This window comes from Vulpes vulpes, chromosome 10, assembly GCF_048418805.1.
Source record: "Vulpes vulpes isolate BD-2025 chromosome 10, VulVul3, whole genome shotgun sequence".
NCBI classification, from domain to species: domain Eukaryota; kingdom Metazoa; phylum Chordata; class Mammalia; order Carnivora; family Canidae; genus Vulpes; species Vulpes vulpes.
In genome coordinates this window covers 22616470-22760648 of record NC_132789.1, presented here as the reverse complement: position 1 = coordinate 22760648, position 144179 = coordinate 22616470, and the positions used below count along the sequence as shown (strand labels likewise).

Here is a 144179-nt window from a genome sequence, read left to right as displayed (position 1 = left end):
ATCTTGTATTAAGTTTTTTTAAAGGGCAAAATGTCAATGAATAGTAGTATCTCTACTTTCCATTTTCTGAAAATTAAGCTGAATCTTAAAATAATATCATGAAAGTAAAATGCTTAACTCATCAGATTAGAGTATGGTTAACACATAAACATTTTCCTACTATTATTTTCCAGGTTAACTTAGAATTCCCCTTTCAACACATCATATCAGAATAATTTGTCAACAAGAATATTCAGCATGACTTAAGGAAACATTAACATATTCTAAATTTCTTAATGTGAGAAGCACTCTGCATTTGCTGGTCCACAGGTAACATAAAGCAGAAATGTTACTTAAACTTAGAGAATCTTTTCCTCAGTTGATCATGGAAGAGAGGTAACATTGCCCTTTGAAATAATAATTGGCTACTTTTTGTCAAATTATATTTATAAATGCATCTGTAGAAAGATAAAGTATAACCAAATCAGCATGATGTTACCTCAAGTCTGATTTTTGTCAACTAATTCTAAATCATAATTATGCCTAAAAATTGACAATGGATGAGTATTTTTCTCTAAAATTTCTCTAGCACAACCAAGCACAAAGTAGTGGTTCTAGAGGTTGGATTTATTATAACTAAATGAAATAAATTTGCAATTTTCCTCAATATTCCCTAAAGGTAAAGAATGAGAATTTACACTTGGAATTACTTCTAGGTTATTATGTTTCTAACACAGTAAATTGGCCAATAGAAGCAGTACCCTCTACTAACACCTAACAAAAAAATTGTTTCTCATTCTGAAGAAGATATTATCTTCAGACATTCCAAGTTTTGAGTTATAAACATCCAGACCCCTTAAAGAAGAAAAACAAAAACATTTTCAGTTGGGAAAAGTTTCACTAAGCTTTTATTGTCTTATCAAACTGGATGTCATGAAACTAGGTTTCATTTTTCATTAAAGATGGAACTTTGAGTGGAGGGAAATAGATTCTTATATATGCTCTTTACAGATTAACTGGAAAAAATCAATATATTTTCTTTTTCAAAATAACACAAGATTATAGGAAAGGGGAAATCACCCAAATCCCACTATCACTTAGATAAAACTAGTTTTAATTTTTTGCTGAATATCCCTCTAAGTATTTCAAATTATGATAAAATATACCTAAAATCTACCATTTTAATCATTTTAAGTATACGACTCAGGCATTAAGGACATGCACAATGTTGTGCAACTGTTGCCAGAATTTTTTCTTTCTTTCAAAGAGGAACTCTGTATCCATTTGTTATGGATTGAATTATGTCCCTCAAAAAGAGATATTGAGGTGCTAACCCCAGTACCCCAGAATGTGACCTTTTTTGGAAATAGGGTCTTCATAGAGGTAATGAGATGAGACCATCAGGGTGGAGCCTAACCCAATATAGCTGGTGTCCTTACAAGGGAAATTTGGACAAACACAGACATGCACAGAGGAACGATGACATGAAAAGACACAAGGAAATGTCATGAGAAGGAAGAGGAGAGGTGTGATGCATTTATAAGTCAAAGAATACCAAAAAATGCCAGCAAACTACCAGAAGCTAGAAAGAGGCAAGAGGCAAGGAAGGATGACTCACCTACAGGTTTCAGAAGGAACACGGACTTGCTGATACCTTGATTTTGGACTTCCAGCCTCTAGAACAGAGAAAATGAGTATCTGTTTTTTAAGCTAGTACCAGTTTGAGGTGGTCTGTTATGGCAGCCCTCAGAAATAAACACACCATTATACAATATCAGCCTCTCTACTTCTTGAACCCCTGATAACCTTTATTCTACTTAGTCACTATAAGTTTGCTCTTTTAGGTACTTCATATAATTGGAATTTGTCCTTCTGTGTGTAGCTATTCCACTTAGTGTATTTTCAATGTTCATCTTATGTTGTAGAAAGAATCAGAATCTCATTCCTTTCTATGGGTGAATAATATTCCATTGTATGTATAGACCACATTCTGTTTAACCATTTATCTGTTGACAGACACTGGGTTATTTCTGTCTTAGCTACTTTGAATGATGCTGCTTTACACACAGGCATAATCTGGGTAAGCCCCTTCTTTCAGTTCTTTTGGTTATGCACCTAGGAACTGCGAGGTATAAAGTCCAATTTATTACTCTTTTATGAATTGTACTTTGGGGTCATATGTAAGAATCACTGCCTAACTGAAAGTAAAAAAGACTTTCTCCTATGTTTTTTTTCTGGAAGTTTTATAGTTTTAGCTCTTACATTTATTTATTTATTTTTTAAAAAGATTTTATTTATTTATTCATGAGAGAGACAGAATGAGAGAGAGAGAGGCAGGGACACAGGCAGAGGGAAAAGCAGGCTCCATGCAGGGAGCCTGATACGGGACTTGATCCTGGGACTCCAGGATCATGCCCTGGGCTGAAGGTGGCACCAAACCACTGAGCCACCACTAGGGGCACCGGGCTGCCCCTAGCTCTTACATTTAGGTCTATGAATGATTCACTTAGAACCAATTGTAGTGTATGGTATTAAGTAAGGATCTAAGTTCTAAGTTCTCTTTTCTTCTTCTTCTTCTTCTTCTTCTTTTTTTTCCTATTGTTTTGTTTTGTTTGCATCTGAACATCCAACTGTTCCACCATCATATTCTGGAAAGATAAGCATTTCCCTAAAGAATTGCTTTGTCAATTTTGTTTGAAATACCACATGCTTCTGGCCAACATGGAGTAATATTACCACTCTGCCTGAAACCAGGTAACAGACAATATACACGCAACAATAGTTTTCAAAACACTACACATTAGGCAACAGAGGTCAGGGACCCTTGAGAGACAGGAAACAAATGAAGTGAGTTCTCCAGCTGTCTTAGCTTATACTACTTTGGTAGTTTCCAGGACATGATACCAGTAGCAGAAACCTAGTGGAGTTTGGGAGGCTCCGCGCAGGTGTAGGAAAAACAAGATGACTAGTTTGCAGGGCAGAATCCCAGAAAGGAGAGGGCTGTAAACCACCCCCTCAAGCACTTGGCTGAGTAATGATCAGCAATGTGAAGAAGCCGCCTGAGGCCTGGGAGAGCTCCATCCAATAGGGTTAGAGGGAACAGTACCAAGGATCAAGAAATGTGCCTGCTCTCTCCAGCCAGGCAGATTCATGATTCAGGAAGCACCAGGTAAACAAGAGGGTCTTGCTTCTGTAGTGGGGAGTAATTAGGCCAAAGCACACCACTACTCTGTTCGGGTATAATAAGCTCAAAAGCAACATCCAAAAGGATAAAACAGTTTCCAAGTACTTTATGTCCCACAACACAGCTCTAAATATGTCATTAATACAAAAATATTCAGCATACAAAAAGGTCAACTTAATTATGTCTGGCATCCAACAAAAGTGATCAAGCATGTGAAAAAACATGAAGTTATGACTAGTAATGAAGAGAAAATCATCTGTCTTTTTTTTATCTCTTCAGTCTTTCATCAAGCATGATTAACTGGTTTTTTAAATGCCTTTACAGTGTTGAAGAAATTCCCTCCCATTCATAATTTGTTGAGTTTTTATCAAACATGAGAGTTCAATTTTGCCAAATGAATTTTTCTGTATCTAGGATAATCATATCTTCCCCTAATTCTATTAACATGGTGATTTATGTTGTTTTTTTTTAATAACAGCTTTGAGATATTCATATACCATGTAATTTACCCATGTAAAATATATATTCAATAGTTGTTAGTATATTTAGAGTTGTCCAATCATTACTACAAGTTTAGGACACTTTCATCACCTCTAAGAAAACCCATATACTCATGAATATTCGCTCCCCACTTTCCACAAGCCACCAACTGATATTTTTTGTTCCCATGGTTTTGCATATTTTGGACCTTTCACATAAATGGAAACATACAATTTGTACGTGGTCTTTGTGATTGGATTCTTTCATTTGGCATCATGTTTTCAAGACTCATCCACAGTATATCTACGTACCAGTACTTCATTGCTTTTTATTGGTAAATAATATTTCATCACATGGATATACCACATTATTTATCCATTCATCAGCTGACAGATGTTTCAGTTATTTCCACTATTATGAATAATGATGGCCTAAGCATTTATGAACAGGTTTTTACTTAGATGTATGTTTTCATTTTTCTTGGGAGTTATACCTAGGAGTGGGACTGCTGGGTCATATAGCAACACTATGTTTAACATTTTGAAGAAATGTCGGGCTATTTCCAAACGTGGCAGCACTGTTTCACGTTCCCACTGGTAGTGGACAAGGCTTGTGATTCCTCCATATCCTCACCACCACCTGCTACTGTCATTTTCACGATAGCCATCCTAGTGGGAATGAAATGGCACTGTGGTTTTAATTTGCATTTCCCTGATACTAATGACTTGGAGCATCTTTTCACATATATTAGCCATTTGTATATCCCTCGGAGAAACGTCTATTAAGATCCTTTGCTCATTTTTGATTTAGATTGCCTTTTCATTATTGAAATGTAGGAGTACTTTATTCTAGATACAAAATCCCTTATCAAATATGTGGTTTACAAACAGTTTATCCAACTGTGTAGGTTGTCTTTCACTTTCGTCATGGTGGTTTTAGAAGCACAGAAGTTTTGATTTACAGTGTACTTGTTTTTCTTTTATTGCTTGAGTGTTGGTAACATATCTAAGAAACCACTGCTTAATCCTAGGTCATAATAATTTTCTAAAATTTTATTTATTTATTCATGAGAGACATAGAGAGAGAAGCAGGGTCATGCAGGGAGCCGGACATGGGACTCGATCCCAGGATTCCAGGATCACACTCTAGGCTGAAGGCAGATGCTCAACTGCTGAGCCATCCAGGCATCCCCAAGGTCATAATTTTATGGTTGTGTTTTCTTCTAAAAGTTTAATAGTTTTAGCTAACATTTAGATCTTGAATTCATTTTCAGTAAGTTTTGTATATAATAGGGGGTTTGAATTCATGCTTTCTCATCCTTGGCACCCTTGTCAAAAATCAACTGACCAGAGATATATATGGGTTTATTCCTTAAGTCTCAACTGTATTCCACTGGTCTAAATGCCTATCATTTTGGCAGTAATGCACTGTTTTGATTATTGTCACTTTATATTAATTTTGAAATTAGGATATGTGAGTCCACAAACATTGTTCTTTTTCAGGATTGTTTTGGCTATTCTGAGGCCTCTTGAATTTCCACATGGAGTTTAGATCCATCTTATCAATTTCTGTAAAGAGCCACTGACGGGACTGAATTGAATCTGTAGATTGATTTACAGAATATCATTATCTTATAAGTTTTCTGATCCATAAACATGACTGTCTTTTGTTAGAAGGCAGAGGAGGGGCATTAATATATTGTCCGGAGTGAGAAGGCACTTTAATATTGAAAAGTTAAGCAAGCCACTCCATATCATTTACACATTTTATTCAGGGTAACTTGTTGATGGGGGATCAGGCAGGTGGACAGGTGATCCAGGTGGTATGCAGGCATTCTCACAGCTATTCTCCACCCAATCCCGACCTTACACGCTAGCTTTTATGGAGTGAGGGGCATGGAGGTGAGGTCACAGGGTAGTTGTCCAAAGTGGGGCCCTCTGTGCACCAGTTATTTCTCCTGGTCACCTGAAGTGCTCCCTTCTGTGCATCACTTTAGGGGAGATCCAAACAAGCCTTCCTGCATTCCAGTATGGTGTACATTAACCTCCAAAGGGCCTGGAACACGTAGCCCCTAGAGAGTCATTGCATAGGCATGAACAAGATGGAGAGCCAAAGACAGATTCAGTGTTGTCAGCATTCCTACAGTCTTACCATATACATTTAGGTCTTTGACTTTTATGTTTGGTACTTTTGGAATGTAAGTGTTGTGGGTTAAATTGTGTCCCCTCAAAAGATATAGAAGTTTTAACCCATCCACTATTTGTGAATGTGATCTTATTTAGAAACAAGGTCTTTGCAGATCTGAGTTAAGATGAAGTCATTAAGGTAGGCCTCAATTCAGTAGGACTGGTGTCTTTACATAAGGGAGAAATGTGGACACACAGACACAGACATACATAGAACACCTTGTGATCAGGGTGATGCAGCAGGACCCAAGGAATGCCAAAGATTACTAGCAAACCATCAGAAGTTAAGAGAGGCATAAAACACATTTTCCCTCACAGCCCTCAGAAAGAACCAGCCCTGCTAAAACTTTGATTTTGGAGTTGTAGCCACCAGAACTATGAGAAAATAAATATCTGTTGTTTAACACAACCAGTTTGTGGTGCTTTATTATGGTGCTCCTAGTAAGCTAATACCGTAAGTTTTGTACTTTTTTTTCCTAACTTTATTCTTAAGTATTTTATTCTTTTTGATGCTACTATAGATTATTGATTTTTCATTATTGGTTTGTTCATTGAAAGTGAGTCTTCAGTATAGGTTTCTTAATTTCATTATTAAGGTTCTTAATTTCATTGTTGGTTTGTTCATTGAAAGTTGAGTCACAATATAACTGATTTTGGTATACTGATCTTGTATCCTGTAATCTTGTTAAACTTGGTTATTTTTCAGTGTATTCTTTAGGATTTAAAAAAAGATTTTATTTATTTATTTGAGAGAGGGAGAGCACGAGTGAGATGGGAGAGGGACAGGCAGACTACCCCGGAGCACAAAGCCCATCACAGGGCTCAATCCCAGGACCCTGAGATCATGACCTGAGTTGAAGCCAGATGCTTTACTGAGCCACCCAGGTACCCTTCTTCAGGATTTTTTATGTACAAGACCATGATATCTGCAAATAGAGATAATCTTACTTCTTCCTTTCTAAAAAGATGACTTTTTTTCTTGCTTAGTTGTCCTGGCTAGAACCTCTAACATTAGTTAGCTCTTACATTAGTGTTAGTTGTGGGTTTTTCTACCATGCCCTTTACCCTTCCTTAAAAGGAAGTTCCCTTCTACTCCTAGTATCTTGAGTGATTTTTAGCATCAAGGAGTGTCGAACTTTTTCAAACATCTTTTCCACATCTACCAAAATGATGTTACTTGTCTTTTATTCATGTGTAATGGTACAGTAACTGATTTTTGGATGATAAACAAACCTTGCATTCCTGCAATAAATCTCACTTGGTCTTAACACTTTTATATGTTGCCGGATTTGGTTTGCTAGCATTTTGTCGAGAGTTTTTGCATCTGTATTTGAGATACTAGTTTATAATTCTCTTTCTTTGTGATGTCTGGGGTGTCGGAGTAACAGTGGCCTCACAGAATACATTGTGAATTGTTCTCTCCTAATTTTGGGACAGGTTTGTGAAAAATTAATATTAATCCTTTTTAAAAGATTTATTTATTAGAGAGCAAGTGAGCAAGTGTGGGGCGGGGGAGGGAGGAGCAGGGAGAGGGACAAGCAGATTCCATGCTGAGTGTGGAGCTCCATGCAGGGCTGATGTGGGGCTCAATCCCAGGATTTTGAGATCATCACTTTAGCTGAAACCAAGAGTAAGTAAGATACTCAAATGACTGAGCGAGCCACTCAGGTGTCCTGATATTAATCCTTTCTTAAGTAGTAGAATTCATTAGCAAAACCATATAGGCTGAGGCTTTTCTTTGTTGGATGACATTTAAATACTAATTCAATTTCTTAACATTTAGATACGCATATAGAGTTCCTATTTCTCCTTTATTTGGTAATTTGTGTCTAAGAACTTGTCTATTCTATTGATATTATCTACTTTCTGATGTTTAAGTTGTCCAATGTCCATTATGAACTTAAAGAAATTCATAATACTCTTTCAGTTCTTTGTAAGGTTCATAATCACCTCGCCTCTTTCAGTCCTCATTTTGGTAATTTGTGTGTTGTCTTTTTCGTTGGTTAGTCTAAGAAAAGACAATATTTAAAAATCTTTTCAGAGAACTAATTTTTGGTTCCACAGATTTTGTCTTTTTGTTTTCTATTTCATCAACTTCTCTTCTGAATTTTATTATTTCCTTCCTCATTACATGATACTGATTTGGTCTTCTAACTTCAGGTGGATGTTTAGCTTATGAATTTTGGAATTTCCTAATATGTTTGAAGCTATAACCTTCTAAAGCACTGCTTCTGCTACATCTCATAAATTGTTTTCATGTTGTGTATTCATTTTTCAATTCAAGATGTTTTACATGACATTTCTTCTTTGGCTCATGGATTATTTAAGTGTATTGTTTAATATCCAAGTATTCAAGGGTTGCCCAAATTTCTTTCTATTGTTAATTTCTAATTTATCTATGTGTGGTTGAAGAATGTAACTTATTGCTTCCTAACTTAATTCTCTTGCACCTAGTACATAATTTGAATAATTTCAATCCTTTAAGCTTGTTAACGATGCTCTATATGCACTTGCAAAGCATGTATATTCTGGCATTTCTGGGTGGAAAGTTCCATATACTTCAGTTAGACAAAGTTGGGATAATACTACTCAAGTTTTTCATATCCTTACTTTCTGTCTAGGTTTTTTTTTACATCAATTACTAAGAGAAGAGTATTGAAGTATCCATCTATAATTGTTGAATTTGTCTCTTCTTCCTTTGAATTTTGCTTGGTTTTGCTTCATGTATTTGAGTGCACTGTTATTAGGTACACTTATGAATTTAAACCTATCTGAAGTTTTGGCCCTTCTATCATTACAAAACATCTCTCTCCTTTGTTTCTAGTAGTATTTTTAAAAGTCTATTTGCTTGGTATCAATGTAGTTCCCCCAGCTCCTTTGTGGTTAGTCTTCATGGTGCACATTTTTCTCTTTATATATTCATGCTATTTATATCTTTGAATTTCAAGACTTTTGTATATACTTTGGATCTTGCAGTCTGACACACACTTTGTCTTTGGTTGCAATACTTACTCTATTCATATTTAATGTAACTACTGATATGGCAAGATTTACATGTGCCAATTTGCTGTCTATGACTCAACATTATCATTATTAATAGATACAGACTCAGCAGTAGAAGTGACCACAAATTATCAATTCCCTATTTTAATTTGGGTTTTCAATTTTTCACTCTTATAAATGATGTTGATATTAAACAATCTAGTATATATATTGCCTTGAAACAAATTTAAATGGAATTACTAGGTCAGAAGTTTTGCACATTTAATATATGAATATATATCAGCAACCTCCTTTCCAAAGAAGTTGAATTCATTAATACTGTTACAAACAACTAGTGAAGGTGCTTGGTTCCTCAACCTCTTGCCCAAACTGGGTTTTGTCTATGTTCAACTTTATTTTTTAAAGTGTTTTTTATTAAAAAAAAAAAAAATAAAGTGTTTTTTAAAGAGTTATTTATTTGAGAAAGAGAGAACATGAATGGAGGGAAGGGCAGAGGGAGAGAGTCTCAAGCAGGCTCCCCACTGAGTGCAGAGCCCAATATGGGGCTCAATCTCATGACCTATGAGATCATGACCTGAACCAAAATCACAAGTTGGATGTTTAACTGACTGACCCACCCAGGCATCCCTGTCTATGTTTTAAATTTTAAAGTTTGGTAATCTGATAGCATTGTATTAATTTCTACCTCTTTATTAATATACCCGATTTTTCCCTTTGAAATTAAATTTTATGATAAACTTATAAGGGTCTAATCTATTTCAAAATTGTAAACATAAAAAAAAACAAAATTGTAAACATATAAGCCTCATTTTTAAGAAATTCCAGTTAATAATACACATGCTGGAATGTTTAAAAGGGGAAAGAACACGGATATCTTAAATTTACTTTGAAATGAATTCAAAATTTTGGATTGAAGGATGACTACATGGAGAAATACGTGATACAGCAAGAACACTAAAAGGTTAATGGTAGAATCTAGGTCTAGCCATATGTGTTTGCTGTAAAATTCCTCCAACTTTTCTACATGTTTGAAATTTTTCATAATAAAATGGTGGGTAGGAGCACCTGGATGGCTCAGTCAGTTAAGCATTTCCCTTCAGCTCAGGTCATGATCTCAGGGTCCTGGGATTGCGTCCTTCTATCAGGCTCCCTGCTCTGGTGGGGGAGCCTGCTTCTCTCTCTGCCTCTGCCTCTCTCTGTCTCTCATGAATAAATAAATAAAATCTTAAAAAAAAAAAAAAAACAGTGGGGGAAAAACCTACATATGCTTCTGGTATTTTAGTGGTTTCTTCTTTTTTAATCCAATGTTCCTGCCAGAGATCCATACTGTTGTAATACTGCAGCTTTACAGTACAGTCTAATATCTTACACAGAAAGTCTTTTGCATGCCTCTTCTTCAAAATTTTCCAGACTCTTTTCTTCTTGATAGACTTTTTTTCTTTTCCCCAGGGAGAGGGAAAGAAAGGCGGGGGGAGAGGCAGAGAGAATCTCAACCAGTCTCCACATCTAGTGTGGAACTGACATGGGGCTCGATCTGATGACCCTGAGATCATGACTTGAGCCAAAATCAAGAGTCAGACCTCAGACCCACTGAGGCACCCAGGTGCCCCTCTTCTTGATAAATTTTAAAATAAACATATTAAACTAAAAATATCTTGTTTTGTCTTAAAACAAACTCTTAAGCTTCCAAATAATCCCATCATAATTTGTGTTGGAATTGTATTATATACAAATATTATCTTAGGAAAGTGTTATACTGTTTTCCAATTTGTTTCCCCATTTATTCAGACGGTTCTCATTTCCTTTATTAAAATTTTGTAACTTTCTTCAAATATTTGCATATTTCTTGTTAAATTTATTTTTCCTAGGTAAATATAGATCTGTTCCTATTGTAAACGAGGTCTTTTCTCATATGATATTTTCTTAAAACAGTTAAGAAACTAACTAACAAGTTCTGATGTATAGAATAACTGGTAAGTTTTTTTTTTAATTGCTTATATTTGGCTGTGTTATTGCTTTTTGAGTTGACTCTTGGATTTTTGAAATATCCACAAAATATTTGTGTTTTAATGATGCAATTTGATCTAAACACGTAGTAAGGGATAGAGGGAGACAGGAGGAGGTGGTTAAGAGTTGTGTCATAATGTCAAGCTAAAACTTGAGTGTTTATGACGAGAAGCTTTGTTTCATTAGAACATATAGGAGACTAGTAAGAGAAGTAAACAGTTATACATAAACAAAAAGGGACACATTACTAGAAGCACTTTAGTAAATATAATTGTGAATGATTTTTACAAAAGATTTTATTTATTAATTCATGGAGACACAGAGAGACAGAGAAGCAAGGCAGAGACACAGGCAGAGGGAGAAGCAGGCTCCATGCAGGGAGCCCGATGTGGGTGGGACTCGATCCCGGGACTCCAGGACCACACCCCGGGCCGAAGGCAGGTGCCAAATTGCTGAGGCACCCAGGGATCCCTAATTATGAATGATTTTAAATACACTGTGAGATGCTATTACATTAGTAATAACTGTATTATAGGTATTGCTATTTTACTATGCAACATTATCTTCAGTATTTTAATCTTTCAAATGTAAAGCCAAAAATTCTGGTTTCAAACTGTGAAGTAAGCTATGTGCTTACTTAGGAAGAAAATAGTTGTTCTCTTGTTGCTGATTTATACATTTAAGACAATTTTAATTTAAAAGTTTCTAATAGTATTAAGCATTATTTTGGAGGGTTTTGCCATTCTTCAACTAGATGGAACAACTCAAAAGTTCATTTGGAAATAAAAAACGTAGAATATCTAGAACAACTCTGATGAGGAAGGAAAGAATGAAAGAATAAAGGAATGAGGTACTGGCCATACCAAACAGCAAAAGCCTCAATTAAGAAAGTGTGGTTCTAGCACCTAATAGGCAGATAAAACAAAACTGGAATAATGGAATTGGACTCTAACACATGGTAAGTTAATATACGGTAGAGGTAGCACTGCAAGTCACTAGGACGGAAACAGACCATTCAATAAACAGTATTAGGATAACTATTTTAAAAACTATACACCAGGATTCCATATGAAATCAGTTAAATGTAAAAAATGGAAAAAAATTGGTAAAGGCACTAGAAAAAATTATGGCAAAGTTCTATAATAACTTTAGACTGGGAAAAGCCTTTTTAACTAGATTCAAAATTCATAAAGTATGAAAGATATTTAACCTCATAAAAACAAAAAACTTCTGTATAGGAAAAAATATCACCAAAACACAATGGACAAAATGGGAAAAATACTTATAATTCATATTACTAAGGGTTAACCTAATATAGGAGACCAGCAACTTAATAGGAAACCAACCAAAGGATAAAACTAAAATAAGATAATTTTGGTAAAAATCCAGAAACTTGATAACACATCTTGTTGGCAAGACTGAAGGGAAACAGTCCTACTCATACAACAGTGATAAGAATGTAAATTGGTACAATCTGTACTGGTGGCAATCTGCTACCACTACTCTTCAAACTAAACATGCACCTTTCATTTTACACAGCAATTATATTTTTCAGAATTTTGCCTACTGATATATCAACATACATGAAATGGTTTTGTCTTACAGCAATGTTTGTAATAGCAAAAGGAAGTTAGAAAGTTTAACGTCCACCAGAAGGAGACCAGTTACATAATAAATTATGTACTCAATGGAATATACTGAGGCTGTTAATAGAACTTCTAGATCAGTGGATAAAATAAATACATATGTAATTATTTTAGATAGTACCAAATTCCCCTATATAAGGGCTGTGCCATTATGTACCACCACCAGTTATGTATGAGAGCGTCTATTTCCCCACAGCATCTCGAACAGTCTTATAAAATTTCGAGATTTTCACTAAACTAGTAAGAAAGAAATGATATCATAGTGTGGTTTTGTTTTAAAACTCAAGGTTTTTTGAGGCAGAATTTACATACAATAACATTCACCTTTTTTGGTGTACAGTTGGATGGGTTTTGATAAATATGCTCATGTGACCACCACCATACCAAACATTTCCCTCCTGTCCTATTCCCACTACGCGTAGTCCCTGACAGCCATGGATCTGATTTCTGTCTCTAAAGTTTTGCCTTTTCCAGAATGTTATAGAAACAGAATCAGTGTATGTAGCTTTTGTGTCAGGTCTCTCTCACTTAGCATAATATTGGTATCAATAGTTTGTTCCTTCTTATTGCCATGTAGAATTCTGTTGTATCACATATTGTGGTGTCGATTTGAACTTCTGTTACTATGAGTGGGGCTGAGCATTGTTAAATACATTCAAATGCCATTGACTCTCTGCCCAGTCTCAGTCTTTTACTGGGTTTCTGATCTCATTTTTTGTGAGCTCCTTGTAGACTGAGATTAGCCCCTGTAACATAGGTTGCAAACACTATTTTCCAATTTGTTATTGATTTGACTGAGTGCAGTGTGAGGATTAGATCCATTATTTTTTTCTCAAATTGTGATCCAGTGATCTCAACACTACTTATTAAAGAGACTGTCTTTGGGTGCTTGGGTGGCTTAGTTGGTTAAACATCTGCCTTTGGCTCAGGTCATGACCTCAGGGTCCTGGGATCAAGTCCCATGTCGGTCTCCCTGCTCAGCAGGGAGTCTGCTTCTTCCTCTGCCTCTGCCCTTCCTAGCAGCTCATGCTCCCTCTCAAATAAATAAGTAAAATCTTAAGAAAAAAAAAAAAAGACTATCTTTGATTTGCTTTGAGATGGCAAAATCCATATACCAAATCTCCATATTTATGGCTCTATTTTTGGAATTTCTCTTTTGTCCCATCAATACATCTATAATGTTACCACATCTCTCTTTTTAAATTGTGAAGGCTTTATGATGTTTCAATACTTGTTAGGGCTAACCCACACTCTACTCATTACCTTTCTTTTTCAGGGATTTCCTCACTATTTTTGCTTTTTTATTTTTCCACATGCATTTTATAAATAATCTGCTTCCTTGAAAAAAAAACTTGATATTTTTACTAGGATTGTGCTTTTTTTCAACATGGAGAGAAACTGACATCTTTGTGATATTGAAACATCCTTTTCAAGAACACACAGCATCTTTCCATTTGTTCAAGTCTACATTTGTGTATTTCAAGAATGTCATAAAGTTATCTTCATATAACATTTAAACATTTCATTAACTTCATTCCTAAGTACTTTATTGTCTTTGAAATGACCATAAAGTTATCTCTTTCATTGGTCTAGGTGGTCATTGTATATATGAGGTTACAGATTTTTGTGCATTAATTTGAAGAAAACACATTTTGAACTATATAACTTTATTTGATTTCAAACTAGATTAAAATTGTTGAATTCAAAAGATTTTTACCTTTGAATTCAGCAAATTTAGAGTTTTCATCTCGTTCTCTGTAGAAAAGCATTCATATCACAAAATCATCCATAACAACTACACATTCTATTAATAATCCTAAGAAGCAGCTAAGGATAACATAAAACTAAAAGACAACAAGACTTTTCTTTAAGATTATCTTTTTAGGTTAAAATTAATACAAATAAAGAAGAATGCTTATATTATCACCTGTGTGAGGAAAGAACTTTAGAAGTAAGCACATTAATATTGTCACTTTTTAAAAATATGCAATGGATTTCAGTTAGTGGCGAGAAAGAAGCAGTGTTTCTCCTATATGACAAAGATACTAATAAAAAAGTATTTGAATTAAGATCTGTCTTAAGCTGAGACAGAACATTTAGATGTTATACTAATATTTAATGTAAAAACATGTTCATCTATATTATACTGTCAACCAGCCACAGAAACAAGGACTTAATTCCAATGGAAAAATCATAACACATTAAATAGTAAAGACATGTCATATATGAAGTTCACTGTTGATGCATACAACAGCAATAATTTTACTATGTATTCATTTTTATAAAGTAGAACATCCTTTCATTGGCTATGATTTGGTATTACTATGAACAGTAAAAAACTGTATGGTTTTTTTGTTTATTTTTTTCTTCCCTCACTCTGTTTTGTTTTTCATTTTAAAGGTTTGCCATCAAGGTACTCTAGTGTTGCAGTACAGGCTCACTGATTATTTATTGAGTGCTTTCTAACCAGTTTAATTTAATAACAAATATTTTAAAAACTCGACACTTTTAAAATACTATGTATTCTGGAATCTCTCTCTTGCCACCGCTTAACCTTATGGGAAGTGAACTGTAAGAAAAATTAGAGAAACCAGAAAACTTTATTTATTATAAATGACAAGGAAAGGAGCTCAGAAGTCACTGTACTCCTCCAGTTTAGCAGAATATTCCCTGCAGCATCAAGTCTTATCTCTAATAGATAATATGTGAGAAGATTCTACACAAGTGAAAACAGAAAATGCAATTACATTTTATTGCAAGAAATTTGGAAAACGTATTTTTAACAAAGTTAGCTATTCAAAAGTGTTACCTTAGGCTGTCTCTTAATAGCTCCTTTTCACAAGTGTGAAATTTAATGAAGGAAACTGCACTTACAAGCAAGACCAAAATGGTATCTTAATTACTAGCTGCATTTTCTTAGGCAACAAGAGATTAAATGGAAGAGAAATTAGTTTTACAAATGGCATCATACATCTTTATGTTATACCCCCCTCCATCAAGACACAGATGGTTATGTATCTGAAACTTCCTCATATTGTAGGCAATTTTCTTTTCCTTGGGCACACCCAAATCCATCACCGCTCTAAATTATATAGTATTTTGAATCACTTACAAGACTGAAATGGTTTCTCATAATGATTTAACATTTACTGACCACAGGGAATGGACTTTTCCCTCCCTGGACTCTGCATGAATATGAAACTTAAGACCTGTTGAAGCTACTGGCCCTATAACATTGCAGCATCCTCATGACACACAGTTCAGAGAAATAACTCAACCTGATCTAATGCAAATAAAGGATTCCTGGTCCAGTTACCACTGTCAAATCTCCCAGCCAAAGCTTAGAGTAAAGTCATGGCTAATACTATTGCCTATCATGTAATTCAGCTCCTAAAATAGGGACTCATGAGGGTCCATGTGGAATGGCTCTCCTCAAATGTCTACAAAACTAAGGCATTATAAAGAGCCCAGAGACTTTGCATTCTAATCATGTAGTAACACCTACAGGAAAAACAGTTCCACATATAACAAAATTATAAACACTGGACAAAATATATTTTTACAAATTACCTAAAAGCACTGGAAAGCAATCAAAAGAAGGGAAATTCTATAGTGGAGTATTGAGCACTAGGACGGGTTTTGCATTTTCTACTTTGGGTAAACCCCAATCCATGCCATGTCAAGAGGCAAAAATGCAGATTTAAATAATCTATAGTCTTCCTTGTTCAAAAGGAAAGATTTCAGGACAAATGCAGCAGCTGGTGAGGAAGAAAATGCTATAAAGGAGAGGACAAGAGAGGAGTATCCCCAAACTGTGTCATAAACACCATCCAAATCTCTGGCTAACCCCTGAAGCACACACATGAACAAAAGACTCCAAGTAGCCACATAAGGATCAAAGAGCCAAACAAAATTTTGAACGTTCCCCACTGTGGAGTAGATGAGTTTCCAGTTCCAGTTCAGACAACCTAATGGGTGGATTTAAAAAAGAAAAGAAAAAATTCCCAATTTTCTTAGGAGGAATACAACAGAATTCAAAGTCTTTATAGTACATCATTTACAATGTCTAGGATAAAATCCAAATGTACTTCACATAACTTTGAAACAGGAAAATTCAAGCCGTACTCAGAGACTCAGAGACATCAATGGAGGCTGACCCTGACAGGACCCAACATGTTGAAATTTACAACCAAAGAATTTAAAGTAGCTATTAAAATTATGTTCTAGGACACAAGGAGAAAACACTTATTAGGAATGAATAAATAAAAAAGTCAGCAGAGAAGTGGACAGTATGTAAAAGGACTAAATGGATATCTTAGATTTGAAATTACAATATCTAACATAGGAAAAATTCCCTGGATGGGTTAATATCATCTTGAAGATAATAGGAGGGCACATGAACTTGAAGAGACATCAATAGAAATTAGACAATATTTACAGAGAAAATAATATTTTAAAAAATGAATGGAGCTTTGGGGACTTGGGATAAATGAAGAGGTTAAACTTGATTCCAAAAACAGAGAAAGAGAAAAATCTGAGTGAATGAATGAATGAATAATGACCAAAAACTCACTCAATAGGGTGAGTACTTTCTAGTTACAAGAAATTCAGAAATCCCCAAAAAGGATAAATACAAAGAAGAATATGCATAGGGACAGCCATAATCAAAATGATGAAAACCAAAATTAAATAGAAAAATCCTGAAAGCAGCCAGAGGAAAATGTCTTCCTCCTATAGACACACCAGGACTACAACTATTTACAGAGCAAGTCTCTGTGAGAGCAGAACAGATCTCCCGCAGCTAGGAATATAAAGTAAATGCCACAGGAAAGGCAGAACATGGTCTGCTCAGAACTGACACCCCTGGTGCTACAACCCAAGTGGGATGGATACCACAGGGACAGCAGTCTTCCCTGAAGAGTGAAGGGTTCAAGCTCCACATTGCGGACCGTGTCCTTAGGACCTGTACTGAGAAGATAAGCTCCCATTACTTCTGGCTTTGAAAGTCAGTGGGTCTTAACTGGGGGAGTGCTGGAGGGTTATAGGAAACTAAGACTGCTCTTAAAGGGTCCTACACAAATTCACTAGCTCCTAGATCTAGCACAGAGCCAACAATTTGTATAAGTCACACATGAAGATTTAGTAAGTTTAGGGCATGTGCAGAGAGTACAAAGATTGGTAGGAACCTTCTCTGGAAACAGAAGTGCTGGTAGAGCCATTTTTAAAAAAAGATTTTATTTATTTGAGAGAGAGAAAATGACTGTGGGGGGGAGGGGCAGAGGGAGAGGGAGATGCAGACTCCCTGCTGAGCAAGGAGCATGAGTCTTGATCCCAGGACTTGGAGATTATGACCTGAGCTGAAAGCAGATGCTCAACTGAGCCACCCAGGTGCCCTGGTAAGAGCCATTATTATTATTACCCTCCTACCACAGGAGCTACCTTCTAGCTGTTCTAGCATTAGTGGGTGCCATTTCTGATACTTTCCATCTGCCTTGCTAGAACTGCTCTCCTGCCCTGGTGTTCACCTTTAGACCTGTCCACTCAATTGACCCACCCCAGCAGATGGCCTTGGCTGGGACTGCTGTACCTCCAAAGTGGCTCTCACTCACCAGCACACATGCAATAGCTGTGGCTGGGCCTTGCCAGCCACACCAGGGGCTAGCCATGCATACCAGCACACCCATAGCAGCTGAGTCTGGGCCTCTCAGCCAGCTGTGCCAGGAGCCAGCCCCGCCTATCAGTGTGTATGCTGCAATTGCTGCTGGGCATTGCAGCCAGCAGACTGGGTCACCAGCCTTGCCCACCAGCATGCCTGCAACAGTCACAGGCCAGCCAACAGGATGGTGCACACAGCTCACACAAGGGCCACTCCTTCAAAACCTGAAGATGTAACTGATCTACCTAACAGACAAAAACACACACACAGTGTCAGATAGATGAGGAGACAAAGGAAGATGTTCCAAACAAACAAACAAACAAACAAACAAACAGAAAAACAAGATAAAACGTTAGAAAAGAAACTAAATGAAGGGATAAGTTATCTACCCGATACAGAGTTCAAAGTAGCGATTGTACAGGTGCTTATCAAACTCAGGAGAAGAATGGGCAAATAGAGTGAGAATTTCAAGAGAAAGAAAATATGGAAAAGAACCAATTAGAACTAATGAATACAATAACTGAAATAAAAAACACACTAGAGAAAACCAAAAGCAGATCAGATGACAGAGGAGAACTGATCAGCAGTTTAGGACACAAGGCAGTGAAAATCAAGATAAGCAGCAAAAAGAAAAAAGAATTTTTAAACCTAAGGATAGTTTAAGGGACCTCTGTGACTACTAGATCAAGTGTACTAACATTCACATTATAAACTCTTCAAAGAAGTGAGAGAGGAAGACAGAAAACTTATTTGAAGAAAAAGCTGAAAACTTCCCTAAACTCAAGAAGGAAACAGATATCAGGTCCAGGAAACATGCAGAGCTCCAAACAAGATAAACTCAAAGAGGGACACATTGAGAAACACAGAAATAAAAATGCCAAAAATTAAAGGGAGAGAGTCTTAAAAGCATCAAGAGAAAAGCAATTAGTTACACACAAGGGAATGTCTATAAGACTTCTAGGTGACTTTTCAGCAGATCATTTGCAGACCAGAAGGGAATGGCAGGATACCTTCAAAGAGCTGAAAGGATAAAACCTAAAACCAAGGATGATCTGCCCAGCAAGGTTATCTTTCAGAACTGAAGGAGAGATAAACAGTTTCCTAGATAAAAAAAAAAAAAAAATTAAAAGAGTTCATCACCTCTAAAACGGCCTTACATGAAATGTCACAGGGATTTCTTTGAGCAGAAAAGGCCATGACTTGAAGTTAAGAAAACTGTGAAAGAAAAAATCTCACAGGTAAAAACAAACACATAATAACAGTACTGGATCAACCACTTATAGGGCTAGTATGAAAATTAAAAACCAAAGTAGTAAAAGCAAGTATGATAGTTAATGTATACACAAATAAAAAGATGTAATATATGATGTCAAAAACATAAAATGGTTGGTTAAAAATGTAGCACTCTTAGAATACAGTTCAACTTAAGTAGCCATCAAAAAATAGACTGCTATATACAGAGGGTGTTACAGATGAACCTTATGAAAACCACAAAACAAAAACCTGCATTATTTACACATAACACACCACACCACACACACACACACACACACACACACACACACAGAAAGAAATCCAAACATAACACTAAATACAGTCAACAAATCACAAGGAAAGAGAGCAAGAGAAGAAAGGAACAGAGAAGAGCTACAAAAACCACCAGAAAACAACAAAATGTCAGTAAGTACATATCTATCAAAAATTACTTTAGGGGCACCTGGGTGGCTCAGCGGTTGAGCATTTGCCTTTGGCTCAGGGAGTGATCCCAGGGTCCTAGGATTGAGTCCTGCATCAGGCTCCCCCCAGGGAGCTGTTTCTCCTTCTGCCTATATCTCTCATGAATGAATAAACAAATAAAATCTTTAAATATAATTACTTTAAATATAATTACTTTAAATATAATCTTTAAATATAAATTACTAAACAAATAAAATCTTTAAATATAATTACTTTAAAGTCCTTTAAAGGATTAAATGTTCCAATCAAAAGGCACAGCATAGGCAAACAGATAAAAAACCAAGACTCATCCATATGTTCCCTGCAGGGCCTTACTTCAGCCCTAAAGACACATACAAACTGAAAGTAAAGAGATCGAAAAAGACATTCCATGCAAATAGAAATGAAAGAAAGCTGTAGTAGCAATCCTTGTATCAGACTAAGTAGATATAAAGACCGTAACAAAAGAAAAAGAAAGGCATTACATAATGGTAAAAAAATAAATGCAGTAAGAGGATATAATAACTGTATCTATGCACTCAAGACAGGAGCACCTAAATACACAAGGCAAGTATTAACAGACATATAAAAACCTGACAGAAATACAACGATAGTTTGGGACTTTAACATCCCACTTATATCAATGGACAGATAATCCAAACAGAAAGTCAATAAGGAAACAATGGCCTTAAACACATTAGACCAGACAGACTATTGATATAAACAGAATAATCCACTCCCAAACAGCAGAATACATATTCTTTTTAATTGTACATGGAACATTCTTCAGGATAGATCACATGTTAGATCACAAAAGAAGTCTCAATAACTTTAAAAAGATTTTGTATCAATCTTTTCTAACCACAACAGTGTGAAACTAGAAATCAACTTCAAGAAAAAATATGAAAAAATACAAATATGCGGAGGCTAAATAACATGCTACTCAACAACCAATGAGTCAATAAAGAAATCAAACAGGAAATAAAAAAATACTGAGACAAATAAAAATGGAAACACCTTCCAAAATACAAGAGATGTGGCAAAAGTAGCTCTAAGAGGGAATTTTAAATCTGTATCGGTCTAACTCAAGAAACAAGAAAAATATCAAATAAACAATCTAATTTTACATCAAAAGGGACGAGAAAAAGAAAAAACAAAAGCCAAAGGTAACAGAAGGAAGGAAATAATAAAGATCGGAGCAGAAATAAATGGAGTAGAGACTGAAAAAAAAAAAAAAACAAAAACAAAAGATTAATCAAACTAAGGTCTCTTTCTTTGAAAAGATAAATAAATTTGATAAATCTCTGGCCAGATTCCACAACCCCCCCAAACCCAAATAAAAGAAAAAATGAAAGAAAAGTAACAACTGACACCACAAATATACAAAGGATTATAAGAGATTACTCTGATAGTTATATGCCAACAAATTAGATAGCTAAGAAGAAATGGATACATTCCTAGAAACAAGTAATCTAACACTGAATCAGGAAGAAATAGAAAATCTGAACAGACTGATTACTAGCAGTGTAATTGAATTGATAATCAAAAAACTCCCAACAGGGGCACCTGGGTGACTCAGTCGTTGAGCGTCTGCCTTTGGATCAGGTCGTGATCCTGGGGTTCTGGGATCAAATCCCTGCATGGAGCCTGCTTCTCCCTCTGCCTATGTCTCTGTCTCTCTCTCTCTGTATCTCTCATGAATACATAAATAAAAATCTTAAAAATATATATATAAAAGAACTCCTAACAAACAAAAGTCCAGGATTATACAGCTCCAGGTGAATTCTACCTATCATTTAAAGAGTTTAAATCTATTCTTCCCAAACTATTCCAAAAAATTGAAAAGGAAGGAACATTTCCAAATTCATTCTACAAGGCCAGCATTACCCTGATAACAAAACTAGACAGAGACTACAAAAAACGATTATAGGCCAATATCCCTGATAAATATAGAGAGATGCAAAATCTTCAAGAAAATATTAAATGAATTCAACAATATATTTAAGGGATCACATACTACGATCCAAGTGGCATTTATTCCAGGGATGAAAGAATGATTGAATATCCACTAATCTATAAACATGATATACTACATTAACAAAATGAATAAAAAATCATATGATTACCTCAATAGATGCAAAAAAAAAAAACCCCTCAGCATTTGACAAAACTTAACATTCACTTATGATAAAAATCCTCCACAAGGCGAATATAGAGGAAACATACCTCAAATATAATAAAAGCCAGACATGACAAGCCCACAGCTAACATCAAACTTGACAGTACAAAGCTGAAAACTTTTTTTCTAAGATCAGGAACAAAGATGCCCATTCTTTATTCAACACCACCACTTTAATTCTACACAATACCGGTAGTCCTGGTCTGCAGCAATCAGACAAGAAATAAAAGGCATCCAAATTGGTAAAGAAGTAAAAATCACTATTTACAGAGGACATGACAAATATAGTAAACCCAAAAGATTCCATCAAAAAACTGTTAGAACTAATAAATTCAGTAAAGTTGTAGGATACAAAAATCAATATACAAAAAATCTGTTATGTTTCTTTTTAATTTTTTTTTTTTTAATTTATGATAGTCACACACAGAGAGAGAGAGAGGCAGAGACATAGGCAGAGGGAGAAGCAGGCTCCATGCACCATGGGCCCAACGTGGGATTCGATCCCGGGTCTCCAGGATCGCGCCCTGGGCCAAAGGCAGGCGCCAAACCGATGTGCCACCCAGGGATCCCATCTGTTATGTTTCTATATGCTAATAATGAACTATCAGAAAGAGTAATTAAGAAAGCAATCCCATTTACAATCTATCAAAAAGACTAAAATACCCAGCAATAAATTTAACCAAGGAGGTGAAAGACCTGCATTCTGAAAACTGCAAGACACTGATGAAAAAAACTGAAGAGAACACAAAAGATATTCCATACTCATGAATTAGAAGAATATTGTTAATATGTTCATATTATCCAAAGCCATCTACAGATTCAATGCAATCCCTATCAGAATTCCAATGGCATTTTTCATGGAAATAGAACAAACAATCCCAAATTGTTTGAAACCACAAAATTACCCTAATAAGCCAAAGCAATCTTAAGAAAGAAAAAGCTGGAGGCATCATCTCTCTTATTTCAAGCTATATTATAAAACTGAAGTAATTAAAACAGTATGTTATTGGCATAAAAACAGACACAGAGATCAATGGAATACAATAGAGAGTCCAGAAATAAATCCAGGCACAGATGGTCAATTACTATATAACAAAGAAGTTGAGAATATACACAGTGGGGAAAGAACAGTCTCTTCAATAAATGGTGGTGGGAAAATTGGACGGCCAAGTACAAAAGAGTGAAACTGGACCACTGTCTTATATCATACACAAAAATTAACTCAAAATGGGTCAAAGATTTGAACACAAGTTCTGAAACCATAAAATTCCCAGGAAAAAAGATAGGTGGCAAGCTCCTGGACTTTGATATTGGCAATGATTTTTGTATTTGATACCAAAAAGCAAAGCCAACAAAAGCAAAAACAAGTGAGACTACACCAAACTAAAAGGCTTCTAAAGAGCAAAGGAAATCAACAGTGAAATAAAAAGGCAATCTACCAAAGAGGAGAAATTGTTTGCAAATCATTTATCTGATAAAGGGTTAATATCCAAAATAAAGAACTCATGCAACTCAATAGCAAAAACAAACCCAAAACTTTATTAAAAAATTGGCAGAGAAAAAAACAAAACAAAACAAAACAAAAAAATGGGCAGAGAATCTGAATAGACATTTTCCCAGACTACGTAGAGATGGCTCACAAGTATATGAAAAGATGCTCAACATCACTAATCATCAGGGAAATGAAAATCAAGATCATAATGAGATATCACCTCAAACATTAGAATGACTATTATTAAAAAGACAAGAAATAACAAATATTGGCAAGGGTATGGAGAAAAGGAAATCCTTGTACACTGTTGGTGCACCACGTGGCAGTTTCTCAAAAAATTAAAAACAGAACTACCGAATGATATAGCAATTTTGCTTCTGGGTATTTGCCAGAGAAAATGAAACCACTGACTCAAAACAACATATGCACCCCCCATGTTCACTGCCAGCATGGTTTATAACAGCCAAAACATGCAAGTAACCTAATGTCTACTGATAGGCAAATAAAATATGGTATATATACATAATGGAATATTACTTGGCTATAAAAATAAGGACATCCCACCATTTGCAACAACATGGATGTATCCTGAGGGCATTATATTAAGTGAAATAACTTAAAGAAAGACAAATATTATATGTGAAATCTTAAAAAAAAAATAAAACACAAAAAACCTAGCTCATAGATACGGAGCAGACTGGTAGCTGCCAGAGGCAGGGAAAAAAAGGGGGGGGGGGGGAGGGGACCAAAATTGGCAAAGGGAATTGAAAAGTACAAACTTTTAGTCATAAAATAAATAAGTCATCGAGATATACAGCATGGTGACTATAGCTAAAAGTACCGTATGGCATATTTGAAAGTTGCTAAAAGAGTAGATCTTAAAAGTTCTCAAAAAAAAAAAAAAAGGTTTTATAACTATGTATGGTGATATTTTTGTTTTTTAAAAGATTTTATTTATTTACTTAGTGAAAGAGCATGAGCAGGTGTGAAGAGAGAATCTCTAGTGGGGATAGATCTCATGACCCCAAGATCACGACCTGAGCCAAAATTAAGAGTCTGACGCTTAACTGACTGAGCCATCCAGGCACCCCATGGTGACAGATGTTAACTAGACTTACTGTGTGGTGATCATTTTGTGATATATAAATACTGAATTATTACATTGTAGATCTCAAATTAATATGTTATATGTTGTTATATCTCAATAAAAAATGGGTGAAGGATTTCACCCATGTGAAGTGAACAGATACTTCACAAATGAAGATACATGAATGGACAACAAACACATTGGTCATCAGAGAAATTTGAATTAAAGCCACAAAGAGATAATATTATCCATCCACCAGAATAACTAAAATTAAAAAGATTGAGAACACCAGGGCACCTAGGTGGCTCAGCTGGTTGGGCATTTGACTCTTGGTTTTGGTTCAGCTCAAGATCTGGGGTTGTGGGATTGAGACCAGAGTTGGCTCTGTACTCAGCGTGGAATCTGCTTAAGATTCTCCCTCTTCCTTTGCCCCTCCCCCCATAAGAGAAATAAACCTTAAAAAAACCCAAAAGATTCAGAACAACAAGGTTGATGAGTTTATGGAGCAACCATAACTTTTATATTATTTCTGGTGGGAACATAAAATGACACAACCACTTGTGAAAATAATTTGGCAGTTTCTTACTACAAGCAATTCCACACCTACATACATATACAATAGAATTAGTACAAATGTCACTAAAGAAAAGTGTCACTATCTATAATAGGCAAAAACTGGAAACAACTCAAATGATTATTAACAGTAAAATGGCTAAATTGTATATATTCCTGTAATGGAATACTTTATAGCAATGAGAATGAAGAGTTGTAGATGAATCTCACATAGTACTGAGCAAAAGCAGCTAGATGCAAAAAATGTGTATTTTATTATTCCATCTATGTACAAGTTCAAAATAAGGAAAAACTAATCAATCATGATGTAAGATGGGAGAGTGATTATCTCTGGATGGTAAATACTGGGAAGGACTACAAGGCGGACTTCTGGGACTCTGGTAATGTATTTATCTGGATGTGTTTATGTGAGTGATTTTTAATTATTAAAAATTCACCAAGAAATATATTTATGATTTTTTTTGTACTTTTTGGATGCATGTTATTTTTTAAGAGAAGTTTCCTTAAAAAAACTAGAGAAGAAAGATGTACCACTTATAAAGGTCCAGAAATTAGATGACTAACTTCATTTACTTCAACAATGAGAGCTAGAGACAGGGCTGTAGTATCTTAAACATGCAAAAAACAAAACAAAAAAGCAAACCACCAACCAAAACCCAAATCTAGCCTAGAATTCTATATCAAAGTATTTTTCAAGAATGAAGACAAAGTTTTTATATTTTGAATACTATCATTTTCAAATATATATCACTTACCACCAAGAAATCCTTATCAAGGTAAATTTTAGAAGATGAATTGAATTTCGGGGAAAAGTAAAATTATCCAAAATGGTAGGGCTGGGATGCAAAAGGGAATGATGAACAGATATATTGGTACATATGTGGGAAAATCCAAATAAATATTAACTATATAAAATAGGTACAAAAATGTTTGATTTATTAGAGAAAAATAGGATGGGATCAATATAAAATCTAGCATAATTGTTCAAATTCTTGTTCAAAGTTAAATTGATAATTGTTGAAGGTGGGTGATGGACACAGGAGAATTCATTACACTCTTCCATCTTCGATACAAAATTGACTTTTAAAAAAGACACATAAAAAAGGTATCCCAGGAGAATACTAACCCAAAGTAATTTCGTATTGCTATATGCGTATCAGATAAAAGGGAAAAACATGGCTAGAGGGGTATTATACAGAATAAGAGCATCAATTCATATGAAAGATGTAAAAATTCTACTTTTTATGCACCTAATTGTTCAGCTTCAAAAATATATGGAAAAAAAAATGGAAAGAACTACTAGGAGAGAGAAAAAATACATCAATCACTCTATTGGGAAATTTTAACACGTCTGTTTTACTAATTGTATCCAACACACACATATACACCACTGAGGAGTTAGAAAATTTGAACACAAAGAATAAATTTGGCCTAATAGTCTAAATACTGAAAAAAAAAAAAAAAAAACAGACTTTTCAAGAATAGTAACATATTTTACAAAACTGTCACGTGTAGAGATATCTTGGAAAACTTTTATTTATTTATTTTTTAATTTTTTTTTTTTAATTTTTATTTATGATAGTCACAGAGAGAGAGAGAGAGGCAGAGACACAGGCGGAGGGAGAAGCAGGCTCCATGCACCGGGAGCCTGACGTGGGATTCGATCCCGGGTCTCCAGGATCGCGCCCTGGGCCAAAGGCAGGCGCCAAACCACTGCGCCACCCAGGGATCCCTTGGAAAACTTTTATATATCAGTTACATATACATCACAGGAAAGCCTGTTCAAGTAAATTATGCTGATTGTTATCCATGTGACGGGAAAAATATTGGATCTCTATACTTCATACCATACTCAAAAAGTAAGTCCCCATGGATTAATAACCCAAATATAAAATGTGAAGCTTTAAAACTTTTAGAATAGGGATCCCTGGGTGGCACAGCGGTTTGGCACCTGCCTTTGGCCCAGGGCGTGATCCTGGAGACCCGGGATCGAATCCCACGTCGGGCTCCCGGTGCATGGAGCCTGCTTCTCCCTCTGCCTGTGTCTCTGCCTCTCTCTCTATCTCTCTGTGACTATCATAAATAAATAAAAATTTAAAAAAAATTAAAAAAAACTTTTAGAATATCTGTATCATTTCTGGATAGAGAAGTGGATTATTTTTGAAATAATACACTAACAGCTTAATCTACAATAATTTAGGACGATGATTCTTTGGGTAGAAGGCAAGATATAAAGAGAGGGAAATGCAATCATACAGGTATAAATGAGGGCTTCAACTTTATTGGCAATGATTTCTTCATTAGCTGATAGGCACAAGAATATTCATTATATTATTCTATATTATTCTTCATGTCAGAAGAATTTTACAGGGAATTCTTTAACGTAAAACAAATACTTGTCTACACTATGCAAATACACACTATAACAACAGTTCAATCATGAGATTAAGGTGAAATGGATTACATAGTATCTATGTAAATGGAAAAGAAAATAATGAAAAAAAACAAAGGAAATCCTAGTTAGAAGGTAGAGGAAGTGGGCATAATTAAGAAATCTCTTCAGAGGACCCTAGGTGGCTCAGTTGGTTAAGTATCTGACTCTTGATTTCTGTTCAAGTCATGATCTCAGGGTTATAAGACTGAACCCCATGCAGGTCTCTGCACTGAATGTGGAGCCTGCTTAAGATTCTCTCTCCCTCTCCCCTTCACCACCCACCACATGCTCACATGTGCTTTCTCTAAAATACAATCTTTCAAAAAAATATTTTAAAAAAGAACATCTCTTCAGATATGGCGGCTAATGAGTGGAAATCCAGTCTTTGAGTAATGTTTACTAGATGTGCTTAAAAAAAAATCTTCCACTTAATCTGATGTAACATTTCAAATTATATATGGTTACTATATTACTATATTACAAATAGGATTCAGACACTACAAATGGTGCAGCCAGAGTTTTCTTGGCTCCAAAGCCAGTATTTCCTTCCATTATATGTTGGCATTAACAGAAATGGCCCAGTTGGGAAGCAAGCACACATGCACATATATGCATGATCATCAAATAGTCTTTTTTTAAAAAAGATTTTATTTATTTATTCATGAGAGACACAGAGTGAGAGGCAGAGACATAGGCAGAGGGATAAGCAGACTCCCTGCAGGAAGCCTGATGTGGGACTTGATCCGGGTACCAGGATCGCACCCAGAACTGAAGGCAGATGCTCAACCACTAAGCTACCCAAGTGTCTCCATCAAATGGTCTTTAAAAGATGTTTGCAAGGGTGCCTGGTTAAGGACTGACTCTTAGTTTCAACTCGGGTCATGATCTCAGGGTGGTGAGATGGAGCTGCCTCAGGCTCCATGCTACTGAGTGCTTGTGGAGCCTGCTTGGGATTCTCTCTCCCTCTGCCCTTCCCATGAATTCTCCTCTCTCTCTCTAAAAATAAAAGAAATAAAAGATGTTTGCATACAACAAAAATTACAGGTCTTTGAGCACAGTAGTGTTAGTTGCCTCACCGGGATCTAATTACAGAACCAGCCTCAACCAAATATTCACAAGACTTTGGAGGTTATTCAACCTAGCATAGTTCTGCAGAAAAAAAAAAATAAAACTTTGTAAGCTATAATTTTAAGTATCATTTGCCCCTTTTTGTAAAGTACTACCTGCATCTCATACTACTACTAGTTATCTTAAGCCACGTTTTGCTATAAAGCATGAGATAGGGAAAACTCAATATCCATTTTAATAATTATGAATATTTTCTTCAATGAAATAGGGTGATCTGAATTCTTTTTCATAAATGTCTACTTATGTCTATAAGTACCAGCAGCATCCTAGTATACATGAGGGCCTCAATAAGTGTCTCCTGGGTGGAAGAACAAAAAAGAAAATGAACACATGCATATAAAACATTATAAATGGTCTTCCCACCTTCATTCTAGCTCACTAAGATTCCTAGGTGATTCTAAGTGGTACCACTCTTCTAAATTGGGAAATCCTGAAGCAAGTATTTCCACAGCCCTTTAAACTTTTAAAATTCTATCATTTTTTAAAAGTAGTATATCTGAAATATACACAAATAATTTAGTAACAAAAATTGATTCCTTTAAATCATACAAGTAATAAAACTGAAAACTAATAGAATTCGGTGGAAGAGAACTGTAAGCAGAATGGGAACGGAGAAATAGAAGATTATCAGTTCTTTAGTAGGAACCAGGATTTTCAGTTTTGAGGAGATAAAGATATAAAGGAGGTTAAGTAAAAAACTCCATATAGTTGTGGATTTGAATTAGTATGAATTAGTATAAATTCATAATGTATTTTATCTTTGAAAAGCTATTTTTGTATTTATATAACATAATTTGTATGCTGGAAAATTCTATCATTTATACATAATACCTACTCATAACAAAATATTAAATCATAAATCATATTTAGAAGATGTACAAATTTATTACATAATATAGTGATATTAAGTGTTCATGCTATATTTATAGAATTTATATATTTGCCCATGATCTATGTATTTAAATATACAAAGTCTTTCAGCTTTAACTACCAAAAAGGCCAAAAAACAACCCATTATCCATGACTTACCTAGCATAAGATTCTGCTCTGGAAATACTATTTGCCACTAAAAGAAACCAAAGTTCTTGGTGAAATGGCAGCAGAAAAATGTACAAGATTAGTCTTTTCATGCTAGATCCTATCATATCAGATACACAAGAAATTATCAAAGACTACCAGGAACACTCAGGACTCAGAGACAACTTGAAGAGATTCAACTGGCCACAGATAGGACAGTGTGGTCAACAATAGCAATAGTATAGAAAACAGTACTTCAAACTTGTTTAAATCTACACTAAATGGTAATTGTTCACCTTTAGAGGAGGACAAAATAAATTCTCATTTTGAAAACTGGTTAAAAAAAAGGACAAAAATCAAAGGTTTGTCTTTCCTATATAAATTGTGCCACTAGATGGCCAGTTTCTCTTTATAGAAGCATTCCAGCCAACACATCAAGAAATGATTGAATAATAATAAAAAAAATCACCATTTTGCAATCCCCAATAAATTAATGGAGCTAAGTATTTAGCAATAATGATAATGGCTGTTATCATTACATAAAGAGAAAATATACATGTTCTTCTGATGAAAGAACACACTACCACCTATGAAGTTAAGTTTTCCAAAAATATTGCAACTGAACCTGGTCAAGCCTATAGATCTGACAGCAGCAAAATCCAGAGTGTAGAAAAGTTTACAGATCAATAACCCAATGTCCTGAGCAAACTGCATGGGTATGGGAGAGACAGGATAGGATTACATATGGATTAAAAGCAGCAAATATTAACCAACAGAATTTGTAATGCTTACAAAACTATAAGCAAAAGCAAAAAGGTGATTCCTGTAAAACTCAAGATGGGAGGAAGGAGTTATAGCTGGAACAGGTACATGGCTGGCAAAGTTCTTTCATAATCTAGCAGAGATAACAAGTGGTGTTTCCTCTATAACTAATTGGCAATTAATTTGTTTTATGTAAAATTTTTGTATGTGTACTATGTTTTACAATTAAAAGTTTTTCTTAATTAATTAATTAATTAATTTATGAGAGACACAGAGAGAGGCAGAGAAAGGAGAGGTAAGCTCCATACAAGGAGCCCAATGTGGGACTTGATCCCCGGATTCCGGGATCACGCTCTGAACCAAAGGCAGATGCTCATCCACGGAGCCACCCAGGAGTCCTTACAATTAAAAGTTTTTTTTTTTTTTTGTTTTTTTTTTACAATTAAAAGTTTTTAAAAGATGTTTGAAAATATGTTCAAATAGTTGAATGGTTACTCTCATACATTGCTGGTGGGAGCATAAATTGTTACAGTCTTTATGGAGGACTTTTAGGCAAAATCTGTAAAAATTGCAAATGTACATATCATTGACTAATTCTTGTTTCAAGAATTTACCTCATGGTTACTATTCTACACACGTGCAATGTAAAAGGCTATTTACTGCAGGACTCTTGTAATAGCAAACTACTGGATACAACCTAAGTGGCTACTGGTAAGAGATGTTAGGAAATTATAGTGCACTATACAAGGAATTATCATGTACCTATATAAAAAATGAAAGCCCAAGGTGCTTTCAACACAATCTCTATCAAGACACCAATGCAGAAATAGAAAAATATACCCTAAATTTCAACAGAGGGATCCTAAATAGCTGAAACTACCTTGAAAAAGAACAAAGCTGGAGGACTCACACTTCCTAATTTCAAAACTTACTATAAAATACAGTATTCAAAATAGTGTAGTACTGGCACAAAGGTAGACATATAGATGAATAGTGAGCATAGAAACAAACCCTTGCATATATGGTCAAATGATTTTTGACAAGGGTACACAACCATTCAATTGTAAAAGGACAGTTTTTACAACACATGTCACTCGGAAAACTGGATGTCGACATGCAAAAGAATGACCATACCTAACATCACATACAACAATTAACTCAGAGTGGATCAAATACCTACATGTAAGGGTTAAAACTTAAAAGTTTGTGGGATAAAATTTTCTTAAAGATAAATAACTACACAACAGAGTCACTATAAACCAGTGGTTTTCAATCAGGGGCAATTTTGCCCCCCCCCCTCCCCCCGCCAGGGGACACTGGGCACTGTCTGGAGAAATTTGTGATTGTCGTGACTGGAGAGGTGCTACTGGCATCTAGTGGATAGAGGTCAGGGATGCTGCTAAACTTCCTACAAGGCACAGAACAGTCTCTACAACAAAGTATAATCTGACTCAAAATGTCAATACTGTAGAGACTGAGAAACCCTACTATAAACAGAGTAATAAAGCAATCCACTGATAGAAAATGTATATAGGGCAGCCTGGGTGGCTCAGCAGTTTAGTGCCGCTTTCAGCCAGGGCATGATCCTGGAGACCCAGGATCAAGCTCCACATCGGGCTCCCTGCATGGAGCTTGCCTCTCCCTCTGCCTGTGTCTCTGCCTTTCCTCTCTGTCTCTCTCAGAATAAATAAAATCTTAAAAAAAAAAAAAAAGAAAGTATGTATATAAACTGCACATAATCAATACAGAATTCAAATCCAAAATGGCTATGTATATATTCTTCTATACATCAAAAGCAGAAAAAAAAAACTAGGAAAATGAGCAAATAAAAACATGGAGAGTAAGCATGGAGATCCTCACCCCACCGGGAAATATCAAGTGAATATACCAGATAGCATTCTAAAACCAACAAAAGCAGCAAAAAATGAAAAAATCTGAAAATACCCAATGTTGGTGATGATATAGAACAGAAATTTGCATTATGCTCTGCAGGTGAAAGGGCAAGTTACTATAGTCATTTATGAATACATACATGCATATATGAATACATATATGCATACTTATGCATTATGATGAACAGTGATTAATGATAGCAGCTACCTCTAAGGATGAAAGGAGATGGATGGGAGGAATTTAATTATACATGAATTTACCGTTCTGCTCTCTGAAAGCTGTATGCTTTTAAATAATTCCCATTGAACACCTATTATGTATCAGGTTGCGTCTAAGAGATAAATTTCTTTAAAAAAAAAAAAAGATTTTAGGGATCCCTGGGTGGCGCAGCGGTTCGGCGCCTGCCTTTGGCCCAGGGCACGATCCTGGAGACCGGGATCGAATCCCACATCGGGCTCCCGGTGCATGGAGCCTGCTTCTCCCTCTGCCTGTGTCTCTGCCTCTCTCTCTATCTCTCTGTGACTATCATAAATAAATAATAATAAAAAAAAAGATTTTATTTATTCATGAGAGAGAGAGAGGCAGAGACACAGGCAGAGGGAGAAGCAGGCTCTATGCAGGGAGCCGGATTCGGGACTTGATCCCGGGACTCCAGGATCACGCCCTGGGCTGAAGACAGGCGTCGAACCGCTGAGCCACCCAGGGATCCCCAGGTAAATTCTTTATACACTTCATAACTTTTATTCCTCATGAATCTGTTACAGATATTCCTTGTATAGATAGTATTTCTGAGAGATTAAATAATTTACTCAAGGTATATAGCCAGCAAGTGGCAGAGCCTGCATTCAGGCCAAGGGTTTTCTACCGCAAAGCCCAATTCTATGTCCCCAGCAATGGTATAATATTATGACCGATGCCCTAAGGCTTGACAAAATTGAAGCATTCTTAGAAATATTTCTAGTTTTCATAGAAATAGTCTCAAGCAAGATAATCTAGAATGGGAAGAAGGTAAAATAGGATGGCAAAAGGTAGACTGAGCAAAGCAAATATAAGTTACAGATCTCTCCCAAAGAAAAATGGACATAAAATTATATAATTTCAGTAGTTCACAGATTCCCTGAGAACACCCACCAAAAAGCCTTTGGTTAAGAACGTTTGCTTTAGGAAAAAAAGAAAAAGGGGGGAAAACTGAATTATATTTGAAAGAACACCTGAATTTCTTTGACCAGAGGTGGACTTTATCAACAAGGACATGTGTTCCAAATATCACTCATGGTCAGAGATCTTTTGATTTGCCTCAATAAATCTATCATTATTATTACAATGAGCTCTTTGCTCCAGAATGATACAAGAAATGAGATTGGTGATTATACAAGGCATGTAGAATTAGTTAAGTTCAATTGTACATCTTGTGTGTAAAGGTTACCTTTGTTGAGGGCTGAAAGTTAGAACAAATGAGACATCAGGCTTAAAAGATGTTGGATTTTTTTTCTATATCCAGAAAGAGTTATTAATAAGTTATGTCTTTATTTGAAAAATGCACAAAATCTAACATCTTTAGTTTTAAAATAAGAATGTGCCACACAATCCATTAGTTTATTTTTTATTTGTAACGGTCTTTTTCTTTGTATGTCCTTCTTTCTCATTTTGGGGTAATGGCTCATGTCTTTGCTGCTCTCTTGTCCTCTTCAATATTCTCTCATTCTGCCACTTTTATCTCCTAAGCAGATATAAAGCACAATATCTAGATTTCATGTTTTCTATCAACCTTGCTAATTTTGAACTAGTATGTTTCTTTCCCTCAATAAATATGTCTACACTGGTTATTTTCTAAATTTATCCTTGTGGTTTGTATTGAATGTTTTACATATGTTATTATTATTATTTTAAGACAGCACGAGAGTGCAAGAAGGGAGATGAGGGGCAAAGGGAGAGAGAAAATCCCAAGTGGACTCCATCTGCCAACCTTGAGATCATGACCTGAGCTAAATCAAGAGTCTGATGCTTAACTGACTGAACCAACCAGGGGCACCAGAATGTTTTAATATAAATCTTTGGATGGCAAAGGGAAACAATATCCATACTGTATACTGGTTCAGTTATGCTCCATCTAGCACACTCTTTATTTTACAAACATTTGAGTGCTAACTCAAATGTGCTATGCAGACAATGGAATTAACAAACACTTTAAGGGAAGACTTCAGGGAAATTTATCCAACATCCTAATTTTTCTAAATGAATGATAAAGCATGCCAACCACAAATTCATCCACGAAGTTTTCAAAGCTGTATTTTCAGCCTGCAGAACATTTCGGGAGAGATGATGACATAGAATGACTACTTCTAGAAGTTTGGCAATTAATATTACCTCCAGACCTTAAAGAATAGGGCAGCCCAGGTGGCTCAGCGGTTGAGCGCCTGCCTTTGGTTCAGGGCGTGACCCTGGAAACCCGGGATTGAGTCCAAGGTCTCCCTGCATGGAGCCTGTTTCTCCCTCTGCCTGTGTCTCTGCCTCTCTCTGTGTGTGTCTCTCATGAATAAATAAATAAAATCTTTTTTTTTAAAAAAAAAAGAGTATCTTCTCTATCTCTCTCTATATATATATTACACACCTAAACAGGGGCATACCATTCAAACTCATACCTTCTTTATTCTCACTAAGTAACTTCTATATTTACCATAACCTTCTTCTTCTCATAATAGATAATTATTTGTCATAAAGATTGTAAGCCCCAACTTCCTATTTTTTTTTCTAAAAAGAAAAAAAAAAAGTCAATGTAGTAGAAAGACCAGATTCTGAAGTTTTAAAAATCCAGATTTGAAGCCTGGTTCTGTTAAACAAGTTGGCTGAGTTAACCTTTGTATAGGTCACCTAATTTGGCTCTCGGAACCTCATCTTCTTTCCGTTCTAAAGCTTGCTAAAATGCTCATCTCATCGCCTTGCTCTAAGGATGAAATGAGATAAGGCATCTCTGTTACCTAGCGCAGTACTTGGCATAAGACAGGTGCCCAATCAATGGAAGCTGCTCCCAGCTTCTAACCTCCTGAAAGGGCATATTTCCTTGAATCGTAGCCATGATAATAACTACCAAAGTGCTTCACACATCACAGAAATGATACCCAGATACTGCCTTAGGAGGAAATCTCTAGCGTTTTGGTAAATGTTTCACTTCTATTACTTTGGAGGCAGCCCCTAACTCCACTAAGTGTGTTCTAGCACCAGATACACCACGCAGATCTGTATCGAACATTTTAAACGTTGGTTTATTCTTCTAACCATCTTCTAACAGCTTCCCATAGTTCTCAGAATACAATTCTTATTCTTTACTGTGGCCTGATGACCTCTTTAGTCCCCGTTTATCCTTGTCCCTCACTGAAGATGTTCTAGCTACACCTACCCTCCCCGCATCCCTCCAATGCTCCAAGCTTATTCTGGCTTAGGAGGCTATCTTCCTCGAACTGGAGTGCCCCCCCCCCCCCCAGGCCCAGCCATCCTATCGGCGGGCTCCATCATTCCATCATGCACAGCCTCCACAGTCCTTCCCTCGATGACTCTGCTCCCTCCATGACCCTTTTTCGCTTATTCATGGAATAGCGCTTACCCCTAAGCCAAACCCTAACTGATTTGTTCCCAGAGGAGGTCAAGGACCTTGAGGGTTTCGTGGTTTTGTTTCCAGATGTACCCCCGGTGCCTAGAACCGTGCCTGGCAGAGTGAGTGAGTAAGCAGCCCACTCCCCGAGCCAGCCATCACTCATCCTAAGGTCCCCCGCCCCCAGCTACCACTCATCCTGAGGTCCTCCCACGCCCCCCCAGCCACCACTCATCCCGAGGTCCCCCCCCAGCCACCACTCATCCCGAGGTCCCCCCCCAGCCACCACTCATCCCGAGGTCCCCCCCCAGCCACCACTCATCCCGAGGTCCCCCCCCAGCCACCACTCATCCCGAGGTCCCCCCCTCCCCCCAGCCACCACTCATCCCGAGGTCCCCCCCTCCCCCCAGCCACCACTCATCCCGAGGTCCCCCCCTCCCGCCTCCCCCCCGCCACCACTCATCCCGAGGTCCCCACCCCAGCCACCACTCATCCCGAGGTCCCCCCCTCCCCCCAGCCACCACTCATCCCGAGGTCCCCCCCTCCCGCCTCCCCCCAGCCACCACTCATCCCGAGGTCCCCCCCCCAGCCACCACTCATCCCGAGGTCCCCCCTCCCCCCAGCCACCACTCATCCCGAGGTCCCCCCTCCCCCCAGCCACCACTCATCCCGAGGTCCCCCGCCCCCCCAGCCACCACTCATCCCGAGGTCCCCCCCCAGCCACCACTCATCCCGAGGTCCCCCCTCCCCCCAGCCACCACTCATCCCGAGGTCCCCGCCCCCCCAGCCACCACTCATCCCGAGGTCCCCCCTCCCCCCAGCCACCACTCATCCCGAGGTCCCCCCCTCCCCCCAGCCACCACTCATCCCGAGGTCCCCCCCCCAGCCACCACTCATCCCGAGGTCCCCCCTCCCCCCAGCCACCACTCATCCCGAGGTCCCCCCCCAGCCACCACTCATCCCGAGGTCCCCCCCCCAGCCACCACTCATCCCGAGGTCCCCCCTCCCCCCAGCCACCACTCATCCCGAGGTCCCCCGCCCCCCCAGCCACCACTCATCCCGAGGTCCCCCCTCCCCCCAGCCACCACTCATCCCGAGGTCCCCCCCTCCCCCCAGCCACCACTCATCCCGAGGTCCCCCCCCCAGCCACCACTCATCCCGAGGTCCCCCCCCCAGCCACCACTCATCCCGAGGTCCCCCCCTCCCCCCAGCCACCACTCATCCCGAGGTCCCCCCCCCAGCCACCACTCATCCCGAGGTCCCCCCCCCAGCCACCACTCATCCCGAGGTCCCCCCCTCCCCCCAGCCACCACTCATCCCGAGGTCCGCCCCGTGGACCGGGCAGGCTGCAGCCTGGGTGTGCGTGGAGGGAGGGTCCCTGGGTGCTCAAGCGGCTGCCGAGCCTCCTCCCACCCAGGCCCCTCTCCAGGGCCGTGTACCCCCATCCCCGGGGGGGGCTCGTCGCCAGGGGCGGGCGCTCCTCCCGTGACGTCCCTCTCGGGCGCCGGGCGCTCGCGGGGGCCTCGGCGGGCCCGAGCCGGGGAGCAGCGGCCCTGGGGCTGCGCGCACAGGTGAGCCTCCGTCCCACGGAACCCGACGCGGCCTCCCCCACCCGCCCCAAGTCTCTCACACGGGCCCTGGAACGAGAGCTCAAGGAGAGCAGGAGGCGAGGAAGTCGAGCGCGGCTCGCTCGCGGGAAACTGCTCCCAGGGAACCGACTGGAAAACTCACCAGAGAGCGTAGGCGCCACTCTCGCCCCGAGGGACCTCGACGGGGGGGCGGGGCTCCCGCGAGAAGGGGCGGAGCGATCGCGCGCCCGGCGCGCGCAGCCGCAGTAGAAGCTGCACCCTTCCTCCCCCCTTCCCGCCGGCTCAGCCAGCCGCGCAGCCTCAGTGCAAGCCTCGCCAGCCCAGGGTGGGGCGCGGGGCGGGGGAGGAGCCAGCCCCTCGCGCGCGCTGACGCGACGAGTCGCGGCGGAAGGGCGTGGACGCGCAGGCGCCGCGGCGGTTCGTGGGGGGGCAAGGAGGCGGGGCCGCGCAGGCGCCGTGAGGGGCGGTAGCGGCGGCGGCGGCGGCGGTGGTAGCGGCGGCAGCTGTGAGGGGGTTCCGGGAAGATGGTGCTGATTAAGGAATTGTGAGTGGGTCGGTGGGCGCGAACGGGGCTACGCGGCGGCGGTGGTGGGAAACCCATTGATTGAGGAGTGGCGGGCGGGCTGTTCCTAGGAAGGAGCGAGCCGCTGGCTGGCCGCTCCCTGCGCGCGCCCCCTCCCCCCGGCCCGCGCCCCCGGCCCCGGAAGGCCTTCCAGCTGCGCGCCCCCAGCCCCGTCCCCGGGCGTTGCCGTGGCAACACCGCCGCCTGCTCCCTCGGGGCGGAGGCGCCTGCGTCCGGCCGGAGCGCGTGGCTGGGGAAGGCGAGGCCGGGAGTTTCCGCTGGGACCCGCCTTCTCCCTTCTCCCCACTCCCCACCCCCACCGCCCCACCGCCCGCCCCAGGCCGGGCCCACCCGCAGGCCCCCCGCGGGGAGCGAGCTGGGGGCCGAGTCGGAGCCCGGGGGTGGGGAGGCGCGGCGGCTCTGACAGTGATCTGTCGTGTGGGGTGGAGCCTACCTGTAACCCGCGGAAGATGGACTTGCCCGCTGCACACCGCCTCGGTGTCGGGGCCGGAGGTGGGACGCAGACGCCCTGAAGTTCGGAAAAACCGCGCTCTCCAGGGCAGCTCGGGTGACTTTGAGACTCTTGCTTCGGATCTCCGTGTTCACATCTTTCAGATGGGGCCAACACTGGGTTCCCCCCACTCTTCGCGAGGTTGAGAGCAGGAGTTGTTAATACGTGGCCTGTCAAATCCTGGAAGGGTCTTTCAGGTGCATTAGACCGACGGAGTGATTTTATATTGAAGAGTTACGGCATTTCCCACCAGCAGGGACTGGGACCGTCACAGGAAATCTGTTGAGCCATGATTGTTGAGCTGTCACAGCTGGTTCCCATCGTCAGCATCCTGTGGGCAACTAGGGATTTCTAGTGTGGCCTGTTCTTGGTTTTTCAGGTGCTCTTCTCAACTTTAAATTCTTAAACGTAAATTCTGGCTTGATTTAGTTATCTTAAGACGCCTTATCTTTAGTGTTCTCAAACTTAACTTGAAAAAGTCACTCCTGTCACTTCTCTGCTTGAAACCCTACAGAGAGACTTGCGCTGTGAATGAAAACCAAAGGCCTTACAGTAGCCCACGAGGTCTTAACACCATTTTCTGTTCAGCTCTGATCGCATTTACTACCCTGCACATGCACGTGTCCATTTCAATCTCAAGCTTCCTTATGGTTCTTTCATTACTTGGGGGTGGGGGGGGGGAGCTCAGTGCAGGGCCTTTCTGCTCGCTGTTCCTCTGAAGTGCTCTTCCTTTATCTCGTTAACCTACCTCCGTCAGGTCTGTAAGTATCACCTTTTAGGGAGTCCCTTTCTAGAGACCTAATTGCAACCCCCGCCATTTGGTATTTGCCTTTCCTGCATTATCCTTGTCAGTAGCAATTATCACCGTCTAACATGCAATACAGTGACTTTTTTTTTTGTTTCATGTATTCTCTTACTACATCCAAGCTCCATGCATTTGTCTATTTTGCTCACTTCCATATCCCCAATTCTTAGAATAGTCCTTGGCACGTAGTAAGGGTTCAATAAGTACTTGTTAAGTTAATGAAAAATCACAACTTTAGCTGTGATTAGTGACAGGGATCCTGAGAAAAGACACATTTTTGGTTAAAATTTATGGTATTGAACTCTGGATTTATATAAAGGTTTTCTTCCAAGTGGTTTATACAATATGTTCTATCATGAAAGTTCTATTTATTACTCTGACATCTTTGTAATGTAGGTAGGTGGCAGATAGTAAGACAAATGGAGGAAACAAGAGAGAAGGAAATTGACTTGGCTCAAGTCACATAGCAAGTTGCAGAGCTCATCTTACATCACAGATCTCTCATTTTTATTAGAGTTATTTCCTCCCTCCTAAAAACTGAATTAAGTGTTCAGTAGATCCCTTTGACAGTTATGTTATGTGAGGAATATCAAGCTTACTCATGGAAAGCAGTTCCCATTGGGAATTTGTTCAAGATACTTTTTGGGAAGCCATTACTTTCATTATAAAAATTTAATTGCACCAAGGTTACACATGCTGAAATGTGCCCAAGTGTAATTTTTTTTTCCCTAAGGAGTTATAAATTACATTTCTTGATGTTCACTCTTCATGTCTCCCTAGACTTTTTTTTCTCCTCTTAGAGATTGAAAAAAGAGGCTGTTTTTATTTTGTTTCTTGTACCTGGCATAGCATCTAGGCCACCATACTATAAATGCTCATTGTTGTTGAATGAAAAAAATGGTTCTTCCTACTTGCAAGTCAACTTTCTAAAATTGTTTTTGGTTGGGAGCAATGAATAGTTCATTCTTATGTGAAGATGTTGGTAAACTGTAAAATACTTTGGCAAATGTTTGTTGCCTTTTAAAATGCCATCTGTTTGTGACGTAAATTGAAAGGTTAGAAATGACTTTTCAGGGTGGGGAAGTTCCCTTTAAGTTGTTACTTAAGCAATAGATGAAGTTGCCATTAGTGTATAGTCCTGGTTTTAAAGAAATAGTTGCTAGTTCCATCTGGAAAATTATTTTCCTGAGGATTTTCAGAGAATTTTGAAAATTTTCAAATTGTTAGAGAAGTTGAATGTGGATTTGAGAATAAGAGACAATCAAAGCCTGTCTATTCCTTTTACTTTTCATTGAGTAAATCTTGAAGAATTTGACTCATCATTCATCCAGAATGTCTTAATCAGTCACTTTGATTTTGTGAAATAAGTTTCGCTGAAAGTGTTGTTATATAAAAATAGGGATCTTCCAGTAGTGAGCAGTTAAAGTTACTCAGCAGTGATTCTTTGGTTTTGTGAAAGTTCCGGGAAGTCTTTAACTCTTTCCTCTCTATTCCCTTCAATTTCCTCTAAAGTTCATCGTCTTGGTTCAGGTCTGTAAACCCTAGGTCAGTGTCTCCACAGATGGCTTTTCCCCACACTCCTGTTTCTCAGTGTTTTTTACCAGCTACAGATGACTTCTTTTGATTAGCTATAGTCATGTCACTTGCCTTTTGGAATAACCTTCCCGGATTTCTTGTTGCCTAATAAATGTAATAGATTTTTTATCACTGCATTCCAGGTCCTGAATATATGCTCCTAACCTATATATCTCTGTCTGTATCTTTCTTTATCTTCTAGAATATGCTCTCAACCTATATCTTAGTCTGCCCCTACCCCCCACCACACCCTCTTGGCCCCAGTTTATTTTCTGTTACTGAGACAGTGAGCAAGTTAATGTGTGCTCTGAGGAGAGTTAAGAGCATTAGGGTTATGAGAGGGTTTTTGTATAATTTTATTTTTTATTGGAACAGTAATCAGGATGTTTGAGAATGTTTATTGTCTTGAGGTGACCATTATCAGAAAGACAACCATTGATGAGTGACCCCTGATAGTGAAGGAGGGGAGAATAACTAGAGGCGTGTTTTACACGAGTTGGAAATCAAGGACTCAAGCATAAATGTTTGAGAATAGGGAAAGAGGGGTGGGTGGACAGTGCAACTGAAGACAAGGTGGGATGAGGAAAAACTATTGGGAATTTTCTATAAAATGAAAATCAAGATGATGTGGGATTTTTTCCCCTCCTTTTAATAGAGAGTTAAAATGAAATTTTACATGACACTGGCATGGTACCTTAATGGTTAGCAGGGAAAAGTCTGAGAAAGACCAGGCCAAAAAAGAAATTGCAGTCTTGGACATCATCTATTATCATGAGATAGTTGATATTCAGGGATTTTCAGAGTTTATGCTGGAGATAAGCAAAGGTACTTGTCTATAAAAATCTGGTGATAAAGTACAGTATTGTGATATAGAATAATTTACTATAATCTTTTTCGGACTATATGGAGCATTATGCCTCCATTCAGTCTTTTGTTGGTCTGGTAACAAAGTCTTGGACAAGATCAAACACCAGTTGACCTTGTGTTGAGTCTGCCCTAGAACAGGTTTTATTTCTAAGGTTCAAAGTAGTTCCTTTGATAAAGTTTTTCCTTGTTATATCTAAGGGATATCTTACTAAAACAGGAATAATTGGGTAGTGGGGAACAATTTTTGGAAGCATTTATTCATGAGATGCAAAACATATTCTGTGAGAAGTATCATAAAACAAAACATATAGTATATAGACGGTGAATGAAATCATACTAAAAATTTCATGAGGGCAACCTGACCAGTCTAAAAATAATATATTCAGTACCCTGCAATTTTCAGTGATGAGTTTTCTCTTGTTCCTTTTTTCCTCCAAGAATGCCTGCAACTGCGTTTTTGGGGTCCTGGTACAATGAGGACACTTATGGAAGTGATCATTGAGACCCACAAATGGTAGTTTTATATCCCCAGTTTAAAAATTCTTATTTAGAGCCATAGGCATTGCAAAGACAATGACATCCTTGTATTTTGCTGTCATTGGATTTAAGCAAAAGGTCTTCTAAGTGTAGAGAGCTATGTTTTAAAACAAAATATTTCATCTATGATGTATTTTTTTCTTTTGTCGTTTTAGCCGTGTGGTTTTGCCATGTTCTGTTCAGGAGGTAAGTCTTGCTTGTTTCTGTATTATTTTATCAACACCGTTTATTTCAGTATATTTTTTTAAGATTTTATTTATTCATGAGAAACACACAGAGAGAGAGGCAGAGACACAGGCAGAAGGAGAAGCAGGCTCCGTGCAGGGAGCCCGATGTGGGACTTGATCCCAGGACTCCAGGATCACACCCTGGGCTGAAGGCAGCACTAAAACACTGAGCCACCAGGGCTGCCCATATTTCAATATGTTAATCTAAAGTCATACTTCCGTTGTGTTTATTTACCTTTACATTCCATTTTATGTGACAAAATGATTTGAGGTATTACAGATAATTCATTGTAAATGAATTCTGTTACACTCACTTGTTTCAGAAGGCTCTAAAGAAGGTAATCTATCCAGTTCAGGAATTCTGGCTACCATATCCCAGAGAAAGAAGGTTCCAGCTTCAAAATAAGCACTTTAAGGCTAAGTAACTTGCTCTTTAGATAAACAGTCTAGTTTACTGTTGGATATTTTAAACATTTGTCTTTAAGCCAAAACCTGCTTTCCTATAATGTTTGCTGTTTACGGTTCCTCCCACTTGTGCAGTGAGAAATAAGCCTATTCTGTCTGGCGTATGGTAGCCCTTTATTTTTTCTCTTGGCCATTCTCACTCCTCCCCCCAAGTTCTTTTGTTCCATCTTCTCTACATGAGGTCACAGGGTTAAACATTCCCAGCACGTTCATTTGGCCTAGTATAACATGACCTCTAGACTTTCTCACCAGATGGTCTCACTACCCCTTGTGTTATAGTTGTTGCTCTCAAATGAAAACAGTATTCCAGACATGGTCTCTTACAGAGATTATTGTTTCCTTTGATCTGCATATAATAAAGAAATACGCTACCTGCTCAGAACTTGTGTGTCCGTCAGTTACAGCTCTCTGTGGTATGGGCAGGAAGGAGGATAAAAGCAGAGAAACTGAGAAATGTGTAGCAAACCCCACAAAGCCTGCTGGGTCGTTTTATAATTTGCACACAGTTTGTACTTGCTCAGTTATCTGGTTTTCCTGGAGCTGACAGTAGATTAGAAGCAGTAAATTGGAAGTGGGACAAAACAAACTGATAACCTAAGAAGTGACAGCTGACAGAAGACAGAAAGGGAAAAAAAATAATAAAATGCAGGAACTAAAAATGAGTAGCTGTCTGGCACAGTTTAAAGTAGACTTGAACATAGCTGTATATATCTCAGTAGTGCCTGAGGTTTCCCCATATTAAAATATTCAAGGCAATCCAGACACCCCTGTGCTTTACTTGTGCAATTGATTGTTTGAACTTGAATGTGGAAATTGACATTTGTTTTTGTTAAATTTTTTCTTTTGGTTTCAGTTTGTTGGATCAACTTGTTGAAATCTTTGAGTCTTGTTGTTGTCAATGAAAATAATCTCAACTTTTTCTTCTCTTCAGGCCTACTAAACATGACTTCTGTCTCTAAATTAGTCTTAAAAATGAGAATGAAAGGCCAGTGGCATGTCACAAAATATCAATTCATTAATAACATTTTTTTTGGATGCTGTTGTTTGGTTGTTTCTTTGTAAAGTTTTGTTACTCTGTTCCTGACTGAGATTAAATTTACCTTTTGATTTAGAGACATTTTAATCCCATTTAAAAAAAAAAAAATATGACCATGTTGAAAAGTACATTTTAAAGGACTTAAAGATTGTAGCATTACTAGATTAACTCTGGTGTGGTATCACAAAAACCAGAAAAGAAATACATCCTCTCTGCACTCTAAAATCCCTACAGAAATTATTTTTATTGCTTTTAAGAAATGTGTTTGGTTCTAGCTTCCTAAACCCAAATTGAGTGATTGAGTTCATGTGTATTTAAATTATCCTATAAGATTGTGTCATATCCACATGGGCTTTTTAGATATGAATATTTACTGAGCTTATAACTACCTGTATTTTTTTGTCTCAAAATGTTCATTTTGAATGATTCATTTTTAGAGATAGCTTTTCTTTGAAAATATGCTTAAAAACAAAGAAAAATATTTCTTTAGGCTGTCCTCACCAGGAGGAAGAAATCTAGCCAAATTTTAAGAGATTGGAGACAGTGTCATGGTTGAGTCACTAGAACAAATTAGAACATGAGAACTTTGCTTTTTATTATTTGTTGGAACTTAGCAGCTCCACGTTGGCACAGAACAATATTGTCTGCTCACAGGTATTGGTTTAGGCCATTGAGAATTCTGGGTCACTTTAAAATGAAATAGAAACCACTGCCAACATTTTCTTGCCTTTTATAGTAATTCTTGTGCACTTAAAATATTTCAAAAACAGTTTCTTTTTACTGGAGAACTTTACAATAAACAGTTTTGATCCTGGGTGCCCAATACCACTTCTCTTGAGGTGGACAAGGGCTAAATTGGACACATCAGACAGATGTCATGATAAAGAAGACTCCAGAGGTCTACTAAAATGTGGCCTGGAATAGTTCTTTGTATTTTCAGGCTTTACTATTAGTTTTATATACCTCCTCTTTATCATTGACATTGGTATTCTGGTTGCTTAGTTTTCTTAATTGGCAGAATAACAATTATATTCCTTTCATACCTTTTTTCCAGAATTCTTTTTTTTTTTTTTTTTAAGATTTTATTTATTCATGAGAGACACACAGAGAGAGACAGAGACCCAGGCAGAGGGAAGAGAAGCAGGCTCCATGCAAGGAGCCTGATGCGGCACTCAGTCCCAGATCCCGGGATCACGCCCTGAGCTAAAGGCAGACGCTCAACCACTGAGCCACCCAGGCATCCCAATTTTTCCAGAATTTTGTGAAATTAAATGGGCTAAAATAGATGTGAAGGTGCTATGGAAAACACAAATGTATTTTTATACAAAAGTGTTGGGCCAAGCATCAATGTTTTCTTGGTAAGTGGATAGTACATACTAAGGCTGTGTATGGAGTTTTCTTTAAGCTCGGAGTTTTCTCAAATAACGGAAATCTCATAAAATATTATAGAGTTTCTTGAAACTCTATGATCCTCTGGTGGTTAGTCTTCCTAAACATACTAATTTCTAGTTTGAGTCATGTTTTCATATGAAACAAATGTGCTGATAGGTTTGGATAAGCTTTTCTATATCACACATGGTAAGATTTTAGCATAGGAAATTTCTGCAGGTACTACTGGTTTAATGAAATTCTGTGCTCTGAAATTCCAGTATCAGGTTGGGCAGCTTTACTCTGTTGCAGAAGCTAGTAAGAATGAAACTGGTGGTGGAGAAGGAATTGAAGTCTTAAAAAATGAACCTTATGAGAAGGATGGAGAAAAGGGACAATATACACACAAAATCTATCACCTAAAGAGGTAAGCTGATTGTTCACATCTGATGCTTAGTAATTCTGTTGAAGATGATGCTATAGCTCTCCATGTTACTTTTTGAGCAGGTAAATCCCTAACTTCCTGAGTTATGTGCTGAAGTACTTTTTAAATTTTACTGTGACAGTATGTTACATTTAAATTTTTTGAGAGAACCCCCTCTCCGGTTATTTTTAAATTATAAAAGTGATACAACTGCTTATAAAAAATTCAAACAACAGGGAAGGTTATAAAGTAAAAATTTAGTCCCTATCTCTTGCTGTCATATAGCCATAACCCTAGGGAGAAACACTAGAAACAGTTTCTCCTTCTGGATCATTTTCTGTACATATGCAAATAAATTTTTAAAAACAAACATACAGCTCTATCACTTGTGTCATTTTTTGTTTTCTGAAACAAACGAGACCCTACCATACATAGGGATCTGAAGTTGGTTTTGTTTTTCACATTGTGAACACCCTGCTTTGGTATTATTTAATGTCCATGTTCTTCTTTTTAAGGCTGAGTGACATTTCCTAGTGTGAATAAAGCATAGGTGACTTAATCATTCTCTAAATGATAAGCTAGTTTAGGTGTTATAAATATTTTCCTTTCTGCAGGTTACAAATATTTCTGTGAACATGGTTGTACATGTCTTCATGCCTTAGGTTACTATTTCTCTAGGAGAAATGTATAAAAGTGGGATTTTGCTGCAAGGACATACTCATTTAAAATTTTGATACTACTTCCAGATTGCCCTCCAAGAGTTTGGTAGTGTTCATTTTCCATATTTTTCTCCCATTTATTTTCTTGCCAGTTTGATGTGCAAAAGTAGTCTTATTTAAATTTGCATTGCTTTATTAGTGAAGTTGAATGAGTTTTCCTATTAGTAGAGCATTTGAATTTCTTGTGTGACTTGAAACCTTTTGTTCATTGTTTTTATCTCTTTGGTTTATTAAAGTTTTTTTTTTTCCCGCCATATTCTCCAAAGTTTGGCTGTCTAGTCTCTATCTTTGGCTTAAATATTTTTTAAAAAATTATTTTACTTATTTATTTGTTTTGGAGAGAGCAAGTGAGTGAGTAGGGGGGAAGGGTAGAGGAGGAGAAAGAGAATCTCAGGCAGGCTTTTCGCTGAGCATGGAGTCCGACATAGGGCTTCATCTTGCAACACTGAAGTCATGACCGTAGCCAAAATCAAGAGTCTGATGCTTAACTGACTGAGCCACCTAGGCGCCCATGGCATAAATATTTTAAAACAGAAAATGCATACCAGTATTTGTCCAAGGGCAAAAGATCAGTAATGGTTTTTAAGAGTCCATTTTTGTCAGTAGTCTCCCTAATTTATTAAAAGTAGGAGGGATCTTTGGTCTTTCTTGCCTTTATTGTCTTCATATTGAAATGAGTGACATCCATGTTTTTGTAGAGCTTCTTAAAGTTGTAGATGAGCTGTGATGATAAGTCTGTTTCTTGTTTTTTTAATTTAAGACCACTGCTTGGTTTATACTGACACATGAATATAAGGTAGGTTCTCACTTTATAGAATCCTGAATTTTATTGTGGGGTTTTGGTTTTTTTTTTTTTTCCTCCTAGAACACAGGGTTTCTTTGTTTCTGATCCAGGTTTGAATGAAGGCAATAATCTGATCAATCAGTTATCCATAGAGATTGCCTTATTCATAGTTCCTTTCATTTGTTAGCACCCTAAGTATATCTAAAAAAAATGTCAGTTGAGAGAAAAATGTGGCATTCTAAATGGTATGATCTACATAGTATTGATTTTCTTGTACTTAGTTTTATTTTTTAGTATTTTACATTTATTCATTAATTGAATTTTACTAATGCATAAAACTTTTTTATTGTAAACATTTAACTCTCTCTGGAGATTCTAAAATTAACCAGAAAAGTTTGATTTTTGAAACTTTCTGTTGGTGTATGATGTCCATATGTGAATAATTGTGAAACATATTCAAAACACCCTTCATTTGAAAACTGAGAGTTGGAAATTGGGGGAATGTTTGATATGTCATTACATGGAAAAGATTAGTTGCTAAATGCATATGTAAATAAAGTATACAATACATTACATGTATTTTTTAAATTTTTTTGAGATTTTATTTATTAGAGCGCAAGCATGTGTACAAGCAGGGGGGAGCAGTAGGCAGAGGGAGAGGGAGAAGCAGGCTCTTTGAGGAGCAGGGAGCTGATGCAGGGCTCAATCCCAGGACCCTGGGATCATGACCTGAGTTGAAGGCAGATGCTTAACCAACTAAGCCACCCAGGCGCCCCCATTACATGTATTTTTAAAAACTAATCAGAAAAAGGCCTAGAAAGAGATTCATTAAAATGTTAATGTTTTTCTCTTGGTGGTGGGATTATGGGTGATTTAATTTTTTATTTTTTATTTTTTTACTTTTCTGTATTTTTGTTTAATTAGAAAAATGATAAATACTTTGAGACATCTGATTTAGCTGACATTCCAGCTATGAATAATAAATCTCTAAAGTGGAAAGGGCTATATAAATATGGTTAATTCAAGGCATGTTATTGTTCTGAAGAGCTTATTTGGGGATGAGGTTCAGAATTCCTCTTGGGCTTTTAATAGATTAAATAAAAGAAAACGTGACTCTCTGGAGGCCAGCCTCCCAGTGTTCTCATGGCTTCTTCATTTCTAGAAGGAGCTGAAATCATTCCCAGTACCCTTTGGTTTCACCCTGTCATTCACTCATTTACTCCTCATTGCAGTCTGAAAAATAGGCAATGTACATGTTGTACCTAAGAGGACACTAAAATGCATGTTTACCCAAAGTCACACAGCTAGTAAGTGACAAAATGGTGACTGTGACCTAGATTCTCTGGGTTCTAATCCCATGCTCTTTTGATCACAAGTAGGCAGTCCCAAGCCCCTGACAGCAAGCACTCAGGACCTGATGAGCACACGTGTCCCATGAGAAGGGATGGGAGGTGGTTTGATTTGATGGTAAGGACTGTTTGATGCCCATTGAACACTGGCTTGCTTTATCACACAAATATGGCCGCTGTGGATAGAGCGTGGAGAAGCCTGAGACAGGAAAGGAACAAAGGAAAGAGAATGGCACTAATGGATCTCAAGAGTGTGTCACGTAGAAGAACAACCAGAAACCTGTCTGGTAATAAAAACAAAAACCAGGACTGACTATTGCTGTAGTCTAGGGGAGGGAACAGTCACAGGGCAAGGCAGTCAGATGTCCACATGCTCAAAGGCATCAATGCACAACAGGCACAGAATAACTAAATTATGGAAGGGCAAAGAATAATTTAGCTTTGAGTACTGAGGCCTTCACTGTGCCATAGAAAAGATAGCAAACATGACACAAGGCTGGCAGCACAGCCTATCAGATGTCAGTATCCTGCAAGGGCATTCTGCACTCTCAGCGTGTTGTAGAGCTACCCACAGTTCCTCGAGAGTTTTAGAACTTTCTCAAGAAGTTAAGTTTGTGTCCAGTAATATATGTTCCCCATTTCAGCACATGCTCCTTTGGGTAACTTCTAGTGCTGTGCCCACTATCGTTGTATAGTGGCAATAGAATTGCAGACTTGCCTGGCTAAATTTGTTACCTGAGGTCATCAGCACCTTATTGTACATTTGAGATACTTGACTTCGGAGGTCCGCTTTACCCAGTGAAATCAACATCTCTGGATTCTCTGGCCAATATGCTTTCCCATTTCACCAAAGCCTTCTTGATGTAAGATACACTTCATCTTAACCAGAATATTGAGAAATAATCTTGGCAAAGTATTAGATAACCCATAATTTAGTGACCATCAGAAGGGACTTTTTCCCCCCTTTGAATCTCAGATAATCTTACAGGATAATGAGATTCTTTCTATATTCTTTGATAACTTAGAGTAAATAGTCACCCATGGTAATTCTAAGCAGAGGATTTAGTCCTGACTGTGTTCTTACTGTGTGCTGGTCACCCTACATGCTCTAGGTGGGAGCTCAGTGATTCCCCACAGCAACCTTTTCTAGTGAGGAAATGAAGGTCCAGAAAGGCTTAAGTGACTGACCCCTGTGTCACTGCTCCTGATGGGAGAGGTAGGCCATGAACCCAGGCAGGCATGGTGACTCTAGGAACCTGTTCTTGTAATTTTGCTCTACTGCTGAGCCCTGTAGAAGGGTTATTTTCCATTTTCTAAAGTTAATGCCAAAGGAGTTTACAGAGAAATTCTTCCAAGACCATGAATTTCATCGTGTCCCATGTTCTTATATAGTCTTTAGTCTCAAATCATCTTCCAGGATAAAGTTAAACTTAAGAGGCTACTCAAGATTATCTAGGTCTCTCCAGTTGTTACAAATGTCCAGAATAAAAACTATTGGCTCTAAGCAAGCCTGACTCTTCATTGTCCCCTAGAAGTGCCATGTTCAGCCCCGGTAGGTTCTTTTCTTCTTGTTCTTTTCTTCTTGGCATTGTCTATAACCTCAGTTTCCCACACACAGTTCAGCTCTGTCCTGGGCAGAGGCTTTCCTTGACTACTTTTATTCTTCCCTAAACGCCATCCCTTTTTGTCCCATCTACTCATTTTGACATCTGATCATGTATTTCATGTGTACGTATTTGTCTCACACTCCATTTACCATAAAAGATTGAATGTGTTTCTTTAGGATGTTTAATGTATACTTAATAGTGAATGAGGGGGAGAGGACAACATTCAGATTCTTTGAATTCTGAAGCAAGGCAAGGAAATGTGTTGCAACCTTTGAGATGGTTATTTCAGAGAAAAACTTGAAGCTCTCCTGAGATTTAAACATGAATGTAACTTTAGTTCCTGGCAAATGACCAGTCCTTTTTCTGTTTCCTTTCTTGGGAAAAATCATCTTTGTTCTTTTACTATTCTTCATAAGCATTATATCTTAACCATCTCTAGTCAGCCTTGAATGATGGAGAATTCGTAAAGCTTTGCCAACTCCTGAATGGTCTTGTTCTCCAAAAGTTGAAACAGCAGAGGTTTAATTGAAAATCATTTTAAAATTTCATGGAGTTCCAGTTAGGAGCTCATTTTTGTAAGCAGAAGAGTCATTTGCCAGGAACGAAAGTTATATTCATGTTTAAAAATGAAAAGTTTAAATCACCTGAGAATGCAAAGATTAACTATATGTGATGATTTACATCAAAGAACATTTTTGAATAAGTATACACAAGAAATTGATAAATTTTATTTTTTAAATTTCATTCTTGAGTGGAGAATTAGTCAACAAGGCAAAATATTTTCTTTGTATATAGTTCTAAGTCTTCAGTTTTGCAAAGTTTAGAGTTTTCTAAATCAAGAGTGATCTAATCCCAGAAGAATATCAGAGATACTTCTATAATGTATTGTTTCCTCTTTGTGGTAGGTTTCATTTCTCATTGCTGTTCCCTTTTGTTATGTGGAAAACACTGCTTTCCCTTTCTTTTTGATATTTCTCCAAAACTTTATTTTTATTTATTTATTTTCTCCAAAACTTTAAAGTCTTGTTTTGTTAACCAATTTGTGTCTGGTTATTTTATTCCTTTTCCACAAATCAAGATTTGAAGTCCTTTTGTACATTTTTCCCATTGTATCTCCCCATTTTTTCCATCTCTATCCCTACCATGTTTTTGTTTTTTTTGTTTTTTTTAGAGAATGGAGTTTTTTTTTTTTTTAAGATTTTTATTTATTTATGAGAGACACAGAGAGAAAGAGAGATCGGCAGAGACACAGGCAGAGGGAGAAGCAGGCTCCATGCAGGGAGCCTGACGTGGGACTCGATCCCGGGTCTCCAGGATCATGCCCTGGGCTGAAGGCAGCGCTAAACCGCTAAGCCACCTGGGCTGCCCTATCTCTACCATGTTAATGCAAGTTACTGTTATCTCTTTCTCTTGAACTTTTCTAGTTGCTTCTAGATTGATCTCTTGCCATCCATTCTTTTGGCTCTTTATAAGTAATGGTGCTGTGAACACTTGTATACAAGTTTCTGTGTGGACACATTTTTATTTTTATTGGATGTGCATGTGCGCACGCAAACACATGCACTCTCCGACAGTTGGGTAGAATTGTTGGGTCATATGATAACTCCTTACTTTGTGAACTGTCAGACTGTTTCCAAAGTGACTGAACCATTTTACATTCCCCCAACCATGTAGAAAGGCTCCAGTGTCCATATCCTTGTCACCACTTGTTATTATCAGGTTTTGTTTTGTTTTTGTATAGAAAATTTAATGGGTGTGAGGTGGTATTTCAAGGTTTTGATTTGCATATCTCTGCTGATTAATGATGTTGAGCATGTTTTCATGATTTGTAATTTTCTTCCCACTTTCCTTTTAGGCATTAAAAAGTTTATAATTTTTTTTAAAGATTTTATTTATTCATGAGAGATACAGAGAGAGGCAATAGGCAGAGGGAGATGCAGGCTCCCAGTGGGGAGCCTAAGGTGGGACTCAGTCCCAGGGCCCTGGGATCATGACCTGAGCCAAAGGCAGACACACAACCACTGAGCCACCCAGGTGCCCCAAAAGTTTGTAATTTTGATTAAGCCCAATTTACTTATTTTTTTCTTTAATTGTTTCCAATCTGAGAAACCATCATCCAGTCTAAGGTCCCAAAGATTGGCATCAACATTTTGTTATAAGAATTTTATAGTTTATGGGTCACCTAGGGGGCTTAGTTGGTTAAACATCTAACTCTTGATTCTGGCTCAGATCATGATCTCAGGGTCATGAGACCAAATCTGTGTCAGACTCTGTGCTCCACAGGCAGTCTTCTTGAGATTCTCCCCCTTTGGTCCACGTGCATGCTCGCTCTCATTCTCTCAGAAAAAGAAAAATTTTACAGTTTTAGCTCTTACATATAGATCTTTAATCCATTTTGAATTAATTTTTGCCTCCATCCACTCTTGCTCACCCCAGTTAATTGTCATTTACTGACATGACTCTACTAAAGTGACAAAGTCAGAATGTTCTTAAATCTTTGGGTCATTCTTCTTAAACCCTTTAGTAGCTTCCAATCATACAAAGAATAAAGCCCAAACCCTTTGGCCTATAAAATAGGCCTATTGTGATCTGTCTGCCCCCTGTTCAACTCGCTGGCCTCATCTTCTGTCTATCCCTCTGTTCTTCTTTCCCTATAGTCTAGCCATGCTGAAGGCCTCAGAGTGGCCCAGGCAGGTCAAGTCTTTAACTGTTTTAGGACTTTGGGGTCTGTCTCTTCATGTGGCTGACCCTCCATACTCTGAGATCACCATTGTCTTGTCATATTCTCAGGTAGGCCTTCTTGAGCACCCTTAAACCAGGTACTTGTTTGTCCATTCTTTGCGTTTACTGAACTTTGGGAGGGGTAATTCCCTGCCTTTGGTTATTTACTGTTCTATTTGCTGCTTTCCCTTGTAAGGTAAGATCAGAGGAAAAATTGCCCATTTGCACACTGTTATTTACATAACCCGTGGCACAGTGGACACTCAGTAAATTGAGTGAATGAATGAGGTGTGCCCAATGTATTGAAAGTATATTTCAGTTGATTATAAAATGAAAGATTTCTTATGGCGAATTAGTCTGGTCTTCAGATTCTTCCATATGTTTTTCTACATTTAAAAAAATTTTTATTCATGAGAGACAGAGAGAGAGAGGCAGAGACACAGGCAGAGGGAGAAGCAGGCCCCATGCAGGGAGCCTGATGCGGGACCTGATCTCGGGACTCCAGGATCACGCCCTGGGCCGAAGGCAGGCGCTAAACTGCTGAGCCACTCAGGAATTCCCTGTTTTTCTATATTTTGATGTTTATCCACAGTAGGTTGTAGGATGGAAAGATAGAACTTAACAGTTTGCTCATTTTGTTGACAAGGTGGATGCAAAACTTTCATGGGAAAAGTGCAGTTTGAAATGATTTGCAAGGGTGTTAGGTATCTCAGGAATAAGAGTTTTTTAAAAAGAATGTTTCTGAACATTTGGGTGACCCAGTGGTTGAGCATCTGCCTTTGGCTCAGGGCATGATCCTGGAGTCCCGTGATGGAGTCCCACATCAGGCTTCCTGCATGGAGCCTGCTTCTCCCTCTGCCTATGTCTCTGCCTCTTTCCTTCTCTCTCTGTCTCTGTCTCTCTCATGAATAAACAAGTAAAGTCTTTAAAAAAAAAAAAATGCTCCTAGATCAGAAGTTCAGTATACATTTTGGTCACTTGTTAAATATCTTTTAAACCATGTAAGCCCTTTGTTTTCCTTTACCACTATGGCAACGTTGTCTTACCACTTACCAGGTTCACAGCCATTGTTATATGGAAGTTACATCTGTTAGTTACATCTTAATATTATCTCCTTTCAACATAATTGATGGAACATTTTGGTTGAATTTTATCCTGAAGTGCACTGTTCTTCATGTGTATTCAGAGTTAGAGGTGGGGGAAGGACTTTGGCAAAGAATTTTTTGTGCTCTTGAACATTATTTTATTCCTGACTCTTAACCAAATCTAGAAGTGTTTACCTTGAGTTAAGCACTGTCATGAGTGTTGGTTTGCCACAAGAGAACATGATAGTTGGGAGAACAAGAAGAGGAATGTCCTTGTTCATTTGTTTTTGAGGGCCTGCCTCCATTTTGTTAATTCGGTTAATATTTGTTCCTTTTCTAAGACACTAAGCTTCCAAAGCAGAATTTACTTGCTAAGTAGGTGATACTGAGCTAGAAAACTAATACGTATGCTGTTAATTATATATAAATGGTGCCACTTGAACTGTCTTGTTAGGAATATTTTAAAGTTGCCACTAATGAAAATTTCTCTCCTTTAAAGCAGAATTGAAATTTAATTTTATTTATTCCATGTATACATTTTCCCATTTCCCGGTCCATAACTTAGATTCACTGAGGAGAGATGTTTATTAGAATCTCATGTTAAATGTAAAAAGTGAGTCATTTTGAAACAGCTGGCTCAAAGGTTTGGTCATTTTTTTTTTTTTTTAAGATTTATTTATTTGTTTATGATAGAGAGAGGCAGAGACACAGGCAGAGGGAGAAGCAGGCTCCATGCCGGGAGCCCGACACGGGACTCGATCCTGGGACTCCAGGATCGCGCCCTGGGCCAAAGGCAGGCGCCAAACCGCTGAGCCACCCAGGGATCCCCGGTTTGGTCATTTTTAACTAAGTATAAAAAAGTTGATTGTTGGAATTCACATAGTGGAAAAGTATCCTGGAAATAAGAAAATAGGTATTTGGGAGCAGGATGAAGACGTGTTAAAACTTTGTTGTAAATTTGGTTCTTGCTGGCATTTAGTGACTGACTGGCAATTGTTTTCTGTTTGGGTCAGCAAACTAGAGCTTTTGAGAATGTTTAAGGTTTTTAGACTGTTGGGCACTATGGGAATAAATAGGATAGTTAAAATCTGTTTCTGAGCTAATTCACAGCTATATTTTTCCTGCCTTTTTCTTCTCTTTTTTTTTTATTTTAAATATTTTATTTTAGAGGGAGAGAGCACAGGTATGTGAGTGAGGGAAGGACAGAGGGGGAAAGAGAGGGAGGGGAAAGAATCTTGAGCAGACTCCCCTCTGAGCAAAGAGCCAGGACCCTGAGATCATGACCTAAGTAAGCCAAAACCACCAAGAGTTGGATTCTTAACCAACTGAGCCACCCAGGTACTCCTTTCCTGCCTTTTCCTAAGGTGACCACATGAACCAATGATCTGTTTGTCTTACTCTCAGACTGACAGGCTTGTAGCTGATTAAAAAAAAAAAAAATTATCCATATGTGTTACATTCTACCCTGATGAGAGCTCTCCCACAGTTAAAAGGATTTTGGTTCTTTAGCAATGGAACAAATTATTTGGACTTCAGGTATTTTTTTACTTTTAATGTGAAATATTTTCAGATACCTTGGCTTTATTTTTGTCAAGTTAACTCCCCTTTCCATGAATCTTCCCTAGATTTGGAAAGAATGAGCGCTCAAAGAATTAGTTCTCTTTTACTGTTTTCAGGGTGTAAAGACACAGGTAAATCTCTTTATGCCCTTGGCATTTTGCTAATGATGTCATATGTAATAGTGCTTCAGCTTTTCCTTTCCAGTGGTTTAATTTGCCACAGTAGCGGAAGCTCCAGGTCATACACATGTTTTTGTGTACTGAGGAGGTGACAAAAGGGCTGTCCATGTTACCTCTTCTGTAGCTGCATGGCTGTCTAGCTGGTGTGGGGTTCCTTATATTCACCTTGCTTTGCTTCCAAAATTCAACATAGGGATGCCTCTAGCCATCTGCTTAATCTTAGTAAGGCAGAAGTTCTCACTGGGCCCCAAGTCTCCTTGGTTTGTTCTTTCTCCTAGCTTAGGATATTAAGTTGTGTTTGACAGTTGTCAGAGAAGCAGTTCTGATACAGGAAAAAGTATATAGGGCTTCAAGTTGGAGGATATAGTGTTGACATGTAGTTATTTAGCCACTTAAATGATGGTTATATGAAATAAATGAATGTGTACCTTGCAGTGCTGTTGGAGGATATGAATGAAGAAAAGCATGTGAAAGTACTCAGCTTCATACCAACTTACAATTAAAGAGCAGTACCACTGTTTATTGAGCTTTTACTGTATTATGGAATGTTCTAATAAACACTATAGGTATTATCTGATTGAATCTTCTCGATAACCCTATAGAGTAATACGAACTCTTCAACTCATGGGGAAGTTCAGAGAGCCAATTGTTGTGTCCAGGGTCGCACACCTGCTAAGTGCTACCGTTGGGATTTGAATCTGATCTGTATGAAAAGCCTGTGTATGTAAAACTGCTCTCTTTACAGCAGGCTTGAGTCCTTAGAAGTGGTCATTCTATTTGCATTTCTTTGAAGACTGAAAGACTGATTTTTCCATTTGTTAACCAGTTGTGTTTTCTTCTTGTAATGTGTCTGTAGATGCCTTTGGCCCATTCATCTGTTTGGATCTTTGCTGATTACCTTATGAATTGGCACAAACTCCTCATGTATTATATACTTAACACTTCTGTGACTATACTTGAGGCAGCAAATGACATTCATCATCCAAACATACAAAATTTTATACTTGGAAATGTTTTAATATACCATTTCTCTGTAGGTTCCTCAGATTGTCACTTTTCTTTAAGTTTATTCTGTCAAGAGTATTTGAAGACTTTTATTCAGAAATACTCCCGTATTCTAGAGACTTTTGTGTGTTAAACAGTGAATGTGGTCTAACCACATGAGAGAACTTCTGTGTTGTATTATGTGCGGCCTGAATAGCAGTTAACTTTCAGATTTCACCTTAGGGATGTAGAGCAGAAGCCCAACACAAAATTGTTTCTTTTCCCCCTTTAAATCCTGTATATAGTTAAATGTTCTTAGACTGTTGTTTTTATATTAATTTTCCACTTGATTACTTTGGGATTGAAAATGAAACATGTTGATAACAGTTTTGAACATGAATTATGAAACTTGAACATAATCACCTTTGATGACAGCACTCTTTGAGGTAGCCTGATAGATGCCAACAAAGAAATGATGGTACTATCAAAAACATAATTCACTGTTTCTCTCTTCACAGCAAAGTTCCTGCATTCGTCAGGATGATTGCTCCAGAAGGCTCCTTGGTGTTTCACGAGAAAGCCTGGAATGCATACCCCTACTGTAGAACAAGTAAGCCTGATTCCTGGCAGCCATTCCACCCCTCTGCCCCACTGCTGATGAGGAGATGGACTCCTGGTGCTGATGCCTTTGAGAAGGCATCTTCTCCCGGACTGCATGGCCCATGGGCAGGGAGGGCAGAGTGGGCAGGGCTCCGAGTGTCCTATTAAAGAGACCATATTCTGACAGTGGGCATACTTGCGGCTGGGCCAGGGCACAGGGTGAGGTGGGGGTGCGGGCGGGAACCCCTTACTAAGGAGACTTGGCCCCCTTCTGTCAGGGACCTTCTCTTTCATCTTGCAGCTGTCCTCTTGAGTCTGAACCCCCACTGAGGGGCTGGGGAGAACCCTAGAGACCAGGCATGGATGAGGAATCCTGGAAACAAAACCAATTAAAATACGTTTCAAACCCGTTAAAAAAAAAAAAAAAAAAGCCCTCTGTGGGTTCTTGGGTAGTCACTGCAGGTGCTGTGGCAATGGAGAGATTTCTCTGGGTTCCTCCCCCTAGACCTTTGTGAAGGGCATTAGTTCATTCCCAGATGAGAGCCCCTTTGAGGTCCTTGCTGACCACTTTGGCTCCAGGGGTGAGACCTGAAAGGTTACCCACACTCTAAAGTGTCTTTTGGTGTAGTTTTAATAATATTTTTCTCATATTGCCACATATAATAGGGGAAGAATATAGCAGATTTCTGAAGCAGTTTCCTGTTGTTTGCTTAATTGGCCTTCAAATTGAACTATTGCTTTTGTGACATTATTCTACCATTGTTTTAAAATTAGATTATTGACTCTATAACCTAAGGTACCCTGTAGCGTCACTTGTGTAGAAACTTTTGCAGACATTAATTACTAAATGCTTTGTGATTTTGGGTAGTTTAATCAACATGATGTTAAATAATATGATAGATTGTTTTGCCATTGATTAATATTCTGAAATTTTCCCCCTTTTATTGCCCACCTGTCCATTATGCCTCAGTTGTAACGGTGAGTAAAACTATTTTTGTGTCACATACTCTTAATCGTCAAATTTTGCTTTACATAGTAATTATTTTCAGTTATTCCTTGCTTTTTAAATTAAAGCTACCCATCGCTGCATGGCTCCTCCTCTGTGCTCTTTTCACCAGCCCACACTCCACCCCATGTTCCCAGTGTTAATGGGTTTTTTCCAGCCTTGTCTCAAAATCTCCCTGTTGACTTTATTTTGCTTGTGCTACTTCTTTTGAATGCCATATTTGCTCACCAAACCTCCCAGCTTCTTTAATATTAGCCCTGTATGCAGCATGACAAGTAGAGTAGTTTAAATTATTTAAAAGCATGCATTTGGTTTCCCTGACAAGTTTATAAAAATAGGTAGCTAATGATTCTTTGTCACTTGAGGATCAGTCTTATAGAGTCAAAGCACGGATGCTTATGCTGGGGAAGGCTCCCACAGACAAAAGCCCCAAAGAACTGGTGAAAGATCACTGTCATTTTGCTGTTGTGTTTTCTGCAGAATGAATATATGAAAGATGATTTCTTCATTAAAATTGAAACATGGCACAAACCAGACTTGGGAACATTAGAAAATGTAAGTTTCAACTCTGGGCTTTCAGTGCAGTGACCCTTGGAAATGGGAATACTATAGTCCATTTTGTCATCACCAGCGTGATGCCAGCTACAGGAGACCGGTACCTGAACATACCAGGGCATGTCCATTTATAGTGAGGCAGGCAAGCAACCAGCAACTAACGGGGCTTTCCCTGTCGGCCCCCTTGCCTTGGTGAGAGAGTGGACTATGGGGAGAGTTGTTTTTATCAGCTCTCTTTATCTGGGACAGGTAGCGGAGAGATAAAATTCATAGACAACCCCCAAACCGATTTAGCCATTAATTTTAGATTTCTTTCATGTTTTCATTTCTGTATGTTTGTCAGAGCTACTCTACCAGGCAAAATTGACTGCTTTAGTTTTCACCTCCACTCTGCTGGATTAATGTCAGAAGTGGCCAAAAGGCGAGAGGGAGGAGCAACTTTGAATATTTTACAAAAATGTTCTAATTTTTACAAGTTGGTGCACATTTATCCTCCAATAAATTTCTGGAAAATCATTTAAGACTCAGTGTAATCATTAACTTTTGATACGGTATTTCGGAGAACTTGGGAAGGCATCTGGTATTGATGTCTTGGCCTAGTGGCTGTCAAAAGTGTGGTCTGTGGACCAGCAGCAGCATCTGGGAGCTCCTTAGAAATGCAGATATTCTCAGCCCTCACCCTATACTTACTGAATTAAAATCCCTGAGGGTGCGGCCCAGCATGCTGTGTGTTGTGGTGCACGCTCCAGTTTGAGAGCTCCAGTTTGAGAACTACTGTTCCAACCTCGTGATGTGCTGTTATAGGAGAGTAAGTTCATGTTGTGGTGGATTCCGCTTTTATGTGATTGGTGCCAATTAATAGAACTTTTGAATTATAATTGGTAGTATTTGACTTGAATTTTTCTTCCAGGTGATCATTTGACATTTCATGTTTTTTTCACACTAATTCTAAAATTTAGAATCTAAATGAAGATGATTGGGTAGGCTTTGGTCTGTGTATGAGTTGATCTGCCTTTTCTAGCTTCCAAATGGACATCTCTTTGGTAGTTTGTAAACAGTTCTTAATTGGTTCAAAGAGTTTTAGAAATAAATGATTAAACATGAGGAATTGATATCCTACAAAACTGAAAAGCTTTAGGGTAATCAAATTCAAGATAGGTTTTAAACCTCACAGTGCAGCTTTTTGAAATCTAATTATAATGTCACCTTATGTTGGCTAGGACTTAAAGGTTATCAAGACTTGGTCCTGTATCGTTGTACTAAACACAGGTTACATACATTCTGTTAAATAACTTCTCTTTAAGGACTGACAGAAAATAATGGTGACAGATTTCTGTTAATCTGGCAGCATCCTCACACCTGCTCCATTTATTTCTTAGGGATACAGGGTTAACAGAAGATATCTAGATTCCTTAAGACTTCAGACCACTAATTCAATGAAGTAGCAATTTGGAGTTTTTGTATTCCTCATAATGTACTCTTAAAGACTCAGATAAAGATTATTAATGTAAGTGTAATAGTTCTGCCTAGTAAGAATAGTCTACAGTTTATTGTGGTTTATTTCTCTTTGTCATTTACAGGTACATGGTTTAGATCCAAACACGTGGAAAACTGTTGAAATTGTCCACATAGATATTGCAGATCGAAGCCAAGTTGAACCAGCAGTAAGTACTGCATACTACTCAATGACATTTTAACCTGTTGCCTCTTACATCTGGAAATGATCTTCTTTCTCTTGTATGACCTGCATTTCTACACTGCAGTGAGCCTGGAGTTTGGGCATGGGACTTTTTGTAGCAAAAAGACCAGAGAATAGGAGAGAAGCTTATTTGGTTTTTTTGTGTAGATTTCACCTTTGCACAAATGATCCCTTTGAGAAATCCTAGTAAACCTGAGAAATATAGCGGTTTGCTTTCATTGTGGGGAAAAAAGACTAACAATATTATTTTTTAAAAGAATTCTCCCTTGGGCTTCTATAAATAATGTGGGTCCCTTATACATTTAAAGTATGATTAAGCTTAACAGTTGTGCAGTTTTCTACTCTTGATTTTTACTGGATGTAAACATTCATACTCAAGGCTTTTGACTTAATAACCACCCCTTTGCCCCCCGACTTTCAACAAAAATGAAGACCTGTGTTCTCCCAGAGTAAGATCCTTGTATCACTTTGCTGCAGTTTGAAAATATGAACTCAGTTCTTATCTTAGAATATGCTGGTGCTGCTTGGTTTTGCAGGGCATAGTTGTGGATTTTTTCTATGTAAAGACAGCCAGTGACCCTCTTTATGCTAGTCTAGAGAGCAGAAGTTTTGGAATAAGAGTTCTCTGTCATAGTAAAGCCCAGCGTGTTTATTTAGTATTTTTATTTCGTGACCTTTCCATTTCATTTTCGTTGCTCATTGTCTGAACATAAGCAGTGTTGTAAGCCGAACAGAAATAACCCAAACATAAATGTCTGATTTTGCTATTGAGATTTAAAAGTAAACCTTCTAAAACAGTGGTCTCCCACCTTTTCTTTGAAATCACTGGGGTTGAGACTGCCAGCAGTGATTCTGCTAGGACCCCCTCTCTGATTAGAAATGTGAGCACAGCTAATGAGGGACCCTTGTCATAGAACTTCAGTTTTAGTTGTGCTGTGATATGACGTTATTTCAATTTTATGGATAATTCCACTTTTGAAATTATCTAGGACTTTTTTTTTTTTAGTCCTCAGAAGTGAATATACCGTTTTATTTATTTTTTAAATTTTATTTATTTATTCATGAGAGACACAGAGAGAGAGAGAGAGAGAGAGAGAGAGAGGCATGCTCCATGCAGGGAGCCCGATGTGGGACTTGATCCCAGGACTCCAAGATCACACCCTGGGCCAAAGGCAGGCGCTCAACTGCTGAGCCACCCAGGCGTCCCTATATACTGTTTTAAAAACAACATTCAGATATCTGATTCGCTCTTTTATTTCTCTGTCTTTTCCAGCCATGTTTATTGAACATGAAAGAATTGTGGTGGTAGGAGGAAAAATCCTGGGAGTAAGCAGTGAGTGAGTTCGTTAATGGGCTAGGTCAGGATATCCTACGTGCTTGGACCAACAGGTCACAAGATAATGCTGAGCAGCAGTATGGGTGCCCCAGGGAAGGCATTCAAGTTATATTGTTGGTGTTTGAAAAAGTTGTGCTGGCCAGACAAAACAATCGGATCTTCTGGTTCATGGGTTTGCATTCCAGGTTGTTCTCCAGCAGAATACAAGGCACCTTTGGTTTTGCTGGGGTCATAAGAGTAGTTCTTTGTTCTTGTTCTCAGGCTAAACTGGATGCTCAGTCAGTGTTTGCAGGCATGAATGCAAGTAGATAGAACAGTTAAGGCCAATTGTGCAAGAGCCCTGGAGGCTCCTGGTCTCATTCCTTCCACCCCAGCCTAGACCAGTGAGGAGAGAAGGAACTGCTGACCTCAAGGGGTGTGACAACAGCACCGGAGATTGGTGTTCCAGGTAGAAGGCACTGCATACGCATAAGGCTGAGCGGATGCTTCCCTGCGTGGAATGCTCTTTGGGATGGATATGTAGGGAAAGAAGGGATTGGACCCGAATGAGAACTGTCTGTACTGTGAGTCCATGGAACTGTGACTAAAAGCATACATTCTGAAATTAGATCAGCTTCGGATTCTCAGGTTCTACCACCTGCTGGCTATTTAGTCTTGGATGGGTTATTTACTTTCTATGTGCCTGTTTTAATTTATGTAATGGGGCTAGTTATCTCACAGCATTAAATGTGAGCACTTAGAGTAGCGCCTAGTTTCCTAAATGTTCACCAGGATTGGCATCATGATTGGCCATAGTTGTGCAGGAGTTCTGAGAACTGTGTTCACACCAAGCATTGTTTGGGAGTAAATAAGTAGGTATGTGTCGTTTTGTTTTTCAGTGTTCCCAGGTCCTGTTTTCCAAGTTTCACTGTAGAGATTAGTAGTAAGATACAAACTTATTTTAACGTTGACTGAATTTTATTTTATTTTATTGTGATGAAATACACATAGCATTTACCATTTTAATCATTTAAAAATCTACATAGTTCAGTGACATTTAGTACAAGTACCTTCATACCATCGCTACTGTCCAGTTCCAAACATTTCATCACTCCAAAAGGACACCCTGTACCCACATGTAACAGTCATTCTCTACTCCTCCCTCCCTCCCAACCTTTGGCTACAACTCCACTAACCTGTTTTGTGGAGTTAACTGTGCTGGGTAATTATGGGAGTGGAATCATAGCAATATATGATCTTCTATATCGATCTATTTTACTTTAGCATGTTTTCATCCCCCCTGTGGTGTGTGTCATTACTTCATTTCTCTTTATGGCTGATAATAGTCCAGTGTATGAATATACCATTTTTTGTTTATGTGTTATCTGGGGACGAAGTTTTGGGTTGTTCTACCTTTCAGCTGTTGTAGCTAGTGCTGCTGTGAAAAACCGTGTCACAGTAGTTATTTATTTAGTATTTATTTATTTATTTGTTTTCTCAGTTGTGAATACTAAAAGTACAACTGATACCATTTAGGGATTCTTAGACCTTCTCACGTAAAAAAGGAACCCAGACATACACAGTGACTGGTGCAGAAGGGAACTCTGTGTGCTAGGGGGCGAGGGACCCCTGGGCAGTGTTATAGCCTGAGGATGAGAGCTGGAGCATTGAGCTGCCTGAGGATTTGTGAAGGCTAAGTGGGGGCCGAGGGGCTGGTGGGGGGGGGGGTGTGGTTGTAGGGCCAGCACCCATTCTGGTGAGGAAGTAAGGAAGAGACTTAGTGGGGCAGGGACTCTGAGTCTGCCCTTTTCTTCTGCTTGTGCTCTTCTTCCCATGCTTTTGGCATAAACATTCACCCTGACAGTCTCCCTTTAGGTTCTACCCCATTTATTTTTGGCCTTGAATAGTTAATGTTTATCCTAGGAATTAGTATCTAATGCAAACACCCAGACCACCTGGCCATCATTACTAGATCCAATTTGGTTTTCTATTTCGATAATCGATGATTTGTTCATTTGATTCTGCCCTTTTTTTTTTTTTTTTTAAAGATTTTATTTGAGAGATTGAGAGAGAATGCATACAAGCAGGGGGAGGGGCAGAGGGAGAGAGAGAATCTCAAGCAGACTCTTGCTGAACTCAGAGTCCCATGTGGGGCTAAGTTTCACAACCCTGAAATCATGACCTGAGCTGAAATCAGGAGTCAAGACACTTAACCAGCTGAACCATCCGGGTGCACGTTGATTCTGCTCTTTAATGTTCTTTGAAAATTTTGGTGCGTGGTGTTGGGAAAAGGAAGCTGAAGCACACATTTGCAGTTCTCAGATGACAGTGTTGTCAAAGCAATCGAGTCCCTGCTTAGTTTGTGGTGTAGGAGTAGCCCTGCAGTAGCTATCCAAGATGGGGATAGAACCTTTGAGAGGGTTGCAATCCGGGTGAGACAAGCCTAGCACAGTGAAACAGTGAACAAATGGCAGAGGCCTATGTACGGTCCAAAGTGCTGCGGGATATCAGAGGAAAGAACAATCTGGGAAGACAAAAAATCTGGGAAGACTGAATGGAAGAGTTGTAACATGAGAGAAAGTATTCTTAACTTTTGTCTCTCCAGCTTCTAGAAGAGTGCCTGAACTGTATAGTAGGTGCTCAGTGAATGAATGCGGTGTAGGCAAGCAGAAGTGCAGGAGTGTTACCGGACACTGAGAGAAAAGTTGGAATAGTTTTTAGAGTTGAAGGGGACCTGAGATACCCAGGCCTCATTGCCTTCAAACTATGCTCTACATAATCCTAGGAATTTCTTGGCACTTACCAGTTTCTCAGGCTGTCAGGATGGAGTGACTAGAACACAGATCTGAGGAGTTCCCTCTGTCCCCCTCTCCCAGCACAGTCTGCCTCTCTCATATTAGTTTTCACTGTACAGTATACTTTGAACACATGGTTCCATAGCTATAGAAAGTTGGACTTCAGGGCTAACTACTTGGTTTTACAAGTGAGAAAACTGAAGCCCAGATATAAACTAATTTCTCTCAAGGTTACTTAGCCAGTGCCAGAAGCGGGAATTGTCTCAGTCCGGTGATCTTTCTACAGACTCAGGTCCTTCAGAGCTTCACAAGGTTATGTGGTTAGAGATAAATAAAAAAGAGTATTATAGGATGCTTCCATTTGTAATATAAAAGGGGAAAAAAACGGGGACACCTGGGTAGCTCAGTGGTTTAGTGCCTGCCTTCAGCCCAGGTTTTAATCCTGGGGTCCCAGGATCAAGTCCCACATCGAGCTCCCTCATGGGGCCTGCTTCTCTCTCTGCCTGTGTCTCTGCATCTCTCTCTCTCTTTGTGTCTCTCATGAATAAATAAATAAAACCTTAAAAAAAAAATAAAAAGTCACTGGTGGTATTTTTTTTAAAAAGTAACTTAATTTAAAAAAGAAAAAAACGTATTTGTAGGCATGTACTTGATTGCTCATGTGTAGACAGTCTAGAAGAATGTGTAAGATGGTAGGAAGAGTGATTCCTTCATGAACGGTAGTGAGGGAGCTAGATAGCTGGGGAACGGGGTGGAAGAGTCGTGGTCTGTCAGAACCGTGTGCAATGAATTGGGAAAGTCCTCCTCTCGCTTCATGTATCCATTTGCTATTGCTGCCTGATAAATCACAAACTTAGTGGCTAGAGTAATGCAACCTAATCAAAGGAATGACAGTTATCCACACATTACAGGTTCCACCTATGCTCACAGGAGGAGCTTATACAGGAATGTGACTCATTCTGGGAGTCATCTTAGGGGATGTCTGCCATGCTCTTGGTCCATTTTTAGTACCAAAAACTTTTCGAGGATTAAATGGACACTAGAATTGAGAACTTGGTAACTATGACTGGACCAACAAGGTAGATTTTTGATAGGGAGACCTTGTGAAGGTCTGGTAATGTCTGAAAGCTCAGGCTGTGGTACCTTCACCCTGGAGATTTTGGTCTCAGTCTAACTCTGATTTCCATTTGGTTATTAATGAACGAACACTGGTTTTTCTTGAATGAGCTAGTTTTCCCCTGGAAACTTCTTAAATGGTTGAATTTCTTTCCTATTACTTGCTTTATTTATCCTTTCAAAATTACTAACCATTTTATTTAAAAGAAATAAAACGGTTAGTAATTTTGAAAGGATAAATAGCCAAGTCTCCTCCCTGATCAGGAGAAAAGTGAAATAGTTGGTCATTTAAGAAAACCAAGAATTTGGAGGTAAAGTTTACATCTTTTAACTCCACCTGGTGGGGGTTTCCTGTCACTGCAGGTGGATTTAATAAACATACAGCTCTAAACATTTTAATTCAGAGTGACTGTTGATTACATTTAGGATTTACTCTCTCTGCTGGGTTGCTGGTTTCAGACAGCTCATATATCACTCTCGTTGTAGACTTGCTGTTTTTTGGTTGTGCTTATGAACTATACTTCATCATGCATAGAAGGAATGTGATTAGACCCACAGAGTAAATATTCAAGCGGCTTTGACATATTTACATAATCGAAGGGTGATACTGTCACAATAACTCTAGGAACAAGGATTTGTTGTAAAAATCTGTCAGTGTGACCCAGGGTCACAGAGTAATTTGCTTCAGAAATCATATAGTACGCACATAAATATGATTATATTTCTCATGAATATATATATTTAAATGTATGGGTTATTCATTTTTTGTTGCTGGTTACTTATGGAAAGTCTATATAGGACTGTTACTGTAGCCACCATTCTTTGTAATTTTCTAGAAGATGCATGATTGACTAATGAAATAAGCTGAGGAGTCTAAAGTTTCTGTACAGATGTCCCCACTCAATTTCCTTTGGCCACTATACAAAACAGGTTTCCTATTTTGGGGGAAAGCAGCATTGTAGTGAAGTGTTAAGGTGTTATATCCCTTATGAAGAAAGGCTCCTTCTGCTTGGCATGCTGTTCTAACAGAACACATCCCTGAGCCCTCACATCCTCCTGACCCCTCCTCCATTTCAAATTTAACTCAGGAATTGCTCCTGAAAAGCCTTTCTCTTTTCCTCAGTAAATTGGATACCCTTTAGGGGCCCAGACAGACTGTACCTCATCATCTGTGTGTTTCCAGGCCTAGCAAGATGCTCAGTGCATGACGTTGAGTGAACTTTTCAATAAAGGTTTGGTGAATCAAAAAGATTTTGAAAAAAAAAAAAAAAAGATTTTGCACGTTTTTTTCCTTTGTGGTGTTTAAAAAAAGGCGGAGCAGGGAGGAGACCATTTGAAGGAATTGCAGTTTTTATCATTTAGATATTAAATGAACAATGCTACTTTAGTTCCTTATTTACTAATCCTAGGTAATGAAGCATATGTGATATGCCTCCAAGTCTAAAAATTCATTTCTAAAGGAGCAAGTATTTTTCAGTCAGATTAAAAAGTGTTTTAATTAGAACAAATTGTAATGAGTCAAGGTTTTATCTAGCATACAGAAGATAACCAGAATATAATTTTTTTTAAATTTCTAAAGTTGTTGATACAGAACCACAATAAAAAAAAAAAGTTGAGAATTCTTTAAATGTCCTGATGAAATGCACATGCATATCTTCAACTCATTTCCAAAATATACACAAATGAGTCAGTTGACATCTGCTTCTGCTTTTTTTTTTTTAAGGTATAAATGTGAATCTGGCCCCTTTTAATCATCTCCAGCACTTTGTCTAAGTAGCTTTTCATGATTTGTATACAAAAGTCACTTCCCAGGAGAGGAAGACTCTTTAAAGTGTAAGCTGAAGTGTACACACGATTAACATCAGAGAGACCTTCGTTTTTGGAAGTAATTTGAAAGAAAATGAGCATGGTTTGAAAGAAAGAAAGAAATTGGAACCACATTTTTAGGTATTTATGTGTGACCAGAAAGGACTGTATCAGTCTTCCTCTATAGTGTATGCTTTCTTTGCATTGTGTGCTGTGTGACTTTATTTTTATCATTTCCAAGAACTTATTTTCATAGAAATAATGTTTAATTCAAGTTTCAAATGATACAGTTTTACATCTAACTTTTTAAACATTAGTAATAAGGAAGTATTAATGATATGAAACTGTAGTGGTGTTTCACTGAAGATGGTATTCCTGCCAGGTCATTTCGAGGTCACACACAGGATGTGCACGATGTGCTTTGACCGATGGGGTCCTTCCTGGGGACTTCCCCGAAGAGCTTGAAGGGGCCTTTTGAATGCGAGTGACCCAGTAAGCTTATGTTCTTAGATAAAGCTTAGATTTCATTCCTACCTCTTCCTTCTTTTATTCTTTTTAACTCCTCTTGTTCTTTAGTTATATTTAGCCCAAGTCTCCCTCCTTTCTCCCAGTCTCTCTCCTTTGCAAATGCCCCCCCCCCCCCCCCCCCGCCCCACCCCGGGGGAGTGATGGGAAGTGTGTGTCCTGTAGAGTGTGGTCGACAAGTGCTACAGCCACCCTGCAGCCCTCATGGCTTGCCCTGCAGAGCCAGACTTCCTCAGCTGTGGCCCTTGGATCATCACACTGCTGAACTCTGGACTGTCCTCTGTGCCACCTCTTGGCAGCAGAACCCTTCTGCCAACAGCCTTTTCAGCATGAGCTCCTAGAGTACCATGTGGCTCCACACCCTAGTCACAGTTCTTTCCCTGATACCTCAGGGGACACAGGCACTCCCAGGTGAAGGGGTGGGTTGCTGATAAAGCTCACTCTTCCTCCTAGTACCTGGAATTTGCCTCCCTTAGTCCAGCCCACTCAGCCTTACCCCCCCCCCCCCTTGTTTCTTTTCTTTTGGAGAACACCCCTGCTGTGGCTAGGAGGCAGGTCTGTATGTGTGGGAATCCTAGTTGTGGCTGAATCTGCCTACAGGTCCAGTTCCCCAAACATCGCGTGGAAGTGAAGAGGTTCTTTTAAGGATTCCTGAGGCCCTCTTGAGAGCATTGTGACTAACTCCTAAGCTTGCCTCTCAGAGCCTTAACTAGGACTCTGGCCAAAGTGCTTGAGGCCTTTTCCTTTTAAGCTAGGTCTCCCCAGGGGCAGCTTGTTAGAAATGCAGATTTTTAGCTCTCTCCTTGGTTAGTCTCTGGATGGCACTCTGGGCTCCATCCAACTCTCTAGGCGATTTTCTACACATGCTCACTTGGGACATGCTCTAGTACACTATACATGGTGAAGATTGCATAGTGGGAACTCTTTGAAGAGTCTAAAAGGGGATGAAATCTTATTTGGAGGCCAGGGTTTATAACATTCACCCCAACCTTTATTTTAAGGAGTTTGAGCCCAAGGGGAAGTGCTTAGCTTCTCTAAAACCACATAAGCACTGGAAAGAGAAGTTGGGGACTCAAAAGCAAGGCTGCTGACTAATTTTTGGTCTTTCTGGAGCATCTTCTCACCATATGATGTTCCTTCCTTCGCCATGTGTTAATTAAGAGCATGCTTAATTTATTTAAAACAAACAACCACCTGCTCTTCTTTCCATCTCCACTGGCTCCCCAAAAAAGCAATTCCATCGGTGGCTTAGTCACCTCCTCCCATAACCGCTAGATTCTGGGATATTTTGAAATTTGCCTATGTGCAATAGAATAATAAAAGGATTGAGCCCCTAAGGTGTCTTTTGGTCTGGGTACTTAACAGAGTACACTGCTCATTTGTTTTCTCATATGTTCACTTAGCAGGCATCTATTGGAACTTGCTGTTTGCTTTGTGTTGGTCTGGTAAATATTTTTCCAGATAGAGGAATAATTGTATCTGTCTGAAGAGAGTGCAAGATTCTTAATCAGGGAATACTTTAAAGTGTTTCTAAATGACTTGGAGTTGGTTGCTTGTGTAGTGTGGATGGTACTGAGTTCCTCTGCACCAGAGGGCTTTTTCTTTTTCTTTTTCTTTTTTTCCCAAACCCTTCCGACTGATACAGACCAGTCCTGGGCTCCAAGATGCAGCCAGAGTTGGAGTTTTGTACTTTGCTAATAGAAGAGCCCTGGCCCATTTTAATTGTATATCAAAAGATAATAATGGAGGGTTGGGCTCTTCTAAACTGCTCACTTAAGCCGTTTGTAGAAATCCCACAGTAATCTTTTTAAGGATTGTGATGTCAAAGAAAATGAATTGGTTTTTAAAGTTGGTGCTTTTTGCTTGTTCTTTCTAGCATTGTCCATTTGTTCTTTGTTTATAATCCATTTGTTTGATGTGTTTTGGTAGGCAGAACAATGCCCCATTTTAGTTGAGAGCAGAAATAATGCTAAGCAACACCTGATTTTCTGAAATCTCATTTGCCTTTCTAAATGAATATATAAAGTCCTGTTTTTCCTTGCATTTAGCCATTTTTACTTTAAACACACCATTCCCGTGTTTGAGTATCGGACAATCTGACCACTTTTTAATTGTTTTAAACCATGAGTGTATATTGTTTTAAGTTATTCTTTTTTTAAAGAGACTTTTTCTTGAATGTCAACCTTGGAGGGCTGATGAAACTTCATTTAATTTATTTAGGCATGTAAGTTTTGGTCACACCTTTAGCAATTCTTGTTTCTTTTGCTCTAGGAAGGATTTTGGGCATATCTTTTCCTTTGATCAGACATTCCGTGAGACAGTGCCCAGATGTTACACATTTGAGTATGTAGTCTTGGCAACATATGCTTTACTGTACTGCCTTTAGAAAAAACTTCACAATTTTAAAGAAATGCAACAATCGTAAGATATACTTTCTAAATCTTTATAAGATTAGTTTTTTTCTTTAAAATAAAAAACATGAAATCTGGCTGGAAAAGGCTAAATATTAGGTCAGACTTTGTGAAATTGTTAATATTTGTCAGCTTTGGAGCCACATAAATGACATTTTTGGGGTCAGCCTAATAGACCTTTAAAATTAGTCTTTGATGGATGATAACTTTTAGTGGTCAACACCAGTTCATCATCTCTCACAGCCTTCAAAAAGCTGTCTTTCTTCATTTTAGATGTAACTTTCATTCCAACTATTGCCGCTTACTTCCTAAGAAGGGCTTTCTGCTTCTCAGAGCTGTGCAGTGGCTACCTAATTCTTTAGCTCTGAAGAGAGCTTTTGTTTATTAGAAGTCTGTGGCTGAGATCCAGCAAGTCCGAGGAGGGCCTCTGATTGCCAAACGCTGCTTCAGTTCTCTTTGGCGTGAGCACTTTATCTAGAAGAGTACCTCTTCTTTTTGCCATTATTATGAACCTAGGCATTCATTTCTGTCTTAAAAGTTTGTAGCATATGTCTGATGTATGTGCTAGAGCACCAAAAGCTGTTTGTTAAAGTGTGTGCATAATAAAGAGGTAAGATATGTGACCCAACTCCTAACTGTGATAGTAGCCTCCTTAAACTCAGAGAAAAGAAAAAAAAAAAAGCAAAATAACTCAAATATAGGTTTCCTGGTAGCAATGATTTTGCGTTTGCATGAGAAATTTCCACTTGTCAAATGCTGGTCTCATCTACGCCTTTTTTGTGCTGTGAAACAAGCCTCTGTCAAAATCCTTTTTGTAGGAAGTTATAGAGGTTTCCCCCCAATCTTTAAAGGAGATATAAATAAACATAGACATGTTTTTATTAAAAATAAATATGAAAATGTTTCCTACCTTATTATGCTGCCCTACATGGTCAACTTTTGGAACTCTTTGCAAGACTGACATCCAGTCATGGATGTGCTAGTGTATTTGAATGCATAGTTGGATGGCAGTGCCCTCTTGTGGGAAAATAACATATTGCTTATTTCATGCTTCGTTAAATCTTAGCAGGGATTTTTAAATTTCTCTTAAAAATCTGCATGTATGAGGGGCGCCTGGATGGCGTAGTCGATTAAGCGTCTGACTTTTGGTTTCAGCTGAGGTCATGATCTCAGGGTCGTTTTATTGAGCCCCGCATGGAGCTCTGCTCGGTGTGCAGAGTCCTCTTGAGATTCTCTCTCCCTCTGCCCCTCTTCCTGTGCTCTTGCATGCTTGCAAGCTCTCTCTCTCGCTCTCTTTCTCTCTCAGATAAATAAATCTTTTTAAAATTTTTCATGTATGATGTGTATATTGCACAAAATACTTTTTCAACTAGAACCCATTAACTTAATGTTTATTTCTGATCTCTTCCATGTTTTAAAAATAAAAAAGTAGGGAGGGTGGTGGAGGTAGTGAGGTATGAAGTAGAATTGCTCCAGTTTCTGGGGGGGGGGGGTGCATTTTTGAGCAGCTGAAATAAATTAGCATAAGTGGCTCCAAATTGAGAGGTTTTTTTAAATTAGTTTATTCATGAGAGACACAGAGAGAGAGAGAGAGAGAGAGTCAGAGACATAGGCAGAGAGAGAAGCAGGCTCCATACAGGGAGCCCGATGCGGGACTTGATCCCGGGGCCTCCAGGATCACACCCTGGGCTGAAGGCAGGTGCTTAGTCGCTGAGCCACCCAGGCGTCCCTCCAAATTGACTTTTTAAAGTGTGTTCCTTGAAACCACCCCCCTTCTTTTTTAAAGCAGTGTTACTCTTTCTTAGGGAAAATTCTCTAGGCAGAGAGGGAACAAATATCCCTTCAAGTACTTAAGTCTCATCAAATGATAAAGTATAAATCACATCATATTTGCAGTTAAAGTATGCTCATTTCCCTGGATTTGACAGAGAAGCATCTGAGTCTTGGCTCTTCTCTACAAAAGGGATTTCATTCCCCCCACTCCCTCGAAGTGGTGGTATTACCTTTGTTGCAACATTGTGAGGGTTAACTAAGAGAATGTGTGTGCCTGACACATAAGTTTTCCAAAAATAGTAGCAAGAATGATCTTGTTTATTGGATTTTGCTCTTGCTGTTAAAAAAAAAAAAAAAACCACTGCAATTATTTCCTACTTAATGTTTGCTAAATTTGTGCTAATGGGTTAACTGGGGTCCTGGGTCTTAGGAGCAGCTGTATCTGAAGGTCAGCTCATAAACCAACATGGACATTTTGCTGGAAGGGGCTCACCTGAATATTCATTAGGACTTTCCCCCTTGTTTTAGTTTAAGATATTTGATAGGCCAGATTTTATCTATTATCATTTAAGGAAATAAATACATTTTGTGTTAAGACTTTAACATATTACTTAAAATATTACATTTCAGGCATTTGCAATTTATTTTTTTTTTTATTTTATTTATTTATTCATGAGAAACAGAGAGAAAGAAAGGCAGAGACATTGGCAGAGGAAGAAACAGACTCCCTGTGAGGAGCCTGATGTGGCACTCCATCCTGGGACCCTGGGATCACGACCTGAGCCAAAGGCAAACGCCCAGCCACTGAGCCACCCAGTGCCCCTCAGGCATTTGCAATTTAATCTTAAAATATATAATGCTTAATAAGCACCTTTAACATAATTGACATGTTAATGTGTTAAAACTTCTTCATGTCGGGTTTAAGATATCTTCATTTTAAACTGCTTTAATAAATATAGAAACATAGTATGTTGTAGTAACAAACATATTGTACATTCGTGCATGAAATGCAGGCTCACCCAAACCAGTACTAGTTCACCTATTCTGAGGGCAGGGATGAGGAATAGCCTACCAGCCCTGGGCCCTCCAGGAATCCCCCTTTCCCACCTGCCGAGGGCTTACTCCTTTTCCCTTCACCTGCCGACATGGAGAGCACGACTATTTGGTTTCTCTGTTGGGTTGTAGGAGATGGAACTGTCACATAAGGGGTTTTTTTTGTTTTGTTTTGTTTTTGACTTTTATATTTTTAGGTAGGCCCCATACCCAGTGTGGGGCTTGAACTCATAACCTCTAGGTTAAGAGTCGCATGCTCTAGCAACTGAGCCAGCCAGGTGCCCCTGTCACATTGGGCTTTTGGTTGCAACTTTTTTTTCAAAGCTGAGATTCTGATTTCTTTCTATTGCTCTATTAGTTTGTAACCTTCCAAAGGCTTTGGGAGTCTGCCTTCATAAGCATGACAGTGTTGGCAGTCTGTGACTAGGATACGGATAAGATGAGAAAGAATGGAAGAGGCGCTTAGCCTGGCTGTGCTCTAGCCTGTCTGTGCTCCAGCCTCGCTCTGCTCTAGCCTGGCTGTGCCCTACCCAGACTGTTCTGGGCTGTGGCCACCTTTTAGCATAGAACTCTGTTGACAGCTTCTGCCTGCTTCCCATGCTCAATGCCGTACACACCCCGCCCCAGAACTCTATGCAGGGTCTCTCTGAGATTAAAAAGATCGTAAAAGAAGTGTTCTCTTTGGCCCTGTATGTTTGACTGCATTTCTCTGTTCTCAGTGCAGTTGTTTAAAAATTCTCCTTTTAGGATTCATTGGTGGGAAGCCGGTAAGGATTAATGAGAGGGCTGAATTAGAGAATATTTTTTTAATGCAGTTTTGTTCCTCTGAGGTACATTCAGTAACAGAAACTAGGCCAACAAGTTATTGACAATTAGTGGTCCTTTGGGAATCTGCTTTAATGAATAGATAAGAATGATTTGTAATTAGCATAATAATTATATGCAAATGAATGCTTCTGAATTGCTCTAAAACACTTCTGAACTGTTTAAACAGCCCTCCTGAGATCTTGTTACTCTATTAATTTGTGTAGCAAATCTTTTTTTCATAGATCACGCAAAGATAAACTTCAGTCCAGCCCCTGTCCGAATTATTATGAATTCCAAGGTGGTAGGACCTGAATTAATGAGATTTACTTATACTATATTAATGGTGCTCTGTGGGAACCTGAAAGGGTGAGGAGTCCTTGGGGAGATGTAATTAAAAATAGAAAAGAAAGCTGCTTATTTGAAAATAACTGTTGAAATGAGTTTCTTAAACAAGTTCGTAAATGTTATTTGTCTTTACACCTCTGTTACTTGCTATTACAAAATTTAATGCAAACATTTTTTTTTAATGGGCTTCCCCTCTGGAGTCTGGCTTGAATTTGTCAGCTCCAATTAGTTATGCACTAGGGTCAGTGGTGATAGAATCCAGAAACTCCTTGTGTTCCAAGTGCCACAATACGTACTGAAAAATGAAGGGCAGCGCTAATAGATGATGTTTGTTACTTATCTTCATATTTAATTTGGTCTTTTTTCCCCTCATCCTGATCTTTACTTTGAAGATGTGATTAGAGGAAATAAGCTTTGCTAGGTTGAGTCACAATACCAGTGCATTCTAAACTTCGTGATTATCTTTGAGCTATTTGAATAGACACCTAATTAATCATCTTGCGCTAAAAGAAGGCATTTTACAGTAGGCTGCAGGATCCTAATATCTCTCTCAAGTTTTTATTTTTACCCTGTAGAATTGTTTCTTTTTGCGGGGGGTGGACGGGGTGCTCTTTTATAAACAGGTGTGAAGGAGTTGCTAATGCTTGTGGTTTGGGCACTCTTTTCCTCAGCTTACATTTAGCCTCACCTGTGGTAACCCATGCATGGTTCTTTAAGCAGTTTCTGGTATCTGGAGCTCATCTCAATTTTTCCACAAGCTGTCAAGAAACTCCTACCAATCCCCCACCTCCTACTCACTTCCCCATTCATAATCATGAGTTAAATCTGGGCTCAAGGACATTTAGGTTGGCTCAGCACAGATTTTATACTTGCATTTTGGGGGACAGCCACTATGCTAAAAGATTCATAAAACTAATATTCTTTGTCTTCAAAATGAATCTGGTTTCTGTTGAGAGTTTCTATTGAGAGCTGTAGTGAGTAACAGATGTACACCCAAGAGGTAGCACAACTTTTGTATTCCAGTGACAGAAAACAGCTATTTATAAGATTTTAATGAATGTATTCTGTGGCTCCAGCATGGAGACTCAGTAAGCCATTTATTTACCATATTATATTTTATTTGTTCTCCAAAGGGTGTCTTGACTTTCACTTGCCTCCAATTTTTTACTTAAATAAGAGTTTTCAATTAAATAGAGTTGTATTAGCATTAATCCGAATCTACCTTATGCTGATACCATTGTGTTTTTCTGTTGTTCAGGCACTAGTATTGGTGGATCGAGCAGTGTCTAGGGACATTACACCTAACTTGATAATGATGGTTTTACTAAGCCCTTATCCTGGCCAGGCCTCTGGGCATTGTACAGATAATTAAAATTTGATCATAAAAAATTTTAAACACAATGCACCTTAGCAATAAGATTTTTCTACTTTTAAACGTGATTTTAAAACTCATTTTAAAAATACATTTCCTTGGCCTAGTGAATTTGCTTTCTTTTTTTCCCAAGGATTACAGAAAGTGCATAGCAAATTCAGCCTTCAGAATACCCAGGAGCTGAAGACTCAAGTAGGCTACAGCTGTCTTCACCCACAGTATTCTAAAAGAACTAATGAGATGAGAAGTCTGCAGCTGGTGGCAAGCACAATAAACCATGAGCCAAGGGCTTCTCTTCATCAGAGCCTCCCTTTTCCCCATGGGATCCCAAAGGAGACAGAATACTAACAAAGCCAGCAGGCTGTCTCATTCCACACTATTGCTCATTTGCAGCTATAATTGGTAGCTGAGGTTGCATTCTGTATGCTGAAACTGTCATACATGAAGGAATATATTTGTTCATTGTGATACAGATATAAATCGGCCAGTTTTCAAATACAGAGAAACTAAACTAGATACTCTACAATAAAATTGTAGCAAAGAAGATTCTGTTCAAGAATATTAAATATTTGTTATAAAGGTACAAAACTGCGATGGTTAAAACTACACTTCTTGCTTTTTAATACCTTGCTACTTAATTCATCTGATTAAACATTTACGTATTCAAACCTACATAAGAAAAGCACAAAAATTCCTAGGTTTTGACAAGATACATTATCCTCATCTTTAGGGTTAAGGTGCTATTGTTAATAATTGGATTTTGTTACATTTTTCGTATGTTTAATGTCTGCTGCATTTTAGTCAAGAGAGAAGAGCCAGAAAGTCTTACCTTTGGAGATTTGTATGTGTGTGTATAGTATTTTACATGCACACACTCCTACCTTAGAGGCAGATCTACTTTGATACCTTTGCTGCTGCTGCTGCTGCTGCTGCTTCATGTTTTTGAAATGTGTTTTGCTTATCTGGCTGTTGTGGACGTACTCCTGCCTGTGTGGTGTGCTAGAGTGAGCCGAGGACCGAGGCTACGAAGGCTTGAGTTGAAGCCCTAGGATAAGAGAGCCATACCACTTCCTTGTTGGGACTGTGGCTTCCTCATCTGCAAAAGGAGCCTGGGATGGCCTTCAGGGTTAGGTTTTCCTCTGTAACTCTGTGAGTCCTTAGTTCAGAAGAGTATTGTAGCAAATAACTGGCATAATGATGGAGGCTCGGAAGTAGACTTTCTGCAACAGTATGTGAGTACAGAGTGGAGAAGTTTTGATGCATTATTCCATGTTCTTCAGTTGAATTATTCTGTCAAATAGACATTGAGAAGCCCTGAGATTGTTACCTTGGCATGGAGCTGGGGTTAGGAAGGGCTTGAAGGAGTGTCGTCAGCAAAGCCTGCCTCATCCATCTGCTTGTTTTCACCCTCACTGGTGCAGTAAAAGTGTGGTAGTTCTGCGGGCTCTCTTTCATCAGTTCTAAGGTTCCCTGCCCTCTTTTCCTCACGTTTTAACACATTTTAACTATCTTCCAGTTGTGGCATGTTTTATTGTCTTAGTGTGTTCCTTTTAATGGCACATAAAATGGTGGAGCATCCTCTAACTGACAGCCTCTTAGATTCAGGAAATGTGGTATTTACTGTTCAGTGCATGCCAGGCTCTATAATATCTCAGACTTCGCATTAAAAAAAAAAAATTGAGCAGTATATCCACAGTGAGGTCACACCTGAGATGGTTAAGAAAAAAAAATTATTTTCCCCTTAAATGGGATGAAATGTAAAACACTCACCAGGCTTATGGGCATTATACAGATAATTACAATTTAATCATAAAAATTTTTAACATACACCTTAGCAATTAAGGCTTTTCTACCTTTATTTTTTTTTTAAGGTTTTATTTATTTGAGAGAGAGTGCGTAAATGCGCATATGCAGCAGGGAAGGGCAAGGGAAGAGGGAGAAGCAGATTCCTCACTGAACAGGTGATGTGAGGCTTGATCCCAGGACCCTGGCTGGGCTCATGACCTGAGCTGAAGGCAGACACTTTACCGACTGAGCCACTCAGGCGCCACAAGGTTTTTCTGCCTTTAAACTTGATGCTAAAACTCATTTTAAGAATACATTTCCTTGGCTTTTATCAGTTGATTTTGATTCTGAGTATAATTCTCTTCATTCTCTATTGGCAGTTAACCCATACTCCAGGATTTTGGTTATCTTTCTTTGTTTGCCTTTCTCTCTTTGTCCCAGCCCAACTGTGACTTTCTAGGAGCTAGTACGAGGTAGATGTTGGTTCTCTTATATTCTCAGACCCATCAGACTACCTCATAGCATCTTGTGTTTGTCTTCTACATGGGAGCTGTAGGATAAATAGACCTTGTAGGAAATGGTGTCAAGGTGATAATTTGATACAGTGTTAAATATTTTCAATTTTGGAGAAAAGTGAGCTTGTTTCTAGGTTTCAATTCTAAGCCTCAGAGCTAGAGAAAATGTTCTATGGCACTACATGATTATGCTAGCAGGATGGCCAATTTTGCACTGTGAACCCAGGTCTTGAGACCGTCTGTCCAATTGGTACTTTTATTCGCAGTGAAGTTGTTAGTTTTGAGGGTAAATTTAAATTGGAATTTAAGAATTTGTGTTAGTTGACAGTAATTGAACTTTTCTTGATGTGCCCAGACACATGAGTAGCTCCAGTTTTCCAACTCCTTGCAGGTTGCTTGTCCTGGGTTATCGTTCCTGGATAATGCTGACTGACCTAATACCTGTGGTTACACCACATTGTGTATTTTAAAGCACTAAGACTCAGTGTACCCAGCTAAATTTGCTTGTGTGGTAATTATGGCACGCTGTTGGGGCCTTTTTGAAGTTTTGTTTTCTACTAGAACCTTACATTTTTCCTTCTTCACATAATTTACCTATAACTTCTTTAGGAATTGACATATCATGTGCATTTCCTGAGTAAGTGTTGAATCTTGAGTGGCTGCTTCTTAACACATTTTCTTTGATGTGTGAAAGTGTGTCTTATGCTTTAGAGTATGTTCAGTGCTTGCTGTTATCTCTAGAACAATGATTTTTTTCACCTTTGACTTGTCTGGGCATTTTCCCCAAAGTATGTGGTCCTTCCATAAATGCCATGAAGGACCCCTGGCTCAGAAATTCTACTGGAGAAGGCAGGAGCTCTCCCTTTGTAGAATTTTCAACTCCCCACCTGACCTCTGCTCACTGGTACCATTTAAACTCTTTCTTTTTCTAAATCTGGATGTTAGCTCTTCAGCGGGAGTTTTTTCCTGTTGCTAGATTGTGTGTATGGTATATATGCGTGTAATCAAAAGAACTTTTGTAAAGCAGATGGTTTAAAAAGATTTACTTCTCTCATTTCCTCCATTTTTTATGGAAGAGGATGTTAGGGAAATAGAATTGAAACACACTAGAACTTTGCATAAAAGCTAAGTCTTAGGGCCCTGTGACATGATATAACTGAGGTAGTCCCATCTTGGAGTCGTAAACCCTTCCCTTGACTTCTCTGACAAGGGACTGCGATGGGAGTGCAGTCCCTCTCCCATGAGTAGACCAAAGGATTTGCACTTTATAGGTGTCTGGCCTCACATCATTGGCGCATCCAGGACAGACCCACCCATGGAAGATATCAGGGGTGCCACAGGATCAATAGTTTTGATCTGCGTTCTCAGCCACAGTAGTCGCTCTCGGTCATCGTCTATGGGTATTGTCAACCAGGATGGGTACCTTTTTTTTTCGAATATGTCTATACAATACACATATCAAAATGTTGAAACTGTTAAATGTGGGAAGATTTGTTCTTGGAGATAGCTGTTCAGTAACTAGTGGTTTGCTCATCAAGACTTTAAGTACTAAATATTATGTAGTCCTATTGCCTTAATGTTAAAGTATAAAGCAAAGAGAACCAAACCAAAAACTTAATGTCTTAATGAAGCATTTTCCTACTTTTACACAAAAGCACAGTAAGTCTAGTCAGTTTCTGTCCTATGTTAGTAGCTGTTCTGGCAAGGTTAAAGAATTTTCTTTGAGTTTCTTCTTTGCTTCTGACTTTGTTTTGCTTTGCAGGACTACAAAGCTGATGAAGACCCAGCATTATTCCAGTCAGTCAAGACCAAGAGAGGCCCTTTGGGACCCAACTGGAAGGTACTGGATGTTGACCTTTCTGACAGGCAGAGTCTTGGCAACAGACCACTTGACAGGTCCTGAGTCTGGAAGAGCTGGTGACGTTTAAGTGAAAAATAGAAATGGCACAAAAAATAGTTTTATTTGCGATAAGGACTTACAGCCAGTTGCAGTTGGCCAGCAAGCCTGTGCTGCATTAACAAACAGAACGTAGCCAGACTGTCACTTTCAGCATAATGTTATTCTGATAACTCTTAAAAGAGACAAGTGATTTAGTCTTTGGGGATTGTAATGTTCTCTTTTGAGACTTGAAGCAGTACAAAAATCCATGTAAAATGAATGTTTATAGTTTAAATTTAGTCTTAGTAAAAACTGAACAAGTTCCCTTCACCTGAGCTTATGTTCCTGGCCTCTTAATAGTTATATTCTGGAAATCAGGACACCAGAGAACAATTTTGATGGCAAGTGGTCGTTTTCTAATAAACACATCCTTACTTTATTCATGGAAGTAAGAAAAGCAGTGTCAAGATAATCATATAAATTGCTATAGAAATATAGTGCATTTTAAAGATAACCACTAAACTAAATGACGCACCCCTAAGTAAGGCTTGATGTGGTGATAGCAAGTTATTAGTTAATTTGACAGGAGCAGGGAACAGTAAAACCCTAACATACCCAAAGCAGAGTCCTACCAATATGTTTTTACTGGTTAACCAATCTGTTCATGCTTCAGCCAGTCACTGATCATCGATAAAAGATATCTGGGTGCTAGTTGTTGCTTACAGATAGAGGATTGATTACTGTAACAGCTCTACAGATAACCCATTGAGTGGTTCTCTGTGGGTGACATAACTGTTTTTGCAGACTTGTACATCAGCTAAAATGAAGAATGGGTCTGACTTTATTCTTTAAGAAATGATTCATAGTGGGATCCCTGGGTGGCGCAGCGGTTTGGCGCCTGCCTTTGGCCCAGGGCGCGATCCTGGAGACCCGGGATCGAATCCCACGTCAGGCTCCCGGTGCATGGAGCCTGCTTCTCCCTCTGCCTGTATCTCTGCCTCTCTCTCTCTCTCTCTGTGACTATCATAAATAAATAAAAATTTAAAAAAAAAATAAAGAAATGATTCATAGTTATCTTAATTTTGCATTTGTTCTCTGGGTAGAGTTTAGTTCAAGATTCTCCCAATTGAATAGCTATGACCAGAGACTTAATTTTAATTGCCTTGAAGTGATATGTCACTTAAAAAATTTGTCACTGAACAAATTCAGTATGTGTGATCTAAATTTAGTTCAGTGGATTTAAAGAATTTCCCCAACCTTTTTCCAATTTCTAGCTGTGGACTTTAGAACTCCCTGTCTGAGGAGAAGTCTTTCCCCTTTGGGATTTAACCTGACCTTCCAAAAAAAAGAGTGCCATGTTGGCCACCTCTAAGGCAGCTCTGTCTTCTAGAAGGCCATCTTGCTCCAACAAGTCCTAATTCTAACTAGTGATGCTTTTACAGGGAATAGAGAGAGAAGCCCAAAGTTGAGACTCAGAGGTGTATTAAACATCAAATTTTCTTTGTCAACTTTTCAAGTATACACTTGAAAGGATGATGCTCATTGTGTGGTAGGCTATTAGGCTTGGGCTCCAGTCTCTCCTGTTGGACCTCCTACCCAGTTTCAAAACAGGCAGCACAAGTAGTTTGACACTGATTTTTGCCTAATTTCCAACCTTTTAGAACTTAGAATATGATTTTTATTCCTTTTTTATTTATAATTTTTATCCTTTTAACTAACATTGCCTTATCTTCTATCATCCATTAGTGGTTAAAATTCTAGAATAGGTTTAGTTTTTAGAAATAATGTGAATTCTACATTTTTTCAGGTTGCATTATTGCAGTCTTCCCCCAGTGTGTGTGTTTGTGTGTGTGTGTGTGTATGTCTGTGAGAGAGAGAGAGAGGGAGAGAGAAAGGAGGGGGCAGTTGCTTATTTCTCTGTGAAGATGCTGGCTGATAGTAATCCCTTTCTACTCATTCATCTCTTGGTTATTAACTTTAGCCAAATGCTGGTGGATGTAGCTACTCTTATAAATGGAGTTATTGCTTTACTGAATTTCATTGAATTACCATGATCCCAGAAATAACTAGTAGTCCCCTGTCTCCGCAGTTTCTCTCTCCACAGTTTCATTTATCTGTGGTCAGCTGCATTCTGGAATTAGTTGACCTTCTGATGTCAGAAAGTCAGTAGTAGCTTGACACTGCATCACAGTGCCTGTGTTGTTCATCTCACTTCATTTCACCAAGTAGGCATTTTATCATCTCACATCATCACAAGAAGGATGAGCTCAGTAAAATAAGATACTTGGAGAGAGAGAAAGACCACATTTGTGTAACTTTTATTACACTATTTTGTTGTAATTGTTCTGTTTTGTGATTAGTTGTGTCTCATTGTGCCTAATTTATAAATGGAACATGGTCATAGGTGTATGTATATATATATGCAGTAAAAAAAAAAATATATATATATATATATATATATGTTCCAGCACTGCCTTTGGTTTCAGGCCTGCACTGAGGGGGCTTGGAATGTATTCCCCATGGATAACGGGGACCTGGTGTAATTATAACATCTGCTTAGTCCTCTGAAGGAAAATAAAGAGTAGAAAGGATGACAGTAGCTGGTAATACAACATAGAGAAAACTACGGACTGACTCAATCTTCTGAGCATCTCCTATAATTGTCTTCAGCGGGCCCCATTTGTCAGTAACTATAGTCCTCATGGCACTGAGGGTAGTACTGGATGATAGTTGCAGATTTCGGTACTTCTAAAATATGAGAGAAGGCAAGGAATACATGGTAATTAGGGTAAAAAGGAAAAAAAAAAATCCTGTTCTGGACCCGCTTACCCCAGAGTATATGTCAGAACATTCCTTTGTCCGAGCTGTTTGGTAGCTCCATAGCTGCTCCAGAGGCCTTCTATGTGCCATCCCACCCTGACCTTTCAGTCTTCTTTTCCATTGCCCCTCAGGAGAAACTCACCTTAAAAGAATACATTCAAAAGTATATTCAGTACTAAGTGCAAACTCTATAATCTGTTTGATACTTTGTCTTACTTATCCCACACTGGTGTGTTCCTTCTGAACTATTGCAGTATTTACTGCTTGTCTGCGCCAGACTGGAGAGTGGAAAAGAAACTTCTCCTTGGTGCCAGGCACTATGCAAGGTTGTGTTTAATCTTCATGACCTTCCTGTGGGGTAAGTACAACTGCTTCATTATATAGATGAGAAACTTGGTCAGAAACACAGATAATAGTTGTAGGAGAAACAGTAGGACGTCTCCCATTTCCGTAGCACTTGATTCAGTGGTGGGCACAGAGATGAGTAATGTGCAGAGACATAGCAATTTCTGACTCAAGCCCGTGACTCTCAATTACCACTCTGCATCTTTTATGCCCTGTTGCATTAAGGCACTTGTGTGGCTCTCTATATTCATGGTATTTGTCAGAATTTAATTGCTGTTAATACCAGTTGTACGTTTTCAATGGTCAGTTGTACGTTTTCAATCTGTGGGTGAAATCCATTCCCTTATCCCATGTGTTACAAGTTGTGACTTCAGTAACTTAATCCTAGCTCTGGGCCTGGGCTTCCACATCTCTAAAATGGGAGGGACATTGTAACTGCCTCAGAAGGTTGTTGCCAGGACTGAATGTTAATGAGTGTCACATTCCCAGTGCAGAGAAAGCTTTGGTCTTTGGGAATGAAAAGCTGCATCATCTCTTGGCGTTGATTAGATCAATGCATAAGCTACTCTATTTATGACACAGTTATTCCTTTTCTCTGTCTAGTATCCAGGGATTCACTTTTTCTAGTATCTGGGAGTTTTCAAACCCATCTTGACTCACCTGTCCTTACCCCTTGTGATTATGTGTGTTTAATGAGTGCTTCTCTTGGGTCAGCCATAATGCAGAGACCACATAAAATGGCTAGAGAGCCTTTCCTAGTAGGGGATCATGGGAGTGCCAGGGAGTAGATTTTCATATTTTCTAATAGGATTAGAGCATAGGCTGCTGCTGCTGCTGCTGCTGCTTCTTCTTCTTCTTCTTCTTCTTTTTCTTCTTTTTTTTTTTTTTTTTTGCCTTTGGTATGTATCATACCTTTTATCTTTTAAAAACTGTAGTTTGTAGACCCAGAGATGGGGGCCTTAGTTATATATTCATTTTCCCTCTAAAAGATCATTTTTAAAATCTGAGCACATGAATTCTATTTTGTTATGTAGTGTTCAATGTTTAAATGATTCTCTGTATACTAATACCTGATAAAGATTTTTGCTTCAAAGTAGAATTGTGCATTACTTAGGAATTTAAATGTTTCTTTATAGTACTGCATGCACATGCCTGTGTATGTGTGCATGTTTTGGTTTCTTTTGGTTTTGAGGGCTTTGTGTGTAGTGTGACATTGGTGTGACTGCCCATTCTAATGGTTTATCACAAGATAATTAAAATTAAATTAAAGGAATTAAACTAGATTCCTTTAACTTTCCAGTTTACCTCCTCTGAACTGAAGAATTGGCATTTTAACAAATTGAAACACCATCTTTGAAGATTATGGTGTCACTTATATCCTATAGCAAAGCCTCATTTCTTTCTTCATTTGATCCAGACTCCTCATGAAGACTTAAGCTTCTGTGTCTACATATATAAGATAGTTAACATGCCTGTGAAGGGCTTTGTAGAATGCTTTGCCAAAGTGTCTGGCCCTTAGAGTGCTTGCTATATCTCAGGAAACTTCTCCGGTGTCTGAACATTGAGGTACAGTGTATCAGGTCAAATGAAGATGTTGATCTGGAAATTAGAATTTCTAGATAAGTTTTATGTCCTCTTTATATGTATGTCATATATGCTCTTTCTAACCATAAAAGCATGTTCTAATGTTCTAATTCCAGTCTGGAGCAAAAGCTCTGGCAGTAGGAGCTTTTGCAACATTATGTCATGCTGTTTACCTGCTCATTCCTACTTTAGATTCATTTTAGAATTACCAGAGAGGCTATTCTGGATCCTTCAAGCTAGTGGAGGACAGCCATCTTTGTGGATTATAGGAATGCTTATTTGTTCCCTGCCCAGGAAGAGAAAGGCTCCTTTCTGCCTCACATCTGTGGAAAGAAAGCGGGAGCCTTGCTTGTCAGTGGCCTGAAGTAAAGATACCTCAAGGTCCTGTTGGCCAGAGATAGGAAAAATGGAAGTGGGGCTGAGGGAGAAGTTACATCTCAGTTGTGGAAATCTCTTTGAGATAGAGGCTGGCAAGAAAGCAGCCCAGAGAGTCTTCAAGAGCCTGGTGAACCCTGATAGCTCCCCAAGGAGACAGACTGAGGGTGCTCACCTGTCTTCATCTAGACATGGCTGTGAGTACCAGGAAAGCTGTGAAGACATTTAAAACATGTTCCCTCCTTATAATCTCACTTTCAAAAACCTATAGTGGGTGACATAAAGAGACTTAATAATTAGTTTCTGGTTAGACCATGTTGTGGATAATGTATAATAAAACAGACCCTAAAACATGGCTTTTGTGTGTGTGTGTGTTTGTTGAGCATCTGGTTTGGAAACTAGGTTTTTAATGTATCGTAAAAAATAGGGCAGTCCAGGTAGCTCAGCAGTTTAGCGCCACCTTCATTCAGCCCAGAGGTATGATCCTGGAATCCCGGGATCAGATCCCATGTCAGGCTCCCCGCATGGAGCCTGCTTCTCCCTCTGCCTGTGTCTCTGCCTCCGCCCCCCCCCCACACCCATCTCTCATGAATAAATAAATAAATAAATAAAAATCTTTTTTAAAAAAAGTAACAGTACGTATGAATTATCCAACACCTACAGAGGACACCAAAAAAGCTGTTCCATGTCTTCAAAAAGCTAAGTGGCCCAGGAGTGATACATGATTAGTTCTCACCTTATCTTGGATACTGAATGCCTGTGTTCTCAGGCAGCAGAGGATTCAGGCGTGGACAGATGGAGTGTCTTGAGTTCGAGAGGTGATTTGACAGGATGGGCCCCTTGCAGAGTTCTTACTGATGCTGTCAGAGATGATGTTTTCTTCGTGAGTATTATCTGAAGGGTGAACCTGTGGTTTCACTTGTACATAGTGTCATTCCTGGAGTAATTGGACACAAGCATGCAGCACATAGGTCATAGTTCTGATTAGTAAAATGGGTGTGAGCTACAAAAATATGAAGTTTGGAGACATGGAAAATGTGACTGATTATCCTGCCACAGGACATAAGCTTTCCTGTCTTATTTTTATTTTGCCTATTTTCATGAAATTAGTTTAACCTGTGATTGGTTTAATCTTTTGAACTTTGATTTCACATTTACTTACTCCATTTAACATTTCCTATTTGCCCAGTCAGATAGGAATCTTCCACCTCTGAATCCTACTGAAGTCCTTATTTGGTGACCTTTCTCGTGGTACTTTGTGTGTCTCACATCAGAGTAGTGGGTTATGTGTTCACCCTGTCTTCCTCCCCCCATCTCCTTTGTCCCCTGTTACTGGGTTTTCAGCCATAGGCTCTGTGTCTGACCTACTTAATATGGGGCACTGGCGAGCACAAAGGTTTGTTCCTAGGAGAGGCTTAGTTAAGTATTTGCTGGATTCAAGTTAACTGCTTTAAACAAAACAAAACAAAAAAAAGCATCCAAATGTTGGACATGCTGTGTACCACTATAGATCTGTCCAAATGGCTACCAAAATCTAAACAAAATTGAGGGAATGGTATGGCTGAGTGGGGAATTCGGGTTTTGCTTGAAATTTCTGTACACATACTTCACATATATTCTGTAATCTTCTGTTGATATTTACTGATGCATGCACTGGCAACAGCCCCAGCAGTGCATTTATTTTTAACTTTCTTAGTGAAATCTGGATTGGAAACTTACATTATGAAATCAACAGCTGAAATTGAGCATTCAGATTGCCTAAAATTGACAAATGAAAATATGGAGGCAGTGTGAGCCTACTAGAAACTGCTGTGTCCTTCCAAAGTATTAACTCTGATTAACTGTAGCACATACCAATTCCATCTTCATCCCAATGCATTTTAAGTAGGAAAGTGTGTGGACTTAACGTGTAGCGTGGAACTACAAGAGGACCACATTTTCAGAAAATGCGTTTCCAAAATGCCTTTGGGTTCGTTTTGTTTTGTTTTTTTCTAATTGTCTTTTACATTTGTTTATATTTATTTGTCACAGATACAAGAAACTAGTTCTTGTGGATAACGTGGCCTGATTGCTCACCATTACAGTCAAACACGCTGTGTTTTGTTTAGTTCTGTTGCGTGGCTCCAGTATACATTACTCTCCCTCAGGCCTAATCCACATACCTCAGAGTAACCTAATATGCGTTGTTAAATTAAAAACACAATTTGAGTATGGGGGTTTCATTTATGGTTAGAAACATGAAATGTAAGGAATTCAGTGAATACACAGAACTAAATACAATTTTGGAAACGTTTTTGCAACTAGCTTGTGCTTGCTCTTTTACAGATGAAATTTAAATTATGTAGAGATGAGTCATAATTTGGGGTTCTTTGGTTAGCTCAGGGTTTTCATTTTATAAAACTCTTAATTGTTCTTGTCTTTTGGTGACCATCCAGCTTTTACCTTTTATTTTCAGTTTTTCTTTTAAATTTTCATGCTTTAATCTCTGTGCAACTCCTATTTATCAGCCAAATTGTATTTACTTCTAGATATAGAAGAGAGTGAATCCTGTTTTGCTTTAGGTTAGGGAATGTTAAGTTTGGGTTATGGTGGAATTATGTATGAATGATCTGAATTTGGATTTTGGCTTTATTTACCTGTTTTTTTTGTTTGTTTGTTTGTTTGTTTTTACCTGATGAAAAGGAAAGAGCAGGAAAAGATTTGTATTGTTTAAGGCTAGAGAAGAAGCTTTGCTCTGCCCCATTGAGCCTCCTGAGAGCTGGGCAGACAAGTTGGAACTCCTTTGGGTTCTTTGGATCCTAGAACATTCCTCCGAATGTGGAGTCCCAAATACTTGCCCCATTGAGATTGTTCACATTTTTAAAGTTACACATTTTTTCACAAGAATCTAATAACTTAAGAGTATATCATATTTTATGCTTGGCACATGTAGCTCACTTGTACTTCAGAAGTTTAAGATTAGGAAAATATAGTATGGAGTAGACTAAAGTTATGTATTTAAGATCTTAATTTAGCTTTTAGCTTGATTTTGTTTAGCTTTTATTAAACATCAAAATGAAAAGAAGTAGAACATTTAGATTCTTTACAGTCAAAGAAGAATGAAGATGTGAAGTAGTACCCAGATAATTTAAGGCAAAGTAATTCTTTGTCCTAAAATGCTCAGCTTAGGGCAAAAACTCCTGTCATGTATTTCTGAAATATATGGACTTTTTCTGATTATAAAATGATATATGTTTGTTAGGTTTTGAAAATAAAGAATTGGGGCAGCCTGGGTGACTCAGTGGTTTAGTGCCGCTTTCAGCCCGGGACCTGATCCTGGGGACTCAGGATCGAGTCCCATGTCGGGCTCCCTACATGGAGCCTGCTTCTCCCTCTGTCTGTGTCTTTGCCTGTCTGTCTCTCTGTCTCTCATGAATAAATAAATAAATTAAAAAAGAATTGTACACAGAGGAAGTAAAAACCAATTACAGTGTCACCACTTAATTTTTGCTATTAGGGATATATCCTGATTTTTATGTAGTTTTGTTAATAAGTGTTTATACCATGCACAGACAGATACCTGTTTCTTTTCATATTATGCCTTTTTTTTTTTTTTTACATGATTAGGCATTCTTTGAAAACATGGGTTTTAATGGATGTATGCATAGTAGCCCATTGTTTGGAAGGCTTACAAAGTACTTCACCATTAAGTCCACATTTTTGCAATTATGAATAAACCTATAGTGTTTCCTTACCTAATGAACTGGGATACATTTCTGACAGTGGGATTACCAGGTTAAAGGATATGTGGTATACAGGGATCCCTGGGTGGCGCAGCGGTTTGGCGCCTGCCTTTGGCCCAGGGCGCGATCCTGGAGAACCGGGATCGAATCCCACGTCGGGCTCCCAGCGCATGGAGCCTGCTTCTCCCTCTGCCTATGTCTCTGCCTCTCTCTCTCTGTGTGACTATCATAAAAAAAATAAATAAATAAAAATAAAAATAAAAATAAAAAATAAAAAAATAAATAAAAAATAAAAAAAAAAAAAAGGATATGTGGTATACATAGAAAATGAACAGCTTTAAGACTGTAATGATTTGGGGTCAGATTCCACCCCAAGAAGGTGGTGCCAAAAGTATTGTTTCACCTTTTACTTAATCACATCTAGGCATTCTATTTAAAAGTTTATTTAGGGGATCCCTGGGTGGTTCAGTGGTTTGGCGCCTGCCTTTGGCCCAGGGCGCGATCCTGGAGTCCCAGGATCGAGTCCCGTGTCGGGCTCCCGGCATGGAGCCTGCTTCTCCCTCCTCCTGTGCCTCTGCCTCTCTCTCTCTCTCTCTCCCTCTCTCTCTCTCTCTCTCTCTCTCTATCATAAATAAATAAATAAATCTTTTGAAAAAAAGTTTATTTAAATGATTTCCACACCCAACATGGGGCTCAAACTCTACATCCTAAATAAAGACCAAGAGTCACACGCTCTTCCGACCAAGCCAGCCCCAAAGTGTGGAGAATTTTTAAGCCATATTTTATTTTAACCACTAGTCTTAAGGCCATACATAGCTCAAATTAAAAGGCGAATGCATGAGTCATTTTATGAACTGAATTAAATCTTTTTTTTAAGATTTTATTTATTTATTCTTGAGAGACCAGAGGCAGAGACATAGGCAGAGGGAGAAGCAGAACTGAGTGAAATCTGAAATATCACATATATATTAATATTTGAAGAAAAAATACATAGCTTCTGTGGTCTCAGCTTTCTCCAATGGTTATTTGAGATTATGTTTCTGTAAGTCACCTCTGTGCCTCATGCTGTGAGGTGTCGATACTGTAGAGAACTGGGCCAAGAAATAAAGGCAGCAGGCTCTTCATTTGCTTGTTTTTTAATTGGTACATATTCCTTGAATTTGTTTTCTTAATAATTACTTGTAAGTTGTATGGAAAACAAAAAGCCAATGAGACTAGAGTATAAATTTGGGATCTTGGGAAGATGGTTCAGAGAACAGGTTCATTTTGACCCATCACTTAAACTAAATTTTATAGATCAGTGTTAGTTTATAAATTACCAGTATTACCTTAATTGACTTGAACAGACTGTCAGAGTCGCTAGAAAGAATGTGAGCAACAAAATTAGGTAATTTTTGAAGTCATGTATGTATGCTCTACTCTTGGAGTCCAAGTGTGGTATGGGTATATTTATATTAAATTTATCTTACTCTTTAGTTAGAACCATGCTTCATCCTGCTGTTTTTATAAAATGGTAGAATTCTGGGGAGTAGGTATTCTGGAAATGCCCAGGGTTTTTGTTTAGCACAAGGTGTCCAGTGATTTGGAGTTTCAGAGCAAAGCTATCAGCAGCCCATAATTAATAGGACCATAGAATGCTCCATCTGGAAGGTATCCTAGGGCTAATCAGTAGTGTATCAGAGGTTCTCCGCCAGGGAAGGAAATTTAGTCTAAGTGCATGGGCAGGAGGATGTTGCACTAAGCCCATTATAGAGTAAAGTGCAAAATTAAAGGAAATACTAAGACAAGCCATCACATGTCAAGGACATGTACTTATACCACCTGTAGCCCTGGGCCATCCCTGACCTTGGATGAACTAAGTTCACTCATCCTTGCTTTTAGTATCACTTTGGTGGAGGATAAAAAGTTGAGCCCAGCTTTTCCTTTTACTGACAGAGAAGTAAGACCCAGAGAGGTTAAGGATCCTACCCACCTTACGTAAGAAGTTATTTTGCATAGTGGGAACTGCAGCCCATGTGCCCTTACTCCTAGTCCAACACTACTATTTAGCAGGTGTATCTTGTAATTTTAAGAACTGTGTTTTTCACATACACAAATTGTGTTTCATATGAAAGTTTTCAGTGACACTCACTGGATTAGAGAGTACCTCAACACTGGCTCATGGCTTATTGAAAAAAATCTGAAAGACGAGTCTTATGAAAATTTCAGTGAGACTGGCCACTCAGAAGCTAGTTGTGTCCTGTGGAAGGCTGACTGGCTACTTCCACACATAGGAGCCCAGCTGAAGTGCGTGGGGCTGCAGGTCAGGGAAAGGGAGGGGGAATTGCAAATGTTTCAGGCCAAGGCCATAGCAACAGAAGGGTATCCCTTCTAGTAGAGATCATTAGCACCAAGGATAGTAGTTTAATTGTTATTTATACACATGTAATTACTCTCTTCTCTCTACTAGCCACTTTTGTGTTCTCTTACAACACCTAGCACAGATAGGGTTGTAAATAGCACCCCCTTTTTTTGTTAAGGTTTAATTTATTTATTCATGAGAGACACAGAAAGAGAGAGGCAGAGACATAGAAGGAGAAGCAGGCTCTTTGCAGGGAGCCCGATGTGGGACTCGATCCCCAGGATGCCAGGATCACACCCTGAGCCGAAGGCAGATGCTCAACTGCTGAGCTACACCCAAGCATCCCTAAATGGCACCCTGTTAATACTTACTGAGTTAAACTTGTTCGTATGGGATTGTATTTGTGGCTGTGTACGTACACATCCATGCTGAATTTTAATGTTAGTACTCTGTTTTATGGGAGAGAAAATAGAGTCAGCTAACCAAGTTCTTGGGTTGCCATAGAACTCAACCTGCACAAGGACAGTTTGTGGTATATATAATGTTTTCATTTAAATGCTTATGGTGGTACCCCATTGATTAATCCACGTACTAGCTCATTAATAGGATGAAATGTTACGGCAGAAGAGATATTCTGAGAAAAGTTGATCAATCATATAGGACTCTATAGAACTTGAAGTCATTAATAATACCAATAATTTTTTCATCTATCCTGTCTTTAGAATTCACTTGAAATTATTGAGGATTTGGGGGGAAATGTGGTCTCATGCTATGATTGCACAAATGAATAATTTTGAGGTTTTAGAATACAACCTAGAAATTCATCATTTTTTGAATGTACGTTGAATATTTGAATATGTGAATATGTGAATATGGCTGAATGGAATGAATATTTGCCACAAACAACTCACTGAAAGGAGAATGTGCGAATCAGTTGCAGCTGATAAGAAGGGATGGTGGCACACAGTGTGACTGATGCTGGCATTTCAGTGTCTTGAGTGTGCACTGAAACTGAGAACAGTGGTGAAGAAGGGGGAAGAACCCTTGTTAGAAATCTGCTTTATTTATTTATTTATTTTTTGCTTTATTTTTTTAAAGATAATCTTTTCTAAAAAATACCCCCATAGTGTTGCACATGACTTTGTACTCTTCTGAATAGTTTTATTTAAAATTGTTCTGCAAATTCAAACTGGTAATTCCTGCTCTACGAAAGAATAAAGGAGAGCGGGAAGTAGTATGTATTAAGCACGAAGCTCACACTGTTTTTGCTGAGTCCCCACAAGGGTCCTGATAGGTAGCTTTCATCTTCTAAGTACACCAGCCCTGGGGCTGAGAGTTTACAGAATGGCCCTTTCCCCAGATCCTGCCTGCAGTCTGCTTCCATGGTCCATGATCCTTTGATATGTACCTGCTTTGCATGCAACCATAAGCTCCAGAGGCAGGCCCATGTCTGCTTTTGCTCACTGGCATGAGCCCATCCTGGGTCAGCCTAGGAGGGTTTCAGTCTCCTGCACATGCACCTTAGACAACCCATGTGAAGCTCCTGGCTCACCCCCTCCTTAACCCTTCCTCCAAAATAAATATGATGTAGTACACTGAACTTCCCAAGGCAGAAACCTATATTAATTTTCACAGAAATGGACAGTAATACCATCAGTTGCAACCCCCTGCCCAGTTTTTACAAATGAAAATTTCAAAGTTAGCCAAAAAAACTGAAAGAATAGAACAAGCCACCTCCTCCTGGATTTACCAGTTGTTAGTGTTTCACTGTCCCCCTCTTCTCTTTTCTCCTTCCCTCTCCCCCTCTCTGTACACAAATGTGCGTTTAAAAGTTTTTTGGCTGAACCTAGGTTGACGTAATCTGAGGTGTTCCAAATTCTAATTGCTTTTTAATATTGTTTTCTGAAAGGACATTATAGACATATTTTACTTCTTTAGTCTCTTTTAATCCAGATAGCCCTCAACCTCTCTCCCTCCCCCCCCCTTTTTTTTTTGACCATAACATCTCTTGGTTTGATTCCGACTCTGCCATTTAGACTATGAGGTAGGATCATTTGTAGAAATTCAAGTCCGGATGCATGGGACTGCCTTCAAACACTCAGTCATTGGAGATGGTTTCTGCTGCTTGTTGCATCCCTTTTCAGATCTCCCTTGCAGGGAATATACTTCAGTTAATAAACACTACCACTCCCCGTGCCAGTGTTAGAAGACACAGAAGACACAGACAACTACTACACTTTGCTCTTTGCTCTTCAGTGTGCGTCAACACATCCATGGTGGGAGTGTGCTAATGGTGTTAGGAGAACCCTGACATATCCAAGCTTGTTGTTGATGCAATGGGGATAGCATTTGGTATTTAATATGAAATCTGAACAGTGTAATGTAAGGCTGAACAATGCACCTATTAAACTGTAGAGCCAGGAAGTAACTTAGTCTGTGGAAGGAGGGTTTGTAGCAGGGGAATACCACTGCTCTTGCTAAAATGATTTTGAATTTCCAAATACCCGAATTAAACGCATATGAGATTGTACTTTTCCTCATGTATGTCTGTGATGTCGTTACACGGCAGTCAGTTTTCATCAGAACATAAATATTTAAAGTCACGATTTCTCCTTTTCAATTTTCTTCATCTAGAAGGAGCTGGCCAACAACCCTGACTGTCCTCAGATGTGTGCCTATAAGCTGGTGACCATCAAATTCAAGTGGTGGGGACTGCAAAGCAAAGTAGAAAACTTCATTCAGAAGGTAAAGGCTGTTCAAAATGCGGTGACTTAAATTTAGGTAGCTTATTAATGGGAGATTTTGTTACCATTGCTTTTTCTCATTTATTAGGTAAAAGTTATTGTCCCTGTATAATTCCTCTCTGCCTTTCTTTTTTTCTCCCTAGAAACAGCAAAGACAGATGCCAGCAGGTTTTAAAGGGCTTTCTTTTGAGAAGAGCGTAGGAGTTTTTTGTTCAAAGTGCTTTCCCAATGGTTTGCCCAGCTGTTCCGTAGAGAGCCCTTTCCATATACAGCATGTCCCCCAGAGGACCTGGTATCCTGGCATTGGCTGGAGGGAGAGGCCAGGCCTTCCTTGCTGAAGGAAGCCCAGCTGGTCACCCACTCACCCCCTCCACGCATTCCTCTCTTAACATAAACTTTAACACTTTGTTTTCTTTAGAGGTCCATACTGAGAATAGTTGTATTCTGAACCTAGGGCGGCAGAACCTGAGGATCCAGATTCTGATTACTTCTTTTTTATGTCTTCTTTATTAAAGTGAAAGTAACATGGACAGTTTGATCTAGAAAGAGCTGTAGAAATGGATACGCATGTTGTAAACACATAGGAAATATGGAGGGTTTCTTCGGTGTCTCCTTCTCTTGTGATGTGACTGTTTTTTCTGTCGTCATTATAAAGAAGCCCCTGGGACATCTCTGAACCCACAACTGCTCATGTCTGTTCCACCATAACTTTTCTACTTTTTTTTTTTTTTTTTTTTTTTTAACTTTTCTACTTTTAAGCTGGAACTGCTCTGACATTTTTTTAAAAAGGTTCCTAATGTTCTGGAAACTGTGATTACTCTTGGGCCTGCTTGCAGCTGGCCCACGGTAGGCACTCTGTAAATATTGGCTTCCTTCCTTCCTCTTGGATCATAGTAATAGATTAACAATCTAGTTCGTCACATGTGTAATTGATGAAGTCCCTTCTGTTCATGAAAAAAAATTTTAGATTTGAAGATTGTCCAAAAGTATTAAAGTACTTACTGTTTAGTGTCTTTTCTCTCTTTTGGGGAAAGTTTAGTAAAATTTAAATAATGCAGCAATTAAAACCACTCATTTATGTACATGGTTATGTATATGTGTGTGTATATATAGTGACAGTAAGACGGAAGCATAAAAATTGATGGAGAGTATGTAATTATTCTTGATTTAAGTAAGCATCTTATTCCGTAGAACTCCGGATTCTTTTGTTTCAGTACACATCATATTCTACCTCAGTATTCCTTTGAATTGCAGAGACATTAAGAATGACTGTGTATAGTTTTATAGTAGAAGAAATCGAGTTGACCTTTGGTCACTGAGATTTAGAAAAAAGTAAAAATAGACCAGATCTAGCAGGAGTTTATGTTGGAATAGAATGTGTGCGCCACATTTTTTTCAGTTCCTAATAAATTGTGCTACCTTTGCAAAGAAAAGATTGTTTCACATTTCACAGGGAGGTTTTTCTTTTTATTTTGTTTTACAGAATGATAATGGGATGGAACTGAGATTTCCACTAATTGACAAAGTGATCTTTTCAAACCAAATATATGTAGATTGCATGGGTTATTGGAATGTAGAAAGTTAATATGTTATTAACCTTAGATTTTTGCTGTCTTACACTACTTTTCTTCTTTGTTTTAATAGCAAGAAAAAAGGATATTTACAAACTTTCATCGCCAACTTTTTTGTTGGATTGACAAGTGGATCGATCTGACAATGGAAGACATTAGGAGAATGGAGGATGAAACTCAGAAAGAACTAGAGACAGTAAGACTGCCATTTGTGGGAATTCTCTCATTTCTCCTTTCTAAAACTGTGTGCATGCTTATAGTAAGTGTAGACTTAGGAATAAGAAGAGGGTCTTTAAAAGCTTTTTTTAAATGATTACCCTCCTCAAAATCAGGCTTCTTAGACACTAACATCCCTTCACATGTTCTCATTCTCTTTTCTTGAGCAGCTTCTATGAAAGTAGCCTAGAGCTTTACTGATGTAGAGTTGGTTACCTGTTAAATGCCCAATGGTTTCATATTCTTTGTCACACATTAGTTCTCTGTGATGGTACCTGGTTCATAGTCCTTTTAGGCACTCACTTTATCAGACTAAATAGCCTTTGGCTCATTTTGTTGTCACTGTTCAGTTACTGATGGTAGTACTGTAAGTCCTACTTCCCTCTTAGGTAGAGAAGCCTAGCCATATTGTCACAGCTTCCCTCCCACAGCTAGCACTGAATCCTTAGCTCTTCATTTTTTTTATTTTTAAAGATTTTATTTATTTAATCTTGAGAGACACACAGGGAGAGAAGGCAGAGGAACGTGGGACTCAATCCTGGGTCTCCAGGATCACACCCTGGGCTGAAGGCTGCGCTAAACCGCTGAACCACCCAGCCTGCCCTCCTTAGCTCTTCTTAAGCTTTAGGCAGGAACTGAGGTAATGCCTGGGCCAGGGATCAGCATGCCCTGTTTCACAGTTAAAGCCTACCCCAGTTCCCGCCCTGCATCTTGTGAGCGCCCCCTTTCTGCTAGGGATGGATTTTTCCCACTTCCTCTTAGAAGTGTCTGGTTTTGCTTTTGCTCTGGGCTACACTGCTTTTCAGTTGAAAGTAAGGCCCTCCTGGGGGGAAGTGAACCCAAAGAATGTCCGGGATAGGCTAGTGGTTTCCATGCAGTCATCCAGAATCCCGCCAGCAGTCCCAGTTTTGGAAGCCGTGCAGGCGGGAGTATTTGACAAACGCCTGTGTGTGAGGCAGGACCTCCACTTAATCACAGGAGAATGGCAGCAAATCAGGTTCTTTGGCACAGAAGAAAACCTATTTGTCTGGCACACGGCATCATAAAGAATCTGTGTTTAAAATTGCTTACTTTTGGTGATTACGGCAGATCTGCTTCTAATTAGCTTTATACAAACCTTCTGAGAGAACTAGGACGTATTTTCTTTATAAGGCAATAAAATGTTTTAACCTTATCTTATACAGAAAGTAAACTTTCGGCAGTCTCCAACTTATGAATGGATTTTGTTCCAAAAGTTTTTAAGTTGATTTTTTGGAATTTGGGACATGTTTTACCATGGAGACAACATTATAAATTGGAGTTTGGTTTCTAGGCCAGACAATAGAAGCCTCTTTGACCTCTGTTTCTCATATTAATGGTATGATTCTGAGTTCTGGATCTTGGAAGTGTGGTGATAGAATGGCAAGCATGGAGGACTCTCCTTCACCCCCTTAGTTTTAGGCTGGCCCCTAATATTTAAACCAGCAAGAGTAAGTCGTGGATACTTCCTCCTTTTTTTCCCCATGCCCCTTCTCCCACTTCTGTCTCTCCCTTTTCAGGAGTGCTTTGAGAATGCCCTTCTCAAAACACCCCTACTCCTACCCAGTGCTAGTCCCTTCTCCCCTGCCTTGCTTCGTTCTGCTCCCTCTAGGTGGTCTAGGCTCCAGAGACCTGCCAGCTGTCTCCAGCCCCTCTGAACAGCTAGGCTCAGCTAAACATAGAAAAGAAGGCAGCGTGATGATACTCATTCTCTGATACTAAACTCATGGCACAACTTTGGTATCTTCAAAAAAGATTTACCAGTGCTGAGATAAAACAAAACATGCTTATTTTTCTTGATTTGAACTTGGAAGAAGGAGGTTTGCTTTTGCTTTTGCTTTATATGCTAAGGAGGACTGTCTATAGCATGAGGAAAAGAGGTCATAGTTGGAGGGTGACGGATGGAGCCCTCCCTAGTTTGAGCTCTGAACCCTGCCTACCTCCGGGCCCCTTGAACAGAACTTGGCTGTGACCTCTTCCCTCAGGAGAGTACCCTTCCTTCCCTCCCAGGTCCTCAGTCTCAGGGCACATAGTATTCCCAGCATAAACACAGTGAGTGCCCTGACCAGGAGGTGGGGATGCTCTCTCCCATCTCTTGCCGCAGGCCTGCAGGTTCAGCTCCTTGCTTCTCCATGCACGTCCGTAAGGTAGACAAGTAGTTACACAGGTAGTTACATAGAAGCCCCGTTTATTAGAAGATGTCATTGGTGTACCTGTGTGGCTCAGATTGACTTCTCACATGACATTGGTAGAAATCTTTTGTTGGTTCAGAGTTTGGGAAACATGGGAGTTTGTTAAATATTTCAAAAACATTTCAAGGCAGTTTCAGCATTCTCTGCTGATCATTGTAACGTAAAATTCATTTAAGTTATTTTGCTTTGGGTCATTGGGGAGTGCTTTATTCCACATCACATTGCTGCTGCTTTGAGCCCTAATAGTTGACTTGTGAGCATCTTCAGACTCTGGGCAGTAGTAGGCCAAAGCGCCTACCCAGAAAGCACCTACCTCTTGACAAGGCTTACGACTTCTAAGTATTCACCACTACCCAGGGATTTCCCCTTTTCTTAAGGGCCTGTTGATAGAGTTTGATACATTGTAATTCTCTTCTTAGTTCGAAAATATTTTAAGATTTGGGTTTCTTTCAAAGGGGTTTTAGCCCTGGAGGAAAGGAGCAGCATCTTGAGAGCTTAGGCATGACAGGAATGCTCCCACCTGGAATCCTGAAGAGAAATACGGGTTAGACTCAGATGCTAAGGAAGTACTGGGGGTAAACTCTGCCTATTTGTTCACAACTGGCACTTCTGGGGGTGGGGGAGAAGTGTTGAGGTCTAGAAATGTGTTTATTACAATATCTGTTCCTTTTCTGACCATTCTTTTCTGATTTTCTCATTGAGTTTTTTTAAATCGTCTGTAGTCTACTGTTACTAATGCCTGTCCTTTCTGATGCATCTTTATGTCCTTTATTGTTTCTCATACATTCCCATGCTCACTTGTTCTTCCTTTTGTCCTTTCTCTTTTAAATGAACTTCCCATAAAGAACTCCTCTCAGACACTCTAGCGTCAGAAGCAGCAAAGGTGGCCACACCTGAAAATATAAGTCAGACTGTCAGGGCATTTTCTCACGTTGTGTTAGTGAACAACAGTTCATTTACCCCTTGGCTGTCTTTGATAATTTCATATCATCAGTCTGCAGGCTTTTGTTTCCTGGATTCAAGAATAGATACATATTTTTTGTGCTGTTGTAAGAAAAGCCTCTTGCAGGATTTTCCTTAGACCAGCATTACTAGAGAAGCCTCAGAATGTCATTCTCAGTGTGGATGTGGTTATGAACAGGCAGCAGTCATTCACAATCTTTTCTGGATCTTTTTTCTGCCCTCGCTTACTAACCCAATTTAGAGTCTGTGATTTCAGCAGCTCATGATTTTATTTTACGTTTAGATGCGTAAGAAGGGTTCCGTCCGAGGCACGTCGGCTGCTGATGTCTAGATGAGTCCCCTGTAGGGTCAGAGACAATATCAAACTGTGTAAGTGAAGACCCGGGTAAAAAGAATGTTTAAAAACCAATACCTTTGGTTAACGGGTAGTTAACTTGCTGAGCAGAGACTGTTAAATGTGGTTTAATTTTTAGAATTTAAAGAGATACATATTTTAAAGATTGACATGGGACACTAAGCTATTATTCTGTAAGAGTTTTATCTCTAGAACAGGTTGAATTTAGTAAACTCCAGTTAGTTCTTAGTGTTAGAACCAGAAACCAACTGCCAGTCATGCTCATTCATCACGCTGCGTCCTAGAAGCCAGCTGATTCTTCGTTGATGGCCAGTTAATTGACCTGTTTCTCAGTAGGACCCTATATGGTTAGTAAAGAAATAAAAACATTTCAAACCAAACAGAGATCCTTCATCCCATATCAGAAGGGCCAACCTTAGTGATTCATTGTGGTTGAAATTTTTTCTGAACATCTCAATGCCTTCCTTCATGTTGAATCTTCAGTTACCTTTACAGTTAGCTTTAATATGTCTAAATATACCTTGGTTTTTACTATAAAACATTTCTATGGCTTTATTTCCCTAACACAAATTTATATGCTCAGATAAGAGATTTTCCTCGGGAAAAAGAGCCGCAGAATCTACCCCACATGCCCAAGCCAGCATGAGTAAGCACAGAGGGATGGTCCACTGCCACCAGTTGTTGCTATTGCACCGCAGTGTGTATTGAGGAAAAGAACAAGACCGAACACTCCTCACTTGCTGTGGTTCTTTGCTGCCCCCTCAGTTGTGCTCCCTGCTCTTATTCTCCAATTATGGAACGGGGGAGAAACGAGGTATTCAGGTGTGAACACAAGCAGTTGTACAAATAAGAATGAAGGAACTCTGCTAGGATTCCTCCAGAGCCCACTCTTTAAATATAATGTTCATTAAAAAAAAATTTTTTTAAGTTGTTAACTTTTTTTAAGTTCTTCTAAGTTCTGTGACTTATTTCCACTTCCAATTAATTTATTTTCCCTCTGATGAAACAAAATGTTATGCCATTAGTGAGACCAAAATCTTCAAGAGAATAAACTCTTAAAATGGAGTAGTTGGGGTACATTATCTGGCAAAAGTTTTGCCACATTGAGGGGTTTTTTTCCTTTTCTGGAGAATGTATGTAGCGCAACGACATTTTTTGTGTGTCTCTGTGTTTTAACACATTGCCCTCTCACTTTTCTTACAGTTACGTAATCAAGGTCAAGTGAGGGGAACAAGTGCAGCCAGTGATGAGTGAAGAAGAATCTGACCAGTGTCTTGCAGTGTTGACGTTTCCCAGACGTGTGCTTGTGATGATGTACTCACACGCACAGGTTCCCAACCACGTGTGTATATATGTTTGTGTGTGTATATATCTGTAGCTGTATATAAAACGCATGTAGAGCTACAGATCAGAATACACACACTTGTGTATATATGTACATACAGACATACTGAAAGGATTAGTACAATTTCTCCAAAGTACTGTACCTATCTTCAGCAAGAATGCAAAAGAAAATATTTTCAATATATATACCTGGAACAGATTTTAATAATTATCAGAGTAATACCATTATTGGACAAATTGACTGCAATGTAATACTAGCTGGTATGTTTCATAAATGTCAAATTGTGGACCAATATATATATATAGCCTTTTATTACTTTTCTGTTCTTTTAAATCAGTCTCTTACAGATTTTTATTTTAGTCCCAAAAACAGACTCCCACAGAAAAATTTATTCAAAATCTTTTGGTATTCCAATGAATCTGAAATGTAAACTCTGAATGTATTTATAACGATTTATTTCTGGATGGTTATTATCTTAAATTCAAATTGGACACTGTCTATTAGGAAAGAATATAGTTACTGGCCAATTTTTACTTGTTTGCCCTGAGGGGGGAAAATCCTTTAAAAAAAAATTCTGATTTTTATTGGGTTTTTGTATTTTAAATTTCAAGTATTTTTCTACATCAAACCTAGCAAAAAAAGGAGATGACAGTTTGTGATTTATAATAAACACTATACAATTTTCAGGCTCCTGTTAGGCAAACAAAGAAATTGATGAAGAAATTCATAGCATCGTAGGCTGTAGGAAAACTTGGAAGTAGAGCACTTCCATGGAGTCTTGTTTCTGAAATGACTGTTTTCTGAAATTAGAGCTTGGAAACTATGCAAATGATCTAGATTCCTCACAGCTTACACGCTAGAATACAGATAGTGATGACTTTTTTTTCTTTCTTTCTTTCTTTCTTTCTTTTTTTTTTTTTTTTTTGCTCTTTTCATATTAAAATACAGCCTGTGGGGGAGGCACTGCCTTTTTGAGATAGCAGGGAGGAATTAAAGCTGCAGCACCCAGCACTGGCTGGTCTGCTTGCCCAGGAGGCCACACTGAAGAGCCAGTGCTGTGCCACCCACTGGTAGGTGCTCTCTAGTAGGATGCCATTGGAACCTGTCATGAGTAAGTGTCATGAACATGCTGGTTAGCAGCCGCTGCCACCTCGTCTCTCTTCTTCCTTCTTTAAGAAAGGAACCATAGCTGAGTTAAGATTTTTATCAGCTTTCTCTGTCCGAATCCAGTTTTTCTCCTGTCAGTCCTGGAAGCTTGGCCAGAGTGATCTTGTTGAAGCCTTCCCGTCACAAACTGTCTTGTTGAACCCCTCGTCCCTCCTGCAACACGCCAGCCCCTGTAGTCGTATCACATTTGTAATCTGATTTGCTGACAGCCTTGCCCGCCCTGCTCCCCGTTTTCCCACACACCCCGTGGCTCTACCGAGGTGGTGGCAGTGAGTCAGACAAGGGTGTGTAGGATCGCTGCCGCACCATGATGCCCTATTAGCCTTGACTCCGAACCCCACACTGCATATGTCCTCCGTGTACTCAGGATCAAGACTGATGTTTACTCTCTGGGCGCTGTTGTAAGATAGATGTTGTCAAAGCATAATCATTGTCTGCAAAATGTTTGGTGCAAGGAAGACTATTGCTAATTTTATGAAATAAAGAGTCTCGCCCTCTCCTTTAATGGACTTAACTCTCACTGGCATCTGTAGCATCGTTGGGAGTGTGGGCGCCCATGGAAATCCATGCCCAGTGCACGGGTTCTAATGTTTTTCTAACAACTGTGGAGATTTGAGGGAATGCGTGGTGAATGTAAAATATCTAGTTTACTTGGCAGTCTCTTGTGTAAATTACAGTAAAACAAAGTAAATGAAATTGAAACAAAAAATAAATTTGATCACAAAATGCCACTTGTGTGCTTGAGTGGTTGTTTCCCCGATGCCACGTCTGGTTCAGCATACTGTGGACCACTTACTTCTCTGCCACTTTCTCAAGAATTCTGTTTGGCTCTGCTACTCTGGAAACAAGAAAGGAAAAACGTGGTTTTTGTAAATTTTTCACTCCAAACTCTTGTTCTTGAGATGTACCTATGCCACGTTAACCTGTTATGTTTGCTTTCTTAGATAATTTTCTGCCTTTAAAAGCTAAGCAGAAAACTAAAGAAGGGTTATTTAGTAGTCTCAGAGGTTTTTTTAAAATTCTGTTTCAAGGTGAAGAATATGGACAACCCATAGTATTTCTAGAAGCACTCAGTAGGGATTTTGTCATCAGCCTCTGACTCGAGATGGTAGTTTTTCAGTTTAGGGCAGAGTTTCATTCACCCCTCATTGCCTTTTCCGCTCCCATGTTCAGACACCTCACAGCACTTTTCTCATGGTCCTGTCTTACATTCTAGAGCTGCTCAGCATCAGGAGAGGTGGCCGGATACACGGTTGGATGCATGCAGAATGTTATATTTCTGGGCGCTCCTTTGTTACCTGAGGTGATTTCCTCAGTGTTTTATCTCAGACTTAGTGTCTGCATTTGTGGGGCCAGCCTGTCATTCGGGATGCTGAGCAGCAAGGCTCCATTCTCTGGTCTCCCCGAAGGCACTGAGATGAATCAGAGCAGCACACAGTCCAGCATGGGAGACAGACACATGCACAGAAGAACTCCAGTTCAGTAGGACAGTAGGAGGGAGAGCTTAGACGTCATCGTGCAGATGCGAAAGCAAACGTTTAGGCAGCTGGGCAGGGCAGTGGAGACCCGAGGAGTCTGGGGTGCTGCTCTTGGGCCGGCACTGTGCAGTGGGGCCAGGCGCACCTTCTGGCCTCTCCCGGAGCCCTGGAGTGCCCGGCTGCCGTGTTGAGGGTCAGTCGAGGCCTGAGCATAGAGACCCGAGCCTACCTTTGCGCCCCTTTCAGTGCGATCTCTCCCTCCTGTTCCATTTATTTACCAGACTGCCCCCTAATGGATCTAAAATCACTGGGGACCCAACACTTAACTTGGCTTTTATAAAGCTCCCCCCTACCCACCCATGTTTCCAGCTTGCTAAGCTGCGGTGCCACAGCCCCACCTCCTCACGTCTCCTCTCTGAGGAAGGAAGAGACACAGTCGTTCTGTCCCTGTTCCCTCAGCAGCTGCGTCGACAAGGCATCCGCATGGAATTCCCTGTTCTTAGCCACTTGGAAGGAGAACATTCCGCCTTCCTCAGACCCCCGGTCCGACATCCTGAGAGCCGCTGAATGTTATGGGTGTTTTACAACTTTTAGGATTTTTCAAGTTGCTCTCACTGGCAGTTGTAGAGTTTGGGACTTGGAGTGGTTGGGAGAGAAGGAATGTGCTAGGAGACAGGTCGAAGATTATCCCGCTGGGCTTGGAGCATCCACTGCCCACAGGGAGTGCTTGCTTCCCAGGAACCCTGCCAGAGTCACTTGAGGTTATGTCTTCTGACTTGGAAATATTAAGCAACAGCAGGTCTTTTCAAAACCAGTTCTTCAACCAGATTGGATTGGGAAAAGCAGAAATGGCAGACACTCCAAAGCTGCCTCTCACGAGGCCATGTCATCCGAGGCCACGCCAGGCATTTGAAGCCATGCTTAGCAGTTGGAGGCACCTGATGCTTTGATCCCCATCCCTTTTTTCCTTCTGAAAGTGCCACATTGCCAGCTTTAAAGGGATCGAGAACTAACTCTGTTTGCTTCCCCAACTCCTTCAAGGTCGCTTGCACTCCCGCAGGAGCAGGGAAGGTGATTACTGTGGAGAACCACTGCTTCCTGACGTCCCCATACATTTCTCCTCCATCCAGTTAAATCACAAATTAAAATCCATCCCTGGATGACTCTCCCCAGGCACCCGAGGGGCTCTCATCTCTTGAGTGTCCCGTCCTGCTAGGGCTACTGGTTCGAAAAATAAAGTGCACATACACCAGAGGTTCTCAGCCCTGGGAGCACCTTACAGTCACATGGGGGAGCCTTTAGAAGTATCATCTGTCCACCAGTTGCCTTTCTATGGCTTGGGGTCAGTGGGCCCTGCTTTCAGAGGACAGGGAAAGAGCCCAGAGAATTGCCCACCGTCTTCCTAGGAGGACACTGAGAAGACCACTTTGTCTCCAAGCAGTCAGACTCCTTGTTTTATAAAGCCAAGTGCCGCTTGCTCCATGCGGCCAACCTTAACCTGGCCTGGCCATCTGCAGCAGTCCGCACCCCTCATTTGGCACCTGTGGACTCCACACTGCCTTAATAGATTAATCGATGCTGTCTCTTCTGTGTCCATATTTTGCATCCCAGGTTATCTTGGGACCTCCTCGTGGGCAGGAGCTGCAGTTGTTTCCACCCCCTACCCCAGTCGCCTCCCTGATGGGAACTTGGACTCTGAAACTGCTCTCATTGCCTATGGTGCTGCCTGCCCGCCCTGTACAAGGCCCCGTTTGAGTCCTGGGGTCAGAGGGAAGGGGAGTAGAGCTCCCATATCAGTAAGATCTGATGTCTGCCCTTAGAGAATTAAAGCCTGACAACGAGATGCAACAGGATGTAGTAATTCTGGAAGCTGACGGTGAGAGGACAGAGGAGGGAGCTCCAGGTCCGCGTTTCCTCTTCTCCAGACATCTAAACTGGAGCTTTTGTAGGCTCTTCCAACTCAAGGAGTTTCAAACCGGATTCACGTCTTTCCTCCTTCCCCCAGACGCCCTGACTTTCATCAGTTACCTGCATCGCTGGCTGCACTGGCAAAGTCAGGAAGCCTGGCGAGTCACCGAGTCTCAACAGTGCCTGCAAATGCCTGTGATATCATATCCCAGCCCCCTCTAATGGCCTGGTCCAAGCCATCCTGTCATCTAGGGCAGTGGCCCGCCAACTTCCATAAAAGGCTAGACAGTAAATATTTTAGGCTTTCTGGGCCATGTGGTGTGTCACAGCTATTCACCTCTGCCCTTGTAATGCAAAACCAGCCATAGATGGTATGTAAACAAAGTGTGTCTGTTCTGATAAAACTTTATTTACACACATAGGCGGTGGGCTGGATTTAGCTGCTGAGGCCATAATTTGCCAAACTCTGGAGAGAGTATAGAGCACGGATAACCTCAATCAGGCTGTACCAGAGTGACTTTCTAGAATACCCCTGATCATGCTGCACCCCTGCTTGAACACACTTGCATGGCTTCCTGAGGCCCAGAAGGCTAGTGCAGCCAAGGCCAGTGACCAGCGAGAGCCTCCTGCTGTGAAGTAGAGCCAGCGATGCTTGTCTACCTCCTGGCCGTTGGATGGTCAGGCATGGGTGGAAGGCACTGAGCTGATGTCAGCTGTGCGTGGCGAGGATGCTGTCCATAGAAAGCGCTCAGCATAAGAAGACAGTTGCTGTTGTTTGCCATCAGATTCCCAACCAATACCAACCAAAAGTTGAAGGGTAGAGCTGTGATGTGCTAACAAAAGCTGTTGGTGTCTGAAATACAATGAAGATAATGCTGGTTAGCTAAACTTCTCAACTGGCATGTGTTACTTCCCTGTCTGTCGTCTGTTGTCCAGAAAATACCATCTGTGGCTGTTGTACCGAATGCTGTACTCATGGAAAAGCTCATAGATGCCCTGCATGTTTTCCACGATTGAAATTTGGCTCTCTCAATACCACTGCTAACAGGTTGACCTGAGCTTGGCTTCGTGACTCCTGGTGGGGCACGGTAAAGCCAGCCCTTTGCCTAGAAAACCAGCCCCGCTTCCCAGAGTCTGTGACACTCAACCCTGGGTCGACTCTGTTTACTCCTTGAATTTCTGAGAAGCAGTAAAGCACCGTGACATGCCTCCGCCTCGTTGATCCCTTATATATTCTGACACCACCTGCTAATCAGTCGATAGCAGAATTGCCCTGCACTCCAGACTGAGGGAGGTTCATGGAGTGGAACGGAGGAGTGGCTTACAGTGTTTATTAATGTATGTGCTAAACAAAAGCTTCGCCTCTAGGCATCCCGTTGCACACTGGCTCCCTGCAGCCTGGAATACTGATGGCATGCTCTCTCAGAGCTGACTCCATTTTCCCATGGCCTGGGAAGCCCTGTCAGCTACCAGGAGGTTCTGTGAGTGTTTTGTAGCCATCACTCCAAAATGTCATTCCCAGAGCGGCACTGTGTAGGACAAGAGACTTCTCCCAAGTGAGGCTGGAGGGAGGCTTAGCATCAGGCTCAGAACAGTCACGCATAGACATTGCACGAGCCCTTCATTCCTCTCTTTAGCTGAGGGGGCGGCAAACTTTCTCTGTAAAGGGCCATATAGCAAATATTTTGGGCTTTGTGGACCATGCAGACTGTTGCAACTACTCCGTTCTGCCTTTGTAGCATGAAAGTAGCCTTAGACATAAGGTAAACGATTGAGCGTGGTGGTGTTCCAATAAAACTTTATTTACACAAACAGGTGGTGGGCTGGATTGGGCCCAAGGACCATAGTTTGCCAATCCCTCCTCTAGATTCTTCCCCCCTAAAAACAGCCAACACTTAAGAGTGTGTCATTCATTGTTCTAAGCACAACCCGTAAACGGCCTCATTGAATTTTTATAACCACCCTGTGATGAAGGCACTGCTATTGCCTCCCTTTCTAGAGATGGGGAAACAGAGGCCCAGACCAGTGTAATGTTGCTGTGTCCCGTTACCGAAAGCGGCAGAGCCAGGGAGTCACACCAGAGTCACTCATGACCACTGCCAATCCCGCCTCCCTGTCTTCTAGGGTCGCTGTAGCCCATGCCTGTGGCATTTACCAAGGGTCGAAGGAGGGAGCAGCCCTAATGATAAAAATCCTATCGAGGACCCTTTGTTCTTAAACACAACTTAGGAGCAACCTTCCATGACTGATTCTTCCCAGAGCCCAGAGCCAAGAAAACATTTTTTTCCTAGACAGTGTCGGATTTCCCCCTCAGTCTTTGGTGTCAGGCAGCTCCCATGTTGCATTTTATGTCCAACTGAGGCAGCCTCTCTAGGCAGGCTTCCTGGCATAACTCCTTCGCCTCCCCCCCACCCCACAAGCCCAGCACCCTCCCCCTTCTCAGCCCTCACACTTGGTTTGTGCGACGGCGCTGTGAAAATTGAGGGTTTGTGGTTCTCCTGTATCCATGCCTCCTGTGTAAGTCACCTCAGAGTACTTGGGGGAAAAGATTTAGTGATAATTCTGAAGTGCGTGTGGAAACACAAACACTGTCTGCAGCGTCGAGGTGAGAAATCAGAGCTACAGTCGCTCCTCAGCTGCAGGAAATCTCTAGGCCTGTGAACATCTGGAAGGGAGCCACCGGGGTTGTTTTGTTAACATGGCGGGATTGCGGGTAGTTCCCCCCACCGCCCCCTGACCCCCAGAATTTTCTTCACTTTACGAGAGAATCCTATTTAAAACGGTGTTTATAATGCGCCAGGCCTCGAGAACACTTCCCCAAACGCAAGTGCCCAGCAGTGCCTTTTATCACTGGGGATAAGATCTTTTGCTTCTGCATCTGGTGGCCCATGAGCTCACTCCTCTTCCGAGGCGCGTGCCAGAGAGCCGTCGGTGTTGGGGGCTGGGGGGGCGGATTTCAGGATTCCTCCCGGCCCCTTCCAAACCCGACAGGCTCAGATTTTCCACTTGTGCGATTGAGGTCAGCGCCTGCATTCCGACTGGCGGGCTCCCCGCACATGCAAGCGCCAGGCCTCAGGCAGGGGCTTCTCCCACTTGGTCTGGAATTCACCCCCCATCGTCGGTCCCCTCCATCCCTGGCCCCCAGGATCTCGGGGCGGGCGGGGGCGGGGGCGCTCCACGGGTGACAGGACAGCCTGGCCCAGCCCTGGCTCTGGGCCACCAGGATGCAAGGTTGATCCCGTGTTTGCTCAGGCCTTTGTGTGAGTCGGGAGGAGTCGTCTGGCCGGGCGAGGAACAGTGGGATTACTGTTGCTTGTGAACGACTCTGTTCCCTTCCTTGTCGGCCTACCCAGAGAGTGGGAGCTTGGCAACCGTGACCGCTGCCATTAGGCTTTCCTGATGGTCACTGCTGCTGTGTCTCTCCGAGAGGCCACGCTGGACATGGGGGCTTTGGCATCCGGCGCCTGCATTCCGCGTAGGCCACGTCCACCTACTGAGCAACAGGCCCGTGAGTAAGGCTCAGCCCCTCTGAGCCCCTGTGTCCTGCCCATGAAGGTTGGGGTACTAATACCAGCACGGAGTGTGGCCCTGAGACAAGAAATGTGTAAGTAACGGGTGAGAAGCTCTCCAGCATTGGATCTGCCCCTTTGCCGGTCTAATCAGTGAGGGCGACCAGCCATCCCAGCTCACCCAGGATAGGGGAGGTTCCTGGGACAGCCCCGGGCAAACTGGGGTCAGCGGGCCACCTTATTTTCAGCCTCAAATGTCCACATTCCTTAAGCCAGCAGCATTCATTTAAAAACAAATACAGGAGCAGCCCTGGTTGCTCAGTGGTTTAGCGCTGCCTTCAGCCCACGGCGTGATCCTTCCTGGAGACCAGGGATCCGGTCCCACGTCGGGCTCCCTGCATGGAGCCTGCTTCTCCCTCTGCCTGTGTCTCTGCCTCTCTCTCTCTCTCTCTCTCTCTCTCTCTCTGTGTGTGTCTCCATGAAAAAATAAATAAAATCTTAAAAAAAATAAAAATAAATACAAAAGCTGAACTAATGTAGCACAGGAAGGAGACAAGCAGCCTTGTTTCATAGCCCGATGTGCCCCTAAACCAGCTGCCTAATCCTTTGTCCAGCCTTCACAGGGTGCAGGAGGTTTCGGGGTACGGTGTGCAGAGGGCAGCAGTCACCGGCTGAGGAGGTGCTGGCCAGGAGGGCCCGGCAGCACTGTGCTGGGGCAGGGCATTCTACGGGGCAGAGTGAACCCCTCCTCCACCTGAGCATCCCCTGCTATGGCTCACACGACCACCCTGACATTGTCCCTGGGGAGCGGGGAGTTCTCACATGGCCCTGTCCTTGGGGAAACCAGGGCACACCCGGGTCAGGAAGCTGCCCTCAGTTGACAAGAGGCAGAGCTTCCTGAAGCCAAGGGGCTCTCCAAAGGGAAGGTGGATCACCTCATGCCATCCTTGAGGACAAAGGCGAACCTCGTCACTGTACCCAAGAGGCCCTGCTGTGGGGCCTGGCCACACTCTCCATCCTAGCCCCTCGCCTCCATGATCCAGGATCTGGTGACCAAAGCCCACGAGTTTTCTAGGCGTGGAGTCCCATTCCCTGCCCTGTTCATCCTTCAACCTCAGCTCTAGGTCCAGGTCCTCAAAGACACCTCCTGGGACTTTCTGACTAGGCCAGGCTCCTACTGGCGGCTCTACAGGCAGGTGCCCGGAGCACGGGCCACCGTCATAGGCTCGGGGCCTGCCCACCGAGCAGATCTGTTTTGAAGGAATGGAGCAGAGGAGCCCCCCCATTTAACACCCCCACCCCGTGCCTTTTGCACAGAGCAGCTTCCCCTATTAACCCCCGGCCATCCCCTGACCCTGCCTGCCACACGGCCGAGGCCGCATCCCGGTGAGACCCCTTCCACCTCTATCCCCTCCCATCCTCAGCGAGGAAATATTTCTGTTTTATGACTAACTCAGCTCCTCATTTCTCTCGCGTTATCTTAATGAATTAACTGGGTCCCCATCGCTCCCCCGGCCCCCCGCAGTTTATGAGCTGTACAGCGAGATCTGCGATCCTAGTCAACCCCACGCAGTTGTTGTGCTGGTTCCTATTACAGTAATTGGCATAAACTTTATTCTTTTGCAGAGAGATTTTTTGGCCCGCTGAGACCGCATAACCATCTGCCATAAATTGAGACTAGTACGGCTTATTTTGGTGAATGCAAAATTGGATCCCATTCTTTACTCTGTGGCTTGATTCAACTTCCAGATGGTTAATCCACATGAAGTAATAGGAATGCACCGCAGCTCTGCTTAGCTGAAGATGGAGACGTAATATTTATTTGCTGATGTGGAGGCCTCCGAACGCTGCCCTGTCGGGATGTCAATATATAACACAGCAGCACAAAAATGTCAGCCTGTTTCATAGGAGCGACAGCCTTCCTCCGAGGTGCCATGGGGGACCCCCGGATGTCTTTTTTTTTTTTTTTTGGTCTGCCCTTGACCTAATCTCAAGAGGGTTTTGTTCTCTCCTGGGCTGTTTCTTATCAGCTATGTCTGCCCGTGTAGCCGGCTTCGCATCTGCTTTGACTTTAGTGCCTGTGACATTTTCATTAATACTTCTTCAAGGTTGAGCCTTTACTTCAAATATCCTGCAGCTCACGGAAGCCGTAGCTCAGCTGTGCCCAGCTAGGGGCCGCCGGGAAATTTGGCTCAGCAGTATCGACAAGCTCAGTCATCTCCGCCCAGTTGGGCTAATCAATCCGTTTTCATTTTTGCTGCTCCCCCACACTAGCCTGCCGCACTGGGAACGCTCTGAAGGAGATCTAGGTCAGCAGATTCAGGGTGCTTAGACCCCACTGGCACTTTGACTTCCAGGAGTCCTGACTGCCCCCTCTGCCTGGATGACCCCAGCAGCAGCAGCACCCCGGCTGGCCAGCCAGCTCTCCCTCTGGACTTCAGAGGTGGGCCACGTTACCCCACCTACCCTAGGCCTCCTGGCAGCTCCTCCCGGGAGACCCTGTGGAACACCCGCATTTGAATCACTGGGGGAGTATTTGAAAAATGCAGACTCCTAGGTCACGGGAGAGACCAACCGTCCTAATTTAATTTGCTCAAAATTGCCCTGGTTTTAGAACTGGAGTCCCGCGCGCTCGAGAACCCCTGAGGTCTGGGCAACTGGGGATAGCTGGTCCCCCTACTTGGGCCCTGCCCGGGACCCGCAGAATGAGAGCCGCTGAGGGCTCAGGCCTTGGGTTCTGTGTTTTGATCAGTTTCCAGCAGTGACGCTGGTGCACACTTGAACTTGGGAACCGTAGCAGGAAGCCACAAGTGCCTGCAGAGCCTGTGCTCTCTCGTGTGCCAGGCACAGATCGGACATATAGGACATTCTGCATGAATTTAGCACCAAATGTCATCATCGTTCACTTACGTAGAATGTTTGCTTCCCCCGCCGACTGTGAGACCCTCAAGAGAAGAGGCTCTGTCCCGTTCACTTTTGCCTTCTTAGTTCCCAGCTCTGTGCCTGGCCTGCAGTCGACACTCCAAACAGACTGGAGGAATAATTAGATACAAGCAAATACTCATGGTAGGGAAAGTGACCCAGACCTGTTTCCCACGTACTTTTCCAAAGTTCTGGGCTGGACTCGATTAGAAATTAGATCAAGGAAATTCTAGTTAGGGCAGGAATGAGATCTAGGATATTTTTTTTTTCTAGGATATTTTTTAAGGGAACGAAAACCTTGGGAGCCCCAAGATGGAAAAAATAAGAAATTAGATCTAAGAAATTTGAAAATGGAATGGACCGGACCTGTGAATATCTAAGACGGAATCGTTCTTTCTTCCTTAATCGCCCTGGGAGCTTCTGCAGGCAGAAAGAACAAGAGGCCGGATGCCTTGTACCTGATTATCACAGCTCAACATTCCCTAGTGCCTTCCAATGTTTAAAGTCTGCAGCTCCCCAAATAATCACAGCTGTGCATGAAGATGGACTCAAGTGTGAGGTCTTCAGGCTGGGTAGGGATGGGGATGGAGGGGGTGACCAGGGAGCCCAGAAAACAAGCTGAGCCAAGGATAAAGGAGAGGGAACCAGTGTCTGGCCTGGGAAGGATTTTAACACCAGAGTCCTTTCCTTCTGAACAAGCAGAGCTCCACCAGGTGACCCCCTCCCCCAGCCCCACCTGGCACTTGAGCTCAAGCCCCAGCTTTATTCTAAGTGGCCCTGGTGCCTCGGGGTAACAGATCTTGCCACCTCATTTGTCTGATAAAGATGGCAAGACCCTCCTCTTCTCTGGATTGTGATGCAAACATAAAGGATCATTTGTGTGGGGTTTAGCTGTCGGTGAAAACACAGCCTTCGGCTCAGGGTCCTGGTCCCACACCCTGCTCATGACCATCCAACTGGCAAGAGGGAGCAGATGCAAAGAGTAGAGTCTGCAACTGCAAATGGAACCTGGTGGTCACCTTCGGAAAGCGAACCTGCCGGTTTGAACCCACTGGATTTAAGGGCAGTCAGCACGCTTGTTCAAGTGCATCATCTAAAGCCCTGGTGATAGGCTGTGGGAGGAAGCTGGGACAGCCAAGCAGGAGACTTGGCTCGACACCTTCATTCCATGATTGGGTCAGGTGCGCCTTTCACTCCCTACTTGAGATCGTGTAGGCTCTACCTTCAAAACAGGTCCAGAATCCGACCCTTCTGACCATGTCCACCACAGCGACCCTGACCCAGTGCAGCCACCATCCTTTCCTCTCAGGTGGTTGCTCAAGACCTTCCTAACTGCCCCTCCCCATAGAGGAGCCAGGGGGCTTCATTTAAGTATCAGAACGGCCACACCCCACCTCTGCTCAAAGCCCTTCCGTGTCACTCAGACTGAAGTACAGGTCTCCTTTACTGTGACCCCCTCTCTGTCCCCACCCCCTCCTAGGCCTCCTCTCCCTCACTCCACTCCAGCCACACTGGCCTCCTGCTGCTTCTCCAACACCCCAGGGACTTTGCACTGGCTGTTCCTGCTGTCCAGGACACTCTTCCACCAGAGCCCCTCACAGCTCCCTCCCTCCTCTCACCTCAGATGCTCAAATGTTCCCTTCTCAAGGGGGCCTTCCCAGGCCACCTCGTAGAAAACCAGGCCCTCCCCCTGTCATCGTTCCTTATCCTTCACAGCACTTACCACTACCTGCGCTGTGCATGCATGTGTACCGGTGGGCATCTATGTTTACTGCTTATCTCTCCCAGCTGGACAGGAAGTTCCAGGAGAGCCAATTTTTCCCCGTCCTCAGTTCCCAGAACCAGGTTGCCGTCTGTACTAGGTGCTCAGGAAGCATCTGCAAATGAGCAACTCTGACATTTCTCCCACGTTCGACTAGGCCGGTGACCCTTAGTGAACCACCCGGTAGTTGCAAAGATCGCAATATAACCGAACAGGCTTGTCCAAATGTAATGATGGCCATTAGCATCTCTCTACCCCAGAGCGGCGATTCTGGAGCATTCTGTGTAATTGGAGCACAATTAAGCATATGGCAGTGTTTCCACCAGGCCGTACATCTGATTCTGAGCTTCCTCGACGTGGGCTCTGGTTTCTTTTTCCCTAGAACAACAAACCTGGATCCACCATCGGGCAGGCCCCGTGGTCTGGATCACAGGGGAATACTGGGGAATGAGATTCATACTAACAGGATTTAATCCTGAGACATTGGGCTATATATCCAGTGGTGATTTCCTGGATTTTGCAGCCAACATAAATAACAGCGAGAGGATTCCCGCTGTGTGACGTGAGATGCGTCCTGCTAGTCTGGGGCAGGAAGCTGCCCAGCCTGGGCTGTTATTGATGGACCAGGCAGGGGCTCCCGACGGAATCAGTGGAGCTGCACGACCCCCACTCCCTCCCTCACCCCTCTCGTGCCAGACCACTCACTGGCCTTGCTCATTCTTCCAGGAGTGCCGGGCACTGTGTAAAGCATCCTCAGGTTGGGAAGAGTTTAGAGACCTACAGCAGAGATGAGAATTGAACCACACGTTTGCACCCTACTCAGCCATGCAGTGAAATCCCTTTTCTATATGTTCGAGTCCACAAGTCCTGTCTTTGTGACTGGACTTTAAACTTCGGGGGCGGAGTGAGGTCTGCATTTCGGGTAGCCAGCTCGTGGAAGGTTGGAAGTCATCTGTGGCACCTCATTTTTATAGAAGAGATAGCTAAAGAAGGAAAATGTGCATCTAGTAGGGCAGGGTTAGAAATAACGTGGATGTCCATCCATGGGGAAGTGGACAAATAAAATAGGGGATGGTTATACTCTGGAATATTATACAATAGTTGAAAGGAGGGAGCTCCTCTACACTTACCAGCAAGGATGGATCTCGAAAATCAATAGTGAGAGAGAAAAGAAAATTGCAAACAAGCCGCAGAAGATGATATCTCTTACATTCGTTTAAAAACCACCTACCGGTTGTTATTTGTTCTTGGATACATAAATGTGTACATAAAGGGGCAACAGGTGTTCTGGAAGGATGAAGCTACATGAAAAACGTGGTGGCCCATGTCTATGGTAGCAGGGAGGGGGACAGCCTGGCGGGGAAGGCCTGGCCAGGCTGATGATAATATTGAGCACTCTTGGATGAGCGTCCTTGAGGAAATCAGTTCATTCCTGCACACCTGCCAATCAAACAGAAGTCGGTCAGGCTCCCAGTATCTCCCAGCCTCTGGTGGCATAGTCCGGGCCTGGGTCCCCCGAGCCTCAGTCTGCCTCTTCTGTGGGTCTTCATTAAATAGCTGTTCAATTCATAAGACTTCTGCATTCATAAAACCAATATACTAAAAGAACTTGCTTGGCCCCCAAAAAGATGCTTTACTGAATCCTGAAGATGAAAATCCACCTCGTAGTGCATCATCCCCTCCCACTATGACAGTCTGTTGATCCCTTGCTTTGCGTGGACCACTGCCATGTCTGCTTACGCTTGCTGTTCTTTCTGTTGGCTTTGCTGCTCTGTCTGCTTGTTCTTGCTGCAGGAGTCTGGTCACCTGTAGCACCCAACATGTCTTGGGGTCTCTTCTCCCCCCATGACTAAAGTTTTCCCTTGGTTCTTGGGTTTTTTTCCCCCTCCTTGTCTTTATTCAACCCACGTGTCTTGAATAGCTTATTGGTGCCATTAGCTCTACTGGGCGGGATCCAAATGTCAATGCAAAGATTGTCCCTCCCTTCAAGGGGGATTCAAATTTAATACTCTCCCTGCCTTAGGCAGGGCAACAAGCATAAGGCAAGGCCAGGCGATGGAGAGACAGGGATGCCCAAAGTGAGAGGTCCTCTGTTCCGAGCAGGAACTCTCATAAAGGCCACTGACACCCAGGCACGTATGCAGGGGAGGGGGGCCGAAGGGAGCGGGAAGTGGAAACTGGGTTTATAAGAATGCTAGCACGCCTGAAAGTCCGTATTCCATTTCAGAGACAGCGGATCTCTCCTCTGGGCTGCAGCCCTCCAGACTAGTAATGTGAGTTTGGGGGAAGGAGGGCCCCAGCTGGGAGTCCACACAGGTTGAGACAATTAGGAGGATAATTTGGGCTGAGTCATCTTGGCAGAGGCCGGGAGGAGAGTGTTGGGTGGGTGGGGTCCCCAATCAGCATAATTGCTCCAGACTTCTGCTTCTCTTTGACACAGCAGTAAAATAAGTTAATCCATGGCTTGAAGAGGGTTGGGTCTGCTCATGCAACGTGGCATGAACAGCAATATCTGCCCGGACCTGACACCAGGGTGACCTGGCAAGGACCATGTCCTGGGGCAGGAGCAGGGAACACAGTGGAGGGTGGGGAACAGGCATATTATATCCCTGCCCTCAGCTTCAGTGCCCCGATCAGGAAAACAGGAGTAATGCTGTATTCCATCAATTCTAAGAAATCCTTCCCTCCCCACCCTGCATTTTAATAGCTCTAAAATTGGGATGTGGTTTACAACTGATAATGTCCTAGATTTGGTGAAATATGGTGCTAAGAAGAAAAAATTAGGAAAGTCACTATAGTTTATGGCATGCTTGCTCTATGCCAGGCACTGTTTCCAGGAACTTTACAGTTTGATCCTCTCAACAACCCAATGAAACAAATACTGACTTCATGCCCATTTTATGGATGGGAAAACTGAGGCTTCGGGGTGATTCACCTGCCCTGGTTTCCAAAGCCAGTGAGTAAGGGATGGGAAACCCTGTGAAGTGGTTGGGTTTTTTGTTTGTGTGTTTGTTTTGTTTTTGTGAAGTGGTTTTCTGATGTTTACATGTGCACAGGTAATTTGGAACAATAGCATATTTAAATTTTGAGCTTGGTGTCTGATGCATAGTAGGAGCTTGATTGTTTGTTTCTACCATTCCAGGCTGCCCTCTGTTCAGAGCATAGCACTGCCAGGCATATGGAGGTCCGAGAAGTATTTGCTGCCCGCCAGACTAGGTGGGTGAACAAACTTCCCGTAATCAATGCCTTCCAACACGCCCTGGCCCACCCCGGAGGTCACCTGCAGACGGCAGCTGTGCTCTCAGCCCAGGTGAGTGAGCAGGCTGGCTGCAAACACTGGAGGGTTACCACCCTCAGCCCCACCCCAGGAACAGCCTTAGTCAGAGCAGGATGGGTGTTGGGGGATAAATACCCCAGCTCCCTTGTCTCTTGGGCTGGGCACCGCAAGTGTAATCTGCACAGCCTCCCAGAGGGCCCAGCAGAAGAGCACCCCTGTTGCCCACCGCAGTACCCCACTCCTGAATGCATCCTGTATTGGCTTTCCTCTTCTCTCCACTTCCCCTCTCCCTGCTCCACTTCCCGGATCACCCGCCAAACAGTGTGCTTGCCTGCAAAGCCTTGCCTCGGAGTCTCCTTTGGGGGGAGCCCAGATTGAGCGAGTCTGGATGCCAGCCAGCATGGGGGGCAGAGGAATGAAGTGATAATCCAGGAGGCCCACAAGGAGGACAAGAGGGGCCAGGGCCTGAGATAACCATCAGCGAGGTGTGGCTGGCTGTGCAGAGCAGGGGGCTGCTCAGCCCGAGGACCTGCTACGGCTGCAGACAGAGCCACAGTGGCAAAGACAAACACACAAACAAACCAAAATGAGGAATGCGACGTGAATCCCTCACCTGCTGCTGTGTGCAGGGGTGGGGCTGGCTTCAGGGCGAGGCCTCCGCTGGTCCTGACAGACGCTTGGAAGCCGCAGCTACTCCAAGCCCGTGGAAACCACCCTGGGCTTGAGCCAAGCTTCCCTGGGTCTGCATCCCAGCCCTGTGGCTTCCCAGCTCCATGACCTTGGGCAGGTCACATGCCCTGTCTGAGCCTCACTATTCTCATCTGTACAGCACAGGTAATAAAGATCTGTGTGCCGCAGGTTGCTGAAAGAATGCACTGAAATAATGTGTATAAAGTGCCTCGCTCGGAGCCGAGGACAGAATAACCCCCCACTGCAGGGGCTGGGCCGTCAGGTGGAGTCAAATGCCAGCCTTGGGGCCTTCTAACATCTGAGTTTCCATTTCCTTTTACCTGAAAAATAGGGGGAGGGAAATACCCTCACCATGGAAGAATTGTAAAGATTTAAATAGATTACGTACAGGAAGCTCACAGTGTGCAGTGACCACACAGCAAATGTTAGCTGGAACCACTGATGTTAGGAGCTCATCAAATTTATTTTATTCCTTGGGGCACTCTCTATGCTTCTGTCACACTGATCTTTTTGGGTCCTACCACAGTGCCTTTGCATATGCTGTTTCCACTGCCTAGGATATGTACTTGCCTTTCTTTTCTTTGTTACCTCCCCAGACCTTTAACTCTTAGCCTGTGTGGCACTTCCTCGGGGAAGCCCTCTGTGGCCCCACATTCCCTTGGCATTGTGTACCCCTCCTTGTCTTCTCACTGTATAGCTTCATGGGTCAGGAAGTGTAAAGAAGATTATATAAATCCATGGCCCAGCAGAGCCAGCTGTGTCTTCAGACAGAAGTTACTTCTTCCACTCCCCTTAGAAGAAGGGTCTCTTTTGACCTGGGCAGGGGACACCCTAGAACTCTCCACTGAACCCTGGGTCTGGGGATAAGCTCTGGTTATGAGGCCGCTGCCTACCTCAAACTCACCATTGCTGGGTCAGATTTAATTGCGTGCTAAGGAGCAGATGGCCACCCCGGGCGGCTCTGACACATCACTCTGTTTGCTCGCCTGGCAGTGCGGCCCCAGTGGGCGCAGGGGGTCTTTGTTCTCGGGACTCACGCACCATGAGTCAGGCTGCGGCAGTGGGGATATTTTCCAGGCCAGTCTTGTCTGTTGTGCAGCCTTCTCCAGCCAGGCTCCCTCCTGGTCTGCAACGGGAGACTTGAGACCAAGTCTTGGGGCAGGAGTGCAGGGGTACAGGGTGGGGGACACTGTCCCTCCCTGCCTTCCTGCAGCTCACAGCCCAGGGGAAGGGACAGAGGGGTAAAGGGCACCATGCTGTGCTGTGCTGTGAGGGGCGCTCGGGGCCCTTTGCTTGCCTGGGCATGCCATGAGGACCCCATTCCAGCAGCCACAGTTCTGCAGGTCAGTACGCACCTGTGCCTGGGCGCTGAGTCCCTGGGGCCTCAGCTCCATCAACTTGTGGCCCAACCAGGTATCCCCTGGGAAGCGATTTGTTCTGGGGGCTTCCAGGCCGTGTTCAGTCCTGGCTGTAGACCAGAGGTTGCCTGAGGCTTCTCCTCTCATAGTGGGTATTGAAATGATGCTTGCAAGAAAGCAGCTTCTAGAGTCCCTTCTTAAAATTTGAGTATCCACGGGTGGCTTCTCTGGGTTGTTAGCAGGGAGTGTGCATAGCTCCCACCCTGCAGGGCCCATATTGTGAACTGTTGGCCTTAGCTGTTGTCTGAAGGAAGTCTGGAGACCTGAGTACCTTTGGGCTACTGTGTGACCTCCTGCCAGTCACTTTACCTCTCTGTTTCCACTTCAGGGAAATGGCGATGGTAATACATTGGAATCTAGTTCCAGCCCACGGCTGGGCTACTTTACTCCTTCCCCTTCATGGTCCATGATCAAGGTTTGTAGAAATAGAATCCAGATTTTCCTTTGGAGCCCAATCCCCCTCCCATCTCAGACTGTGGCCTTGGGGTGGGGCTGATCTCACTCCCTAACTCCAAGTGTGGGCCTTGATGTAGACCTGACCAATGAAATACCACTGTGGTTAGCTGAGAAATGGGTCCATCAGAGCAAGTGGCAGCACTGTGACTTAGGCTAAAACTACTGTGTGACAGGCTTTCTCTTTCTGGTGGGGTTGCTAAGCCGCAGAGCCAAGCCTGGAGCTTCTGGGGACAATCCTATCATCAAAGAGGGAGAGTCTATCCGGGAAAACACCAGAACAGAGCCAAGATGTGGAGAGAGACTGGATTCTAAATTGAGCACCTGGATGCAGCCATGCCTGAAGCTAATGCGATTACATACTTCAAAGCATTTCCAAGCCAGTTTGAGCTCAGCTTCTTTCACTTTCTTCCTAACCATTCTGCTGACCCCAGTCACAGCCCCTTCCAGCATAGCTACTGCATAGGAGCTGGAATCATCTTTCCAAAGTACAAATTTGACCTCGTCACTACTGTTTAAACCCTCCCATGGCTCTCCAGCACCTTCAGGATAAAGTCCAAATTCCTTAGCCTGGTGTTCAAGCCCTCCAGACCTGGATCTGTCAACAGGAACTCCCTTTCCTGCTCTGTCCCTCAAGGGCATTATATTCAGATACACCCTCATCGGGCTCCACTGCTATATGCCCTGCCTCATGCTGTTCCCTCGGCTTGAATACTTGTCTCCATTGAACTTACCCTTCTGCGTTCAGTTCCAAGGCCATTCCCAGTGGAGCTTGGTAGAGCCTTGCACACTGGAATTACTTGCTCATAGAATCTGTGTTATAAACGCAGAGCCCTCACCCACTGAGTTGGATTCTCTAGGGATGCAGCTCAGGGATCTCTGATTTTAATACAAGCCCCTGAGGAACTTCCACTCCCCTGTTATTTGACTTCCCCCTCTGAGTCTCATTTGCCTGGTCTGTAAAATGGACATAATTTACCTGAAAAGATGGCTGAGGGAATGAAGTATACAAAAATATTTGTATAAAGCCTTAGCGTGACAATGGCTGTGGTGGTCATCATCATTACTGTCTCTTGTAGGGTGCCCGGGTGTCCCCATCTACCCTGAACCTAGGGGCTTCCTTGAATGGGAGGCTTTCAGTTTTAATGCAGGGAAGGTTTCAGGCAAATCAGGATAAATTGGGTAATCTATATCTCTTGCTTTTCCCTCCCTGGCCCCCGGCCCCGATCAAAGATCTTGCTTCCTGCCCTCACTGGCTGGTAGGAATCACGAAATCCGAGGCCCCAACGGGAGGGCCTCAGTGAACAGAGGCATACACAGTTTTTGAAATATTTTTGAAAATATTAAGAATTGGTGTTTTCCTCCTAGGAGTTGTGTGGTCTGCATGTTGACCTTATTCCACTGAAGGGGTCACATTATGACCCCCACTCCACCCTACATTCCCTGGCCGAGCAGCCTCACCCACATGCATGATGGAGCAGAGAAAGCCGCATTGGCCAAACTCTGGCATGAGTTTTCTGAGTTCTTGATGCTCCAAACTATACATCTAACATTCCCTTTCTTAGAGTCTTGAGGATTCCTCACTGCCCGTCCCCCCACTCCCCACCCCTGCCGCATTGAGTTCCTGGACTTGTTTTGAGCCAAACAGCTCCTCACCCAAACTCCTCTGCCTCCTTTTAAAACCCAAGGCCACGTCCAGGCTCGCGGGCCCAAACCGCGCTTACATAACCTGTAGGGACACTAAGTGTGTGTGAGGCCAGCCGGGGTGGGGCTGGGGCCGCCCGTCCTGGAGCACAGGGGACATTCTGTCCTGCAAAACGATGCTGTTTGGTGTGTGTGCGTGTGTGTGTGCGCGCATGCATGTGTTTTTCCCCTCCTGAAATTCAAAAACAGCTCCCTTTGCTCAAGCTGTCAAAAAAGAGAAGAAGAAGAAGAAAAAAAAAAAGTCTGCAATAATTTCAGTGTTGGGCTCAGATCAAGAATTGCAAATGCTAAGAGAATATTTTCCAAAGTTGTGAGGCGAGTAGGAGTCGCCGAGTTACGGGAAATCAGAGGCCGACCTTGTATAATTTCCAGCGGCCCTGTCTCCTGGCTCGTGCCTCAACGGTGATGGGGTTTTTCTTTGATCATCAGAGCTCTCACGACGATCTGGTCCCTTCCAGACCAGGCCACGTGCCAGGCGCTTCTAGCCCTCCTTCCTCGCGAGCAGGTCCTCTAAGTATCCCATTTTGCTTGGGAGGAAAGTCAAGTTTGGAGAGGCTGAAAGGACTGTTTAAGGTCGAGTATTGATTGTGGGAGTGATGATTTGAATCCAGTCCTACCTGACTCCAAAGTCCAGACTCTCACCAGCACACGATGCCGATGTAAGCACCTACTGTGTGCAGATAGATACGGTTTCATCCTTCCCCTAGCTTTCCTGCCGAGTATCCAGCTAAGACTTAGCTTTTAAGCTTCTAATCTGTCTTCTGAAAGTGGCATTTGGTGCTTATCTAAGGGGGGAGTCACGTTCAGGAGGGTGGCACTCGTAGCCACAATGTGCTGTTCACATAGATGAAGCTATGACAAATGCCCCTATAACCTACGTCTTTGATGGAGAAATCTGAGGCCTGGGATCAGCCCCAAAGGGTCACTTAACTCAGAATCTGCCTCCATGGAACAGGCCAAAGAGAAAAAGAAACTGCCAGCCTGTTGAACATCTACCATGTGCAGGATGGACCTTGTCTGGCTTAGTTTTGGCAATTTTGGAGAGTAGGTGCTGCTGCATATACCCATTTTAGAAATGGCAAAACTGGGGGGTGCCTGGGTGGCTCAGTGGTTGAGCATCTGCCTTCAGCTCAGGGTATGATCCTGGGGTCCTGGGATTGAGTCCTGCATCGGGCTCCCCACAGGGAGTCTGCTTTTCCCTCTGCCTATGTCTCCGCCTCTCTGTGTCTCTCATGAATAATTTTTTTTTTTTTTTTAAAGAAAGCAATGGCAAAACTGGGCTCAGAGAGAAAAAGGGATTGTCCAAGGCCACACAGCCATGAACCAGTGAAACTGGGGTAAAACCCAGATTTACCCATTCAACTGATATGTCCTGAGTGCCCACTCTGTGCTAGACAGGGGCCCTGGCAATATGGAGGTGAATATGGAGGAGACACACTCCCTGACCTTAAGAAATCTAGTTGAAGAGATGGGTCATTGGCTTTACAAGATAACAGTATTGGGATGGGGGTAGCACATGGGTCCAGGAAAGCTCAAAGGAACTGCTGGGACAGTCAGGGAGGGCTTCCTAGAGGCAGTGATCATCTATATTGAGATTCACTGGTATGGAAGTTCCACCATGGCAGAGGCCAAGTTTGTCCTGGTCACCCCTGTGTTCCCTAGTACGGTGCCTGGAACATTTCAGGCACCCAAGAGGTGGGCATTAGATCACCGAATGAATGGAAGAGGTCAAGGTCAGAGGAAGTGATCATCACAGAATAATGTCCCCCAAAGATGTCCAAGTCCTAAGCCCTAGAACCTGTGAATATGTTTCCTAGCATATGTGATTAAGGTTAAGAATCTTGATATGGGGGATTATCCTGGATTACCTGGGTGGAGGCACTGTGATCATATGAGCCCTTCAAAGTAGAGCATCTTCCCTGACTGCTTAGGGGGAGGAGATGTGACTGTGGAAGAATGGTCGGAGAGACGCAACATTGCTGACATTGAAGACGGGAGAAGACAGCCAATGGGCCAAGCAATGGGGCAACCTCAAGGAGCTGCGAGAGCCAAGAAAACAATCTCCCCTTCAGCCTCCAGAAAGAAACACCTTAATTTTAGCCTGGCGAGGCCCTGACCTCCAGAATGTGAAATAACAAATTGGTGTTGTTGGAAGGTTTGTGGTAGTTTGTTACAGCAGCAACGAGAAGCTAAGACTGTGGAAGAGACCTGCGGGCATGAGGAATAGCAGATATGCAAAGGTCTGGAGGTGAGAAGGCTCCCCTCTGTCTGCCCTGTGTGCACCCATAGGCCCAAAGCCAGACGGGGCGGACCCATTGGCTGGTCACACTCAGAGAACTCTCCTCATCTCTGGCCTTCCTTCTTTCCAGGGGTTTTGTGAGAACGGGTGAAATAGGGTCCTTTGGAAAAAGGAAGAAGGCTGAGGCCACCGAAGAGATGTCAACTGTCTGCATGGAGCCCAGGGTTCTGTTCCTGTTTTGCTTTCATGGCCATAATACAATTTCTTTGAACAATGAGATCTCCTGTCTGAGCTTCTCCTGAACCCTGTGAGGTCTGCAGGACCCAAAGCAGTAGGCCGGTACATGGAGGAGGACAAAGATGCTCAGAGAGGTTCCCTGACCTACCCAAGGGCGCCCAGTGTGTTGGGCAGAGCTCAGCTTGGATCTGTGTACGTGGATGCTCTTTCCTGTCCCCCGTGCCACCTCTTGCCTGAAAGGGTAGTGATGTACACGTGTTTTATTTATTGTGGTAAAATATATACAAAGTGATCATCTTGACCATTTTAAAGTGAATAATTCAGGGGCGCCTGGTTGACACCACTGGTGAAGCGGCTGGCTCTGGATTTTGGCTTAGGTCATGATCTCAGGGTTCTGGGATCGAGCCCTGCATCAGGCTCTGCGCTCAGCAGGGAGTCAGACTGTTTGAGGATTCTCTCTCTTCCTCTGCCTCTGCCCCTCCCACCGTGCTCTCTCTCTCTCTCTCTCTCAAATAAATTAATAAATAAATACTTAAAAATAAAGGGAATGATTCAGTGGCATTGGGTACATTTACAAAGCGGTGCAACCATCGCTTCTAACTAGTTCTGGACCATCCTTACATCCATAGGAAACCCTGTAGCCATTATAACAGTCACTCCTTACTCTCCTCCTCCCCCAGCTCCTGGCAACCCCTCATCTACTTTCTGTGTTCATGGATTTGCCTGTTCTAGACCATGTCACATAAATGGAATCACACAATACGTGGTCTTGTGATTGGCTCCTGTCACATAAGCAGAGTGATGCCCAGGTTCATCCCTGTAGTAGCGTGCACCTGGACTCCATTCCTCTTTAAGGCTGGGGACTATTGTACAGCCAGGCCACGTTTTGTTTATCCGTTCACCTGTTGCCGGATATTGGGTTGTTTCCACTTTTTGGCTGCCGTGAGCACGCACGTACAAGTTCCGGTTGGAACCCCTGCTTTCAGTTCTTTGGGGCATATACGTAGGAGTGGCCTTGCGGGGTCATGCGCATGACTCTATGTTTCCACTGACTGCAGGCTTATGTTATGCCAGCACAGGGTCTGGTGCACCAGTGAAGGTCAATAAACGTGTGTGGATATCTACACCTGCTCGTTAACTACAGGCTGTCCACACAGGCACTGCTGTTGGGGCCGGGGCTGCAGCAGCTACCAAGGCGGACATGTCCTGTAACCATATAGACGTTCTGGGAATGTGATGTGTCCCCCGAGAGAGCGCTAAGACAGGTAACATTGGGGCTCCCTCTAGGAAGTGACGTTCAGGTGATCTGTGACAGGTGAGACAGCCATCAGCGGGCGGAGAGGATGCTCGTGAGAGAATTTCAGGCAGAGGGAATGGCGCTGCAAAGACACGTTTGCTGGAGAGAGCTTTGGATGTCACCCAAAGTCCCCTTTTGTAAAGAAGGAGAGACCGAGGCCCCTGAGAAGGGAAGGGACAGGCCCAAAGCTTATTATGGCTAAAGTCCAAATTATGACCAGTGTCCACAGCAGCTACTGATCCTAGCTTGAGACAGAGGATGCTGGCCAGCTTGAAGAGAGCAGAAGTCATCCCCTGAGTCCTTCTTGGAGAGTGTGCACGTACGTGTGGTGTGCTCGGTGCAAGTCGCCACCTGTTCCACAGAGGTGATCCCTGGCCCTGGCTCCTGTGAATGGCTCTTTACTAGCCCCCCACTCCATCCCCTAACTCTGAGCTCCTGCTGAGCCCTGACAGGTGTGGGCACAGAGTAAGCTTTCAGTATAAAAGCAATGAGAATGTTTTCAGACACACACAATGTGCAGGGCCTGGTTCCATGAGAAAAGTCAGAAGCTGTGACCAGAGTGGGTCCAAGGTCTCAAGATACAGTTTGATTTTAAAAAGATAATTTGAGGGCAGACCGGGTGGCTCAGTGGTTTAGCGCTGCCTTCAGCCCAGGGCCTGATCCTGGAGTCTCGGGATCGAGTCCCACATTGGGCTCCCTGCAGGGAGCCTGCTTCTCCCTCTGCCTGTGTGTCTGCATCTCTCTGTGTGTCTCTCATGAATAAATAAATAAAATATTTAAAATAAGATAAGAATATCATTTGAGGGCCTTCTGGGTAACTTAGTCGATTAAGCATCTGACTCTTGATTTTGGCTCAGGTTACGATCTCAGGGTGGTGACATTGAGCCCCGCATCAGGCTCTGAGAGGGGCGTGGAGCCTGCTTTAGATTCTCTCTCCCTCTCCCACTGCCCCTCCTCGTCCCTTTCTAAAAATTAAAATAAAATAAAATGAGCATTTGGTGGCTGGCCGGTTCAAGGCTCTTGACAATGTACCCAGCAAAGAGTGGGGAGTTGGTGGCAACTTCTCATTTGAACATCCTCTTTTCCGGAGACATCCCTTCTCTCACTCACTCTCTCTCTCTCTCTCTTTTTTAATATTTTATTTATTTATTTATTCATGAGAAACAGAGAGAGAGAGAGAGAGAGAGAGGCAGAGACACAGGCAGAGGGAGAAGCAGGCTCCATGCCGGGAGCCCGACGCGGGACTCCATCCTGGGTCCCCAGGATCGCGCCCTGGACCGAAGGCTGCGCTAAACCGCTGAGCCACCCGGGCTGCCCCATGTCCCTTCTCTCTAACCATGGCATGGCTACCTCGGTAAGCTGAGGTCCAGACCCTGCCTAACTGTGTGACAGCTAAGTCACTTCACCTCTGAATCTTTACCTCCGGCAAAGGCGCAGAAGAGTGGTTTTGAGGACTAGAATAAAATATAAAAAGAGAGGCTGCTGTTGTTCACGGGTGTCAAGCCCCCCCAGTATGTCATTTTTTTGTGTTCTCTAAATGGCTGTGTGAAGGTAGGGGAAACTGAGGCACAGAGCAATTACCTTCATTATTTTTATGGTGGTGAAAGTCACATAACGTAAAATTCACCATTTTAACCATTTTAAAGTATATCTTTCAGTGGCACCTAGTACATCCACAGCGTTGTACAAGCACCACCTCCACGTCATTCCGAAGTGTTTTCATCACCCCAAAAGAAGACCGTAAACCCACAAGCTGTAACTCCCCATCCCCCTGGCCTCAGAGCACCAGGCAAGCATTAATCGGCTTTCTGTATCCACGGATCTGCTTACTCCGGATGTTTCATAGAAACAGAATCGTCACAGTATGTGACCTTTTGTGTCTGATTTGTTCACTTGGCATGACGTTTACAAGCTTCCTCCCCGTCGGAGCAGAGATCAATACTTCGCTGGGGTTTTTTTCATCGCCGAATAATATTCCTTCATACGAACACACTGTGTTTGGCTTATGCGTTTTCCACCTTTCGGCCGTCATGAGTAGTATTGCTATGAACATCATGTCTCAGGTTTGGTTGGAAAAAACATCTGTTTTTAATTTTCTTGGGTCATCTGGTAATCCTACGGTTTCACATCTTGAGGAACACGAATCTACTTTTAGCCTCCCCTCGGACACACAGCCTGGGAACATCCAGGTAGAGCCGGTGTTTCTGATTCGAGGCCACGGGCTCCCCGCGGTGCTGTCCTCCTGCCGGGGCGCATGGAAGGCGCTTCCCAGCCCCGGAGAACTGTCGCTGTCATTTACTAGAAGCTCGAGTGTAGGCATGGTCTGGAGCCGAGGGGTTGCTTCAGAGGAGGTGAGACCATCGGCAGGAGAGGCTCTGGGGGAGGTGCCCACGTGTGTATGGGGCCGAGGGGCTGTCGGATGTCTTCTCGAGTAACCAGAGGGGTAGAGCTGAGACGTGGGAATGTATTCCATGTCTGTGACCATCGACAGGATGAAGAGGGGACACGGGAAAAAGTTTAGAAGAGCCAAGAGGCCCAGGTCAAGCCTGGGCCTGTCACATGCACCAACACGGCCCTAGCCCTCAGTTTTCCCATCCGTGGAATGGTACTGCCAGTCGAAGTCTCCCCTAAGTGCTGAGGGTTGGAAGTAACATGCGTAGGCAGGCTGGCACCTGTTAGGGGCTCCGTGAATCACAGCTGGTGCTGTTATAACCATGGCTGTGAGGATTATTTCACCTTAGAGACTTCCCAGCCCCGGTCCAAGGCCCACGTTTGCCCAGAGCTAATCTTGTTCCTAAACAAGCATGGGGCAGATTCAGTTTGAATCATCACCCTCATATTTGAAACAGGCTCCTTACACAATTTCTGAACCGTTTTGCAGTGTGATCTCCCCTTCACTGCTAATATCTTTAGGGATTTAAAAAATATATTTGCAACAAAGAGGCCTTTGTCTGCTGGCCTGGGCAGCCTGGCGGGGATATTACTCGAAATCTGATCGGCGGACGCTGGCCGTAAACCTGCTGTATTGTGCTCCAGCCCAGGCCGCGGCGGCTGCGGCTGGGTTAAACTGGGCCTTTTATTGGGGCGGGAAGGGCCACCAGCATGTGACATAGCAGGGCCTTGACCTTACAGGAGCCATCGACCCCTCCTTCCCTGAGGTCTCCCAGCCTTGGTGATTCTTCACAGCCACCTCAGGAGAGGCATGAGCTTCATCCCTGCTTTCCAGATGAGGAGTTGGTGAGGGACTTGGCCAAGGTCCCTGCTGGGATTTGGACTAGGATCTGAACACAGGCCCTGCACTCCTCTGGGAGGACCAACCATTGGATTTTTAGGTCCAATCATTCAGCAAATATGTCGAATACTTACTACACATAGTCCCCGTTCTAGGCACTGGGGTCCAGTAATGAGTTAGACAAAGACATTAGTTCATTCATTCATTCATGCATGCATGCATACAACTAATATTTATTGAGCTCCTACTATGTGCCAGGAGCTGGAGAACCAAAAGAGGAACTGTCCAGCAGGACATCTTTATTTTATTTATTTATTTATTTATTTATTTATTTATTTATTTATAAAATATATTTTATTTATTTATTCATGAGAGACACAGAGAGAGGCAGAGACATAGACAGATGGAGGAGCAGGCTCCATGCAGGAAGCCTGATGTGGGACTTGATCCCGGGACTCCAGGATCATGCCTTGAGCCAAAAGCAGATGCTCAACCACTGAGCCACCCAGGTGTCCCCTCTTTATTTATTTTTTTTAAAGATTTTATGTATTTATTCATGAGAGACACAGAGAGAGGCAGAGACATGGGCAGAGGGAGAAGCAGGCTCCCTGTGGGGAGCCCGATGTGGGACTCTATCCCAGGAACCTGGGATTATGACTTCAGCTGAAGGCAGACGCTCAGTTAGAGCCACCCAGGTGCCCCAGGGCCTCTACTTTATAATTCAGATACCTCATCTGCTGTGTTGCACAGATCCAGAGCTCAAGGGAGCAGCTTGAGTTCCTAGCTTTTCCCCTGTTGCCTTCCCAATGCCAGGTACCATACCTGGCACACAGTAGGTTGTTTCAAAAAGAAGCAGCTTTATGAACACACATGTTTGCGGCAGCACCATGCACAATAACCACAAGGCAGAAATAACCCAAGTGTCCATCCATGGGTGACTGAACACACTAAATATATATCCATGCAATGGAATATTATTCGGCCACCAGAGGAATGAAGTACTAACACGTACATGAAACTCAAAGACATTATGCTAAGTGAAACAAGCCTGGCATGAAAGTCATATGTTGTATGGTTCCATTTATATGAAATAGCCAGAAGAGGCAAATCCAGAGTGACAGGACACATGGACTAGTGGTTACCAGAGGCTGGGGGAAGAAAGTATGGGAAACGACGGCTCAATGGGAATGGGATTTCCTTTTGAGGGGATGGAAACATTTGGAACTTGAGAGGAATGGTGGTGGCACAACATTGTGAATGTTCTAATTGCTACTGAATTGTTTATTTACTTATTTAGATTTAATTGGTTTATTTGAGAAAGAAAAAGAGCATGAACAAGGGGAGCAGCAGAGGGAGAGGGAGAAGTAGACTCCCGCTGAGGAGGAAACCCGATGTGGGACTCCATCCCGGAACCCTGGGATCATAACCCAAGCCGAAGGCACGTGCTTAACCAACTGAGCCACCCAGGCTCCCTAAATTGTTTACTTTAAAGTTAATTTTATATTATGTGAATTTCACCTCCATTTAAAAAAGGGGGGCTTTCACAGAGACTCTGTAGGGGTAGGATTTTGACAGCCCCATTTTACAGGTGAAGAAGTAGAGGCTCCGGGAGGATGTGGGGTCTGCTGGGTGCCCAGGAGCTGGCCCAAGGCCTCCTGGCAGCACAGGCCTGTCTCCACATACCCCTGCAGTGGCCTTGGAAGGGGATTTTGCTTTGCCTTCCCCAAGTGCTAGTGTCAAGCCCTCTGGTTTCCCAAACGGCCCAAGGGCTGGGTGGGTGTAGGGTGCTGTTGGGAACTTGGCTTAGCAATGGGGATCCCAGAGAGCTCTATCCAGGGGGACGGTGAGCACGGCTCACCGGCTCGCCTTCCCACGCTCCTCGAACTGCCAGGAGACACCCAAAGGTCCGTGCCTGGGGGACTGACATTTGTCCTGCAGTGTGGTGGAGGCCTGGCGGTCAAGAGACATACCAGGGAGCAGAACCCCTTCTTGCGGTTCAACCCGGGCTCTCCACGCAAGTGTGGGAGTCCCTGCTCTGGTGCCCTCCAAGGCAAAATTAGGCTCCGCAGAACTTCAGGACCTTCTCAAGTAGTTGTCTTTGGTTGGAGGAGTTGTGCTGACATTTGTCCTTTGGGGGTTTGAAGGCAGGGGGTTCTGATTTCCTGACTCTAAAGAATTTCACAGAAGGGGTCAGAGATCAGTTCTAGCCCAGGTCGGGGTGGAGGGGGAGGGGTTCTGACTTGCTGGTTGATCCCCGGACATCCTCTGGAGTCTGCACTGTATCTTTCTCACCATCCACATCTTGCAGGAGCATGAGAAGGATCCAGAAACGTGAGTAGGATCTCAGCGAGTTCTTTAAGCCCATACTCCATGCTATAGAAATATTATTCTCAGAGGCGCCTGTGGGGCTCAATCAGTTAAAGTGTCCGACTCTTGGTTTCGGCTCAGGTCTTGATCTCAGGGTCATGGGATTGAGCTCCGTTTTGGGCTCTGAGCTCAGCAGGGAGTCTGCTTGCGGATTCTCTTTTCCCTTCTCTCTGTCCCTTCCAGTCATCTCTCTCTATCTAAAATAAGTAAATCTTAAAAAAAATATATTGTTCTCACTACCCAGATGTGGTTCTCATCTTCAGGCCAAATTAATGCATGCAGATTTTTAAAAATTTTTTTATTATTTATGTATTTATTTTTAAAAAATATTTATTTATTTATTTATTTATTTATTTATTTATTTATTTATTCATGATAGACAGAATGAGAGAGAGAGAGAGAGAGAGAAAGGCAGAGGGAGAAGCAGGCTCCATGCTGGGAGCCCGACGCAGAACTCGATCCTGGAACCCCAGGATCGCGCCTCGCACCCTGGGCCAAAGGCAGGCGCTAAACCACCAAGCCACCCAGGGATCCCCTTTTTTAAATTTTTTTTTCTTTTTTTAATTTTTAAATATTTGTCTCACTTTCTGTGACTCCAAAGCTCTAAGAGTTACAGTATTATTTTTCTGGCTTGAGTTATTATTATAGTTCTCATTGGCACACAGGTGATCAAAATAACAGGAATAGATTATATGTTTTTATAAAATTATTATAAAATATTTATCATAATAACAAAATTGTTATAAAATATGTGTCATCATAATATAATTATAAAACAATGCTATTTTATGAGGTGATTATTATTAACTGTTTGGGGAATGTATTCCATAATGAGGTGAATTATGATCAAACTTTTCCTCTGCCTCTAGTGAAAGATAAAAGCTCATGTCTAATTGGTCTGCAGTTAGCTTCTTTAAAAATTTTTGTTGTTATTGTTAATTATTGGTTGAACCTATTAAATATATGAGATGAAATTCAGATTGACTATAATTGGAATGAAGTGCTTTGTGATATTATCTGACAAAATATATTTTAGCACCTAATTGAATTGCACCTGCTGACAATTCTGGACAATTCTTGTCTCTGGGTTTTATCTAGTTTATCTTGGAAAAATCCCCAGAAAACATTCTAGTTGATTGAAAAGAACCAGAGTGTAGGGGTGCCTGGGGTGTCTCAGTCAGTTGAGTGTCCAACTCTTGATTTTGGCTCAGGTCATGATGTCGAGGTCCCAGGATTGAGTCCAAGTTGGGCTCCATGCTCAGCATGGAGTCTGCTTGTTCCTCTCCCTCTGCTCCTCCCCCTGTTCATGCTCTCTCTCTCTCAAATAAATAAAAAAAATATTTTAAAAAAAGAACCAGATTGTACTGACTTGAATAGTGTACCCCCAAAGCTCAGGTCCACCCAGAGCTTGTGGATGTGACCTTATTTGGAGATAGGGTCTTATTTCCCGATGTTATCAAGTTAAAATGTGGCTGCGCTGGGTTAGGGTAGGTGCTCTGTTCAGTATGACCAGTGTTCTTAGAAGGAAAGGGAAAATTGAATAGAGAGACACACAAGAGGAGGCCACTAGGGGATGGAGGCAGAGACTGCAGGGATGTGTCCACAAGCCTGGGAAGCCCAGGCTGGCTGGAGGCCACAGAAGCTGGAAGAGGCAAGGAAGTTCCTAACACCTTTGGAGGGGGTGTGGCCCCCCAACACCTTGATTTTGGACTTGTATCATCCAGGACTGTGAGAGTCCATTCCCGGTGTTTAAAGGCACCCCGTGCATAGGAGCCCTAGGCTATTGGGACAGGAGGTCACTGCCCTCTAGCTTCAGCCGCTTAAAGAGGAGTTTTCTCCAGCTGGTGACACGATCGATGCAAGGATGAGCACTGAGACTCTTGGGGAGGAATGGCTTAAGTTAGGAGGCAGGAAAGGAAGGGAAGAAAGGAGGGGGGTTGGAAGGAGGGAGAGGACAGTAGTGTCCTGAATGCAGATTCTGGGCTGCCCGAAGCCAGACAGGGATTGTGCCTTCCTGTCTTCCCTCCAGCGACAGTGAATCCCCCCTGACCCCATGCTGCTGCCCCCATCTCTGCATCCAAGACACACACACACACATATGACCTTCTTTTATGCAAAGTAGAGAGGACCAGCCTTCCCAGCCAGCCCTCTAAACGGGAAACTGGGAGCTCTCTGGAGCTCTTCCCTATTGGCTTGCCGTTCCACTGCCTGGAATGCCCTTCCCTACTTCTCCTGCCACACTTTGCTCAGATGTCACCTCCTCCAGGAGGCCTGCCCTGATTCCCTCTCCCATTCAGGGTCTCCTCTTTGCTCCTGCAGATCTAGAGCTTCCTTCATTCAGGCATTCAGTGACTCTTCCTGTCTTTCTCTCCCCAGCCAGGGCCAGAGCCAGGGCTAGTCTGCTGCACAGTAGGGCTGCTGAGGACTTTGTGGAATGAGAAAGAACTTGACTTCTCTCAAGTTCTGGGCTCTGCAGCCATGTGACCCCCATAGGGTGATGAGAGGCAGCAAAGAGACCAGGCTCAGAGTCAGAACTTTCTGGCGTCTGTCTCCCTGTCTGTACAATGGGTGCTGGGATGATTTGAGGAGATAAAGATCCATAAAGATAAAGATCCAGGACCCGCTTGTCCTGGTCGCCTTTTAATGTCCAGGCTGCATATAGTAGTTCTTTAAATGTTTGTTGAGCAAGTGACTCGATGTTTATAAATCATGTAGCTTGCCATATAGCAAGTGCTCAATAAATTACAGTGGTTTTTGTTATTATAATTAATGAGAAACGGAAGTCCAGAGAGGCTGTGACTTGCCTGAGCTCTCACACAGCATATAAGGTGGCAGAGCCAGGACTTAAAATCAGGGCAAATCCAGATCTGGGACTATCAGACTCACCTACATCTTGGTCGTGTGCTGGCATTCGCTTGGCATCTTGAGGGCACGGAGATGAGTGTGACATAGCCCTGGGACCTCCTAAGCTTGTGGTCCGATTCTGGTGACCATCAGATAAACATGAGGTTAGGGCCCAGGGCTCCCTTGCTGAGCACTGAGTCAGCACCAAGGAGCCTGAGAACAGAAGGTGGGGAGCGCGTCATGCTCTCTGAGGTCAGGGCAGGCTTCTGAGCATCCATGACCCCCGAGGGCAGTGTTTTTTAAAATTACTTGACCTTGACCCAAAGTCAAAAATATACTTTACACAAACACTCTAACAAAAACACACATGAAACAAAAGTTTCACTAGGTAATTCTTACTTGGGTAATTTAAGGCTTTAATTATTACTTATTATATAAATACAAATAATACACATGTATTGTGTTAACCATTTTTAAGTGTACAGTTCAGCTACTTTAAGTATATTCACAATGTTGTGCAATTATCACTATTGGTCATTTCTGGAATTTTTTTCATCATCACAAAAGGAAACTCTGTACCCATTAAATGATAACTCCCTGCTGCCCCCTACCCCAGCCCCTGGCGATCTCCACCTCACTTTCTATCTATGACTTTGTGTATTGCAGTCACTTCATGTAGGTGGCATCCTACAATATTTGTCCTTTTCTATCTGGCTTATTTCACTTAGCATAACGTTTCCAGGGTTTACCCATGTTGTACCATCTATGAGAATTTTATTCCTTGTTATAGCTGACTAATATTCCATTGTTTGGATACATCACACTTCCTGAATGGATTTTTAGGCTATTAATTGGGCACAACCTCCAGTTTGAAAAGCACTAAGTGGGGCTTTGCGGTATGAATAGGAGTTCACCAGGCCCGGAAAGGCAAGTAACAGTGAGATCAGAGAAGGGCCCCAGGCTTAACCTAATAGGTTTTAGAAATGTCATTCTGCCCACCAACCTTGCCCCTTTCTCTGGATGGCACAATGTCTTCATTCATTCATTTGGTAAATGTATACTGAGCAACCTACATGGGGCCAGCAAACAATAGGGACCCAGATACAGGGAGAGTCCCTGCCTGCCTGGCACTCACTACTAAGTGAGAGTGGACAGAGATTCATTAAAGGCTCCCACGAGCTAATGCTGGGTGGATGTCCAAGGTAATGGATGTCACACTACCCAGTCCTGGGGTGAGGAGAGCATCCCAAAGCCAGCTTTTTCTAGTGGGACTGGCTGTGGGATGGCTATGCCTCATTGCAGAAAGGGGTATGAGCAGGAAAGAGCCCTCCCCTCCAGCTGTGGGCACTGCACCTGCAAAGTTCAGTGAAGGACAGGGGAAGGGACTGTGGGGTGTGGCTGGGGAGAGTGGGGTGGGCTGAGCCAGGTCTCCGGGGCAGACTCTGGCGAGGAATTTGATTCCCAAACATTGGGATCTTCCATACACTTTAAGGATGTAGGTAGGATGGGAGTGGGGCCTGGGGTGAGGTGGGTAGGGATGTGTGTGATCTGATTTGATCAGATTTAGATCCTGATTACACTCTGGGTGGGGAGGGTAGTGGCCAGAACCAGGTAAGGAAGGAGCCAGGAGAGATTTTGATAGAACCTGAGCATGTGAGTGTGTGTGTGTTGTGTGTGTGCGTGTTGTGTGTGTGCATGCATGTGCACACGTGCACGCACCCCCTGGTGCAGGTCCAAGTTGGGTGAGCCCCTCCAGACCTTCCTTCCTCCACCTGAGGTCCCTCCAAAGGAGTAGGCATGACACCGGTGGGTGGCAGGAGGAGGTCCAGGGCCTGGAGGTGGTCCCTCCCTCACAGCCCTGCCTCTGGAGTGACATCAGGTCCCCGCTCTCCCTCGAAATCCCTGTGATTTAAGAGGCATTTTCCTTTTGGGTGATATAGCTTCCAAAATGCTGCATCCATCTCCTTGGCCTGGTGAAGCCAGCCTGTCTGAGTTATAGCAGATTGCTTTCTGCATGCGCAAGCGGGGCGGAGGGCACCATTTTGCTCTTTCTGCTCCCTGGGCCTGGAACATTTGAGCTAACATTCCTGGCTGCTTTGGAAGTTACCAAACCCAGATGAGCTCATCTAAGCCAGAGGTGGGGGCAGCTGGTGTGGCGGAGCCTGCCCGGAGCTCACCAGGTGGCCTGGTGGCAAATGTCAGGGGTGGCTGGGCCTCAGCTGGGGGTGGGGGGCCCGAACGGGGTGGGGGTAGGTGGTGGGCCTGCACCGCTGGGGCCTGGCCCAGAGAACCCTAGGGTGGGGACACCCGCCTGCTGCCCCTCCTCGGAGCTGGTGGTGTGTTGGCGTTGCCAGGCCTCTGGATACAAGCTGGAAGCCTCGAACGGCACAGCCAAGGGTCTGAGAGGGAGCAAAAGTGTGATACAGGCACCTCATCAATCCTCCTCGGGCCGCCCTATGGGAGCCAGGCCCGCCCTGCAGGGCCCTTGCTCTGAGTAGTAGCACTGCCGTTTATTGAGTGTTAACTACGTGCTAAGTACTCTGTGCCCGGCTCGCTCCCCACGCCCACCCCGCCCCTAGACAACCCAAAGGATGATTATTCTCCCCATTTGACAGATGGGGAAACTGAGGCTCAGAGAGGTACAGTGACTGTGAGTGGCTGCACTTAAGGCCCATCCTGCTCACCGCCAGACTGTCCTGACCTTTTTCTTTCCTTGCAAAACCATGTGCAGAGGAAGAGCTGTTTGTCCTGTCACGGGCCAAGCAGTGATAATTTGTGAACTTCTCCCAGGATCTGAGTCCAATAAGCACATTACTGACTCTGCCTGGGCGCCACTGCCTCACTGGAGGGGGAGGAGCACTCCAGGCCCACCAGCCCTGGGGCCACTGCCCAGCCGAGTGGTGGGGGTGGGGGCGGCTGCCTGAGCCTTCCCTGGGGAGTTCTGTTTACCTCCCACCCGGGTCTTTTTGGTGACAAGGTGAAGGCTCTTATTTCGAGGGAGTTCTCCCCACACTCCTTCCCAAAGCTCCGTGCCTTCCTCTATGTTCCCTTCTATAAAACGGGTACATGCCTAACCCCGTGTACTCTTGGCTTTGGAACTGGAAATAATCTATAGAGCGGACTCAGCACAGAGGCCACACAGTGATGGCTTAGAACAGAACATGTTCCTCCTGTTGTGGGTTGAGAGGGACCCTCCCCGCATTTCCTACCCTGGCTTCTGCTCACCTCTGAGAGGAGGCTCGCTCAACTGACATCATTTCATCTTATTCTTACAAACACCCCCTCCACCTTTTTAAAGACTTCATTTATTTGGGAAAGAGAGAGAGAGGGAGAGCATGAGCAGGGGGTAGGGGCAGAGGGAAAAGCAGACTCCCTGCTGAGCAGAAAGCCACACACAGGGCTCCCCGGCTCCATCCCAGGACCCTGGGATCATGACCTGAGCCAAAGGCAGACGCTTAACTGAAGGGGCCAACCAGGCACTCACCTTCGCCAAATATCCTTTGACATAGGTATGCTGGGATCTGCTTTTACAAATGGGGAGACTGAGACACAGAGAGAATGACCTGTCCAAGGTCACAGATACCACATCTGTGGGATGCTCAGAGCCACGCCAGCCTGCATGTCCCTCTGCAGTGGAAATCTAAGGGGGTCCTGGCTGGCAACCCCCTGTGGCTGTGGCTGCCGCTGCCCCACAGAGCAAGGCTTCAGACTCCAGGTCCTCACGAGAATCCTCCCCAGGAGACAAGTCCTCCGCCCCAGGCGCTGCTGGACCAAGTCTGGGTGACTTTCCCCTTGCTTTGCTCACCTCCCCACACCCCCCTCCCGCCCCAGCCCCTGGGGAGACACCACCACGCTGCAGCCTCCCCCAGCAGCGGAGGGTGGGGACGAGGGAACAGACAAAGCCATTGCAAAGGCTTTGGCTCATGACTGGCTGGTCCAAAGTTTTCCCATCATATATGCTTGTTTGGTTCCGTTTATGAAGCTGGTTTGCCAGCTAGATTCTCGGTGGTAATGAGCTCGCCTTGCTGATTGCTGCAGGGAGAGAACGAAGGGGTGGGGGCGGGGGGGGATCATGCTAAATAGGTTTGTTGAATAATTATGAACCCTGCTGAACTTTCGCATTTTCTGACTCATTGTGTGGTGCGTGACGCTTCATGTGTGGTGCCTGTTCTTCTGCTGAATGAGAACTTTTTCAGAGGGAGGCTGGACCAGACGATGGAGTTGCCGAGGCTTCAGTTCCAGCCCATGGAGCTGGTTTGAGTTATTTTGGGACTGGGGCCTGGGTTCAGCACACTCCGCTTAGGGAATGGAAAATAGAAGCTCAGAGCTGGATGCTGTCTGGGGAAGAGAAAACCTCTTAGATGGAGAGGTCGGCCGAATAGTTTGAGGATCCTACAGCCCGGAATTTGACACCAGGCCGGGCCCAACAAGTACCCAAGGATGATGTAGGCACCCACCTCCTAGGATCTTTTTCAAGATTAAATGAAGTCTAGGGGAGTTTCTGTGCTCCGAAAAGAGGCATCTCTTATCCGTGTTACTATTCATATTTTTGAGTGGTGGTCCCGCTTCTGGTCCTCCAGGTCACAGCTGAACGTGTTGGTATTGGGTGTGAGCTAGGCTCTTGAAAAAGGGGTGTGCCCCAGGAAAGGCCAGGTTTCAAGGACAGCTTGATGCTGGAAGCAGGTTACTGACTCGGCCCCTGTGTGTCCAGGTCCCTGGGAAGCTGGAATGCTTATGGTGGCAAGAGCTCCTTTCCTGTACAAGAAGCCCTGTCCAGCCAGGTGAGCAGCAAAGTGGCCAGGTCTTGTCCCAGGTATGGCTCAAGGGGAAATTCACTGGCTCTGTCATATTGAAATGCTGTGGTCAAGCCCTACAGGCCTCTGGGAACAGGCAGGAAGGAGCAGAGAAGTAGGGGGCCCCCCAACCCAGGCTGGGAGTCTCCAGGGGCAGAGGAAGGAGGCGTTTCTCTGGCTAGGACAATCCCCCTTATTCCCCTTGGGAGCTCAGACCTAGGCCCAAGCTGCATAGATTGTGGACTGGTGGGGGGGCTGAAGGGTCAAGCCAGCCCTGGTGTGAGTCCTGTTCTGCCTCTCACTCGCAGGATGACCTGGGACAAATCCCTTTGCCTCTCTGTGCCTCAGTTTCCTCCTTTATAAAATAGCTAAAGTAGGGTCACCTAGATGGCTCAGTGGTTGAGCATCTGCCTTTGGTCATGATCCTGGGGTCCTGGGATCGAGTGCCGCATCAGGCTCCCCACGGGGAGCCTGCTTCTCCCTCTGCCTGTGTCTCTGCCTCTCTCTGTGTGTCTCTCATGAATAAGTAAATAAAATCTTTTAAAATATTAATATAAAATAGGAAAAATAATAGAACTTACCTCACAGGGTAACTATTTAATATATGATATATTATAATAGTATGTTATATGTGATATATATCATATTATATTGGATGGGTGCTTTCCCATGCTTTCTGGACAGGTATTATTATAGAGCTGGCAATTGGAGCTCCAGTCCAGGTCTGGTCCATGGGCATGTGGTCAAGGGGTGGCAAAACTGGGCTTTGAACCTAGGACATCTTATACGTGTCCCTTGGCCTCCTCCAGCTCAGGGCCAGGTGGGAAGTCCTACTCAACAGAGAGCAGCATGCATAGTCAGTGAGGTGAGGGGACCCTTGACTGTGCAAACAACCCCGAGATGGGAAAGCCAGTGGGCACCGCCTCGCTCTGTGCTGCCTGCCTGGGGACAAACCTGGGGCTCTCTCCTATCCCGGGCTCTGTTTCCAGGGAAACCAGTGAAGATGGCTTTTGGGTCCACCTTGAAAGGCACTTGACTTTGCTTAAAAACCTTTTCGCGGCTCCCTAGGACAATATCTAGACTTTCTCACCTGTCTTGTGGCCCCCCAGTCCCCCCAGTCCTCCTGACCTCTTGAGCTTGACTCTTGCCTTTCCCTCATCCAGCTCTAAACAAAGACCCTCCCCCATGCACTCTAACCTGATTTATCTGCTTGGAAAGTCCCTTGACCCTGTTCTGGTTGTTAAACTCTTATTCTACCTTCAAAACCCACCTCTAGGAACTCCTCTATTATCCCTCCCTCCCAGTGCAATTATTTTATCCCTTCCAGTGTGTAATGTAGTATATAATATGAGGTGGTTTCTTTGATCTGGCTTGAGAGCTGGGACTGCAACTCCCACTTTTTCCTGAGTTCCCAGCCTGTGCCCTGGCACACAGTAAGCACTCAATGGACAGATGGAGGACAGACCCCCCAAAAATATCAGGCATCATGCGCAGAGAGAGTGGGAGGAGATGCGGTTGCTTAGCAACTGGCAGCCTGTGGCTGCATTAGGGTCTCATCCCTTGCAACCTCTAGCCAGCTCCTATCCTCTGGCTCAGCCATATAGGCCCTCCCCGAGGCTTCAGCCCCAGGTCCTCTCTGGACAGGTGATGGGCCTGCACTCATTTATAATAGCACAGTTGTGAGGTCAGGGAGGTTGAGGTGACCACCTATGAGAATCATCCTTTCTCTCAAAGATTGGCTAGTGAGGCAAGGCTGATTTGTCAAATAAATCCCATTTCTTTGGGATCATTATTTTGCTCTCCACCTCCCTGGATCCAAACACAGCAGAAATAATAATGATAATAATAGTAATAAGAGAGGCCGTATGTCATGCTCTATGTCACTTTTTAAGCATTGTCTCTAATCCTCATGCTCCATATGCACTGGCTGTGAGTTCCCTTTTCAACAGGAGAAACTGAGGTCAGGAGGAGGGAAATATTTTGGCCAAGGCTGCACAGCTCAAAAGGGGTGAAGACAAGGTTTGAATCTGTAATCTACATAATGCCAAAATCATACCCTTTCCACCACTGACTCAGGAGAGAGAGTCATCGCGTGGATGCTCTACCCTTGGTGTCAGGGGAAGTGGGTCCCGTTCGGGGCTCCTAGGAGACGGCTTGCACAGAGACTCGGGGCTGCTGTGGTTCCTGTGAGTGCCCAAGCTCTAAGGGACCTGGGGGTTAAGGGAGAAAAGGCTGAGGATGTATGGATGTGTATGTGTGTGCACACCTGTGCGTGTGCACATGTACAAGGCACTCTCTCCTGCTTGTGCGTGAAAGGGGAACACACAGAGCCTAAGGATACTCATGATGGCCACGATCATATCAACAGTGATAATAGTGGCAGTAGCGATAAAGGCAGCTAACATTGCTTGGCACTTACCATGTACCCAGCACTGTGCTAAGTGCTTCACCTGAAGGATCACATTCAGGGAGAGCAAGCCGTGGTTAAGAGCTGGGTCTCAGGGTCAAGTGGATTGGTTTGGGATCCCAGCTCTGTCACTGTTTGACTCTGGGAAAGTCACTTGGCCAGTGGGAGGCTCCACGTCCTCATCCAAAATGGGTATGGAGCCCAACTCCATGGGGCGGCTCCTGTGAGGAAGAAATGGGATCCCAGATGTAAAACAATTAGCAATGAGCCTTCCATACCCAGTTGCGATGTTCAGACATGTCCATTATGGAGGTGTGCATGAATGCATGCGTGTGAGTGTGTACAGACATGTCCACTCTGGAGGTGTGTGTGGTCGTGTGTGCCTGTCTTGGTGTTGGCAGGTGTGAGGGCCGTGTGTCTACTGGGTGAAGGGTGTTGAGTGCCGGTTGGTCGTTCTGTGTTTTTGTTGAGTGGCGTTTTCACTGAGTGGGGGGCCCCCTCTTAAACTGGAGCTCCTGGGCTGGTTCGAATATGCCAGGCCCTCGGTCCCAGCAGGGAGAGTTCTGGTGGCTCACTGGGGGCCATTCCAGGCAGCCCCCTGCTTGTCACCAGCTGGGAGCATCCCTCTTTAGCTGGGGCCCTGGTCCAGCTGTCTCCTTTCTCCATCCCTGAGGCCTGCGCTGGATGCCCGCACATTCAGCATCCCTGGAGGGCAGGGCTGAAGGAGGGGAAACAGAAAAGAGAAGGAAGGACCTGGGGGTGGGGGGACCCCGCGGGCTCCCCGCGGCTCCCCGCTGCTCCCGGCTCTGTGCCGGCGGGCGGGGACTTTGAATCGTCTGAGCGCTAGGGGGCAATGTGTCTGTTTCAAAGAAGCTGCGGGCCCTGGGAGGCCGAGTGCGCATCCAGGCACGCGCAGGGGCGCCCACATCTTGGAGGCACACACACCCGCGTGTCCACGAGCACATATGGACACAGGCGGGAGCCCACTCTCACACTCACAGGGAAAACAGACACACTTGAGCAGAGATATGGGCACACAAGGTGTGAGGCAGCCGCACACGCCTAGGTGCAAACACAGGCGCCCACGCAGACAGGTCTGGGGTTGGGGGATAGATAGTACCTACCCCAGGGACACTCATGAGGTGCCTCCAGACGCCCCAAGACACCTCGAGACACGTGAAAGCATTCCCGCAAACACACCCCATGCTCTGCCTCCCCCACAGGGGCGAAGACACAAATGCACACATGCCATACACCCGCACAACATTCAGAGTGTGAAGGAAAGGTGACCCAGACACATCCTGAACAGAAACCCAGCCAGGCCCAAACACACCCTCCTTTCAGACACTCACACACCTTGTAGACTGAACTCTTGGAAACAGCCCCAGAAAAATACTCCCACACCCCTCCCCCCCCCTCCCTGGAGCACACAGCATTATTCCACAGGAAACCTGCCCAGGTGTTCAGGGGACCCCCACCCCTGTGTGAAGTCATGCCTCAGCTTAGAGCACACCCCAACCCCGCTCTCCCCAGACTGCAGATCTGTGGGCCATTCTTCCCACTGCCCTTGGCCCACCCAGGGCTCCAGACAGGTCCCAACTTCCCCCATTCCCTCCAGACACACACAGAGATGTAATGCTCCTCACATACGGTCTCCCAAGATACCCATCTCCTAGCACCCATGGCTCTGGACAAGGTGCGCCACCAGCCATCATGGGCTTTGCATAGGACTTTGCTCCTGTGGGGTCCTCTTCCTGGTGGTGACATTCCCCCTACTGGTCCCTTTCCTGACCAGGAGGCTCAGGGTGTCCCAGTCTCCAGCCTGGGGCCCTGGGTGAGGGATGGTGTATGTGTGGGGGTCATGGGAGGCCTACCCAGTACCTTTATTTCTTTGTGCCTAAATCAGCCAAGCCCCAGTCTTTTCCGGCTCTCACTTCCCTGTCACTTTGCTAAGTAATAATTTCCATGTCCGATTCCATTTCTTTCTAGTTCTGAAACCTCTAAGCTATCAGCAAGAGGATAGTTCACATGAAAACTAATTACACAAAATCAATATTTAATCACAGACCAACAACCTGATCCTGCAGAAAAATCCTTTTAAAACTCCACCGCCTTGTACAAATACTTCTTCCCGATGCTTATTTATGGACCCCATTTTTGGTGGGGGTAATTTTCATTTTTAATTTCAAAAAGAAAAAAAAAATCTGTAGACATCCACAACAGGAAGGTCCCGGGAAGGAGCTGGGATCTGAGCTGGCTTCAGCTCCCTGAGTTTCAAAGTTGCGGGCTTTTATTGCTTGTTTTCATTACTATTCTTTTGGGGAGGGGTGTGATTTCCTTCAGGAGTCCCTCCAGAGACCCTGCTTCCCACCTCCCCTCACCCGAAGGGGAACCCATTTTCCTGGCACTTTGGCTCAGGAACACCCAGAGCTGCTTTCCCAGCAGCGACTCCCGGGAGCAATGAATCGGTGTGCACACACAACGTGGTAACTTTTTAACTCGTGCCCGCGACGGTGGAGTGCTTAATCTGAGGTTTTTAAATAAAAAGGGCTCAGGGGTTGGTTTTATTATAACGTTTATTTCATTTCAGATTTCATGCGCAATTTAGCAAACGCTAGACAGACTTGGGTGATAAACACTTTTCTTTTGTGGGGGGAAAAGGCATTTTTATACACCATGCTTAATTTTATTTAGATTTAATAGCGATATCAGGGGCACTTCAAAGAAAGTTCTTTTTCTTCCCCCTCCCCTTCTCCTAAGAATGCTGGTCTGCTAGCAAAATCGCCTCGTGCTATTTTATGGCAAGGGAAATTACAGGCCTTCTCCCCCTTCCTCCCTTACACGCACTTTAGGGAGGAAAATACACACACGCAGGCACATAGAATAAACACCTTCCCTCTACCCTCCATTCCCTCGGACTCCCAACTTCTAATTGCAAGATAGATTTCAGCCCTCAGTGGGGATCAGAAAGATCTAAACATTTTAACTAAGATTATTGGGATAAATATTTCATAAAGAGCAGGGCAGATATTAAATTACTCCTATTGATTTTAGTATCACAACCCAATTCGGTTCCTCGGCCTCTTCAGTTTAATTGATCTCTTAAGGAGGCCAACCTCGAGCCCCTGGAGGGCCTGGGCCTTGGCCCCAGTGTCCGGAGTGGGGTGCTCGGGCGGGCGGGCGGGTGCGCCCTCGGAGCGCGGGTCTTCTCCAAGCTCCCAGCGGCCTGGCGGCTCGGGCTCTGCGTGCATCCGAGGTGCACCCCCCATCCCCATCCCGCCCCCCCCCCCCCCGCCCCAAGTAGCCGAGTGGTCACGGCTCCTCTGGGCGGAAAGCCGGCGACTGAGAACCGGGAGCCCCAGACAGTGGGGATGGGGAACAATTGTGCGCGCCCCACTGAGGCGGAGTGAGCACGCGCCCGGGGCTCTCCAGCAGAAACCTAACTTTCGGGGTTCCCCGTCTGCTTCCACCTCCAGAAAAATGCGAGGGCCCGCCAACTCGGGTGCCACTAGCAAGCGGACAGCGGCGGAGAACCGCGGGCTCGCCCCGGGGACGAAGCGCA

General features: G+C 42.5%; 1 protein-coding gene across 2 annotated transcripts; it reads left to right on the top strand.

The window, feature by feature from the left end:
• The first annotated feature begins 38052 nt into the window (after positions 1 to 38052).
• Positions 38053 to 102811, top strand: PITPNB (phosphatidylinositol transfer protein beta). Of its 2 annotated transcripts, XM_072723131.1 has the most exons (12): positions 38053 to 38144; positions 42613 to 42643; positions 45835 to 45980; positions 57484 to 57575; positions 58536 to 58543; positions 59052 to 59126; positions 60707 to 60790; positions 80206 to 80283; positions 94144 to 94254; positions 95898 to 96020; positions 99497 to 99582; positions 100772 to 102811. In XM_072723131.1, exons 1-11 carry the CDS (start codon positions 38125 to 38127, stop codon positions 99542 to 99544), a joined length of 816 nt encoding a protein of 271 aa, XP_072579232.1. In that variant the 5' UTR covers positions 38053 to 38124; the 3' UTR covers positions 99545 to 99582; positions 100772 to 102811. The 2 variants fall into 2 exon arrangements, with proteins under 2 accessions (XP_072579232.1, XP_072579231.1); XM_072723130.1 differs by lacking the exon at positions 99497 to 99582 and having other exon boundaries at positions 100772 to 102809.
• Positions 102812 to 144179: the final 41368 nt, after the last annotated feature.

Excerpts from the sequence above, each read along its gene's own strand:
- PITPNB (XM_072723130.1), top strand. The coding sequence starts at position 38,125 with ATGGTGCTGATTAAGGAATT. Across the intron at positions 42,644-45,834 it reads TGCCATGTTCTGTTCAGGAG|TATCAGGTTGGGCAGCTTTA; the intron begins GTAAGTCTTGCT and ends CTGAAATTCCAG. Across the intron at positions 94,255-95,897 it reads TAGAAAACTTCATTCAGAAG|CAAGAAAAAAGGATATTTAC; the intron begins GTAAAGGCTGTT and ends TTGTTTTAATAG.